Source organism: Macadamia integrifolia, chromosome 3 (assembly GCF_013358625.1).
Source record: "Macadamia integrifolia cultivar HAES 741 chromosome 3, SCU_Mint_v3, whole genome shotgun sequence".
Taxonomy (NCBI): domain Eukaryota; kingdom Viridiplantae; phylum Streptophyta; class Magnoliopsida; order Proteales; family Proteaceae; genus Macadamia; species Macadamia integrifolia.
In genome coordinates, this window is record NC_056559.1 from 9,291,986 (window position 1) to 9,436,164 (window position 144,179).

Below are 144,179 nucleotides of genomic sequence, written 5' to 3' on the forward strand. Positions count from 1 at the left end.
ATATTATTTCTAGTTAGAAAATAACATTTTATTTGAAATTGGGGTTTGAGGGGCTTTCTATAGAGAAGAAAAATGGCAAACTCTTTTTGTATCCTTGCAATGGTCTTCACACCAAGATTTCAATGGTGAATGAGGAGATGCTAGTATGACAAAATTGCTTCTTGTGGAAAACCAACAAGCTTCTACAACTCTAGAAGCAACTCAAAAACCTTCTTTACATTCTCCTGTAATTTATAATCAGAGCTAAATTTCTTAGGTTAGCTTTTCAGTTATGCAAATTCAACAGTGTCCAAACTGACTTTGCATGGTTGAGCAGCTTCTGCAAAAACCAATTGGAAAGAAAGATTAGATCTACAAAGATGTTTTCTTTTTCTATTTTATTTTAAATAAAGTTCATGATCTCCTAGAAAAAAAAAATGATTATTATAGATGTTGAATGTCTTCTCTAAGTCAGTGAAATAAATGTAGAGCGAATATAGAACAAGATGTATCATTCTTCGATCAATTTAAAATATAGCAGGAGGTAGCATTTTATTCCTGCTATTAGTTGTAATAGGAGGTAGCATTCTTTGTCTTTGTGTTTTGAGAATGTATGTGGGTGTGTGTATTTGCGATATATATTGTGCGTGAGATAGAAAGAGAAATTTGAAAAAAAAAAAAAAAAGGTAAGAGAGGAATGGGGAGGTGAGAGATGCGTGCAAGGGAAAGAGGCCAATTTGACTAATGTATTTCATTCTACTGGTTTGTTTTACTGTACTATGTGAAATTCGTGCCACAGAAGAAGCTAAAGTACTTTAGGGAGTCCAGATTAACAATCATAAATGGCCATCCACACTTTTCCACCCTATTTTGTTGTGGTTAACATGCACTACCTATGATGTAAAATTCAGTTTTCTTAGATAAAAAGGTCCAAATTCTTCAAAACACAAGCACAGATAAGAGAAAACAAATAATAGTTCATTAGTAATTTTAAACTTTGAAAGTCTTTGCTGCTACTGTTACAATGCTTAACCTAACAGGATCTACAAGTATAACTATTTCAATGCTTCACAAATAATTAACTGTGGAGGGAACCAAAACCCAATATTCAATACCTAAACTACATAATCTGAATAAGATTGGACAATATCTCTCATTTATGCACCAAATCTCAACATCTTTTCATTCAGAATAAATTTGGCTTTCCACGCTTTGAATAGAGAGAGAGAGAGAGAGAGAAATTTGTCTGTGGCTTTGGTAGTGTGAGTAAGGGCTATTTATCTGATTAGTGCCATTAGTATTATCATATCAAGATTTCTATTTACAGGTAAGGGAAGATATATATATCTAAGAAAAAAAAAAGGGAAGAGATATATAAGTCATTCTATTTCTAGTCTTGTGCCCAATCCTCTCCCTAAAATTTTAAACAAAAAGACATGAGCAAAACTCATCAATAAGCACAATTTTTATCAGTAAGAACATCATAGTTTTCTTAACTATCAATGGATGATAAAGAAATTACAAAAATGGAAGAGAGAAATGGAGTTGGGACAAAAGATCAGCCTTATACAAGACATCTAAGGAAAAGAATTAACCCATGCACAATGGATTAATGGAATACTTACCAACATGACAAATAGTATTATAACTTAAGCTAAAATTTGAAATATATCCATCACCAAAAACTAACTATAGTACCAACATCATGAGAAACACATCAACCAGCACTCACTGGTATTCTAGCTCACTGGGAGGTCTCGAGTTCGAGCCTCCTGGCTATTATCTACTTCCCCTCCTTATAGGAAAAAAAAAAGCATGTAATAGATAGTTGATATTCAATAAACGAAAAAAATTGGAGAGAGACAGAGACAACTTTATTTCTACATTCATGCCTTGTCAAAAACTTTGTATCTAGACAACTAAAAAGAAGGCTAAAGAAAAGAAACTGAAATTCCTTTGCTTTACCCATGGATGGGTGTGTGGCTGTAAAATGCAGGAGAAGAGAAAACCACGAGGCATTGTCATATATGGTAGTCCTTGTTATCTAGCTTCTATGATTCCTTCCTTCTTTTACTTACAACAATTGACAGCTCAATGCTCCTACCATGTCCATAAGTTCAATTATTAATAATATCCAAAATACCAGACACATCTAATATCCTTTTTAGAACTCTTACAAAAGTTGAAATAATACAGTTAACAAAGAGAACACTCTTCAAAAAACCATTCAAGAGGATTTCAGAATCAAATTACAAAAGAAATGTTCCTCTGACAAACTCAAACTTACCCTCTCTACTAAACTGTGGCCATTAGTAGTGTGGCCTCTTCTTGCTTTCACATGAATCACCTCTTTTGATTTCTCCCTTTCTTTGTCATTGGTTCTCCAAATGACTGTGTTGGACAAAAACTTTATATGTTTGTGTATTCACTTGTTGTATCATTATGACCACCATCACCTTTGCTCCATGGGGAGTCTATACTGAACATCTAGGTGGCATTAAACTATGACGCAATGACTTTTTATTTTGGGTCAAACATTTGCATGTACAACTATATCTGAAACAGATTTGAAAATAAATGAAAAGACTAATAGAAACAATGTCTTCTAGTCTTTTTTCCTTATTCGGTATATTTGCCATTTGTGAGAGACTTGACTTCATATATTAGCTTAATTCTAATACTTGCAACACAAATAAATATCGGTTACGAGTCGAGATTCTACTAGAAAATACATTTAGTTTTGATTGTCGTATTCTACTTAAAAGCAAAAGCTATCCTTGGTACAGAGAAATAATAGGTTAAGAGTTGAGATTCTATCGGAAAAATACCTTTAGTGTTGCTGCTATACAGAGAGCCTGTTCAGAATGCAACAATGACCATAGGGAATTTCTGAGCTATCAGACAGGTTTGTAATGCAATACCTATATATAGGAGGAGAGGTGTAAAGTCCCTTAGATTGCCAATTCATAATTTTTGTGCCTAAACATTTCGTGTGGGTCTTCATAATTTCAGTCTTTCTATGATCAGCTCTATTTATTAATTTTATTGGTGGATAACATAATCGTGTATTCACATGAGAAAGCACATTCCATAGATGGTTAAGAGCCTTTTGAGTTTTGACGCCTAATCAATCCCTCTTGATTATTTGTCTTCTAATGTGGTTAGTAAATTCATGTTATTTTTTAAACCAGAAAGACTACTACCAGCAACTAGGTGAAAGCAAACTAACTGATGTGGCAAAAATTGACCGGGTGATCTTCCCTACAGCTCCTGATGCTCCAGTCGACCTACACAGAAGAGAAGACAGGGGAGATTCGGGCTGACCCGACATGGGACTCTCTGATACCTAAGTCAGATCTTTCCATAGCAGATGCTCAAGAGAGCTTTCAGTTAAAAGAAGTGATCCATCTCCACAATGGAGGCTTACCTTGGTATTTATAGGCTATTGATGGAGTGGAGAAAGGGGGAAGTCCGTGGAGAGTCCTACTGGGCATGGAGTCCTTGAGAAGAATGACTCTCTGATGCTAGGAATATTCCAGATCCTAGGGAATACTAAAGAGATATTCCCCTCTTATCTCAGAAGTGCAAGTCGTGGGAGCAATGGATGCCTCTGATGATGTGTAGTGGATAGAGTACCGTTCTTATGATCAGAGATTTCATTCCTTGAATATAGGAGTGGGTGAGAGCACGTTTCTGAGAATCCGGCCTAATGATGCCGGGCCGAGGTGGCAGCTCGGCCTGAGGAGGGGCCGAGGTGGCAGCTCGGCCTAAGGAGGGGCCAAGGTGGCAGCTCGGCCTGATGAGGGGCCGAGGTGGGAGCTTGGCCTGATGAAGGGCTAGAGTGATAGTGCAACATTAGCTCGGACGCTCCTTGGTCGTGCCATGGTCAAGGAGATATACCCCATCACTAATAAATCACAATAACTATGTAAGAAGAAAGAAGATGATCTACAGTCTACAAGAAAAGAATCGGGTGAAAGAAAATAACAATTTGAACGAATGGAGAAAGGGAGGAATGATTTGCAATCTGCAAGAAAGGAAAAAAGGATATAAGAAGAGAGAGGGTTAGTAACTTAGTTACTGTTGCACCGGCACTGCTGCTATGAAAGACCAGGAGTTAGAACAAAGAAGAGAACCTAGTTCCACAAGAATCAAATAAAAAATATGAGAGGGATGTGGACTTGCCTGGCTTCTTGATAGACCAGTCTAGCGAGCTAACATGTGTAGCTTTTAGAGAGAGAGAGAGAGAGAGAGAGAGAGAGAGAGAGAGAGAGAGAGAGAGAGAGAGAGAGAGAGAGTTTAGTAAAAAAAAATGGATGAATTAAAGGAAAATAAGAAAAAAAAAAAAAGAATGAGAAAAATCGTGTGAGAGTAGGAGGGAGAGAAAGAGTTCTAAGAAAAAAAGGAAAGAGAAAGAGAAAGAGTTTTAGTAAGAAAAGGAAAATGGATAAAATTAATATATGATATTCAAAAAAAAAAATAAAGAAGATATAAATAGTATTTAAGTATTATAAAAATATAATAAAAAAAAGAATGACCAAAATCGTGTGTGAGGGAGAGAGAGTTTTAGGAAAAAAAGGAAAGAGAGTTTTTGTCAGAAAAGGAAAGAAAAAATTTTAGTTAAAAAAAAAAAAAAGGAAAGTGGATAAAATTAATATATGATATTAAAAAACAAAAAAGAGTGGGCAAAATCGTGTGAAAGTAGGAGAGAGAGAGAGAGAGAGATAAATAGTATTAAGTATTATAAAAATATAATAATATAAAGGGTACCGGAAATTTAAGAAAATAAAAATGAAGAAAAAGAAGAGATAATGAAGAAGAAAGGATAAAATTGTCAAGTGAAAGATTTGCCACTTCATGCTTTTATATAATAGTATGATATATCATATAAATATATATATACTATAAACTATATACTATATATTATATACTACTTCTAAAAATATATTCTTTATCTTCTCCGTGTGTAGACACACCTCGTCACCTTGGGGTGCATCTGCTAGGGGTGTCAATGGGCCGGGTTGGGCAGCCCAACCCTAAGGTCTCTTAACTCAATCCAAGCCCTGTCCAATCCTAGGTCCGATTGGGATATCTTAACCCAAGCCCAACTCTGTCGGATTTAGCCCAACCTAGCTTAGTCCTGAATCCTAATTGACCGTGATTGGGCCTGGCTTAACCCAATTCAGTCTAGCCCAGTTCTATTAGTTACTTGGTTGCTTGATCTTGATGCATTACATAGGCCTAAGACCAAAGGTTTCTTATATATGTAGATTGTGCAAAACAAAAGACTTTTTGCAAACATTTTTCTGCAAGTATCCATTTATAATTATTAACATATTTATATAATGATTATATATACTTAATATACAAGGTTGGGTTGAGTTGAGACCTCAACTCAGGTCCAACCCAACCTAGTTTGGGGCTTGAAATTCTCAATCCTAGCCCACCTTATGGCTGAAATCTCAGCTCAGACCTTGCTCAGGCTCAAGGTGGACTAGTACGGATTTGAGTTGATCGGGATTTTTTGACACCCCTAGCGGGTGTTGTATCACACATTTGTAACCTCCTAAAGGTCCCAATCCTCTCTCTCTCTCTCTTTCTCTCTCTCTCTCTGTGCAGTGAAATGAGTCATTTTTTGGACCTCCACAATTAGCATGAAACACAGAGGAGTCACAGAGGAACATTAGAGTATCCAGAGAGAAAGATGACATTGGAGCCTTGCATGGGAAAGTCTATGTAAGTGCCCATAAAAAGAGAATACCGATTTGACAATTTCTTTTAATATTCCTTCATTTTCCCCTATATAAGTAAAACAATAACCAGGCAATAGGTATAAGACTTTGACAAACTATTATATTAATAAAAATATAAATACAAGTAAAAGATGACTTACTTGTACAAGCAATCCTTTTGAAACAGTAGCAGAAATCATTTGTCTTAAGTTGAGTTGAGTCGTATAGTATGTATACTCTCCTTAAGGTATTTGAACGCCCAGTATATTTGTATGCAACCGGGTTGACCCTACGTTCTCACCTCCAAGATAAAGCAACTCTCCAATTGCTTAAGGTACACTCCAATAAGCAATTCCCACAGGTATGTCCGAAGGTAATACTCAGAAATTCAAAGTGAAAACAATAACAGAGAACAAAAGCACTTGCAATAAACAAAGAGTAAAAACTTTCACAGTATTCTAGTACCCGAATACAAACAAAATACTTGTATATATTGAATGTAGGCCTCTGTATACGAATGGATACACCTGTACAGGTACCCATATGTATACAGGTGTCTCTTTGTATGAGAAGGGTGCATGATTTTACGTACAGGTGCATGTACATACGTATGTACATTATACATTAATATGTATGTGTCATTTAAGGAAAAGTTTGGAGCCAAGCTAAAAATTACATGTAGCAAAAAGTAAGTTCTTTGAACCACCCACACCCACACCCCTACCTGACCCCAACCTTGACCTGGCTCGGCTCAACAGGCATGCATTCGCGATTCAAAAGCACCCCAGGAACCCCCACACACACATGACAAGGGAGAGTGCCTCTCCAAAGGGTTTGGACCCTTAACAAACATTCCTATATATATGTCCAAGTTTTCTTTCATCTCTAACCAATGTGGGACAATAGGTTGTTTAAAAGGTAGGTCAAGCAACCTATGGTTCTCAAGGTTCTCAAACATGTCTAGTTCTGAAGTGCCGCTAAATCGTTGGAGTTTAGATCGAGGAACCAAAGACTTAAAAGAATTGAGAAATTGATTTTGGTATTTGTCCATTTAATTTGTTTCCACTCAAAAGCATAAATTCCAATGATGTATTTGATGAATTATGAAACAACTCAAGTCGACCCCTTATTTAGGGCATGTTTGATAATGTTTCTGCCGTTTTTGTTTCAAAAAACGACAGAAACATAAATTTACGTTTCTAGAAATAGAAACATAATTGAAGGTGTTTGATAAGTTATGTTTCTGAAAGTCGATAATAACCAGCAAAAGAATTACCACGAGTCATTTCCAGAAACGGTGCCTGGGTCGTTTCTTGAACCATAAATAGGTAGAAATTTCAATTTCAATTTTTAAAAACAAGTGAAACGAAACAGTTTTATCAAACGCTTTTTATTCCGTTTCTTGAAATGTTATCAAACGGGCCCTTAATGTTCATTCATGGAAAGCTTGTTAATGTGTTCCCCCTTTATCTAAAGAGGTGATACACGTTTTCAACCCTTTTTGTTGACTTGGCTCAAAATTACTGATCACAAACTTGGCTCAAAACTAGTTATGTATTTTCATGCATCCAAAAAAATTAAGAAAGAACTCTTCCCACTAGTGTATGACCATGCCTAGACACAGCTGGTGCAAAAAGATCGCATCTATCTGCACCAGCAGGGTAGCATCCTATTGTGCAAAAAATAATTATTGTAGGAAAGAATGTTAACCCTTGTTCAATGCTTGGAAGTGCACAACAATTGGCCCCACACTGGCATAAGAGCCACTCAATCAAGTAGTGTATTTCCCTTTATTATTAAAGGAGAAAGTTTTCCTCCACCAGGAAATTTACAAACTATCCTAAGATTCATAAACCCTTATAGGGTTTTAGTATGTTTCTCAAAATATCCTCCTACGTGCATCCATTATTAAATGTTCATTCATTGAAAGATTGTTGGTGTGGAAAAATTTAAGGTGGAATTTTCCTTTTATATCTTAAGAGGTGTAATACCATTCAACTTTCACTGAAAGCAGTGAAGAGCACTAAACACCCCTGTGTGAGTGGCTCAAGGTGTGCCTAGTTGGATTCGAACTTAGGACATCTGAGTTTACGGCTCATACTAAGTTTGTTGCTCACCAACTGCGCTACCCCCTTGGGTTCTATGTTAACTGACTAATCACAAACATGGCTTAAATTCAAAATGAATTATTAATTCTATCCCTTGTGAACCGATAGTTAACTTGATGTGCAAACCAAAAAGTCAAGCAAGTGATATCTCCCCCTCTCAATACCACCATCCGTGATTTTTCCATTTTTAATTTCCCTATTCTAGTCCTTCCATGAATGTCTAATGATTTAAATAATAAATCATGTTGGGCTTACTACATAATCAACCATGAGAAATGTGTCTTGTTGTCCCCTGATTTTGTATTGACACGAAAAACTTTTAAGCAAGTGTGAAGGCACTATATCTTGGACTTAAGCAGGCAAGACCGAAGGACTGGAGCATCAGAGAGATTTGAAGCAATTCCAAAGAAATTGGTGATCTCTTTTGTGGAAGCAGTACCACACCATGGCCTTCGAGCATAACTTTGTTGTTTTTGAACATATCCCCCCTTTTTGGCTCAGGCCTAACAATAATGTGGTACTTCTCATGGTTTGTATAGCTCATAAGGCTATAAACAATTTAGCTAACATTAACATCTCCCGGTCGAACATTGATGTATTAAGTTTGTTATCCTTTTACTTTTTGTATCATAAAAAAAATATGAATTATTAAATGTTCATTCATGGATGATTGTTAATTAATGTGGAAGTTTAAGGAGAAGTGGAGGTTCCCTTTAAGTAATACTCAATTTGATGAATGTTGATGACTGTCACAAATTTGGTTCATATTCAAAATAAATTATCGAAATGTCTCCATTTTTCATATAAATATCGATAGTTTGAACTTTGAAGGTTCAACATTGAATACTTGGACCAATAATCTACCTGTTAAAATATATATATATATATATATATCATACTACTATGTAAAAGTACGTACTCCCTGTCTTTGGTATACTTTTTCAAAATGACAGAAAAACCATTTACATCTACCAAAAAAAATTCCCAAATGATCAAAAAACACCCGAAAAAAATCCCCAAATGACCAAAATCCCCTCAAAATTGAATATGAAACAAATATCATAATAGACTCTCTATAATTCTTTCTCTCTCTCTCTCTCTCTCTCTCTAAACGTGGAGGAAAAAGGGGGAGAGTGGAGTATTAAAAAGGCATATAATTACAAACCCTAAACCCACTCATCCTCTCACCCCTAAAAATGGAAGATAAATCAAATAATAATAATAAACTCTTTAATTCTCACTCTCTCCCTCTCTAAACGTGGAGGAGAAAGGGGGAGAGTGAAGAGAGAAATAGAGAGAATTATGGTGAATGGGAATAGAATGAACAATTATGGAGAGAGATATACCAACAAAAAAAGAAGTTAATAATAATAAACTCTCTATAATTCTCTCTCTCTCTCTCTCTCTCTCTCTCTCTCTCGACGTGGAGGAGAAAGGGGGAGAGTGGAATATTAAAAAAACATATAATTATAATTATTAACTATTAAAAAGTCATATAATTATAAACCAAACAAATGCACTATTATTCTTTCTTAAATCTCTCTTTCTCACTTATCTTTTTTGGAAAAAACATTGAGCACAATGGGGGGAGATTTTCCAGAGAATTATGGAGAATAAGGAGGGAATAAATAATTATGGAGATATTGAAAAGGTAAATATGTTCAGAGATATACCAAAAAAAAAAAAAAAAAAAGGCTCCTAAAATCTCTCCTTCCATCCCTTACAAAATCTAAACGTGGAGGAAGGGATATTTTCTCTCTATAATTATCTTTCGTTCACTCATCTCTCTTAACGCGGAGGAGAAAGAGGTGGAGTAATCATTAATTAAAATTATTGCGTATTAAAGAGATAAAAAAAAAAAAATAGCCACAAAATTATAGTCACATAATTATTGATAGATTTATTGCATAAAAACGGTATCTTTCAATAAACTTTCATCGACTTTACAAGTTTTTATGCAATAGAATCCTTCTTTATATATACCACAGTGAGGACAAAAAATCAACTAAAATATCCCACGATTTCTCAATTTTCTATCTCTTACAACAATAGTTCAGAATATTTCAAATTCCTATTTCTTTTTCTATTACAGTAGCACAAAAGTTCTCAACTTCAGCTTCTTTTTCTCTCGGATCACTAGCACTGCATTTCTCAATTTCAGATACTCCACATCCACAAGGTAGTATAATTCATTTAATCTCGTGTAATTTATTTAATCTGCAAGACAGAGCTTAGGTGGAGAAGTTATTGCACTATATTATGGAAAAATCTCCAGAGGATGCGGAAAGCAAGCATGTGTTCACGTACACCGCTTTGACTTGATCAGAGATTAGTTTTTTCTTAATCAGTCTCCCTGGTTTGTAATATTATGGTTTATTAGTATTATTGTTATATGCTATGAGAGAATTATTTGTAAAATTGATGACATTCTCAAGTCCTCCGTAGGGGAAGACGAGACATATGTTTTTCATGTTTCATGTTCCCATCTGTTTTCTATTATGGGAATTGCACTATTTAGTCTGTGGATTTTCTCTCTTGTATTTAGAATAATTAGGTTTAATTTTGTTTTTAGAAAATACAAACTTTGAAAAATCAACTCACCAAGCTTTTCAGAACTTACTTCAAATGGATTGACTCAATAATCTTGTCTTAAGAAAATGTTTAATTAGGAGACTACCACCACGTGCATTTGCACGTGTATTTTTACTAGTATATATATATATATATATATTAAAAGAAAAAAAATCAAGAATTGGAATGGGCAACAAAATCGACCTCCACCGATTCTAATTCTCTGCTGGAATCAGCCTAGACCCTAAAAATAAGATGATTATTTGAATTGGGAATGATCCAACTGGTTCCAAACCAATTTGACTGAAACTAGCCATCCAATCAGAATCTTAGAAACTTCAGTTCCCAAGGGGGAGAAATCATGCTTGCCATGGAGCAGCTATCATTATTTCTTTGCTCTTCCTGTCGCGATTTCTATGGAAACTTAAAACTTCATTCAAAATTTAAGATTTTTTTTCTAGAGGTTGGCTCATGAAAGGGTTCCTACAAAAGATATGCTGGAGAAATAGAAGGGCATCAATACAATCTGCAGATTGTGTCATGAAAAGCAGGAATCTATTGCCCATATTTTTCTTTATTGTGATGAATTTGGGCTGCGACCTGAAGCTTCATTACCATCTGTTATCATGTACCTTCTACATTTTGTTCCGCATGAGCCTTTTATCGGAGTCTTTCATATATTTCATTATCACTTGCTCTTATATATGGAACCACAGAAACAATGTGCTTTTCAAACAGGATAGGTCTAATCCCCTTGTGATTCTTCACTCAGTGAAGTAATGAACTACTCAAGCAAGCAATTTCAATCAATCAACCAAGGTGAGCTCAATCTATGAAACTCCTTCCCCATTTACCCATTCTATGACCCCATCGACCATTGTATGCGTGAGTGTCATTGACCAAACTAATGTCACTTCTGCTTGGGTTTATTGTATAATTAATGAAAATAATGTTTGTTTATTTAAAATTGATTATCTCCTGGCAGGAAGCGCCAATGAAGCATACCTCCAAGGGCTGATCATGGGAGTGAAACATTTGCAAGAGGAGGGATGGACACATGGGTATATCTGAACCGATTCTGCTGATCTGCAACTTTCTTTGACCAACCATAGGACATGCTCATGGCTTCTAAGAGAAATACCTCTTTTTTTGGATATTCAGATTTTTTTTTTACTAAACTTAATTTCCACCTCAAAACAACTGATGATGATGTACTTATAGTTTTAGAACACTTGGCTTTTTGGGTTCTCACTAAGAGAACCTCTCTTCCTTGCCCACTCTCCTATAATGATGTACATTCTCTCTAATGGTATTAATTTCCTTCTTTCATAAGAAAAAAAAATCATAGAATTTTTGAAAAAAAAAAAGTTTAAATATAATGAAAAATAGGAATATAAGATGAGTGGAAAAAGATTGCTGCCCAGTAGAGCCCTCCTACACCCTTTCACATGGAACAGTGAAATGAGCACCTTGCCCCTCCACTTGGATACCCAGGCGCACAGTCCCATTGGCCCCTCCACTGACTCAGGGTCCATGAAGCCTGGCAGTAAACAAACCCCTTCTCATAAGATTAAAATGCCCAATAACAGAAAAATGGTCATAAAATAACTACTAATAGTGGTGATTGTTTCACCAAATTTCAACTCTTCTAACTTAACTTTTTTTGTGGTATTGCTTTGGCTCCTCTTAGTAAGAAAGGAATCGCAAGTTCAAGAAGAGACTATTTTTCATTCCAACTGTCCAAAAGGAGGAAGAATTTTTTTTTTTTCTCTCTCTCTCTCTTCTGATATGTAAATAGTTGCAGAAAGTTGGGGAGTAATGAACATCAGATCAGGTAGAAATTTGGCCTGCTCCAATCAAGTCAAATGAAGGTCATTCACATATATAACATAGATATCCCATTTCTTAACTCCTAGCTCAATAATTTCCATCTCCAAGACATAATATTATCCAAGTTAATGTGCAACCAAGAAGTTAGCTCATAAGTCATAAGAGAACTCTGATGATCTTTTAATGAACTCAAGGAACTACAAGTTTTAACCTGACCCAAAAAGCTCCAACAAGCAGAGCATCTCTCTGCATTTTAGACCATTTCCACTGACATCAGTGGTTCATTATATCAGTTGCACGCCCCAGGATATACAGAAAACAACATACATTTCACGAAATATATTAGCAGAAGATATAATGCAGTAACATCTGTTCAAAAGCCTACATAGAACACAGATACTCATAAAACTTGAATTATAATATCATAAATTATAACACCTGTGTCAATTATGCAAGCAGCTGAAAGCAAATTAGGAGAAAGTGGTCAAGGAGCAAATAGTACTATCCAACTACATGCTTCTTTTTTTTTTTTTTTTTTTGGGGTGGGTGGAGTTATAGAGATACCTGACTTAAACCTATAATTTATCCTTCTCAAGTTTACATGCAAGATGCAGACAGAACCACCAACATGCCATTACCTGCAAGACATGCTCACAACTGAAGCAGCCACACCACTGCCAGTAATTAACGAGATCCATTAGAGAGGAAGGGTGGATCAGGTCTTTCAATTTACTTTCAAGAATGCCAAACTCAATTTAATTAATTTAGGATAAGAAGGAACGTGTTAATATTGCTGCCAGAAGGAAACCTTGCTGACATTTTTAGCCTCACAGTCTGAAAACTTGTCTCCAAAACTTCAAAATTCTCTAGCAAAGAGATGGGGAAGCTTTTTCTATTGACTTTTCACTACATTATGCCATTGAAAAACCCAACAGTATCATCTCAAGGATGCTCAACTGGGTTTTGATCTACTCAGACAATTCCTTCCTCATAGAAGGAAATTTTGGAATTTTGCTCCAAACCTGCCAATTAACATTTTCGTATCCTTACCACATAAAATTAATTTATATGTTTTTATAAACAACATATTATTCCAGAAGCATTGTCTGTGCACTGAAGCATGGGAGCAACAGTTACCCATGAATCAAATAGAACGGAATTCCACCCACAAAGAAAGGGACAAGGATGAAGGGCATTTCAGATGAAGAATATGGAGTATAGAAGACCTGCTTGTTGGATTCTGTCTCACTGGAAGGATGCCCTTCCAAAGAGGTGGTAAGTGGTAACCGAAGTAGATGGAAACGCAGGCGCGGAAGGAGATCCTTGAGTTTCTACTTCCCACGGATCCAGAGCAGGCTTGAATCTCACCATTTTTTCTTTTAATATATTTTACACACTTGACTACATAATTCAAATGCAGCCAATCTGACCACTACAATACCACGAACAGCACAGCCTATGCCAACTCCAAGATCCTCCAAATAAAATTATCTGCATAAAATATTTACTGTAAAGCATTAGTGGCATGACAGATACCTGAACATTATTATAGTGAAGGAACTAAAAGTGTGGCATCCGTAATCCAGGATGGCAGGAAAATTAAATAACTGAAACAACATATTCCAATACATACAAGATCTCAGCACCATTAAAAAATAATAACTCAAATCGAATAAAAAGAATATCAACAGAAGGAAACAAATGGCTTGGAGACAGAAAATTCTATTAAGATGCAGAGATATCCTTTTATGCTTGTCATTTATTTTCATCAATTTAGTGATTGGTAGATGAACCGACTCTAATCAGGTTAGCACGCAATCATAAGATAATTGTCGCTCGTCCCCTTCATTTATCTAAAGTTATGCATCTAGTCGTATATTAGGACTTATACATGCTTTTTCCGCACGTCATTTTTCCACAAAATTACAAATACAAAATTTGTTGGATTCTAACATTTATCATATCATAATCATAAATGTGATTTAAAATTCCCTACGGAGATGGCCCTGCTTGGTATTTGGGACTCCCATCGGAGATTGGGGTATGCAAAAAGTCTCCATTCCATGAGATTAGTGACTGTGCGACTTCTAAGATGCATGGCTGGGCCAAGTCTTACCTGTCCTATGCTGGCCACGAAGTCCTTCTAAAACGGTTCTCCAACCAATCCAGAACTTTTGCTGCGAGCCATTTTAAGCTCCCGGCATCCTTCCACAACCGTCTTAGAAGTGGGGCTGCAAATTTCTTCTGGGGTGGCGCAGAGGACTCAAGTAAGACCCATTGGTTGTCTTGCTCGCAATCAAGGGAAGATGGTTGTATTGGCCTACGAGATCCTGCTCTCCATAATCGAGCCCTACTCATAAATTGGCTTGGAAACTCTTCTCCAACCCAGACTCCCATTGGACTTTGTTTATGAAATCCTTGTATTTTCCTAACTGTGACTTCCTTGAAGTGCGAGTTGGCAACAACTCATCCTGGGAATGGCATAGTGTGATTGAGGGCCGAAAGTTCTGGAGGTTGGTTAGAGGTGGAAACTAGGGGTAGGTGGCAAAATCAATATCCGGAATGATCGATGGCTTTCTCCAGATCTCAGAATCCACCACGAGAAACCACCAAACTGTCCCTTGGATTATGTCTCTGAGCTCATTGATCAAGACTCTAGAAGATAGAAAATGTCTCTATTAAATGAATGGTTTACCCTCAGGATATGGCCAACATCATTAGATTACCGATCCCTCTCTTTCCCAGTAGGACTGTCGAGTATGGGGCGCTTCCAAGGACAAAACATTTTCCGTGAAATCCACCTACTACCTTCTCTATTCGAACCAAAAGCAGTCTCTGGAGAACCACCCCTCTTCATCATTCATTGGGAGATGGGAAGCTACCCCAAAATCTGTTTGGAAGGCCATTTGGAAGAGTCAATCTTTAACAAAGATCAAGTCCTCGATGTGGCGCTTGTGTGCAGGTGGTCTTGCTTCAGGTGATCCTCTTGAGAGAAGAAATACGAGGGGTGATAAGTGCTGCCCTCGCTGTGTTGACGTTCCAGAGACACCTGACCAGAGTCTTCCTCTCATGTCCTTTCACCAAAGCAGTCTGGTTTGGTTCTCCAATGGCCTTGAAAATCTCTGATGACATGGATCCTTCAGCCCAACAGTGGATCTCTCAGTGTTCAAACTTCAAACAGTTTCGGCATGAAGGAAGCGCGCTACTATGTCACCTTGAGCTCCTTTATCTTTTGGTTCCTTTGGTTGGCTAGGAAAGACCTAGTGTTTGGGAGAAAACGCTGGAACCCTATAGAGGTTATGCAAGCAACGTCTATTGCTTCCTCTGAGTTCACTGCTACTCGGTCTTCTATGCTCGCTCCTCCCCCCTCATCGACTAGCCCTCCTCCCCCAAAGTAGAATTGGAACCCCCCACTCCTCCTATTTGTTAAACTCAACTGTGTGGAACCCCAACTCAATATGTGGAGGGCTCGGCATTATTGTCCATAATCATGAGGGGGCGCCGACCATTGGGCACGGTTGCTTGCCGCAGTGCGCTTGAAGGGGAGGCTCTAGCAATTCGTATGGGGCTCCTGGAATGCATCTAGGAAGATATCTCTCTTGTCATGGCTGAGTCCGATTGCGAGGAGATTGTGAACTATCTGACCGGTCAAGCCAAGGCAATCCCTCTCTCTATCCAGGGTATCTTAGATGACATTCATTCCGTCTCGGATGAGTTTATGAGCTGTAAGTTTTCATTTGTTTCTAAGGAGTCAAACTTTGTGGCCGATTGCTTAGCCCGGAAGGCCCTCTCCAAAGAGTGTAGGATAATTTGGCCATTATCCAATCCGTGGTTGAAGGACCTATATAACCCTTCTTCTTTGCGACTTCGTGCTCGACGTATCAATGAATAGCCACCTTTTTACCTGAAAAAAAAAATATACAACTGAAAATTATTTTTTTATATCAAAACAAAGGAAGCCAAAATACAGTGGAAGCACCCTGTCGTGCTAAGAAACACAGGCTATAGAAAGGAATAGAAATGAAAAAGGAAAAAACCTTCCTACCACCGAGGGAGATGAAATGGCAAAACACCACATTGCACCAAAAATAGCAACTACAAGTCTCACGTAATGTTGCTGAATTGTGTTAAATTTCTTCAAGATATGGTAGGAAAACAAAACCAGGTGGGGTAAATCAATAACCTCACAATTTTCCCTTTATTTGGTAATGCCCTCTAACATTGAAATATAGAAATGGAACCCTCTTTAGGAGCAACAAACATGTCCAATGTAAATGGCAACAGTTATTGAAACTAGACCAGCTAGAAAACTAAAACTGAAACTGTAATAGAAAGCAGGATCTAGGAATGAACCAGACTGAATTGCAAGAATATTATAAGGCCCCATCAGTTAGGGCAACTGATGCAGATTCTTCACCTAACTAGGCTTGTTTTATTACAAATAAGTCTAGAGTTGGCTTGTATATGTGCTGGGCCTTTAGTCCATGTGGTTTGGAGGGTAATGGGACACTTTTATGGGTCTAAACTGGGGGTATTAAGGTTGTACACCGGATTAACTAGTTTATTTCCTTTTTCATTAATTTCCTTTTTAGTTGGGTTCAATTTAAGTTATTAGTCTTTGTTATTTCTTAGGAGTTAAGTTATTGGTCAAGCCAAGTAGTTGGTTCCCTTTTTTAGCTAGTTTCTAATTTCAGTCAATTCTTAATTTCAGTTTTTAGTAAGTACTGTATTAGGAGACAAAATAGAAAGTTTCCTTTTAAGGAACTTTCTATTTTGTAATTCCCTCCCCCATCAACATTATAAATAAAGAAGAGGAGGTTCCTCCAGCTCCCATAATTTTACACACAAACAAGAATGGTTATTGCTATGGTTTTCTCTGCTAAGAATTAGTCTTGTGTCTGATCAAGGTTGTGGAGATGGTGTTCGATCTGGCTGACTCTTCTTCTTCTTCTTCTTCTTCTTCTCTCAAGCATCCAAGGTGTTACAGATCTGTCCAACAATGAATTTAGTCATGAGACTTTTGATTATATTTTTAAAATGTTGATACAACTAAATCAACAAATGGTGGGAACAGATGAACTATTAGCGAGAATGCAGCAATGTGTTGGTGTCCCATAATCATTAATAACACCTGTAACACCTCTATGGAAAGTGAAGATACCTCTATTCAAACCAGAAGAACCTGAAGTCAAGGTTCCCATTGAATAGATAGTTCTTGAACCTTCAAAGACAAAAGGTTAAGAGATAGATGATTCCACTAAAAAGTTCTACATTGAAGAGATCATAATAGACAAGAGTAAAGCTGTGGAAGATGATGTAGTGATTGAGAGCACTCCACAACAATTTTTGAGATCCATGATGAAAAAGAAGAGCTCGTTCCTTCAATCATTGATGAGAAGGTTACCAATGTTTATGACTCTACGCATACAACATTCATGGTTGGTATCAGTTTAGAGGTCGAATGTACAAAGTTTGTTATGCCATCATGTTTCTTTGAAGAGAAAGCTCCACGCCTTGAAGACTATGTTCCACAAGTGTACAAGTAACTAGAATTTTGTTTGGGAACAGTTACGTCTGCAACTCACATGTTGTTTCCCCCTCGTCACTACAAAACTCAAGGACGAATTTTTTCAAGCTGAGGAGAGTTAATGCAAATTCATCACCAAAATATGCTTGTTTTATTAGGAATAAGCTTAGGGTTGGGTTTCATACATGTGGAGCCTCTGGTCCCATGTGTTTTTGAGTGCAATAGGCCACTTTTATGGGCCTAAACTAGGGGTATTAAGGTTGCATATGGGATCAATTAGTTTTTTTCATTAGTTTCCATTTTAGTTGGGTTCAATTTTAGTTGTTATTCTTTGTTATTTCTTAGGGGTGAAGTTATTAGTTGAGTCAAGTCATTAGTTTCCTTCTTTAGTTTGTTTCTATTTTCAGTTTTTAGAAACTTATGTAATAGGCAATCAATTGTGGGTTTTCCGATTTTGGAACCTTCCAATTGCTAAGATGTATTCCATCCCCCATTCTCACTATTAATACAAAGCAAGGAGGCTCCCATAGCAGAATAATTTGAAGTATTAAACTATGGTTGCTGCTGTTGCTGCTTCTTCTTCTTCTTCTTCTTCTCCTGGTTGGGATTTGCCTTGTGTTTGACCAAGGCTGATGTAATTGTTGTTTGATCCAGTTGACTCTCTACAATGAGAAGCCCGAGAAGTCTTCTTCCTTTGCTTATCTTCTTCTCCTCTCAATTAGTCAAGGATCTACCGCTGCTGCTGCCAGCCTGCAACCATCTAAAGGTATTTGATTCCATCTTGTTCCACAGTTCTACCTGGGAAATCTTCTTAGTTTCCTATTTGATCCCTTGTTGCCTGAAACACTTTCATCCATCCTTTGTAGCTAAAATTGGATCAAACCTCTCTCCCAACTAATACTACATTCGATCCAAACCTGGTCCAATCCAATTTTGTCTTCTATTGACCTATTCTACCCAGATTTGAAATCGATAGACCTGCCTAGATTTCTGTTGGTTTCTTTGGGTGTTGGATCATATTATCAGCTGGCTTTAGGCCTCTTACAATCCCTGTTAAGGCCCTATCATCTATTGTTAGTTCTGTTCACAAATTCTTAAGAGTTTTGTAATCCGTTGCCTGTTATAGGCTCAGTTTTCCTTTTTAATCCTGAGTTGTTTTGTGTTGGTGTTCCACTTAGATAGTTAGATATTGGTTGTTCTTTGATAAGTATCCTGCAATTTGGGATTAGGTTGACCTTGTCAATCCTAGTTCTACATTAGTAGCAATTTACATGGATCTTAGTATTAGCCGCACTTTTCTCTGGGTCAATAACTTGCTTGTTTTCCAAGACAACGGAAATCAAACACTAGACAAGTAATTAAAAAAGAAGATTATAAAACAAAAGACAGACAAACTCTTTTCATTTTCTCTTCATCATTTTATTGATTGGTAGATTAACTGATTCTGATTAGGTATTTAGGTTAGCAAGCAATCATAAAATAACTCTCTCTCTCTCTCTCTCTCTCTCTCTCTCTCTCTCTCTCTCTCTCTCTCTCTCTCTCTCTCTCTCTCTCTTCATTTATCTGAAGTTATGTATTTAGTCGAATATTAGGACTATTCATGTTCTTCCCCCAAAATTAGTACTAAAATTTTATTGGATTCTAACATTTATCTTATCATAAATCATATAACTAATAATTGCTTTTTATATCAAAACAGAGGAACCAAAAATCTCAAGCAATCCCCCCTCCCTTTGGATAGCCGGCGACAGCAGAAATTTATTAGAGGAAGAGAAAAATACAATGGAATCACCGTGCCATGATAATAAACACAGGCTAAAGAAAGGAACAGAAATGAAAAAGGAAAACAACCCTACTACCACCAACGAGGGAGATGAAATCACAAAACCTCACTTCAAACCAAAAATAGCAAGAACAAATCTCATGCCCTTGAATACTTTGCTTTTGTTTTTGTTTTGTTTTTTTGGCAAGCAATGCCCTCAAACATTGAAAACTAGAAAAGGAGAACACTTAAAGGAGCCACAAACATGTCCAATGTAAAAGGTAACAGTTTTGGAAACAAGACCAGCTAGATGAACCAAAATTGTCATAAAAAACAGGATCTAGGAATTAACCAGACTGATTTGCAAGAATATTACAAGGCCCCATCAGTTAGAGCAACAGTCTATATGGATCATACTATTAGCTGTGCTCTCTCTGGGTCAATACCTAGCTTGTTTTCCAAGACCATGGAAATGAAATACCAGATAAGTAATTATAAAAAATAAAAAAAATAAAAAGAGAGAAAAATATTAGAAATCAAAAAGACAAACTGATGGGGATAGGTCGGATGAACCCTAGGATCAGAACTACACAACCCTGAAACAAGACCACAATTAAAACCCAAAACATAATTTAAGTGAATAATTGGGTCAAAGTCAACCTTTTCTTATGAAAGTCAAAATTTGACCAAGGTTCACAAACTAGTAAACCAACCAAATCCCAAGGCCACTTGATGCAGATTAATTACCAAAATAGGCTTGTTTTATTAGGAATAAGCCTATGGTTGGGTTCCATGCATGTTGGGCCTTTGATCCCATGTGTTTTGAGTGTAATAAACAACTTTTATGGGTCTAAAAGGGGGGCTCTAAGATTGAGTACGGGATTACTAGTTAGTTTCCATTTTCATTAGTTTCCTTTTTAGTTGGGCTTGATTTGAGTTATATTTGTTTCCTTAGGAGTCAGGTTATTAATTAAGTCAAGTCACTAGTAGTTAGTTTCCTTTTTCAACTAGTTTCTAATTTCAGTTAGTTTCTAATTTCGGCTTTTAGTAACTATTGTACTAGGAGAATATTTGGTTTCCTTTTAGAGGAACCTTCTATTTTGTGATTCCCTCCCCCATTAACATTATAAATAAAGAAGATGAGGTTCCTAAAAGCCTAGAATGATTTTGATAAAAAAATAATGACTGTTGCTATTGTCTTCTTTATGAAGAGTTGTCTTGTGTTTGATCAAGGTTGAAGGAATTGGTGTTTAATCCAATTGACTCTTTGCGGCGTGAAGTCCAAGAGATTTCTTCAACTATTATTTCTTTCTTTTCAAATTTAATTGCAAGGTTCTTCAAATCAGGTAAGAGATCTGAAACTGTGATTGAATTCTGGTTCTAGAAATCTCCAGATTTCTTCCTACTGCCCCTACTCTGTTCTGGAAGATCCAACCAGCCAATGGCCCTCCCCTTTTGATTGATTGTTGGGTTTATTAAGAGGGAGGCTCTACCTTAATTTGGGACCAATCAGAACAGGGGATTTTGAGTTATGAAGTTTCTCTCAATTTAGGTCGAATGCTAAGTCTGTCCATATCTGAATTATGTTTCTATTTTGCCTTGCTGAAATCTGTTGTCTATTTAATATCCCAGTTCTGCTACTATTTAGTCCTACAACTGGTGATAAATGATTTCTGCAATTCTGAGTTCTGAGTTCACTGTGTTGCTGTTTTGTTGAGTCGATTTTGGTTTTACCTAATCTATGATGAAGTTAGTTGCTGCCCCTGTTCCTGAATGGACTAATTCATATAATAGTAATTTGACATTATCATATGCCGTTTAATATTCTACTGTTGAGGTTTTCTTGAAGCTATTGGGGTCGACTGCAATGTTTTAGAACCTGCTGTCCAAATTTGTTAGTATACTGCTATTGGGTTACTTGTGGATGTTGGTTGTTCTTTGGTTTATAAGTTCCTGCAGTATTGGGTCTAGTTTGGTTTGTCAAATCTAGTCCTACATTACCTCTTTTAGGTTGGCTCAAAGCCAACCTTTTCTAATGGTTGGATTGCAATCACAAGTCAAAGAAACAAATCTGGAAAACAAAGGAACAGATTTGGGAGATTTTTTATATCTCCAGATCAGCAGACCTAATCTGCACCAGACCCTAGTCCAAGGCCTTGATTACCCCAAAAGATAGGGATGATCTTCTGGTCGGATCTCCCTTTTGATCGATTGATCCCCAATATCAATACCAGAAAAACCAAAGCCCAAAACAGGGCTGCCAACAGGTTTTCTGGTAGTTCCATTTGCTTGTACTCCCAAACTCCTATCAATGATACAATAGCAAAACACCTTAAATTTCTATATTAAGTTTAACCCTTCAGAAAGCTTGAACAATAAAAATCGCAAACAATACTTACTTTAAGGGAAAACAGAATATATAGAAAAGATAAAGTAAACCAATGGCTTCCCACCAGTAACTTGGACCAGAATACCACTGATACCAAGGATTTCCTACTCTTCATTGAGTCTCACAGCAGCTCCATTGAAGAAGAAAAATAAATTCTCTATTCATCAAATCATATGGGATTTTGGCTCTTACAAGTCTTCAAATAAAAAGCAAGTAAAAACAATAGGATTCTAGTCAAAGTGTAAACCATGCGAATTCAAATCACAAATGACAATCAAATTACAATTCTCAGTGACATAAGCGTGGAGAAAAAGGGGAAAGGTACCAAATTTTACATATTTCCTCTTTGTTATTTTTTGTTGGTTCGATCAGCTTGTATTCGTTAAGAAGCTCCTACACTCCTCTCCCTTCTAGGATACCAGGTGGCAGGGGAAACTCTTCTCTCTTCTCATGCACTCATGTTATTCATTTTTTACCATCCAGCTTTGGCATGTACTTTTCAGCAGACATATTTCAATTTTGTAAGATTATGATGGATTTAAATAACATGCTTTTCATTGAAACTTTTGACCCTTGATGATCATTTTGTGGTATAGTCTTTTGGCAATTGCTATTCATTGTGACTGTTTTTCTTCAAATTATTTTCACCTGACACAATTTTCTTTATCTGTAAAGTTTGTTACACATATTTGGAACTGCGGCCTTGCTTGAGATCCTTAATTTACACAGAAAACTTCTGAACTTTAACTATCAAAACTTTGGGGAGGGGAAGCAAAAAACATCTATAGTTGTTAGAACAAGATATTAAATCTACAAAGAGAATATCTAGCGTTACAGTTCTAACAGGCAAACGAACAGACCAAGCCCGAAAGAAGGAATAATATGAATATTGGCCAAGTAAGCTCGCCACTAGACCCTCAAGAAAGCAATTGATCGATGGGACAAGAAAGAGAGTTTCGAAGGCGAGTAGCTGACAAGAGACAAGAGACAAGAGGGAAGTGGTACACACAAGGAATGGGTGATCATTGGTCCGATGCTTCGGGCAAAACCAATTCCCAGGGTGTGACGGGCGGTGTGTACAGAGCCCAGGTACATATTCACCAAAGCATGCTGATCCGCGATTGCTAGATATTCCAATGTCATATTCCCGAGTTGCTGAGAACAATCCGAACTGACGCAACCTTTCCGGATTTGCTCTGCCTTACAGCGTTGCTTCCCTCTTCGAAGCAACAAAACGGTAAAAGTGGGGAGCAAAAGAAAGGGGAAGAACATGCTACCAAAGCGGGGAACAAGCCTGGTAAACCTAACAAGGGGAATTAGGGTTTCGGTTTAAGGTCCCACCTTACCTTTCAAAAAAAAGAGTAGATAGGAGCTCTCACAAATAGTTTTTTAGTACCAAGGATAAAAGCTAGCTGGATAAACAAGACAGGGATCACTCTATTCTATTTTTCCTTCCTCACTTGACAGTGCCTCCTTTACATTTGTCGTCATGGTAGGCCACCAGAGTCCTGCCAATAAAATCTTTGTTACTGCGGCTTAAGGCCCGCCTTACCATCAAAGCCTCCGGCAACTCCTGGTGTGCCTCTCGCATCACATCATAGGCTTATTCCAAATGAATTTACAAAAGATTTAAGATTTCACCCCTTTTTTGCAGGCTATGATCTTAAAGTTTCTGGTAAATTGGTGATGGAAACTCTAGAGTATATCTTAGCCCACGTTCTCTAGTGGGTAGTTCAAGTGATAAAATAATTTAAAAGTATCCATACATGCTTCTGTTCACTGCCTCCTGGAATATCAACGGACATCGATAATACTACCACGATATTTTAAAAGCAATTGACATGAAACCTCTAAATTCACCAACCATGCTGGTATTTCAGGTTACTGACTTTTAGACCTAGATGCCAGCTTCACAATGTCCTCCATCAGACCTCTCAAAGTAGAGATTCTAAGTAATCTCTGGCAGGACACTATGTTTTGGAGGACTAAAGACCTGACTTAAAGGTGGCTTTTGAGTCTAAAATTTGGAGGAATGATACAAAACAAATGTACAAGAAACATATTTATTATAAAATATAAAATAAAACTTACATTTCTCATACATTGGCATCGGGTCAAAGAAAATAGCAACAAAGGGCTTAAATTGATATTCACACAAATTCGGCATGATACGAAGCAAGATCTTGTAGGCAAGTCCAGGGTGGTCTCAGACAACACCAAACAACCAACAGAAACCTGTCAAAAAATAAGAATACATGGGTCTTAAGTATAAATATTGCAATACAACTGGGGACATCAATCTCAAAGGATCGGAATATTACATTTCATCTCAGTGAAGTTTCTGAACAGCATTATGTGTCCTTTCTGAGCTAAAAAAACCTTCAGCAACCACTGGTTCCAAGTCAGTTAAGCTCACTCGTACATATATCAATCAGATATCACCAAATCAACTTCTGTAATGCAGAAGACGAGTATAAGCCTTTCCAGATGAGATTAATTTCATAGGAACTGCAGAATATCTTTCATTTAGCAAGGGCTCCTTTAGTAGTCAAATACATCATTCTTTCCCCAATCACCCTGAACCAATGACTATTACGTAGCCCATCTCAGAGCCCTAGCCATCCAGAGTTTTGACCGAAGCTTCCTTGCTTCTTGTTTAAGTCCTAAAGAACAAAGCCCACAAAGAACAGCCCGTCGGTCTGCAGTAAGTACTTTCATTCCTTCTCTTAAGCAGGACAGGATGAGCTTGGATGCTGCATGAAACCTTCTTACTTTGCAAAGACCATGCACCATGGAAGAGTATGTAAAAGAATCCTTCAGCTCCATCTTTTCAAAGACCTTCATCGCATAGTCCACCTGACCTGCCTCACATAACCCATGAATCAAGCTGTTATAGGCCACTAAATCTGATTGGAAACCCCTCATTTTCATACACTTCAAGTGCTTCTGAGCCTTATCAATGTCACCGGCCTTGCATAATCCATTAACCAATATTGAGTGGGTATACTCATCACTTTCCATCCCAGCTTTCTCTATCTCACTCAACAACTGAAATGCATTTTCTAACTTACCTTCTTTGCAACACAGATTAATCAGAGTGTTGTAGGAAACTATATCAAACCCGGAGCCATTCCTCACCATCTCCCACATGCAATCATTAGCCTCTTTCATCATGCCTGTCTTAGTCATTGCACTGATTACAGTGCAATATGCGAATGTATCAAAGGTATACCCTTTACTCCTCATCTCTGAATATATCTCAAACCCCTGTTCCAACTTTCCAGATCTAAAGCAACATTTCATGACTGTAGTATAAGTTATGGCATTAGGGATATGACCTGATTCTCCAAGCTCCTTGAGGATTCTTCTCGCTTGCCCCAACCTACCTGATTTGCAAAGCCCATCAATGAGTATATTAAATGTTACTAGATGAGGAAGAAACCCATGGTGTTGTAAGTTCCTGAACAACCTGAGAGCGTTAGTGGTATATCCAGCCTTACAGAGGCCGTTAATCATGGTATTAAATGTAGTTGAAGACGGGGATAGATTAGACAGGATAATATCCCGGAAAATCTTGTTGGCTTCCTCGGGCCGTCCAGATTTAAAGAAGCAATGCATCATAGTATTGTAACTCCACACATCGGGAGTGATACCTCTTTGCAGCATTTCTTCGAACAGATCAAGAGCTCGTGATAGTAGGCGATGTCTGCTGGCACCAGCGATCAAGGAATTGTAAGTAACAACATCTGGGCTTATCCCGGCTTCTGTCATTCTATGTATAACCCTGTATCCTTCATCAATCCCATCAAATCGGCAATACGCCGCAATCAATGTATTATAAGTTACAACATCTGGGAGATAACCCAGTCGTACCCCATCAACCACAACTGCTTCAGCTTTCTCTAATTGCTGGGCTTTGCAGAGCGAAGCCACGCATATATTCAATAAACGAATGGACAATCTAGAGATCATTTCTTGCAGTAAAGCACAATAGAATGCCAAGTATGAATCATAATCCAGAACTATATGAGATGGATTGGAACATTCAATTTCAAAAGAATTGAAAAATAAAATATTCTTTCTTCGGATATACACAGACCAATAGAACTATGCAAATCCAATCATCCGGGCTGATTATGTGCGCATAACCAAGTTTGCCCACCCAACACAAAGGTTTAAACAAATCCAACCCAAAAGTAACGGAAAATCTTATCAAAGGCATGTCTGGGCAGCATGGAGCAGCAAATGATAAACAAATTTCAGTCAACCTGCAAGCAGAGACACTGATGCAGTACCTAATTACAGATCAGAAGATTCTAAAGTTCCAAAACGGCCTAAACTCATCTCCTGCCCAACTGTCCATATCAGAGTGAAGACTTTGTTACAGCATCGCGATACTTCTTCTACCGGTCCAATGAGGGAGTATGGATCCGCTGTACAAACGTACCTAGACGTACATTTGAGGAACCTGTCCGTTTCGTTTTCACATACCCGCATCCTTTTGTCTCACAAATGCCGTTATATCCTGATTGAACTCTTCTATGGCGCAACATAGTGTTCGATGCATATTTAACGGTAAAAAACATCTTGATTCAGAACCTAAGGTGGTCGTACGCAGTCCAAGGCGTTTCTAAATGTTAAATACACGCCGGACACCATATTACGCTAGACAAGAGCCAAATCGGCTATATCCACTCACATGGAAGGGCCAAGAGTGTTAATTTGGAGTTTGGATCCTCTGCATTACGCAAGGGTGAAAAGAGGTATGTATAAAAACAAAAGGGATACAGGTTGAATATTCATATGTACGAGCCCAAGCTCATAGTGAGCCCGAACATGGCCTGGCCTGGCCTGGCCTGAGCTTTCAACGCATTGGGCGACCCTGCGCTAGGATCTTCAGGTCTGAGGCTGGATTGGTCGGGCTTTAGCTGAGTCTTGGGTTGAGCCCCACTTGGTTCAGCTTGATCCTCTGTATAATATTTTGTAAATAAATAAGAAATTCAAACGCACCCCACCCACAGTTTTTTATTTTTTAATCCACCAACTTGACCCACACTCTATTTGTAAATCCATCCAAACCATTCAAACTGTTATGAGTCCTTTTCTTGATTAATTATAACAGGGTTAAAATTTTGTTTTAAGAATGATGTGTTGATTAAGCAAAAGGGAAGAAAAATGATGTGTCGATGATGTTTCATTTTCTCCCTTTTTTTGCATATAGGGACACAAAATGGAAAAATACAGTGCAGCTAAGGTCAATTAGGGGAGACAGGGTCAACCAGAGCAACCCAGTCCAACGACTCCAACCCAACCAAATCAAAGTCAATTAGAAAAATCTGCCCCAACCCAATCCACTAACACCCCTCATAGGTAATGAGCTAATGAATCTCCTTTTTACCATTGAACTTCTTAATCAGATTCATCGTAACCCTCATAATGATCAACCTTACAAAGTTCTCATTGGATTCCAGAAACTTAGCATTGGTCCCGATATTCAGGCAAGAAAAGGTAGGGCCTGACCTATCCCTAGTGCAAACCCAAAGGGATAACCCAGTAGAAACCGCCCATATTAAGTGGATAATAATGAACAATAGGTGGCATGAAGGGCTGGAGAAGCGGTAAGGTTACGATACTTGCCTAAACGAATCTTCCACTTTGCCTTTCTCCTTTGGAGTTTGATTTCATTGTACTTATGCTTTATGTTTGTACTTTTCTCTCCAAATACACATTTCACGTCCTAAAAGGTAATGAATAAGACATGTATCTTGCAAACCTGGGCCTTGGCCTCGCAGTCTGCAGTACTTAGTGGAGATAATGCTTAAGTATTCGTTATTTGATCAATTCCTCTCAAGTGCCTTGATGCTCAATTTTTACCAATTTACTTGTTTTCCATTAATTTCCGTACTTGTTTTCCAAGAAGTGAGGCCGTGGGCCCCTGTTAACTACTTTGTGGATCAGCTCTTGGCCCCTGTATGGGTCTAGTGGGTCTGGTCTTCTATGTACTGGCCAATAAGCCCTTGAACTTGAAAAAAAAAAAACAAGTATCTTTCATGTACTGTAAACACGTGCGACAGATTTGCTCTTGAGCTATGCTTGGAAGTCAAATAAAGGAAAACTAAAATTAAATTAAATTAATTAAAATTATGGAAAGAAAAATACACATAAATCAATTATTACCACATCATTTTCTTTATAAGAGATAGGGGCCAAGAGGGTGTGATTGGTTTCATGTGCAAAAGGGAACGCGAGGGCTAGAATTCGAAAATTTTAGTGCCTTACAGTTCAAAGAAATGAAGCCCATCTGGGACCAAAACTGCTTATAAGAAATCCCAATGGTATCAAAGTTGTTATGCCATCGGCAAAAATTCGTGGTACTGTGATCATGACTCCCATTTCGGGTTCTAAAACCTTGTGAACAAACTTTTTTCCCCTTGACCAGTTAAAGGAGAGTCCTACTACCCTGCATACCTTCCACAGTTCCACTGTTCTCTGTCTGATTGCAATTGATGGATACTTGCAGTCTCAAACTTCAATACAAATTATTAATCAGTTATAAGAGTTCCACATCCGAGCTCCAACACCAACAAGATAAAATACTTGCGTATATTGTATAACAATATCACAGAATAATAAACAGGGAAAATGTTTCTATTGCCGCAACAAATAACATATAAAGTTGCTAACCAGAAAATATATATAGATACTAGTAAACCATGCTATTTACTATAATAATTACCTATTCACAGCTGCATATTATACAAGATGTTACAACACTTCCTCAGCAATTTAAACTCAAATCACGGATTTACTTTGTTTCAGTGAGACTCATTTTTGCTATCAAAGCTACTGCGGCATCCATCGACAAGAGCAAGCGTTAGCATCTCCGTGCAGAACTGGTCATCCGGTTGGAGCCATAAAGCCTGATCATAATGCCATACCATGTTTAAACTAATCTTGCATACTGATAAAAGGATTTACCAACAACTTTGGATGGGTCTTAAAATTTATTTTACTAGTTCTTGAATTACAGATTTTTTTTTTTTAATGTTGTACGGGCTCAAGAGATGGTCAAAAACAGGAAATAGCAATTAAAAAGAAAAAAAAGAAAAAAAAAACGCTTATTTGTCCTTTTGCCAACTTAGCATGGACCAGGATTCAATCACACAGTTGAATAAAGGGCAGAAGATCCCCACACGAGCAGTGTGGGACGCTTTCCCACTCCCATTTTGACCTTGTAGGCCCCCTGTTGACCAAACCATTTCCCTCACCGTGAATGGTGGGCATGGGAGATCCCCCCCCCCCACACACAGAAGCAGTACGGGAAACCATTATCCGTCATTCAGAAGGATAAATCGTTGATGAATAGCAGCAAATAGAAGTCTACGGCAATTTACCTTGTGGTAATACGTAATTGCATGATTGAAATTGTTCTGCACAGAATAATTCAAAGTCATTACCTCCTCAAAAATATACAAATCCATACAACATATGATTAAAAAAAAAAAAAGGGGGGGGGGTGTGAAGTTATAAACTACAAGATAAATCCATATGTGCGGCTCCCAAACAGGTCATTACATGTTTGATCAAAGAGTTGGGTATGGTGGTCAATTCCACAATAAGTTCATGTACTCAGGGATTTCACGCCCAACCTTGCAATTGGATCCTTCTCTTAAATATAATATATGGATTATGGACTCCAGATTGAAATTTCAATTGAATCTTGCAATTCGGTTTGAATCAGATAGGTTTTAATTCTTAATCTTCTAAAAAGGCTTTATTCCTTTTTTCTCAATTAATTTTCTTACCCCAAGCAAAAGGTAAAATGCATCACTTTCAAACCTCTCTTACATACATTACTGAACTAGATTCTTAGATTCTTCAAACCTTATTTCAAGAGACTGAAGGGATTTAGGCTTAAAAGATTACAAAGTGCTACTTCCAAAAGTCACAATATATTCTAAATTTTTCTTACAACAATGTTGCCGCATGCTTTTCCCTTTTTGCAAATTAGGGAGTTAAATAGAAACAAAATTTTCAAACTTAAGTTGCCTATTTTCCTGGAGAATAAAGGGGGAAGGAGTATACCAATTCTAAAGAGAATCTGCAATTTTATCCATAGTTGCAGGTTAGCTTGGTCAAAGTGAGGTAGCAATTCCTTCTAACTTCTAAGCTATTACTATCTGGCAGCCTCCTCTTGTTTTCACAGCTCACTCTGGTAACTAAGATTTTATCCCCCTTTTCTTACTATCCTCTTCTCTTTCCTTTAAAGAAGAGGTTGGGAAGAAAAGGGGTAGCAATGTGAGGTACCAATTCCTTCTAACTTCTAAGCTATTACTATTTGGAAGCCTCCTTTTGTTTTCACAGCTCACTCATAAGATTTTATCCCCCTTTTCTTACCAACCTCTTCTCTTTCCTTTGAAGAAAACTGACAAGAGAATGACACACACGAGGATTGTACTCAAGCTAGACGTATATGTACTTATGATGGAAAATGAGTCCAATAATACTTGTGAACTTGCTACAGATGATCATAGTCAATTGGTTATAATGTGAAAATAATCAATAGTTACATGTCATTTTCATTCATAATTACCTGGTTAAAATAGATTCAGCTATTAAAATTGGAGACAAAAGAACAAATGGATTCATTTAGATTTTTTCAGCTATGGTAACTGTCAGCGATATTAGTTATTTTTTTTTTTTTTTTGGTGAATTAATAAATGCACTAAAAGAAGGGGGAGGGAAAATGTATCCGTTAAGGGAGATTACAAACCCTATAAGGGTAACCAAAGTCCAAAAGAACAGCAACCAAGGCTCAGTGGGCTTGAGGAGTGGAAGACATGTCACAACTAACATGTCTAAAACAACACAAGGCCCACTAGGCAAAAACAAGAGCCAGAAGCCTAACAACTTACAATTCAAAAGCCCACATGGGCAGAACAGAAACCCAGAAGCCCAAGAAGGAGGGGCAAACTAGGAAATTCGGAAGTAGGGTTCCACCAAACCCTACCAACAGGTCTCAACATTTCAACTTCCAGTTGTCAAGACGTGAATCGAAGTTCCGACGGAAAAGGCAAGCACGGCGGCAAGGTGCAGGCCTTGCGGAGGGCCACGGCCAAGAGTGAATCTGGTCTCACCGAGGAGACAGCCGCGAAGGGGGGTGCCGGCCTTTCAGAGGGCATCGGCGAGGCAGCTGTCGGCCAAGCATGACTGGCAACCTTGAGGGTTGCAAGCTGTGCAAAGAGCTTGCCAAAATCATCCGGGACAACGTTGGTCTGCCATGGATCAAAAAGAGAACATGGCTAGGTCAGCGGCACCGAAGCACACTCGAACAGCGCAACGACTCAAGGATGAGTGCCAATAAACCCAACGAGTGTCAACGGAGAGGGGGGGAGGAGCCAACTAGTCATTTCGAGAGCAGGTCGGAGCAGCGGAAGACAACTTAGCTCTGTTCGGACAAAGCAGCAACTCGAGGAAGAGCAGCGGCAGGCCTATAGCTCACCGATGGAAGGAGCCAGCAATTCTAGCAGGGAGGATCCCGGCAAGACCATCATCAGATCAGAGACGGGAGTGGAAAGAATGGAGAGGCGGCTAGGGTGGATCGCGACCTCTGGACATGTGAGAGCAGAGGGTGCAAGGGAAAGGGAGAGGGAGAGGGAGAGGGAGAGAATGAGAGAAGAAGAAGAGGAATGACGGAGAGGGGGAGGGAGAGTGGGGGGAGCAGCCCGGAGGGCCAAGCGACGGCACTGATAGGGTTCCTGTTGTTCTCGCGAGCATTAAGTCAGAGTGAGAGTGAGCCGACAAGGTAAACATTACAATTAAAAGAAAAGAAATGGAAAGAACCTATATTAGTTATGTTGCTCTAAGGTAGTTTGGGAACTAGTTATGTTACTAATCATGTTATTTCTTATTTTTCCCTTTTTACCTCCCTAGGGAGGTGTGTGTAATTACTTGTAATATATTAGTGAAACAATATATTTCTGTTAGAGAGGAATTACTCTCAACACATGATTCCACCATTCTATCTTCTCTTCTTCTTCTTCTTCCTCTTCTTCTTCTTCTCCAATCTCTCATCTCCTTGTTCTCTTCCCATCCTTATATTGCTCAACATGGCAACTCTACCCTAATCAAGTATTAAACATCACCTTTAAAGATAAATACAGATAAAAGGCATGTAAAACCAGGTCAGCTGAGCTCTAAGCTTTTATTTGTTTTACATGGAAAGATCCAAATAGATTTGACAACTTCCCCTACAAAAATTGCTCCATCATCTGATGCCAAGAATCACATCACAGCCAAATGAATTTACAACATCAAATTATGAAAATATTTTGAGCCAAGCCGTTTTAACAGCCATTAGCTGTAAAGAGCTCCCCAGTGAATATTATAAATTCAAGTCTAAATTTGCTTTCTTTCACTAGAATTATGATTCCAACTTAATTCACCTGTTCCAACCTGGATCCGGAGTGTATAGGGGCAATCCTAAATAATATTACATAGTGGATTATCTTCCAATGGCAATCATATTGATCCAAAGTGGAACTTTCAGTCCTGTCAATGAACCAGATTGGGATTTGATTGGGAACCATGACCAGACCAGAAATCATATTACTGTACATAAACTCAACCCCAGACGTGAAGTTCTAACATCCAAAATGCTTATTCAAAGTACCTGTAGGTGATAAGTGTACGCCAGACCTGCATAAGTGCTCAAACTTTTGGTTGACAAGGCAAGTGCTTTCTCATAGTGTGAGATTGCTTCTTGATACATCCTGTAACATACAAGAAATATTTTTAAGGTTTAGTATTGTCCGATAATATGACAGAGAGTCTACCAATTCAGGTCTGCAGTTCATCTTAGCAAGATGGCAGCATTGGAAGAAAGAATACTGGCCTAAAAAGGGAATCAATAATAAGAATATTGTACAAGAGGGGATTAAAAAAAAATAAAAAAAAAGAGAAGAAAAGAAAAAAACATGATTTTAAGAGAGAGAAGTTCACCATCAAATATCAACAATTTGCACTGCAGATTATCAGTTTTCTACTATAACACACAAGATTAGCAATTAGCATAGTTGTCAAGGCGACCCAAGGCGGTGGAAGGGTACCTAAGTGCTAAGACAACAAGGCACCCTCCAAGGCGTTGCCTAGTCGACCAGGTATTATTTTTATTTTCCCTCATTTCTAACATTAGTTTTTTTTTTTTTTTTTTTTTTTTTTTTTGTTGAACAAATAATTGCATTAAGAAGAGGAAGGACTATACAAAGGGAATAGAGGGGGGGGGGGAGCCACTACGGACAAGACCTCAGGGGACGTAACGATAGGGGTGTCAATCCCTAAACTGAACCAGTAAAACAGCCCCAGACCGAGCCAATTGAACCCAGACCAAACCGAACCTAAGGCTTATTGGGCTGGTTTTGGTTTGGGAGATTGTAACCCCACTAACAAACCGGAACACACCGGAAACCAAACTGAAACAGACTATAAACCCGGACCAAAACCAAAATAAACCAGAAAAAAATCCAAAATTCATTTAAAAAATAAATAAAACCAAGTTTTTGCATAGTTTTTGTATGGAAAATCAAAACCAAACCGGACAAAAAACCGAAACCAACCCGATTACAAACCGATACAATAAACCAAAACCAAAACCAAATCGAAACCGAAATTTCTTCATTGGTTCGGTTTCGGTTTCACCATTCCCACACCGAAACCGGACCGACCCAACCCGTTGACACCCCTAGGTAACAACAACAAAGGGGCAAGAACCCAACTATGAGAACTGATACATCAAGGGGGGCAATGATGGAGGAGGGGAGAACCCAGGAGACAACAATGAGCATATTCCTTGGGATGTCTCTAACACTAACTACTAATCTTGGAGCTGACATCAAAGTAGATGGTTTTCCAAATTTTATCAAAATATCTGGAATTGGAAACCACCTACGGAGATTGCACTCTATCCAAATATGGGCAATTGTGGCACCAAAAGTGAGTTTCCCAATCGAATCAAAAGTAGAAGATCCTCCAAAATTTATGACAAGCCAGATCCATTCCCTTGAAAAAATGAAGGATTCTTATGCTGGAAGGCCAGCAGAAGCGGAGGACCCTCTTCCAAAACGCTTAGGAGAAGGGGCAGAAAAAAAAAAGATGGTCAACATCTTTAGTGCCATTCCAGCAGAGACAGCAAGAGGGGGGAGAATATGCCGGTATATGAGAAAAGACTACATTGGGAGGCAGTAGGAGAGAGCTCGCCAAGCAATAAATCTATGACGAAGGATGTGTCGTTTAAACCAAATTGTCTTACGCCAAGGCACAAGGGGTCCTTTGGAACAGATAAAATCCCAAGCGGAGGCAAAGGTAGAGGTAAACAATCCCTGGGAAGAGGAAAGCCAGAGGATTTTATTTCTTCCAGGGTGGCCGGAGGAAATAGGGGAAGAGAAGACCAGAGATCAGCAAGGGGGGCGAGGAGAAGGGGGGTCCACCCATTAGGAGATAGAATGGCAGCAACATTGGCATTCAAAAGTCCGACTCTTATTTATGCCCATGCAAAATGGGGCCAAGTCAGCTATTTCTTATAAGTCTTCAGTTACAAGTGTTGAGAGTTTCAGCCCCCCTGACTAGGACAGATAAGTAAAAGAAAGATTATGTGTAGCCTGAAAGGGGCTCCACAGAAAATGACATAGGTAAACCAGGGACACCTCATCCACCCCCCAAATCCTCCTTTTCCATGTACCTTTTTTAAAAATAAATTCCTCTCCAGCAGCAAGCTGTTTCCCAACTTCTTCCCCCCCCCCCCCCCCTCCTCTTCAAGAGGAGGGAATACAATACAACTGCAGCGGAAGGCTGCAGCAAAGTGCACAACATGATTCCTATATGTATACCCATGTCATGTCATATGATTCAACAAAGGATACTGTCAGGGAAATAGCATACAGGTAACATAGCCTAACAAAGACCTAAAACCATCACAAAAAGCAAAACAAAAGCACCACCAACAAGACGATATATAAAATTAGTTGGCAACAGACTACAAACAACTCCAAAACAACAAATTAACCACAAATCTCAAATCTAAGTTTACAAACTTAGCTAACCCTTTAACAATAGAACCGTGGAATTCATGCATTTAACATACAGGAAGGCCCCACCCCCTGGTGGCTCCTCCCCAACCTGCCCTTATTGAAATACCACCCCCCCCCCTTTTTTCCTTGTTTCATTGCTTCAGTTAGTAAGTACACAAAAAAAAAATTATGTATACAAACTAGATGTGATAGCCCATTGAACAAACATATTAACAGAACTATTTAAATTCATTTTCAAACCATCCAGTATCAAATTCCCACGAGGCTTTCTTTTATACTGATAACAAACTAATGTGTGCAGGGGAAAAAAAAACATAAAGTATAAACTTGTGCAAGATTCCAGGAGTTTTAGAAGGCTGCAAAAGTAGAACCTCTTGTAATAAAAAGTAAGCTCATGCTAGATGGATAAGGTATCTGTGCCCATGTATTAAAATTCATTAACAAAGGAATTACATAAAATGAAATTTCACCAATATGTATTGAGAATTAGAGATGACACTGAGTAGAGTACTATTGCAATGATGTTACAAATTTTGTATAGTAAACATACTTTAATTTCCTCAACGCATGTGCAAGATTCACCACGGTTGGTTCCCACATTTCACTTAAACATGGAATCTGAGCCAGTGTTTTCTCAAACCACCACACAGCTTTTTTATACCTAAAAGCATATATAAAGATGATAAATAAGTGATAATACAGTATGAAATATGTCAAAAATACACAAGGTTTGAAATCATCAATAATGAAAATCTGCGAAAGTCAACCCAATGAAATAGAAAAGAAAAATAAAGAAATAAATAAACAAACAAACAAAAACAAAAACAAAAGAGTAAATAGGGAATGCTACCACAAAACCATCTTCCAGTCCTGATTCTATGAAAGTAAGAGCAAATCTGGGGCCAATTAGAAATCAGTATCATTGGCTATCGACTCCAAGTAGTTTATATTAATATAGAAGGGATTGTCAAGTAGTTGGCAAATTCTTCCAGCAAATATATATATATATATATATTAATATAGAAGGGATTGTCAAGTAGTTGGCAAATTCTTCCAGCAAATATATATATATATATATATATACCCTCCTTGTTGGCTAAGTTTCAAAGTGAATGTGTTGGGTCTAACTAGTTGAAATGGATAGGTGCAGTAATCTTGCTTCATCTGAAAGCTTACTAGTCTAAAAAAGAGACAATAGCTACCTCTATTTTATGTTAAAATATGTTCAAGACTTGAGAAGGAAAAAAAAGGAGGGGAGGGGGGGTGACACTTTATGACAAATACAAAGGAACGAAATTTAAACCTTTCCATCCACTTTTTTTTGGGTAAACAACATTCCATCCACTTGAGAGAAGGATTTTATCTGTCCCCCCCCCCCACCCACCCCTTTTCTCAAATGAGAGTTTAGTGAAATATTATGACAGTTATTATTATGTCACAACGCTTCAAATAACAAAACTATATTAGAGGGAAGAACCAAACCGAAGCTCTAATTTTATTCTGTGATAGCAAAGCGGGACCCACATGGAAGCTTCCCTAGGTTATGGAACCCATTTGAGATAGAAGAGCAAGCAAAATTTGCAAGAAATGGCTAGACTGGATGGGCTGATCAACAACAAAACAAAAACAGCCAAAGCCTTATCCCAACTTAAAGTGGTCGGCTACATAGAGGTTCCAAGCAAGTGCCGGTTGTCTACTTGACACACCACTATAGATCAGCCACAGGCTTATTACGACTGGATGTGCTGATCAGCTTCCTATATTTGTTTTATATTCAATTTCACCTATTCTAAGCACTTGGGGTATTTCTTGTGGCAAGAGATTTACACCCGTTTTGGCAATTTTTGGAATATTCCAGGAACATTGACCAACAGACCTTATGTGTTGCTCGTTCTAAGCATGCTGGCACAAGATTAATGTTTTGCTTTGTCAGTGTGCTCATCTGTCAGTGATGCAACCTAGGGTTCCAAAATATAATTAAGTCACTAGGGCTCACTCCAAAACAAGAAAATCCCAATCAAATAGAACACTGGCACTTCTGTAATTTAAGACAGTTCTGGGCCCCTTTTTGGAAGAAAAACAGATTCTGGAACAAAAGCTAAATAGATTCTGAAGAAAAATGCTTTCTGAAAGTTCTTGAACTGGAAGAGGGGTTGTCCGTAACAACAGATCGTATATAAACACAACTTTACCAAAAGATGTGCCATTGGTGTACTTCCTGAAAATATTTCTGGAGTTGCAGAAACAATAGACCCAGCCCCAAGCAAACTGATTGAACTCTCACCTCAAGAAGCCAAATATTAAAACTTTAGGGATGAGTTCCTAACCCCTAAACCTCTTAGAAATAGCCAATGATATACCCAAAATCAAGTATAAAAATAATAACTACTGCAAGATGATCTGGAAGCAGGTTCTAAAATAGATCCACAACCAACCATGCGACTCACCACAGAACTGATATCTCTTCACCAAAATCTGTGTAAAACCGACTATAGTCAGGAAAATTGCACACAAAATTTCAGACCAAACTGCAGTCCTATGATTAACCAGTGGCCTTTCTTCTTACCAACAATTCCATCAACTACAGAGTACAACCAATAAAATAAAAGGGAAACTCAAATGGTAAGGAGAAGATGATAGAACAAGTAGAAGATTAAGGAGGAAATCTGCTCAACCAAATCGAAGAGAAATCTCAGTACCCCATGAACTTTCAAATGTTTCCCCTTCAAACCAAGAATTGAGAACCATTCTCAACCATTAAAAAACAATCCATTAACCATTCTTCTTTCCAGAATCATTTACATTGTTATAGTATTTATAGACAGAATCCTAATGAAGAAAATATAAACTAAATATTACCAAAATCTTGCCTAACAAATGTAATAATCCCTTTTCCAAAAATATTCTCAAGTAAACAACTCTAGAAACTTCTTGAACTAAAGCATAGAAATTAAAACTAATCCCATATAGGACTCAAGTCCCCCATACTTGGAACTTGTAGAGTTGGCCCGTTACAAATAAAAACCGAAGAACAATTGGCCCATATAATACAATAATAGCATTTTTTTAATTTAGACTGGATCAAAAGCCCAATTGACCAGAATTGTAGCCTCTACCTGCATCATTTAGTCTTACTTCTCATTCTCAGTTTTATGTCTAGTCAAAGCATCAAGTGGTCCAATATCATTTTGGGTTTTTGTACTAAACTCAAGGTTTATATAGGTTTTTTTGCAACATTTCCGCTAAAAAAAAAAACATAATCTAAGATTAGTAATTCTCCCTTGGGCATGCTTATGAAAGATTCTGTTATGCTTACTATTGGTCTTTTGAGGTGTTATCAAACCCCAATCCAGGTGGCATGGTTTTTCTCATAGGAATCTAGGATTCTAGTGAGACCTATAGTATCTCGTTCGTCCTTCTACCCCTTATTTCCTTCTATTTTATTCATGAACACTTGGGATAAACTTCATTTAGGAAGATTCAATTTCCATTTGTTTTACTCAAATTTCCACTTACTAACACACCCGTAACTTCCTGACCATGGCTCACAACCTCTACTCTACACATGAACATGTTTCACTGTAGAAAAACCGTAATTCTTCAAAAAGCTCACACTAGTAACCACAGATCCAACATCCTTACAGTTACTACATCACATTTGGGCATATGCTCATAAGTTTCCCATCATAAATTCAAGGGCATTATGTGTGGAAACTCATCTTAGCAATAAGCAGAGTTAGCATGCATTCCAAAACATTGGATTTATGGAATTGCATAATCCTTCTATACAGTTTTTTCTACTCACATGGCACTATAACCTGTTTAAAGACGAATCAATGAAATAGTCATCTTATAAGATTGGGTGCTTCTATTACCTAACTCCAGCCACACTTGCACAACCACCTAGACAAGTACCCCCAAAAAAAAAAAAATGCAAGCACTGAATAAGAAGTTGTGCTCTAATCAATACACCATTTTCTCCAACAAATACATTCATTACTTAATATGAAAATCATGACATTTTTGTATGATGCAAATAAAAAACATTTTGCAAGGTCGAGGTTTCCTTACTCCTTCATGTGATATGCAACAACTCCAAGTTCATTATAAACAAGTGGATCAGAAGGGCAAATTGTTTTAGCCTGCATGAAAAACTGAAGGGGGAAAATATAAATAAGATTTTGAAATTTCATTCATGAGTAGAAAGTGTTCTAATCACTCAATATTTCAGTGAGCAGACAAAAGAAAATTATTAACTTGCTTTTTTATTCAAACTTCAGAATATACAGCTCCAAAAGAGCAATGGACCAAGAAAGGTTTCAAAATATCAAGGAAGCAACAAGACAGACATGATTATACTTTGGGACAATGCATGAGGCTGAAAAATTTGTAAATGAAAGCAGAAACAAACTGGCAACTGGAAGATGCTATTAGATGAGGAATGAGGATAGCCTTAGGAGAAACCCTTTTGGGCATCATCATCTTTACCAGTTATGGGAGATGACAATAAGACATCTAACCCTACCAAAACTGTTTACAAAGGTGCTTTGCAAAGGATAAATTAAGAAATTGAAATTATTCTATGTGAAATATTTCGTGGAAAGAGCCAGCCTCTATGCCAGCTGTATGGAGCCAGATTTGATTCTCTTGAATTCTCGAATGCTTTTCTGTGGGCCCATATGGACAGGTGGCATGGGAGAGATAGAAGCTGTCAATATCTTTGATAGCTTTGAGTTTCTATGCCATTAGTTTCTATTTTCATTAGTTGTTATTTCTTTGTAATCTTATTCAGTCAATAGCTAGGCTAAGTAGGAGTTTCTATTTCCTTGTAGTTTCTATTTCTTTTGTTAGTTATTTTTTATAAAACTTTCTCAGCAGCCACGTTTCTCCCCACGCTATTGGGAGTTACTGCTAATGTAATTATGGAGTTTAATATAAATAAAGAGGATGGGCCACCAAAGGCCACACCTTGGTTGATTTAAACTTCTTGCTCTTCGAGAGTGGTGAACTGTGGTGATTCAGTCACTTCCTTGGTGGTGAAGCCTTGGAGGGAGGATGGTGATGCCCGACCGCAGGCCATAGGTGTGATACCTATTGGTCATATCTTTTCTTTCATTTCTCCATTATCTCTTGAGTTTGTTCTCTGTTCTACACTGTTCCAGAAAGCTTCCAGCAGTCTAGTTCCTACTGTGGGCATCCCTAGGTGACTTCTGACCATCCACTTTGCTATTACTTAGCCCACACTGATACTCAGTCTTGTCATATACTATTGGTCAGCAACCTAGTTTAAAATTCAGCCAATGGATTTTAAGATCCTGTCCACCAGTTTTGGATTTTTTTTTTTTTTTTTCCTGATAGGCAGGGAGGGAGTAGATAACAGCCAAAAGACTCAAACTCAAGAAATCCTGGTGAGCATGGGATTTTTGCACACCACAACTCACCAACTGCACTGGACAGTTGTTCTTTAAATTTGTAAACCAGTTTGGGTTGATACTAAACAATGTCATTCTCCTGCATCCCTAATACAATTCAACATAAATCTTGTGTTCATCTGATGAATGGTTAGTGAGTTATATCAGGTTTCTTTACTTACTATTTTTCTATTTTGTGACTTACTAATCTCCGTCCATGTCACTTTCTCATCATCAAACCATTTACTTCCTTTGATATTTTTGCCACTTAAGCAACCCCATAGGTTCTCTAGAATATCTAATTTTCACCTTCATCAGGTTCATCATTTTACAGTTCCATTTAATCAAATTTTTTTATATGTCTTGGTTCACTACAATTCTGTTTCTGTAGGTTTGTTAGTGTTGACTTGTTCAGCCTGCCACCACGTCACAGGTTTTCATAAGATCACTTCTATACCAAAACAAAGGCAGTCCTGCATCAATGTTCAGTAGCATCTATGATAAATATACATGAATGACTTCAGACATCCAACTCATCTGCGACAAGTGAATTGCAAAGTAAAGCTGTGTAACAAGCATGAAACTCACATCTTCAGCCATTTTAAAGCTGTGTGTTCGCATGCATTCCATTCCAATATATAGAGTTGGTAAATGGCACCTGGAATAAGAGAATAACAAGATTCAACCTGTAAACAGAACATTACAAGTGAAAAGAGGATTTTGAATGCTATAGCATGCAGAAATAATTGACAATCCAAAAAATTTCATATTGAAAGAACAATAACAATAAGAAGTTAAGCCTTGTACTAGTATCACTCTAGAGAGATTGCCTACTTTGTTATAATCTTGAATTCTTGATTCAGTTTCATACCTAAATAATCTGTAAACTGTATTAATTGACAAACCAAGACCCCAATTTTCCTTGAACCATATAATCCATGAGATTGACTTCAAGATTCCAGGAAAAGTTCCAGTTCATGCAGACGCAGCAATTATTACTTTGGAGACGACATGATACCTCCTTTTAATTATTGCAATAGCATTGTCATTTATTTTTTAAATGCAAGTTTGCCCCAGGAAAATAGGAAAGTTCCTGCTTGTGTTGTAGTGCATTGGAATTTTGCGGGGACTTTTCTATGTGTTGCTGTGCTGGGAAGGGGGTCTGGCAAAGGGGAGGACCACTGCGATTGGATCATTGGAGAATGATCCCTGTATTGCATATTAGAGAGAAAGAAATGCCCAGATTTTTTAACCTAAGAAGAGAATCTGGCCAAAGAAGTAAGGAAAACAATAAGAATGATATATGGTTGGTTTTTGTGTTGCCAGATTTAAAGGGCCAAAACACTAAAAAGAATTAGGGAGTTTGGGAGATGGCTGAGAAAGATAAGGGGTAGAGTCCCTTCGTGGACTGATTACTGTAGCACAGAATCCTAAGTATAGAGGGATGCTTTCCGTTTGAATTAATACAATATTTACCTTGCTTAAAAAAAATAAAAAAAAATAAATAGAACGCTCAGAGGATATATCAGGACTAGCTTCTCCCTGAAAGAACATTGTTTAACTCTCACACATCTTTACTCCTCCCAAGTTTTTTCTCTCTTGTTCTCTCCTCACAAATAAGGTAGTAAACTTTAAAGCCAGCATTTTATGGATGATGAATTAATTCAAACAATGTGCTGATGGCCTAAGGCAGCTTGGAGGCTGCAGCCACAGGAAAAATACAGCAAGAAGCCTTCCAATCATGTATGAAAAAGAAATGTTAAAAGTCCAGGCCCCAAGAGTTGTCATTTTCTTTAAGCCATGGGGTAAGATGTAATTTAAATTTCATCTATATTTTTTTAGTCGGTTACTACTTGTAAAGTCTAGAGGTCCCAGGGTTATTTATCCTGTCCTGTTTACAGTAAGGGAATTCCAGTCTTTGTCATAAAAGAAAGGGAAAAAAAAAAAAAGCATAATTAGACTGGTTGTTTGCTGGTCATCCACTAATCTTAAAACCCTAGGCAGAACCTAAGAAATTCGAGGCAATCTAGATAAAATGAGCATTCCTCAATTCTCAACAAAATGAAGGTTACAGACAGTTAATAGAGATCTCAAACCATAAAGCTTACTCCAGGTTAAATTTGAATTACTAATACACAATTCATATATTGGACTTCCACGTTATCAAAATGATGACCAAAGTTTTCCATTATTATACTTATGACCAAGGATTAAAGTATCGGTATCGGTCGCCATATCGGTCGGCCAAAATTAAGATACATATCGGAGGGTATCGTACCGTATCGGAGATACGCTAAAGATATGCATATAAATGGATAGGAAACACTTATATAAACACTTTTGCATAAAAAATTTGTTAAAAAAAACTATTGATAACATGTATTATACATAAACACTAAATTGAGGGTATCGCACCAAGAATTCAAGGTTTGTAATTGTCCCAACCTTGATTTCCACTTTAGTTAAAGAGAAATATGGCTGGTAGCAACTTTGGAACAAAAGCCCCTTAAAAAATCGTGTTTTTCTGAAGAAAAAATACCCACCTTGGCTATTATATGACCGTAGATATGTGTATCAGTACGTATCGTACCGCATCGATATGCACCAGTCAATACATACCGAAACGTACATTTCACCTCGATTTTATATTTTCCATAGAGTATTGGTACGTATCGGTGTATATCGGTGTGTATCGTATCATATCGGTGTGTATCGGTGGTGCATTGGTGCGTATCGGTATGTATCGTAGGATATATATCGATACGAAAGGATTTAAAAATTTCATGTATCGTACCGGTGTGTATCGTATCGGTCAACTAAATTTAAGATATGTAACGGAGGGTATCGTATCGGTATCGGAGATACTTTAAACCCTGCTTATGACAACCAAAAGAGGGCACAACGACGTGAGTAAAATAGTGCCAACATAGTAAATTACCCAGGAAACATACGAGCTGCAGTCCGATAAGCCAACATTGCCTGATCTCCCTCTTCTTGAGCAGCATAAGCATTACCATATCCTATCCAAGCGGGAGCAAATGTTCCATCCATATTCGTAGCCTTGCTGCAGAATTAACATCTTAGCCAACAAGAAAAATAATGACACATTTACTGCGTTACAAAACTAAGGTGATCAAGTCAAGTATATAATGGATATGTTGACAAATTAACTACAATGTAGAAATCAAGAGCACATCTAGGTACAAGCCTACAAGATGTCAAGATCAGATGCATGAGGAATAGCAACACACAAAACTAAGATGGCCATGCATCAAACAGTTCAAAATCACAACCACAAACACTCTTGAAAAAAAAAAAATACATTGGGGGATGGGGAAAGAAATACAGTAAATCAAAAAATTGCCGGTTTTGTGGGTTTTTTGTGAAAAAATTGTTTTTGGCTGAAAAATTGTTAGAGAGAGATATAAAGGTTTCTCAGAGTCATCTCATGCACTTCATGTTCAATAGGTATCCCATAACCAGTAAACCATTTCAGCTTCCTGAAGTCACATCAATCATTAAACACTAAGAACCTGTCACTTTCTGCGATTGTACCATGGCGAAAAGAAGTTGTAAACCTAGCAATAACACAATATAATAAACAAACTCCCAAATTACAATCAGACTTTATATAGAAATTCAAGATGAGTAGAGACTTTGGAAGAGCTGCAGGTTTTTATCCACTTCACACCAAATGCCTGGATGAATGAGCAGATGATAATATATGTAGACATATGGACAGACTAACATGTGACCTCAGTACCCAAATAAAAAACTAAAACTGAAAGTTAAGACATGATAGACTAATACATCCTTGAAAGTGCGTCAATTATTACCTGAAATAATGCCGTGACTGATCATACTTTTTGATACAATAGTAATAGCAACCAACAGCAAACCATGATAAAGCCCTAAAAACAAGAAAAGAAGTCTTCATCAGCTAATGACATATTTTTAGGAACCCAGAGACCAAAACTTTAAAAAGAAACATATCAAATCTATAACACCACAATTCAATAACCACTTTCTAGCCATACTCTGTAAACAGAGAAACACTGGAAATATAGTATAATAAGAGAAACAACCATAGTGATGAGGCACACTGGAATGTTCTCTCTTTATGTTCACTGTTTCTGTTAGAACTTATTCAAAAGAGAGGGAGCCTTCAACGTTAAAGGCAATTTGTGATATACAAGCAGCAACAAGCCTTCCGCAAGGAAGAAATGTACCAACAGGGAGATTTGCAGAGCAGCTTGCAGGGAATTCTTGCTAAGGTGGTTAATAGAGAGCATCTCCCTAGAATTAATGGTAAATTTCTTTTGCTGAATAACAGGTTATTCATCCAACCATACGACAACAAAACATAAAAGCATTATATTACTTCAAAATTTATTACAAATAAATTTTATTCCATACAATTACAATAAAGGGCAGGTTGGAAAGTTACACCCTGTATTGCTCCTTTACCCAAGTGTCTTCTCAAGATCACCTTCCACTTTCCTCAGTTATAAATTCCTTCCCACTCTACAAATTTCAGTGTGATCCTTCTTTTTCTAATCACACCATCTAACATGATTTATAAAAATTAGTGTGATACTCAAAGCTGTAACATTTCTGTTTCTTGTTTTTTTTTGGCCCGTTTGGGTACTTTCACTTGGCTTGCCTTCTTGGCTGCTGTGTTGTATTATGTTCTTTTGCTTATGACAACTTTCCATTTACCAAAAGATAAAAACTCTATAGTCGTAAAACTTACGAGTCATACTATGAAATTATGGGAGAGAGTATTTGAAACTCGCCTAACACAAGAAACTAATATGACAGATAACCAATTTGTTTTTATGCAGGAAGATCAACTACATAAGTTATTTATTTACTTGGAGACTCGTGGAACGATTTAGAGAAATAATGATGCAATCAGGGATGAGCCCACCCAACTAATAAATATCTCAATTGAAGTGCACAATGAAAGTTCTGTAAATAGATGGGAGTAAAGTCTAAGAGATGGGAACAAAGGGGAAAGGTGACATATAAGGTGGGAAGGGGCAAACTTGGAATCTGAAAACAATTTAATGGCAAGGTGTAAAAAAAAGAAGGGCAATATCGAAGTGAGGGTTAGAGAAAAAAAAATCGAATCAGGAAAGGGCTACTATCTTCCACCTCCAGCCTAAGCAAGGAGGCAGAAAACCAGTAGCTTTGTGAAGGAGAGAACTCCTTCACTAGAGTTCTAATGGTTCTGCAATTTTGGAGCAAGGATCTCTACCCCAAGCGCTATTGATTCCATGTGGTAGTTACTCGATACAGCAGCCAACAAACCAAAGGAAATTTTTAAAAAATAGGCTGGCTGATGGATCCTTCGAGTGACCAGCAGTGAGGCTTCTGGTGAGACCAGAGGACGAGACACCTCTACAATTCAGATTAACTCTGGTTCTTCTCTGAACACAGTGAGGTGATCAGAAACAAAAGAAGGGAAAAATGCAAGTTGGTTTTACGATAGGTAGAACAAAAACATAATCTATGGTGTGTAAGTTTAGTAACAATAGGACTGATAATGAGGTGGAGAAATTGATGATGGGGAGATACCGCAATGTGATTATTTTAGGTACCTGAGCTAAATCATAAATAAAGGAAAAAGAGAGGATGATGTTGCACAAAGTTGATACGTAAGGATTGTAAGGTTATACTAGGAGAGAGCCTAACATCTCAACATAGATTGTGGATCTTGGATATGTGCCTCAATGTGACGAAGCATAAGCCAAAGAAACATGTATGCCCTAAGATAAGGTGGTGGAGATTGAAAGGAGATTCTGTAAGGTCTTTTACTGATAAAGTGTTGAAGTAGGGAACATAGTTGTCACGACGTCATATCGATCCAAGGCGGTGGAGGGGTGGCTAATCGATTTGGCGATGAATCGCCCATTATGGCGTTGCCATGGCGGTCAAATCGCCCATGTATCATTTTTTATTTTCCCTATTTTCTAAAGTTATTTAGCATGCTACAAGCCTACAATATATACCCTATGACATATAAAACCAACATTAAGCGACATCAAATCATCAAAAATCAACACAGCCCTATCAAAATCACCCTGCATTTTACAAAAAATCGACCGCCTAGTGAATCAAGCGTGACCTGGCTTCCATGGCGGTGCCATGGTGACGCCTATCAACCAATGGCGACCTCCATTTGTGAGTCACGTAAATCGTAGCACTGCCATGAACTTTTTTTTCCGCCAGGACTCCAAATCGCAGCCTTAGCGACGCTTAGGCGACGCCATGACAACTATGATAGGGAAAGTGGGACTTTAAAGGATATGCTAACACAATGTGGAATGAAATGACGGACTGCATTAAGAAAGTTGATAAAGAGGTTCTAGGGGTCTCTAAGGGTACTCAGCTAATCCCTAGAGAGACTTGGTAGTGGGATAAGGAAGTACAAGTAGCCCTTAAGCTTAAGAAAGGCAGTTTTAAGATTTTGCGAAGGACTAGGGCATTTGAAGATCATGAAAAGTATAAGATCGCTAGAAACGAGGCTAAGAAAGATAGTGAGGAAAGCACAAGCAAAGAAATATGAGGACTTCTTGTATGACAATCTAAATACTAAATAAGAGGAAAAAGCTATTCATAAGATACCTAAAATTCGCAACAGAAAGACCAGCGATCTTGATAATGTCTGATGTATTAAGAGCAATGATGGGAGAGTTTTTGTAAAGGATGAAGGCATCAACAAGCGATGGGCTGCGTATTTTTGCGACTCGCTAAATGGTGACAACACTCGGCGGAGTAATGGGAGTACACATCATAACAGCACACATCATAGACATGTTAGAAAAATAAGAGTGACAGAAGTTAAAGAAACTCCAGTCTACAAAAGTAAAGGCGATATACAAAGTTGTAATAACTATAGAGGCCTTTTCTAGGTCAATGAACACCATATGAAGATCCTTCTTGTAGGATCTAGATTCTTCCATGAGCTTCCGTAAAAGGTAGATCGCCTCCGTCGTGGATCTCCCAGGCATAAAACCAAATTGGTTCCTCGAGGCATTAGTTTCATTTATAATGCGGACTTCGATGATTTTCTACCATAATTTCATAGCATGACTCATAAGTTTGATAGAGTCCCCAAAGAACTAATTTGGCATGCTTTGGAAAAAAAAAGGTGGGGTGTAATGTAGAAGTAGATTACACAAGGCAACCACCCCCAATGTATTACGCCCCAAAAAAATCAAATAGGACTTGCTAACTAGCCTTGACAGAAATCAGAAGTAGAAACAGAAAACAATGGAACAAGGATCAGAAATAACCCCCCAAAGAACTACTAATTAAAATAAAGAACAAGCAGTAGCAATAACCAGCCAAAGACTCAAACCCTAGGAGAAAGAAGGACCTGCAGCTAGGGGTTTGGAGGGATACCTGCGGCTAGAGTTAGGCTGCTCAGGTGGTTCAAACTAGGGTCAATTGTAGGCCCTAGTGTGAGGAACAAAACGTCCAAAGATGAATGGATTCTGTCGGATGATGTAGGAGAACTGCAGTTTCTTGATTTCAGAGCCTGGAGAGAAACTAGAGAGATTTTCCAAGAACCGCAGCTGGACTTATTGGATGGACTTCAGATGAGGATCGAGTGATCCTTGGGCAGCCTAGAACACACCCTGAAAAGGGCCTGCAAATCAGAACTCAGATGTGGAAAATATGGGGGATCGATCTTCTTAAAAACCCTCACGTGTTGCTGGTCGATCTTAGCTTTAAGGACCATTAACAGAATCTGAAACTCACTCCTTGAATCTTACAGCAAACAAGAACTAATAACAGAGAATTAAAGCAAGAGAAAGAAAGAAGAAGACAAGAGAGTCATGGGTGGGATTGGCTATCTCGGCCCGGGCATCTCACCCACAGCTATCTCGATTGTTTAGAAGCAATTGACTGCAATTCTTTGTTTATTCAATTGTGATTTTCTGAGTACAGCAGCTCCTTTTTAAATAGAGGGCAGAAGTTACAATAATAGCAGTCATACTCTAACTAGGAGTTGATGGAGGGCCAGTAAGGGTAGGGAAGAAATCCCTGAGATGGGTCTCAGAGTTGTAGGGGAGAGGGAGAAATCGCACAAAGAAAGGGGGGGGAAGGAGATGCCCACAGGCTTCACAAACACTCAAAAGTCAATTCATCTTTTCAATCTCTAATTTTGTCCACCGGTTACAACCAATATATAGGGAAAATAAAAGACAAAATTAGAAACCAATTGAAATAAGGAAACTACCATAACTAAGCAAACCGACTCTACTAAGACTCTAAATTGAATGTGAACCCAACTTGCTAAAATAAAATGAATAAAATCAAATAAAAGCCAACCTTCCTAAATAAAGTAAATTTCTAAAATCCTACTAGACTAAGGACTCAATATGGATCCGGTTCATCTCTCGGTAGATACCCAGATGCGTATCTACATCAGGAGTTGTACTCCTATTAGGAATTAACATAGAATCCTAGACAACTTAGGAACTAATTAGTTACTAACTACTAGCCACTTACAGCCTTATTACATAAATCGATGAGCCCAATGGGCCTTTATTAACTAATGACTAAATTAAATTAAACACTTAAGTGGACTGACTTAAGTGGATTGATGGCCCTACTTGGGCTAGGCTTTCTTCTAGCGATAGCTCAGCCCATAGCTGGAATCTACATCAAGGTGGCTAGTATGTATGTGGACATAATTAAAGACATGTACAAGAACATTGTGACTAGTGTGAGATCGATGGGAGATCATGTTAGTGAGTTCCCAATTACTATTGAAGGATCCACTTTAAATCTATTTGTTTACACTCATCATGGATGATTTAACCAAGACCATTCAAGGGAAGGTTCCATGGTATATGCTTTTGCTGATGATATCGTTTTGGTGGATGAGAAAGTGGAAGGGATTAATGATAAGTAGGAATTATGGAGATCTACCTTGGAATCAAGAGGTCTTAAGCTAAGAAAAACAAAGACGAAGTATATGGTTTGTACCTTTAGTAGCTCAAGGACAGATATTGATGTGGTGAAGCTTAAAGAGCAAGAGATCTTGGAAAGCGACTATTCTAGATATTTGGGGTCTACTATTAGCAAGGATGGTGAGATAGATGATAATGTCTCCCAAAGAATTAAAGCAAAATGGTTGAAGTGGAGATATACATCTTCAGTGTTGTGTGATCGACTCATTCCCCTCAAGCTTAAAAGGAAGGTTTACAGGACGGCCGTAAGACCGGCTATCTTGTATGGGGCGGAATGCTAAACAGTCAAGAAGCATAACATAGATAAGTTAAGTGTAGCAGAGATGTATATGTTGAGATGGATGTGCGAAAAAACTAAGATAGTTGGAGTGAGAAATGACAGGGTAAGAGCTGAGTTAGGAGTGGCCCCAATTCAGGACAACCTCTAAGAATGCCGCTCAAGGTGGTATGACCATGTTCAAAGGAGGCTTGAGGATGCTCCAGTTCGAAGGAGCGATCAAATCCAGTGGAAAGGAGCTAGTAGAGCAAGGGCAAGCCTAAAATAATCATTGATGAGTTGGAAAGGAAAGACATGCAAAAGCTTGGTCTTAACCATAGTAAGTTCGGGAACGGATACATACGGCAATTAAATGGACCATACGATAATAATACGTTTCAAAAAATCCGGTACAATAAAATACGTACGGCAATGATACAGTACATGTGTAATACGATTGCTCTGTAAAAATACGGGAGCAAAAACACGGGACTAGACATGATTGTTTGAAACTAAATTCTAATCTCCCATGCTTTTATGGATACTAAATGATGCGGATTCGGGTTCCAAGGATTGAAATCGGATCGCTTAGGGCACACTAAATAACCAAATAGTTCACTTTAGACAAGACCAGGGGTAATATTGTAATTTCTGGTACAATTTAAACCCCTTTTAGAGTGAAATAAGTGAATAGGGACTTAACAGGAATTAAATCCAAAGAGAATGATCAATTCTAAAAATAAAAATGATAGTGGGGTTAAGCTGAAATAAAACCAGGAGTGGGGTCATTTTGCAAACTAATAAAGAGGGGTGTCTTTAATAAAGAATTCAAAAGTTGGAGGGACTTACTTGTAATAACCAGAATTAATGTGTATAAACAAAGTTTTCTTCTTCCTCACGATACTAACCAGCAAAGGCGGAAGAACCAGGGAAAACGAAAGAGGAGAGAACTCCTTGAATGCTTCTCGGTTTGGTCTGGAATTTCTGGAGGCAGTTAAAGCTTCAGTCCAAGCAATCCAATAGTGAGAGAGATCGAAGGACCTAAACCAGATCTGGGCAGAGAAGGGTTTCACAAGCAAGAAGGAAATTTCCTGCCATTGCTTCAACAGGCCTTGGATGGCTCTGCAATTCTGGTCGAAGGGCCCCCTAGTGGTCCTTAAGAAACCCTCCAAAGGGCTTGTGTTTTGGCTGATCGGTTGGAGAGTTCCAGCCAAGGTCGACTGTAGCTCCAACCCTGATAATGGAGATCGATCTTGGGCCTATACCTGTATTTCAACCTGAACTGGGCGGCTGGTCTTGGATCGTCAATCACACTCCTACTTACTCTTAAGTCACTCTCTTTCAAAAACTAAACAGAAAATAAAGAGGGAAGAAGAAGAAGAAGATAAGGAAAATCAGAAGAGGAGGAAAAGAGGGTCGGCAGCCATTGTTCAACCAATACCTAATTTCTCAAATTCATTCCAAAAATCTGTCTATTACTAGTGTATTACATAGCTTATAAAAGAAAACCAAAGCAATAAAATTGGGAGTTCACTAAAATGGAAACTAAACTAATTGGCAACTAAAATAAAAATTCAATCTAAATAAAATTACTACCAACTAATTCTAGCTTTAAAAATGGAAAGTAAATAAAAGATATCCTAAATCCATCGGCAAATTGCATCACTAAAATCCATTCTGGTTTTTCAATTTGAAATCATTCCCCATTCTTTTGGATTTCCACATTTAATATTAATTAAATTTAACCCCTATAGAGGGTATGGTAGAAAGAACTAAGAGAGAATCAAACTTCATCTCATCTCATAACTTTTACATGTTCTCTTCTTCTTCTTGGTACGAAAACAAGGCTTAAGAAGATGGAGAATAAGTATTTGCAATCTTTCATCCCAAAGATGCTCTTGGATTTTCTTGAAATTCCATGGGGGATACAATCTAGGACCGGTCACGGATCAATTTTGAGGCTCAAGAACCTCCTCCCTTCAACTCCTTTGATTTCTCAGATGCAGTATTGCAAGAACATAGGGAGGAGAACACCGTGACATTTCCCTCTTTCTAATTCTTCACATTGTCCAATTGCAACTATGTTTATAAATAATTGTTGGTGCAATTGTATGCTAAATTTCCTAGAAAGGTTTTCATTTGGCCCTTGGCCATCTTTGTCCATGTGAGTCATCTCTTTTGAATCTTTCTTGCTTCTCGTTAAAAATTATTTGCAGGTGCAATCACCCTCGATTGGATTTTCAACTACCAATGGGAAGAGAAACGGATAAGAGGAAGGGTTAATTGGGTTTTCAACAATCAATGGGAAGAGAAATGGAGAAGATAATGGGAGCAGGGGGTATTATTGATGTCTTAGCTATCGCCCTCGGTCGCTGGCCGCCGAGAACTGAGATGGAGAAGGGGTCACTGGGGCAAGGGTTCCTCCTTTGTTTTGGTTTACTTAGATGAGGGAAGAAGGGTTACAGTTTCGATTGACTAGGGTTCCTGATAGAAGACAGGGGTCGGGAATCGAGATTTGGCCCATTTGGGTTAATCTTTTTTTTTTTAACCCAAAAGTTTTATTAAGTATGTAACGTATTATTCGTGTATAATACGTTCATCTTTAAAATATGCGTATTAAATGATTTTTTTGGATTGATACGCAAAATTACGATCTTTTAAAATTAAACATTCGAATACGTGAATTATACGCGTATTTACTAACTATGGTCTTAACTCTAGTATGACATCAAGTAGAGCTATTTGGAGGACAAAGATCCATGTGGCAGACTGTGTTTAGTGAGATGACCCGGACATGCTGCATTGTCTAATTTCTTTTCTTGAGCACTCCCCCCCCCCTTTTTCTCTCTTCTACATCATATCTTTTCCTTTGACTAATCCATGTAGCCGACCCCATTAGGGAAAAATCAGAATTGTTGTTGTTGTTGTTGGTGTTGGTGTTGTTGTTTTGTTGCACAAAGAATTAATATATGATGGATGAAGTGAAGATGTGCATCCAGAGTGTTGTGTGATCGATGAATTCCTTAAAGTTAAAAGGAAAATTTTATAAGACAGTCATGCGACTGAAAATGATGTATGGAGCTAAATGTTAGGCAATAAAGAAACACCATATAGATAAACCCATGTGTATCTGAGATGAGGATGTTGAGATGGATGACTGATAACACTATAAAGCATAAAATCAGGAATGAACCAACTAAAGTTAGATTAGCTTTACTACAATACATGATAAGTTGAGAGAAAGTCGTTTAAGATGGCATGGACAGGTGCAACGAAGACCTTTAGATATTTAGTCTAAAAGAGTGATTTGATTCAGATCAAAGGAGCGAAAAGAGCTAGGGGTAGACCTAACATGACACTAGGAGAACTGATGAGGAAAGCCTATGCATAGCTTAGGGGAAAGAATCCATATAGCCGACCCCATTTAGTAACGATAAGGCTGAGTTGATTTGTATATCATCTTACATGAGAAAAATTCCATCAAATTGGCAGCAAATTTTTCTTCACCAGAAAAGCTTATAAATATATATATATATATATCAACATGTTAAAAAGAAAGAGTCGACGGATACAAACTACAAAGATAATTAGCCCATTCCCATTAAAGTTGCATATATGAGAGAGCAATTATCATAATATTATCCTGGCGGATACCGTCCCTACAGAAGCAAGCACAGCAGATGGGAACTTTTTCAAGTAGAGGGATTATTATGCAAATTAAGACTCATACTTGCCAAATCCCCCCCCCCAAAGTAAGATAAATGACAACTTTCATCAATTCAAAAGTTAAAAAAATAAAAAAAATACTAAGGGCCTGCATGATAACCATTTCGCTTCTCCATTTCTCAAATTTTTTTGTTTCAAGGAACAAAAAATGAATAGAAATCTATTTACGAACGCCGATTCATTTTTTTGTTCCCGGAAATAAACTAGGACCAAAATGCTGCTGGGTTTTTTTTTTTTTTTTTTTTTTTTTTTAGTCACTTCTCTATCCCATAAATAAGAGGGAGAAATAGGGGGTTGCACTTTAATGAGCACATGTTTACTTTGAGAAGTAATTTCATGTTAAAAATAGAACACAAGCAATACAACTTCAACCACCACCCCCACCACTGCCACACCACCATTCCTCCACAGCCACCACCACCACCACTGCCTATGCCAAAAATTTGGGTATTGAACGACATTTTGTAAATTTATACAAGTTCCATACACTAAAAGTAATGTGTGCTTAAAAAACACATCTCTATATCTTTTCTAGCCCAGAAATAGAAATTACTACACATTAGCAAATGCCTTTTTTCCCATATATATGGCCCAGAAATTTAGCACAGAAATAGAATGGTTATCATGCAAGCCCTAATACAATAGTGTAACAACTCCAAAAGGGGGGGGGGGGGACTAGTACAATTCAACAATAATTGGCGTATTAAACTTTCAACACCGATGCTTTTATCATCAAAACAAATAAAATATCGAAAGACAAAAGGAAAAATGTCAGTATTCCATCAGAATTGCAAATGGTCAAAGCATCTTGATAGGTGAATTTCATGGCAAAACCACTCAATGCCAACTAACTTTTCAACTCACAAGCATGTCTGGACAAACAAAAATAGAGGTGCACAGACACTCACTTTTTAGGATGGTCCTTTGTTAGACTGGATGCCATAAGATAGAGCTCATTTGCATGGCCAAGCTCCATAGCAGCAGCTAAATGCACCAAAGTACATTTCAAATGGAAGGGATCTCTTTCAAGTAGTCTGAAAAATGGCATGAAGCAGAAAGTTTCATGAATCCCATCTTATCACATACAAATTTGTATTGCTTCCTGTTTTCCATCCATATACAACTTACATTTTAGTCAGTTCAAAGCATTTTTGATATTCTCCACATTGATGGTAGTATTCAGCTTTGCAGGCCAACAGATCTGTGTTGTTCTTCAGTGTGCAAGTGACTGAGGCATTCGGAGAGTTAATATCACAATTTTCTTTCTCCAGTTCTTTGAACTTTGCTTCTACGACATTTTCCTTGCCATACTGGATAACCAAAAAGGAAAGAGGTTGCTCAACAATCAAAAAGGCAGCACATGTACAAGAAGCACTCATACCATTAGACTCATGTTTGAAGACATGAGAAGGCTTACAACCATTAACATTTCCACTCTTGCATAAATACATCATGAAGTCAAAGTGCGCTTACCTTCGTTATTAAACATGAATAGAAAGATGCAAGCCATCCATCTTCAGGACCAAAATGCAATGATGACAGAAGACTTGTTTCTGTATTAATAAAAACCAACCACGTCAAGTATTGAGTCTCATAAGCTAAACAATGGTTATGCAGGCGTACCAGCTCTTGCCAATACTCTTACCCAGGAAAGAGGGGGGGGGAAGCCAAGGGATAACACGAATCTTGGATAAAGTCATGGAAAACTTGCATAAACTATTAAAATAAAGTAGAAAATAGAAGAAATAGAATGAAACAAAAAAAGACAAGCACAATAGTACCAAGGGTTCCCAAGAAATCACACTTTCAAAGCAGAGGATCATTCTCAAAAGCAATAGCAAAACATACAATTTATCATCATATCTTACAGTACAATAAGCATCCATATATAGACTATGGAATCCTAACCTTTTTTTTTTTCTTTTTGGGGTGAATATTAAATGTATAAAAAGAAGGGAGAGGGAGAATATAGCCCCAAAGGAAAAATTACAAACCCAACAAGGGTAACAAACCCCATAAAGGACTACAACCAAGGCCCACATGGGCTCCAAGACTCAAAAACATGTCACTAACACGCCCATTATAACTGAAAGCCCACCCGGCTATAGACAAAACAAGGAAGCTCATTACAAGCAAGGGCAACCAAGTAAAATCCAATTAGTGTTCCACAAACCCTAACAACCTATCTCATCTCCTCATCTTCTCAGCCGCCAAGAGAGCACCGCCGTTAAGAGGGAAGCCATGGTGGAGGTGCGCTGGCCTTCCGGAGGGCCACGGCCAAGCAGGCAGCCGGCTGAGCGGAGGTGATAACCACGATGGAGGGTGTCGGCCTTGCGAAGGGCAATGCCAAAGCGGATGCCGTCCAAGCATAGATGGTGGCCTAACAGGCTCCTGGTCATGCAGCTAGCAGAAAATCGGTGTCAGTCTAGCGAGCTAGGCACTTCGAGCAGTGGCTGGCCTTGCAGGGCTGGCTGGCAACCAAGCAGCACCGGTGCAAGACAGCAATTGGGGAGAGAGCAGGTGAACGGGACTGACTGGAGGCGTCAAGGCTGCTGGCTCAGTGAGAAATCAAACGAGCCTAGACAGGCCTAACGAGGATGGTGACCTACGGGCTGGTGGCCAAGTTGCAACTCCAACCGACGATGCTCCAACCAAAGATGAAGAAGCAGAGAAAGGGAGGTAAGGAAGTAGAAGAGAGAATTTATGTCCAAACTAAATTTAGCCATAAAAGTACAAGATAATAAAAACCCTTAACATTTTGTTTGGACATAAATTAGCAAACCAAAACGATGCTCAAATCTACTCAATTATCAACACCAGAATACAGAAAATATATGATTGCTACCAAGAATAAAATAAATCCCAACAATTGGAAATCTCCGCTCCACATCAAAAGGACATTTCTGTGACATGAGGGAAACATTTATGTGTAACATATTGCAAGTTTTTCAAGAAGTGCTATCAAGCATTGTCTTGACACTGCTAGTAGTTTTGCTACTAAGAGTAACAAAACCTTTGGGGAAATTTTACAAGACTTGAAATAATGAAAAATTGAGGGAAATGTGAATTATTAAAAAAAAAAAACAAAACAAAACAAAACAAAAAACAAAAAAACAAAATTTATCTTCGCTGAATAAATGTTAAATTATTTCTTACGATCCATAAACTAAAATACCTATGCATGACTAATAAGAGATGTTAAGGGTACCAAGGTCTTGAAGTAGTCAACTTCTTTAAGCATACCAAATACAATACTGCTTCCTCACATGGTTATACTAAGCCTAGATTATCATGTCATGATACCATGTTTTATACTCGTTGGCATAATGATGAAAATTTTAGCAACGGTTTGGTATCCAACGCACACCATCACTATCAGATACACCATATGGCCATGGATGTAGATGTGCTTGAACATTTAATATGGACATTTAGGCTGCATTTGGTAGTCATCCAAAAAAAGGTCTGGCATTTTTTTCGTTTTACGGGATCATCCGTTTGGTACACGGTTCGTTTTTCTGTTTTTCTTAAAACCACCGGGTTAAAAAAAAGGCAAAAACGAGAAGTTTCATTCCAAAATGGAATTTTGACACAGAAATGGAAATTTCTGGTTTTGACACGAAAAGTCGTTTCTAGAACAAAATGAGTACCAAATGCAGCCTATGTCCATATCTAATCCATGCCCCTACTTTGGATGTTTAGATATTACCATTCCCACTGATTTTTTAGTCCTATGCATTAACCAAACTAAGTTACCAACATGACTAGAAGATGACCAGAAAAAGACCACTACTTTGCCTATAATGTGACCTCAACTTGAAATATTCTAAAGTTAAATTAAGTGGGATAGGAAGCTGGCAGGACAATCCTTCAAGCCATTTCAACACTGTCAACCTGTCTGCCATGTGGCAACATATTAGGAAGGGTACATATAATTTTTTTTTTTAATATGTAGCAACATTCACTGGAGCTCAAACCTTGTCAACAAGTCAACCATGTCGTCACCTAGTCATGTGATTGTCAGTTCAATATGGCATTTCACAAGTCAGAATAATGCTTTAGAAATTGTTTGGAATGGTCAATTCACTTTAAAGCATATGCACCACTACAGGAACAAGGAGGAGAAACCTTACACACGAAGGGGCCACACTGTTGAGAATCCTGAGATGGGCCACTAAATTCAAAACGAAGCCAATCCATAGAATTTCCACATCAATCCAATGGTCAGAACAATCAAGTCATCAATCCACTAGGTATATATAGCTGACAGTACAAGAAATATTTCCTACAGTGATAACGTGAGTCTTTGTTCTTTTAATTAACCTAAATTGATTTTTTTCCACATATATGCAGGAAATGTCTTCTATGTGACCCCATCAATGCAAGATTTCCTTTATGGCTCATTTACTTGAACCCAATGAAGGCCTAATCTGACCCATCCATTTGTTGGATAGATAGGGCACCCTCTGGTTCATAATGTGACAAATTTCGAGCACCATGGCATCCATAAAGCCAACCATGAAATGAACTTTTCCCAATATAGTTTCAGCCAATAAATCTCTCCCTTCAATTTTTGGGTGGCGGCTTTTTTTTTTTTTTTTTTTTTTTTTTTTGCGGGGGAGGTGGGGCGGATGTGCTTACAACTGAAACCTCCACCCTTATGCACCCCCTCAAGATGAAGACAGGATTTGATTGCAAGACACAGTGACAACATGCCATCATCCTTACCAGCTGCTCTAGCTGGCATTTCATTCTGCTGTTAAACTGATCTGTCCAGTACTGCATTTTGATCCATATCTCAAAACCTTACATAACCACATGGAAAAATGTGTTTCGTCTGAAAATTACCACATATACATATGGTGGTGTATTGATCCGAACAAGCCCATAAAATTTGAGCCCCAACTATGCAGCCATGTGGCACATATTTAGGGCCATCAAAGCACTACTGATTCTTCTTTCGCAAAGTTTGTGCTTCCCCTTATCCTCTCTCCTTTCTATTATCCACCATCCTTTGGTGCATGAGTCACTCGTGATATGTGTGTGCTAACCAATTCATGAAGAAGAAAAAAACAATTCATATGGCCACCCAATAGGAAATTTTCTGGGGAACTTCAGACCATGTGATGAAAAACATAAAATTCATTCAGTCATATGTTTCTAACATACTGCATAAACTAAGGCTGGAAGTTTACCTTCCTCGCAAGTCAGCATGTGATTGTCGATAAGGCATTCCAAAGCCTGAAATAAAATGTTAAGAGATATCATAATGAGATACAATTTCACAGATCTATTACCGTTTCTAAGAGAACAACAGAAAACGCAGGGAAGGAGAGAGAGAGAGAGAGAGAGGGGGATCCACTAAAAGAGAGAACAGGTTTTGGAAAAACAAGTTGTCCAACAAATTAGAACACATATTATCATCTTGCGGTGCAACCATGGAAATAGTCAATTAAGGAAGTTGAGGGAGTTACAGCAACCCCGCCTGTTCTATAGATACAGGTTCATGCAACATGACATTATATCATGGGCGAGGGAATTAACAGAATAAGTTATGGTATTACACACCTCATAACATAATGGATCAGCCTTGAGAGCAGCTTTGTACCTAAAAAAAAATCACGAGGGAACGAAAGTGTATGAGCTCTTCCACCAATAAAGAACGTGGTCTCGCTTAATGTTGTGAGGAAACAAAAATTAAAATAAGCACATGCTTTAAAAGAAAAAAAAAATAACTTCTAAATTCAGAATTCAGAATTCGATAATGGGACAAAGACATCTGAAGTGAAGGTCTTCAAGCTAAGAATTAGAAGATTGAACAGATAGCATTAACCAGGTCAGAGGTCAGAGGTCAGAGGTCAAAAGTCAAGGACCAACAGAAGCTGTAAAAAGCAGAAGGCAGGGAAAAGGTTCAATCCCCCCCTCCTTCTTTCTTCTTTTTTTCTATTGGCAAGGGAAGACAGAGAAGGGAGAAAACATTATATTTCTGTAAAGATAAATAATCTTGAGCAGACATAATCTTGAGTTGAAAATCAATCAAATTGACCAGATAATTTGAATCTCCCCTTCACGTGTAGCGGTACTCAAAGACAAATTTTTCAACAACCACCACCATAAAGAATCACATAACCAAGAGCACCGCAACAAAATAATTTCCAATCTCCCCCTTACGGTAGCAAATCTAAAAAAATAACTCCAATTACCATGCATGCAATTACCAATTTTCAAAAAAGTGTAAACTCCAAATCAAGGTGATCCTGAGCCCATCAAAACAATAACTTGGTACAAAATAATAACTTGCCACATATATATACCCAATGGCACTTATATAACTAATCCATCAATTTTAGGTTAAAAATGCCCAGAAATTGAAATTTGCAAAAAGGAATCACTCTTGTAGTTAATCAAGAGTTCCAAAGTGGGATGACAATTTGGTAAAAAAAGGGAACCTCAATTAAAATCACAATCGAAGGTCAAAGGGTAAACTAAAAAGTGACTAAAACATAATGGCAACTAGTAATAAAAAGGAGAAAGGAGGGGTAACATGGGACATCAGATAAAGACAAAACGAGATTGTGGAAACTTAAGATAAGTAAAAGACAAAAAATATGGTGACCTGGAAGATAGGTCTTAAAATCAAGAAATAACGTGACTTTTTGTATTTTTTAGAGTCACACACTCACGCTACCATCATGATTCGAGAACCAAAAACGAGAAAAAGGAATTTTGGACTTTGAGGGGGGCATATATGGAAACTCAGAAATTGTGGTAACTAAAAAAGAAAACCAAGGGCAGAGACGGCGGAAACCAGACCAAGCAACTTGTCTTCTTAACCAAACAAAGCAAGAAAGTGCCAATCCCAAATAGCAGAACGATGTTTCTCTCCAGCCAAAGAAATCCCTTAATACCTGAGAAAGAAGAGGGACCGCGACATGGCACAATGGTGCACATCTTCTTCCTCCAAAAAAAATGCCAGCAACTAGCAACTTCTTCGACCCAGAAAATTGATAGCAGCAGGGGAATGAATCGATTCAGGTATGACTGATCAAACAATACTTCAGTCTTCATCAGTATATGAAGCCCTAATTCTACTTCTTCTATCAACTAGGGTTTCACAAAGAGGAATGGACAGCCATAGCTATCTTGACTCCCAAGACAGGGGAAGCAACCCTAAACGACGGCAACAACCATCTTCTCCAACTATGATTCGATAACCTAGACTCAAGCAATTGAGAACCAGAGAATGCAACATGGTAGTCGATTCTCAGCAGAAAACTGGTTTGAACAGCGAAGAGAACAATCACAGCAACTAGAAATCAGCAACAACTAACCAAAAAAGGAACTGACACGAACCAGACGTCCTTCACTCCAGACACGAACCAAAGCAGCAGGAACCGAGGACTTAAAAAAAATCATTGAAACCCTGGTTCCTTTTTTTTTTTTTTTTTTTTAAAAAGAACTAGAGCTTCACAGTAGCATGAGATCTTGTAACGACTCTCATACCAGCTACAAATTATAGCTCTAATAACATGTAAAGATTTGAGAACCAGAATCAAAGAAAAAGAAATAAGAGAGATAAAATGAGATTGGTTTAACTTGGGAGTCACAACCATGTAGTTGGTTCTTCCCCTTTCATTCAATATATAGACTACCTATTACATAGTCATAACCCAAATAGGAAAGTAGAATGTATAATCAAAACAGGAAACTAGCTCTAACTTAGCTAACAACTATCCTAAAGGACACTAACAAAGACAAATCAAATATAATCACATGGTATGGGGGTCTATGGTCACTCATAGCCCTCCAACCGATACATGCTCTCATATACTTAACAATTTCTATTATACACCTTTGCTAAAAGCAATGAAATTCCATAACTGCAACTCCCGCAAGATGGAGAAAAGATAATGAGAAGCCAGCCTATATCCTCAAAAAAAAAACTGAATAGGAGGAACCCAACTCCAGAAAATAAATCCCACTCGTCTCCTTCCAAACCCTCCTCCCAAACTAATGGCAGCGAGAGGAAGAACCATAATATTCTAATTTATGACAATCACATAGGACCCCACTGCCATATAGAGAACACCTTAACAACCGCAAGAGAAAAGGCCCAGGCAGTACCAAAATTGAGATGAAGATAAACTTGGAGCTCTAAACTCCAAAATTCAAAGAGTAAGTCATGTATTGACTCAGCAACCACATCCAATTAGAACCAAATTGTCCAAAATAAGACACCACCCTTGTCACAACAAAGGAAAGAAGGGAAAGAACAATAGGTAAAATGTGGTACAAAAGGCTTCTTCTCATATAGTCATATGTTGATTTATGTTCATTCGCTTTGCTCACAGAGCGGCATACCGAAAAGAAAACCGTTATCGGATTCAAACTACTAAGTTGTTATAATGTTCTTTTTCATTCAAAAACAGTTATGCATAACAACACTCTTCTTCTATTCCTATGCAATTTGAAATATTTCTTTTCAAGAGCCTTCGATAATGCCTAACCAGGAATGGGAAGCATAAATCCTCCCAAACACCTACACAAGAATACATACAATGAGAAATTTTATCATTTAGAACTGCAAGTAGAGTTAGCACCCAGTTGATCACTCAATCCACCAACCATGTCTGCATTCCCTACACGCAAGCTTCAAATCATCCTCCAGAATAAACATAAATTTCCTCAAGATACTAGAGAAAAAATAAGTTAAAAAAAGTTACTGTCTCAGAGGGTTCTACCAAAGGACACTATGATATCTCTTCCCCCTCTCTGCACGTAAAATATCAACCAAAGTCCTTTTACCTCAAGAAGTAGAGCTACACAAGTGATCTTCCCAGAACCTTGTTTCATCCACATTGCTTGCTTTAATATGGTAAAATTTCAAGAGATCATCAGGCATTCACATCAACTCTGTCCACATACATCACGTGCAGAGTCTTGAAGCCCAACATATATTTCATCTTTGCCTTCAACAAGTCTCCTCCAAAGGAAAACCTTTCTACAGCAAAAGCTCAAAAGGCACCAGCCAAGAGGAGCTCATTCATTACCAACATTAATCTGAACCACGCAAATTACTCACCACTCTACAATTCACCAAATAGAACTAATTGTTACTTCTCTTCCCATTCCAAAAGAAATCATAAGGAAAAATTTATTTTCCTTCTCTTTCTTATAGGAAAATCAACAGTAGGAAGGTGTCCATAGAGAAGCATCTCAAAACACTAGAAAATTAAAGCTGTAAATTTAACAAGGGTCAAGGTTTCCTACACAGTACACTTAGGAATCCTCACCTAAATGTCCCTAAAAACCTGCCATGTGGCAGACCAGATGGGTCCCAAATTTTGTGGAATTACACCTCTATGTTCCCTAATCACATGTCAAGTTCAGGCTCAATCAGGGTTTGCCAAGTGGAAAAATAAAACTTCGAAAATTCAAGACTATAGGAGAGTGCACAGTAATAGTATTGTCGATGTGCATAGACATAGAAGGTTCTGCATGACAATACGCAGGAGCATATTTGATTGAATTAAGCACTGAAATTTGACATATGGCTGATAAAGACCATGTTCACTCTACCCGATTGGTTGAAGTTACCACATCATCTGTCCATGTGGCTCAAAATGGTAGGCCACAATGAAGCATAATTGACCCACGTTAGGCACAAGAAGCTGTCTATTGCCTGGCAAATGGAACCCCAAGAACAGTATTTATAACATACTCTTGGCCATGTGCGCCACAAAAACAATCATAGTCTTAGCGTGAGGGCTTCATAATCATAATCTTAGCCTGAGGGCTTTGTAACCATAATCTTGGCCACGTGCACGTCATAACCAGACCAACTGTTAAAAAGAGTGCTCACCCTCCAAGAAATATTGCTGTCCAGAAAGCAGGTCACCAGGAAGCCTCATCAACTTTATGAATTAGAGCTAGGGTTAAATGTAGAAAAGTGGAATTGATCACTTCAATATTGAAAAATAGACCATTTGGGGGCTGGTCAATCATGAAAAATGATGGGACCATGATTGTATGACTAAGGAAACAGCAAGGATTAGGTTAGGGTTTTGATAGGAAATGTTAAGGTTTAGGTCAGGGATTGAAATAGTGTTGTTATCTAAAGGCCTAGACTGGGGCTTTACACTGGCTTATTGAATGAAAGCCACTGTGCTGAGAATATCAGATTAGCAGATTTTCTATTTGTTCGCAGATGGCTGGCTAATATAGAAAAGGGCTCTTAGTTAGGCCACTAAAATGAGAAACTAGAACCTGAAGACCTTAAGAAACAAGTTTGATAGTCAAGTGTGAATTCTCCAGAAAAAAACAGCAGGAAATAATACAAGAAAGACAAAAATAGAGGAAAGAAGATAACCTGGTATGACACTAAAGTTTCTATGAACCACTCTAAGAAGATGAAATCCTCACAGAACATAGATCAATCTTGATGAAAACAAGCATGAAATCCCCCCCCCCTCTTTTATGTTCAAAGTGCTGAACAACAAAGAACAAATCGAGACCGCTTAAGTATATGATGAGCTCAGGAAGTCTAACTCTCTACCCAGTCAACAACTAAATTAAGAGAAAAGCCAAACCATAGCTATCTAGCAGTAGCCAACAATCAAGGAAACTTACAATCTCAAACAAAGAAAAGAAAGACTAGAAGCAACACCTAAACAACAACCCAAAAGTGAGCAACTACAACAAAGCCCTTTCCTCCAGGATAAGAAAAGAGAGAAATTTATACCAGCCAAATAACTTAGCCTTCCCATCCATCTTTTGATGCACCTCAACCTCATGTGTTTCAAAGGTCAACGGGTGTCTTCTACACAACCATGGTTCAATAGAGGGTTCATGTTTTGGACCCCTTGCTATTGCATCTACGCTAGTAGAATTGGACAAAGGACAATGCCCAATTGCCCACCACTACAAAAACAACCAAAGAAGAAGGTTACCACATTGATTCCTCTTTCTGGCTTATGAATGCACTATCAGCATCTATGATGCCACCCATTTCTGCATTAATGCTCTCTTCGGTATATTTTCTATTTCTGTTTGTCCTATTTATGAGATTAATTTATGGGTCAGAAACAGCAATTGTTCGGTTAGTAGTAGACAGAAAAGATTCTAGAATTGGAAATAGGTTTGGTGTGCCCAAGGGAATTATAAATTCGGAAACTCTTCAAACCCAAACCAAAAAATTTCAAAAAACCCACTTCAAGTGACAATCTCAGAAAGTCTAATCCAACACCTAACATCAAAACACAAAACAAATTCAAGTTCATTAACTCACTAACCTTCACAATCTTTTCCAGAGAAGCAAGAAGAGCCTTCTTCGCCATCTTTTTTAACCACTAACTCAAAACGTTATCAGTGAAACACGACAAAATTTCAGATTCAGTTCAATTGAACTGATTGAGCTCAGATTTCTCACCTTTTACAGCTGGTAAATGGATCGTTCAGCCAATAAGCAGCCCACAAACATCACATTCAACACCGACACAACCGACCAGGTTAGAGTAATGGCCAGGTTTTGAAATTTCAGTTCCAACCATAGTTTCAACCTTGGTGGAAACTGGAAACCAAAGTTTTTTGGGTTTGGGTCAAAACCTCATCGAAAACTGCACATTTCAGTTGTTGGATTAGAAAAAAAGAAAAAAAGGGTGTACCCAGTGCACGAGGCTTACGCATGTGCGAGGTCCAGGTGAGCGAAAACTACGCAGCCTTACCCCAAGGATGTTGAGAGGCTGTTTTGACCGCTTAACATCACGCACTTCGGTTGCTGGATTTGTTTAACAATTTAGGGGGTCAAATGACTATTTTGGCCTGACACTTCAAGAAACGCTAATTATGGATCCCAAAACATATTGGAACCTATAGATTGTAAACAAGCACACACAAAATGATCATTTGGTTTTGGACCCAAGATTTCTAATGTATGTTGTACCCTATCGTACACTTTTTAGTGCTCTACATCAATTAGAACTCACAAGGCAACATCAAAGTTAATTCCAAATTTTTATAACAACAAATCCTTATCGGGACTTAATGGGGTTGGCTACAGGGATCCAAGAAGACAAGGAAAAGGAAAATTAAACCAAATTTCAACCTCTTAATTTTTTTTCCTAATTAAAACAAACTTGTTTATAAAAATATTAATACCCTCACTAACCAAAATTAGGTCTAGAACAACAAATTTTTAGTTGAAAAATCAGAAACAATACAATGTAAGACTAGAATCACAAGTGATCCTCATCCCAGGCAGCATCTGAAAAAAATTGGCTGAATAGGGAGAAATATAAGATCTCACAAACCGTAGCGTAGATGGAGCTAAAACTTGGAGTAGATGAAGGTCCTAGATGGGTCAACAAACCCTCAAAATATGAACATCAACTGATGGCTGATTGAAAGTTATGCTCGAGGAATGAAAAGGAAACTTTATGGAGTTCTGTAGAACAGCAGCTATAGGCCTTCAAACTGGTCTTTCGATGGTGCTTCTAGGCTTCAGCAAACTTGCTTTGATCTCTCAAACACTTTCTCGCAGCAAACAAATAAAAGGGAAATAAGAAAAGAAAGAGAATTTGGTGGTGGGGTTGAGAAAGGGGAAGAAGAATTAGTGAATGGGTATCTCACCCCTTAGGTTTTGGGCATTTCACCCTCTCACGTAATAGCTATCTCAGCCACAAATAAACATTCATTTTTCATAAACTTCAATCTCCCTTTTTCATTATAACTAATGGCTTTAAATAGCATTACATAACTTGGAGATAAAGCAATAAGAGAAAAGGAAACTAATGGACTGAAATAGGACTTTCTGATTTGTGTCTAACTTGCTAACCAAGCTCAACAAAAATTAGAAACTAACAGCTTAACAATAAAAAGGAAACTATTCTAGTTACAAATAGGAAAGTAATTGACTAACAAAATAGGAAACTAGGAACTAACAAAAAAAGGAAACAAATTTCCCTAGGTCAAAAAGCTTGCTTGCCAAGATAAAACAAAGAAATAAAAATAGAAATTAATTTCTAATATCCTAGCAACTGCTGGCAGCATCTTTCCCAAGCCAACTATCAATATTGGACTCCAAGGTACTGTTCATGTGAACAGTAACAGTAGGTTGGCTGACCCAATTGGAGAAAAATAAGGCTGGTTCAGCATTGAACTCTCCTTTTGACAGCTCGATCTACATCACAATGCTTTCCGAATTTCTGTATTTTTTAAACTAAAATAGAATATTTTCGGTTAGCTTATGGACCCATCCAAATGAGAGAACTCAATAATCAAGATGTAGTGGCAGTTTGGAAAATATTCCAACCTTCACAAAGGCTTAGTTTCACAATAAACACTCAAAGAAAGGAATATAGTGCTAGTATTGTAAATAAACTGAAGTTATAAGTAGAGTGGCAGAGCTGTAAATAACCAGATTAGTTAATGAGCTATCTGGGAGATGGGAGATAAAGGGAATTAGTAGTTATTTGGTTGGGATAAACTAGGAAGCAAAACAGAAGTATAGGCTATGAGAGAATTAGAGGCAAAGAGAAGGGTATAATAGGATATCAGAATAAAAGAGAAATAAACAGCAAACTCACGATTCTTCTTCAACCTCACTTCAAAACCAGAAACCAGGCAGAGACCATTGGAGTCAAGGAGGAAGAACTCCCTCACAAGAACTCAGATCGATCTCAAATTTGGGATGATGTAGCCCTACTAAAAGCAACACATGGTCTCCTTAGACAACAAGCAAACCAAAGGTTCCAGAGATGAAACTGAGCCCTACGGTGAGGTTATGTTCAGACCTGCAACTGAAGTCCTATCCTTTGATAAGTGGGATTTCTAGAGCCAGAGTTTGGGGGGATTCGGTCGCTTAGGGAAGAGCAACCTTCACACAAAGTTTCAGTTCCAGCAAATCAAAGATGAGGGAGATCGATCCACTTGTTTGCTGTTGCAACTATCACCCAAAAACAGAGGTTCGACCAGCAAGAGAGAAAATGATAAGAAGGAGAAGAAGAACAGAGGAAGATGAACGGAATAGTGGAAGGGACGCAAAGCTACAGTCACATAGACTCTCAAAAATTATTCCACTTAAAATTCATACTCTAAATCTGAATTGCTCCATTGATTACATGTCTAATATATAGGAAAATCAGAACAATTAATAGAAAATAATTGAAAGGAAACTACTCTAAGAATAGAAACTAATTGATTCCAAAGGAAACCCCTACGCATCTACTTCTAAAACAATTTAGGAAATCAAATAAACTAAAATATCTTCCCTAATTATCAACTACCAACCCATGTCAGGCCGGAAAATAGGTTTGGGTTGGTTGTGTCTTGGCTTAGGCCTCCACAGCGGGTCAGTTCGGGCCCGCCAAGCCAAGGCATCTGCATCACCACCCCATCAACCGGTCCCCTATTTGCCCTCCTAAGTTGGAAGGTGGCCTTGGCCTGAGCGAAATCAAGGACTCCAACTCTGCAGCCATCCTTAAGCTGATATGGAAAGTGGTTTCCAATCAACCTAGTATCTGGGTCAATTGGGTCTACTCTTCTCTCCTCCGCAACTACTCACTCCGGACTGCTTCCCTCAATCCTAACTCCTTGGGTTTGGCACAAGATCCTCCTTGACGGGTCCTCTTGCCCTACTTTCCCTACTTGGCATTTGATCCCTCATTGGCAATGGTGGAGGTACCTCCTTTTAGCTCGATAACTAGCATCCGACTGGCGTGCTTTCCACGATTGTGGGAAATAGAACTAACTATTCCTCTGGTCTCCCTTGGTCATCTAAGATCTCCTCATTCATCTCCCTTGGCACATGGTACCCCTACTAATATCCCGTCCCTCCATGCCATTTGGCAATCTCTCCCCTCCCTGCCCCCTTCCTCTAGGGTTGACCGTTCCATGTGGACCCCCTCTTCCTCGAGTTGCTTCTCCTCTGCCTCGGCCTAGAACCTTGCTCAATTTTCCTCCCCATCTGTTCCCTAGCATAAGGTAATTTGGTTCAGTGCTCAAATCCCTCGGCACAATTTCATTGTCTGGAGAGCCCTCTCCAACTGCCTCCCCACCCAGGCCTTCCTCATCTACCGTCTATTCATGTCTCCCCTACCACTGCCGTTGCTGGAATGGCATGGAAGACGTCAACCACCTCTTCTTTGATTTCCCTTTCTCCTCCCACATTTGGAAGTTTGTTATTTCTAAGCATAGTTTTCATGGCATCTCCTAGGCAGCATTTTGGCGACCCGGCGGTAAAATCAGCACATGGCGGTGGTACGATTAGTATGAGTCTCGAATGGCGGTCGCCAGAGTTGGATAGGCGTCGCCATGGAGGCGCTATAGATGCCATTTCACACCGGAAGCACTAGGCGATCTATTTTTGGTACCCTTTTTTTTAACTTATTAACAATATTCTATTTCCTATATTTTGATTGGCAAGTGAAAAATAAAAACAAAACAAAACCCTCAAGCCTCAACTAGGTCAATCTCTATTCTCTCCTCTCACTCAAGTCTCGATTTTTTTACTAAAAATCCACAAAAGAAGAAAAACCCTCAACTGAACCCTCGACCCCGACGGCTCGATTCTTCTCCAACAGCAAAAGAAGAAGCTTTCTCGTCTCCTACTGCTTCGATCCTTCTCCGACGCAAGGTAAGTTCTTCGTCGTCTTCTTCGTCTCTGCTTTTCTTTCTCCTTCTTCTTCTTCAGTTCTTCTCTCCTTCTCCTTCTCTGAATCTCTGCGACATAAGACGTCTCACGTCTATGACTCTGTTTCTCCTTCTTCTTCTTCTTCTTCTTCTTCTTCTTCTTCTTCTTCTTCGTCATCTTCTTCTTCTCTGCGACGTGACTGATCACTGACAAAAACAACTCTTTGCTTCTCTTTCTCCTTCTTCTTCTTCTCCTTCTTCTTCTTCTTCTCCTTCTTCTTCCTCTGTTTCTGCTACTCTTTCTTCTCTGTTTCAGCTGGGCAGTAGTTGTAATAATTCTATTTTTTAGTTGCAGTTCCTAGTTGGATGATATGTGATTCTGTGTTCGATTTCACAAGTTGAAAATTTTTCAGTGGTGTAAGGAATTGTTACTTCTTTGTCAATTGTCATCACTCTGTTGTGAGTTATCATACACTACTATTTATGCATGCTTATTGGCTATGTTTTGTAAAGGAATCTATAGGAACTCTTTTGCATAAAAGTTTTCTTCCATTTCTTTTTGAGACAGTGAGCTGTTTTCAGGTACTTATGCTGCATTATGTAGCCTCAAAAAAATTGTGACAACCAAGCCTTTTGTTGGTTGAGCTTAGCAACAGTCTTGGACATTTAGACAGGTCTTGAGGAGTTTAATACTCTGTTTTGAATGGTTATCATAGAAGCTCTAGGAGTTTAATGCTCTGTTTTATAAGTTATTAAGTTATAACTTGTTGTAGATAATTTGTAGAGTATATATTGTAGGCTCATAGTATGCTAAATAACTTTAGAAAATAAGGAAAATAAAATAATGACACGTGGGGGATTTGATCGCCACGGCAACGCCATAACGGGCGATTCACCACCAAATCGATTAGCCACCCCTCCACCGCCTTGGATAGATTTGACGCCGTGACAACTATGTTTCTAAGTGTTGTTCTGCCTAGAGAAGGTCCCCTTAATGCAGGAGTAGGTTACAAGAAACTAACCCCCACAATTTATAAACCCCAAACAAGACAAATAGGATAAGGAAACAAGGGAATAAAACCATCAAATAAACCTCAAGGATACAATACCAATACATGAGCAAAACCATCACAAAACCCAACCTGATAGGAAAGAGAAAGACCTGCTACAGAGCTGAAGAGAGAGGTGTAGCCAAGTCTGTAGGGCTCCAATTGAGCTGCACTCTTGGGCGTAGGTAGTCCCTAGGAAGGGTATAAAAACCTAAAAAATTTGAAGGACTTCTGACAAACAGTTGCTGAAATATTCACTTTCTTGAAAATCAGACCAGAAGAGAGAATTTGTCAGAATTCTGCAGGGACAGCAGCTGGTAGCCTTGAATGGTTCTTCCAAGATGGATCGATTGATCCACTAATGATGTCGAACAGCCCCTAGCAAGACCAGGCAGATCAGACTTTAGATGGAGGAGATATTGGAGATCAATTGAACTTCAAAACTGGAATTCCTTTGTTGGTCGATTCTAATTTAATAGGGCTTGACAGATCTGAAAACTCTCTTTTAGAAATCTCACAGCAACAATAACTAAGAAAAGAAAATAGTAATGAAAACTAAGAAGAAAAAACAAGATGAAAAATTTCGAAAGATGAAATATAATAAAGGAATGGGTATCTCACCCCTCCGGTTTTGGGTATCACACCCCTCAAAGGTTTAGGCATCTCAACTCTCAATAACAACTTTTAACTAAAGAGTAATCACTCAATAATTCATTCATTCAAATCTAAGAATTTAGTACATAAGCTCCTTTATTTAAAGAGGGCAGAATAGCAATCCTAACATAACTAGGAACTAGTTCCAAATAGGACTAGACACTCCTAGTGGGACTTGGACTCAGAATAGGACTAGACTAGAACTCTAACATGGAATAAGACTATAACTCCAACATGGAGTAGGTAACTAACTAGTCATTCACTAATAGGGAGACCTAAACTGACTCAAACTGAAATAACAAAGGAAATAGACTCAAAACAGAACTCTAAACTAAACTAATGAATTGAATCCCGTTTTCCTACTTTCTACCCATATTTTAGGCCCATTAAAATGGCCCATTACAAAGAAAACTCATGGGATCAAAGGCCCAACATATACATAATCCAACCCAAGGCTTATTTGCAATAAAATAAGCACATTAAGTGATTTATCTACATCACCCCTCCACTTCAGAGAGAGTGGGTCTGGTTTGATATGTCCTTTAATAGGAAAACAATCTACAACACTGCTGGAATGCTTACTTTTGGAGCTGCCATCAACCATATTTCGATGGATCGCAACCTCCGTAGATGGACTTTCAACTCTAGATCTTTTGATAAGACTGGAAGGCCATCTACTTTGGCATCTCCTCCAAACTTGGTTCCCTTCCACTCAAATCGGTTGATGAGTCCCCAAGGAACAGGCTCATTGTTGTTTCCTGGGGGCTGCCTCTGTCTATTCTTTTGCCCCTTGCCCTCTAAGGTTGTATCCCCCTGCCGCTGGCATTGTATATCCCTCCCCCTTTTTTGCTTTTAATTTAATTATTCATCCAAAAATAAAACATATAAGGCAAAACAATACTGAAACTACCTACAGAAACCCAAAATCTCAGCCAAAATGCCGAAAATTCGATCTCCCTACATTGCTACTACATTTCGCAAAACCTCAGTCGTTTCAACCAAAATGTTGAACTATGGTCATGGCTAGAGACCTCCCCATCACTACACTCTCAACTATTTGCTCACATCAACCCAACAAAATATCACACATTTTCACTTGAAACCAAAACCCACAACCCAAATTAACATTAGGGAAGTACAAACAATAATGGAAGCAGAAAAAGTAGGAAAGTGAAAGACTGAACGTCTATGTTGCAGCAAGACCAAAGCAAAGCACCCGCCAAGCACCACTTAACATTCATGGGTTCTTCCCCAATCCCATATTTTAATGCTTCTCACATGATGTTCATTGAACAAAACCATCTCAATATGCATTGGAGTTGCTGCTATTTGTCCCTTTCTTAGCTCCATAGTTCAACCCAATCCCACATGGGAAGAGAAGAAACAACCAATCAGATGTAGCTAATGACGAAAGTGAGAAAAGCATGGTATCAAGGCTTTGAGACACTTTGGTGAATCGGCAGAATTCAAAGAAGGAAAGGAGAGAATGAGGGTCAACAGAGAGAGGGTTGTCGATGACCTTCTTGAGGGAAGAATCAAGGGGCTTTGTTGGAGTGCTTTTGATGACTTCAGAGATGGCTGTGAGGATGTGATCTTGGTATGCAAGTGGAGGATTCAACAAGGAGGAGAAGAAGAATCCAAGTTGTTATTTTGATGGGAGTGTAGCATATATTGAGAGATCAATCTAGTGAAGGGAGCATAGCAAAGATCCGACCCTTAACCTGGTCGTAAGGAGGGAGAGAGGTCTGGAGTGCCTTAGGCATGTTTTTTTCGAAACTCCTTCCCCCAGTTCTCCAGTGAATTTTGGTTTCTTAGTGTTGCAACAGCACACATCTTCCTTCCTACCATCTCTCTGTCTTGTACGAGAAAGTGAGAGAAAAGACGGATTGCTTTGACTTTCATTCTTTTCAAAATGTGAAATGAATTTTACCCTCGATTTTGAGCCATTAGAACACGTGCTCATTAACCTTTAGTGCATAAGAGCCATAAACAATTTATGGCCAAAATCAGAAACAAGTCCTCACCTGTTTCTGAATTTCTATTTATGACAAATAACGGCCATAAATCATACTAGCCGGCTGCAAAAATAAATAGAAATAGTAATCACACCAAAGAAACCTAGGGGCTAGGTTGATTTCCATTACTTATTCATTTGTACCTTGAACAATATTTAAGATGCCATGCAACACATTAATTTACATGGTTCATTGGTTTCTTATCGCATAGCATGAGATTAACCTGATAGAAGTTAGTTGATTAAGACATGTAAGTCAATGCAAAGAGATGTCTTAAAATATTAAAAGAAAGTACCCAGTAACTGCATTTTAACCCGCATGAACAAGGGATCGCTTGTGAAACTCACCATTGCCTAGCCTGAGCATGGTTTTCCAGAGCTTCATATGCCTTGCCTCGTAAAAAGCATATAGCAGAAGAAATCTGTCACAAGATATATATACACACATATATGAATATATGAAACACATTCTCAGAACACATAATTGGTGTGATGAAATATCAATCATAACTCACTTCAGCCACTTCAATATCTGATTGAATTAAGAAAAATTAACCAACTAATATCATATAACTTCACAAATAATAGATGGCAGAAGGCAGCTAAGTGGGTGTAGTACGATGAGAGTGTAGATAGAAACGGAGAACCAAAACATCAATTTTTTTATATCAGTGGAACATCGTCATATATTAGCACTGTCCCTTTTCTGATTGGCATTTGATAGCTTCTAGTTTTTGTGCTTTCCATATGGTTTAACCCTGTAATGCTCCTTTAATTTTGAATTTATTTTTCTCATTAATTACTAATTTATATTTCAGCTTTGTGGGGTCTGGGACCAAAAAGATAATAATAAGGATATGTGGCCTAGCAACTCGTTTACAACCACAAAACAGTGAGAAATTTAACTACAAACCATTCAAAGTTTGACGATTTTAGGAAATATTGCCATCTTCTCAAGTATAAGGATTCTAAGGTAGGTTATAAAATAAACACAATGTTGAAGGAAGACTCAACAATTAAAGCATTATTAAATTTCAGATATACAATCCAGTGGGCAGGGGGATCATATAAAATTGCAGTAGTAACCCAGTATCAGGAAATCTTGCTTTCCACAGCAACATATCAGATAATGAAAAACCTTTGATAGTCATGAAATACTTTTGATTTTCAGTCAAATAATGGATAAAGTGGAACCTGATATCAAAAATAGCTGATAGAAGAGAGTCGGTAACCACACCCAAAAGGGAAAAAAAAAAAAAAAACCTTAATTTTTACTAATCAAAAGAAGCACCAAAGAAAATAAAGCTAACATTCTTTAAGCAACTTACATTAATTTCATGATCTTCTCCATCTTTATCCAAGTACAAGACATTACAGCCCTTTAGATCATGCACATTTCCATGCTCATCTATTCTAGAGTCGCCAAGCATTAGTAAACATTGATCCCACTCTTTCAGCTCCTCCTGATTAAAATGCAAAGAAAAATAACAAACAAAAATGTTATAATTCAGCAACAAGAAAGTTAGAAAATAAGTATGTGTGTGGCTTATAGCATCTAGTATTCAAATGCACTTGAAATACTAGTAAGTCAGCTAAGCAACTAAACTAAGTGGTGCATCAACTAATTGAATTTTAATATAGATTTTTTTTATTTAAAAAAAGTCAAAGAAGTTTGCCCAGCATATTGAACAAGTTATTTCAAAAACAAATGACTAATGAAATTTTTTCAAGCTTCAAAGTAAATTCACAAGTAATGCATACAAAATAATATTAAACAGAATCAAGAGGATTAACGATGATTTCAGATCTTTTTCTCTTTAATTAATTGAACTTTTTATCTAACTGCCCAATGTGACTTTAACTACATATACAAGAGAGAGGGGGGAGGGGGAAAGAGAATGTTTTATGGCACAAGGTGAAGACATGAGAATTGAACCAGTGACCTCCTGGGAGCCTGCACTCTACTGGCAAGGCACCAACCATCTAAGCAAGCAGTCGTCTTCAACTGATACTTGATTTGTGCACCAAAAAGAAAAGAATCATGGAGACTGAATGCAGGATCTAAGCTAAAGGAACAAAATACTGTTTTTCAATGCTGCAAGTTATTTAAGTATTGGCCTCCACTAGATATCAGTGCCTCCCCTAACAAATAAAGTTGTTAATGTTTCCATTTCAAGAGCTATGTATGATAAAAATGAAAATAAGCTAAAGCGACAAAATTATGGTTTAAAATGCTGCACCTTCATTTGGGCGTTGGCCAGCAAACTTGCTATTTTTCCACCTTTTTGATATATAATATTTCATATATTTGTTGCATCTTCATGGATGGTATATTCCACCATAAAAAACGATAGTGATAAACGGAACAACAGATGTACGTTTTTGGAAGGGCAGAGCAAAGCACTCGTCTTTGGGTTCTATCTTGGATTGAAAGAGAATTAATCACTATGATCTCTTCTCCACTATTTTCTTCGCTAGGATCTATCAAGGCGCAATATACAAGGCATGTTATGCAAAACGTGGCTTATTTTTAGTTTACTCCTCGTTTTCTCTGAAGATTAACATTGCCATTTACCGAATTAAAGTAAAAGATGCTATCAAGCGTTTTCATCTTCCAAGTAAACTTTATGCATCAATAAGCAAATAATTCGACAAAGAAGAAACATAAGAATAACGGTAGAACAAACAGAGAAACACGATAACATACACAAACCCTAGATCTGAGAACCAATCAACAAGCAATACCCGGAAGGCAAGTACAGGCAATAAATGCATGAACACAACTATTACCAGAGTAGTAAGGAAATAAAAAAAAATGGAAAATACCAAGCATTTGGCAGCGAGGTAGCGAAAGCGGAGATCGCGAAGGACGATCTGGGAAGCGTTAAGAAGATGGAAAGCACGGCGATAATGGCGACCGATGAAGAGAGCCTGCGCCTGCATATAGATATCTGCAGGGTCGTTCGTAAAGGCAGCAACTTTATCAGCGAAGAAGATGGCGGAGGAGTAGAGATGCTTGCTCACGCAGTCCCTAACCACGCCTCGCAGCCTCTCTACCTCTTCCTCTCTCATTTTGGCGATCGATTCCTGGAAGCTATCGACTGCACTGATCGTCTTCCGGGTTTATAATCAGAAAGAGAAACAAACAAGGGAGCTCCGGAGTGAAGACTGAGGAGTGACGATCCGAAGTCTGAGAAGGGGAAGTTGGAAAAACGAAAGCGAAAGGCAAAATGTGAAAAGAGCGGGGTCTCTCTCTAATTTAAAACACGCCCCGTTCACAACTCGGTTGTGCCGGTAGAGATTCGGGTATGTTTTTGTTATAAAACTTGGGCTGCGTATCGGTCTGTATCGGACTGGATCGGATGGATTTACCCTCATTTTTTCTTTTTAAATAAATAATATTTTGTACCCTTATACCTTACTGGCTTACCATTGGATCGGTATGGGATCATTCTCAAGTGATATCGATCTAATCTGGGTGTTGGCACGAAATCTTCCTTAGTGCATTAGGTCAACTGATTGTATTGGTGAATACGTGGGCGTGTCAGAATCCTTCCTGACCTGATTCAATAGTAGATCTGACTTGACTTGGGCTCTCCTCTTGCCGCAATTACTCCAGGGACTTTTGAATAACAAAAACTACCAATGGATGAAGGAACGAAACAATGATATATTCCTCACAAGGGATTTTGAATATAATATACTAGAGCCTAATGGATAGACCTTGTAGAGGGGAATTTGAAATGAGACAGAATTCTAGCCTACTTCTAATTCTAAAAATGAAAAGCACAGGAATAAAAGAGTTGCATTGTTGTTGGCGGATTCTTGTATGATTTGTTGAATTTTTTACTTTTTTTGCTGACTTTGTCTTCCTTATATAGCTTGTGGATTAGCTGTAGAGTGTAGATTGTAGATGGGCTACTACAGCTACAACGTAAACAATTTCTAAGCAGAAGTAGACTATGTTTTGGAAGCCAAGAGAGAACCGGGATTGAAAAAGATCCCACCATCTTGCAGATTCTAAGAACCAACCAAAGCTTGGCTCAATTAGGAATTTAGGATGATCATCCAGAAGAAATTAGAATAATATTTAAAATTTGTAGCAGAATTCTACTCCGGAATCTTGTCAATACAGGATTGCAAAGGTTGTAGTGGCAACAAATAGCAGGGGATTGGGCAGGGTAGCAAAACCATAGGGGGCAAGGTTGAGGTAGACGCAAGAAGCTGTAGGTGGGGGAGGAAAGAGAGAGGGAGGGGGAGAAGAAGCCGGAGTCGGGGGGTGGAGGAGGGCAAGGGAGCTAATGCTAGAGATAAAGACGGAGACGAAGAAGAAAGGGAGGAGGCTGGAGAGGGAGGATGGGAAGAAAGGAGTTACAAGAGAATGGCATAGATGCATACATACTATACTTAATCAATGGCATAGATCTAATCTACCTAATCTATTCATCCAAAAAAAAATCTATCTAATCTAACAGTCAATAAACGTTAGCATGTTTTATTCTTGAGTAACCCGTTAGCACCCAACAACAATTGTCTAGCGCAGTTGGTGAGTTGTGGTGTGCAAAAAACCTATCCATGTCAATTAGGTATCACCTTACACAAATAACTATTTTTTATACAGGGCGAGAGTTCTCCGTCAGAGAGTAGTCCCATCACAAACCCACAACTAACACGTAATTTGAGCCATTTGTTCTTTCTTAAAGTAATTTTGGACTCTCTAGTTACTAAAACACAAAACACCAGTCAAGAATAAAGAGTACTCATTGATTTCTCTTTTTTCTGTTTTTAATCCCTTCCATATATTTGAATTCTCATCTTTCTACAACTAACTAACTAAGATCAAAGCAAGAAACAGTTCCTTCATCCAATATGTGAGATTTCTCTCGAGCTATGTTTGGTTGCAAGGACGATGACAAAGAGAACTGAAGTGAAGGGAATTGTTTTTCTTTTTTTGGATCGTTTGATTGCAACAAAAGTGAAGTGAAATTAATTTACCTGAGTTGTTTTGTATTTCCTTATCATTCAGGAAAGACAAGAAAATTTCAGGGTAGGCAACATTATCTAGAATTTCTCTTAGATTCGAACCCATAGCGATAATAGAATTAGAATAGATATTTTTTGTTTCCTACTCACACGAGCCCATATCCTTGCTTTTCTATCAATCTCTAATTCTGATCTTCTCCCCGGTCTGACATTATGGTACCAGTAAAGACCAAAATTCTATTATGATTCAATTCGGATCGGTAATAAATGTCAGGGCTTTGCAATATTTGATTGATCAGAATTCTGTATATTCACTTAGATGCCTCATATAACTATGAAATGAAGTTTGTATTGATTACACACGCACAAAGGAAGAGCTTCTTTGTAGCGGATTAGCAGCTCAGCGAAAAGCATAGTTTCAAATATTGGTATCAATGGAGGCCAATACCATATTGGCATAACAATCTGTCCTAGGAGCTAAATTGTTAAAAAACAATTTTTTAAAGAAAAATGTAGAAGTAACCATGCATATGTTCAAAAACAATGGAGTCAGATTTTTTATCATCGATAACATGAGAATAGGAGAGGTTGGGGAAGTAACCATACATATGTTTATTAAAACCATGCATGTAGTAGTTATAAGATGATGTGAAATTGAACAAACTGAAAGAGCAAAGTCCTTCAACAAGAGCAAATGCCCACCAAGAGAAACAAGGATCAAACCTAGCCTTGATCTTGATCGATATATATTACGAAGGTATTCGTTAATGGCGGAAAGAATAGATCGCATGCTAACTTCGAGGGTAGCTATCTCCTAGAATAGAGAGAGACAGAGAGAAGAAAGGATTTCTATTTTCATTACCTTCTACACAATCATCCAAGGCCGCACGTTGCTCCTTCCCTTTGTGATTCTCTCTCTTAGTTGAGGTGCAATTCACATGTTTCCCTTGCCAAATTAGCTACTGAAATGGTAGCCTTGTCACTCTGCTTCTCAATCCGATGAGTCATAACATTACCATATCCTTCCCAAAGAACCTTTTCCTTAAGGTTCAAGTGCATAATTAATTGAAGAAGAACAGGGGCAGTAGTCACCGTCATCTGCAGTTCGTCAAAGGCGTTGTGTGCAGAGGTCGGGCATGTGAAAGTGACCTTCTTTAAGAAATCGGTTAAGGGCACAACAATGTGGGTATAGCAGCGAACCAAGCGACGGTAGCATCCTATAAGGCGCAGAAAACCCTTGGGAGAACTGAATTTGATAGCAAGAAGGTGCTCAGTTCCCAGCCAGATCGCTAATACATACGTTTGAACCCACTTGTTGTGGGTGTGAATGAGATTGCCATTGAGATTATCATAAAAAACTCTGGTCATGGGCTCTAGCCATGACATGATTTGATGGTATGTGGGCTTGGTGGACCTTTGTTAGGACTCTTATGTGGGATTAACTGATATTGATTGACCTATTGGGTCCAAGAGAATAAGGATCACTCTAATTAGGAAACTTCTAGCCCTATTATATTGTGGAAATGGAATAGGGTTTAGGAATTCTAATATAAATAGAATATTGACGGTCCCTGCAGCTATTACTTTCATAATAATATTTTGGGAGCACTGCTTTCTCACAGAGCTAGTGTAGAGATAGAGAGAAGATCCCATAGTAAGAGGCTGCATAAGATCTCAGTAGAAGGATTCATATTGCGTGGTTCTTCATCAAAGTTCATGGTACAAGCATCAACCTTGATTTAGAGACTTTATTCACGCTCAACGGGTATGTGATTGATTTCTTTCCATTATTCATTGTTGTATTCTGTACATTGTAGGTCATTCAAATGATTCTAGGATTTAGAATCACTAACAATTGGTATCAGAGCCTACACAATGGTGCTAGAATCAAGAAATTATTAAAAAAAAAAAAGAAAAAAAAAAGATTTAGGTTTCAATTTATGAAAATCATTGTCTTACTCTCGCTTAAAGATCCTATATGGGAAAACTTTCTTCACGAAAGTTGTAGAGCACAAGAAGATGGTCGCGATGGTATACCGTAAGTCACTGAAAACCTCCAAACGTGCTGGCATGCACCATCGAAAACTGGTTACCAGAGGAGAGAGCAAAAAATTTTAAAAAAAAAAAAAAAAAAAGGCGGCGAGTCATCGTCGGGTCAACTCGAAAACCCTACCGAGTTGACTCGGGGTGCAGTGGGTCAACTCATAACCAACTCTATTTGAATCGGTCAAAGGTTGACTGGGTCGTTGACCAATTGACCCGAAACTAATATGCCCGAACCGGTTGGTTTGGATTGATTTTGATTCCTAAAAAAAAAAACTGTAACTTCAAATGACTGGTACGGGCAAACGGTGAAGAATTTTTCACCCTGATTTCTTGCATTGAGTCTAGTTTTTTGTGTTCTTCGTTTTGATATATTATGAGTTTAGTTTTGATCAACTTTTATGGTCTATTTTGTATAAGTTACAAGTATGGGTGTTTAATGATTCTTTATAATTTTCCTATTAATTGAAAGAAATAAAATCAACTCATACATTACTTACATATCAGAATATAAACTTGTTTATTCTTGGTAATGTAGTTCATGCTTTTTTTTATGAATATTTTTTATTCATGCTTAAACAATCTCACTTTTAGCTGTCGGAATGGATATGTACACTATTGCAGTAAGATTTGGTGGAATCCACCAGAGTGGTAAAGTTCAACTTCATTGTAATAGAATACAAATCAAATGTCTTCTTTGTTTGAAAAGACAGAGAATAATGGTTGGTAGCAAGGTTACTAATGTTCACCCAAAGGTGACATTATCAAAGAAAAGTTAAAATTAAAGTAAGCAAAAAAAAAAAAATAGAATAGGGATTTCTCAACTTAGAAGATGTTGTCCATCCAAAAATAGCGATACTTTTTGAAAGTTAGAAGAAGTCTCGCAGTAATAGCAGAAACTTGAGTGGACCAGTATATTTCAGACCCAAAGGTCAGGAATGTAGTTCCGATTGACACTCGTGAAGTAATTGATAATTGAACATGTAATATTTAATCTTACTAATTGTTACGTATTTATTCTTTTACATATATGTTTGTATGTTGAATAAAATATTATTTATTGAAATATTCAACAGGATGTCTTCTAGTTTTGATGTACTTGATATTCCTAAGCTTAGAGGTTTACATGATTCTCAAGGACCTAGACCTGTGTACTAGGACCACCAAACCAGCTGAACCTACTGTAACCAGTACCCAAACTAAGAAAGGGGATTATGACAAGTGGGTCACTACAAATAGGAAGTCCTTGGCTGCTATTAAAAGTGATTTGCCTGAGTCTATCAACGATAGTGTTGTTAAAAAGGATACTGCTTCTGAGTATTTGACTGCTATAAAAGCTAAGTTTGATAGCTCTAAGAAATCACAGGCTCACGATCTCATGAGCCAATTAAATGGGGCTAGATTTGATAGAGTAGGAAGTGCTAGAGAGCATATACTGGAACTGGTTTCCCTGGGAAACAAGATCAGAGGTACATGTATTAACTTTGATGATGACTTCGTGGTCACCATTGCTTTGAATTCTCTACCTGAGAGCTACAAGACTCTTTAGACTACTTATAATACATTGAAGGATGAATGGGGTCTGGATAAATTGATCACTGTGGTAACCTAGGAAGAGGGAACAATTAATAGGACCAAAGTTGAAAGTGCCAATCTTACTCAAGGTAAGACTTCATCTTCTATGAGACCTAGCAAAGGGATCAAAAAGTTCTTTAAGAAAGGAAAATTCACTCCATTTAAATGAGGGGAGAACAAGAAGGGAAAGTAAAATTTCAAAGAATTTGGGGTACAAAAAGACATGAGTGGCATAGAGTGTTTTTGGTGCAAGGCCAAAGGGCACATGAAGAATGATTTTTTTAAGAGGAAGACCTACCTTGAGAAAAAGAAGGATGATGGTATGAATCTATCCTTAGTATGTTTTGAATCTTCCTTGATTAATGTACTAATTGATTCATGGTGGTTAGATTCTACGTCATTTATTCACCTCACTCATTCCTTGCAGGGGTTCCTAAGCAGGAGGGTGCCAAGCAAGGATGAAGTGACGGTGTTCGTGGGCAATGGAGCTAGAGTTGAAGTGGAAGCCATAGGAACTATTAGATTGTTTTTTATTCAGACTTATTTATTGATTTAAAGGATGTTGTTTATGTTCCCTCTATGAGGAGGAACTTGATTTCAGTTTCTAGACTTTGTTCATATGGTTATTCTGTTAATTTTAATCAAGTTGGCTTTTGCTTATTACATGATTCTGTCTCTATTGGTAGTGATACTTTTATTGATGGGCTTTATATATTGAATTGTAATTCTTCATAGGTTCTGAATGTGGGAGTGAAATGCTCTCTAATTGATGAGAAATCCTCTATGTTATGGCATAGAAGGTTGTGCCATATTTCAACCAAGAGGATGAAAAGATTGGTAAAGGAAGGGATATTAAAAAATATTAGTTTTCAGGACATGGAAACATGTATAGATTACATTAAGGGAAAGATGATAATTTACAGGAAAAAGGATGCTACTCGCGGCATTGAAGTATTATACCTCATTCACACTGACATTTGTGGGCCTTTTCCTGGCCCTACACTCATTGGGCACCATTATTTCATAACTTTTATTGATTATTGGTCAATATATGGGTATGTCTTCCTTATCAGTAAGAAATCTAGTGCTCTAGATGTTTTCAAGATTTTTAAAGCTGAAGTTGAACTTTTTCACTCCAAGAAGATCAAAGTGGTCAGATCCGATAGGGGGTGGAGAATATTATGGGAGAAGTGGTGTTTTTGAGCACTTGCTTGGTCCTTTTGTAAAATTCTTGCAAGAACATGGGATAGCTCCTCAATATTTCATGCCTGGAACACCTCAGCAGAATAGAGTAGCGGAAAGAAGAAATCGTACTCTGAAAGACATGGTCCGTTCTATGGTGAACAATACCACCTTACCAGAATCCTTATGGGGAGAGGCACTTAAAATTGTTGTTTATCTTCTCAATAGAGTGCCAAGCAAGTCTGTGAATAAGACTCCCTATGAACTCTGGAGTGGCAGAATACCTAGCCTTCGACACTTGCGAGTGTGGGGATGTCAAGCAGAAGCCAAAGTCTTTAACCCTCAAGAAAAAGTTTTTTGACTCAAGGACTACAAGTTGCTATTTTGTAGGATACCCAGAGAGGTCTAAAGGGTATAGATTCTATTGTCCTGGCTCAGGACACAAAACTGTAGAGACCACTTATGTTAGATTTGTTGAATGCAATAAAGAGTCTAGGAACACCTCGTAATTTCTCTTTTGAAGAAGGGGAGTATGACACCCTGAGATAACACCTGTTGAGTTGAGAAATTCACTTCTTGATCTCAATCCCATCCTGTCTGATGATATAGTCACTCAAACTCCAATTGAATATGATTTGTAAGTTGGGACAGATATTGCTATTGCAGACCCACCATCACCTCCTGATACTGCTAATATTGGCAGTCTTCCACCTGAACCTATAAGGAGGTCTACTAGAGTGCGCAAGCCTTCTCTGCACTCTAATTATGTTTCTTATTTGAATTAGTGTGAGTTTGACATAGGATAAGAAGAAGACCCTGTTACTTTTCTTCAAGCAGTTAATCATAAGCATTCAGACAAATGGGTAGAAGCAATGAAGGAAGAACTGTTATCCATTAGCAACAATGGAGTTTGGGAATTAGTACAAATTCCAAAGGATTGTAAGGCTATTGCATCTAAGTGGGTTTAAAACCAAGATAGATTCTCAAGGTAGAGTAGAACGCTACAAAGCTAGACTCATAGCAAAGGGTTTTACTCAGCGAGAGGAGATAGATTGTAAGAAAACCTTCTCACCTGTCTCATCAAAGGACTCATTCAGAATTGTCATGGCCATTGTTGCCCATTTTGACCTAGAGTTACATCAGATGGATGTGAAAACAACCTTTCTAATTGGAGAGCTGTTAGAGCAGATGTACATGAGACAACCTGAAGGTTTTGAGGAAAAGGGTAAAGAGGACTTTGTTTGTATGTTGAAAAAGTCTCTTCACAGGTTAAAGCAAGCATCTCGACAATGGTACTTGAAATTTGATCGAGTTGTGACTTCTTTTGGTTTTGTAGAGAATCCAATCGATCAATGCATATTTTTGAAACTCAATGGGAGTAGTTTCATCTTTCTTGTGCTCTATATGGATGACATTTTGTTGGCTAGCAGCAACAAAACATTATTGATGGAGACCAAGGGTTTTCTTTCAGAAAACTTTGAAATGAAGGACATGGGTGAAGCTAGTTATGTGCTTGGAATCGAGATTAGTCGTGATAGGCCGCGGGGGTTACTTGGGCTATCACAACAAGCATATCTTGATAAAGTTTTAAAGAGGTTTAACATGTCTAAATGTTCTGGTGGTGAAGTACCCATCAGTAAAGGAGACAAGTTGAATAAGCAACAATGTCCAAAGAATGATATTAAGAGGAGCTCAATGAATGACAAGCCTTATGCCTCTGCCGTTGGAAGTTTGATGTATGCACAAGTTTGTACTCGTCCTGACATTGCCTTTGCAATTAGTGTACTCGGTAGGTTTCAATCTAATGCTAGTCTGGCTCATTGGACTGCAGTTAAGAAGGTTATGCGCTATCTACAACGGACAAAGGACTTCAAGCTAGTGTTCAGTAAATCAGAAAAATTTGAAGTTGTGGGGTATTCTGACTTGGACTTCAGTGGGTGTACTGATGATAGAAAGTCTACCTCTGGATACATTTTTGTATTGGGAGGAGAAGCTATTTCTTGGAAGAGTGTCAAACAAACTATTTTAGCTGAGTTTGTGGCACTTTATGAAGCTACCAAGCAGACAGTGTGGCTAAGGAATTTCATATCTGAACTGAAGGTTGTAGATTCCATCTTTAAGCCTTTACATTTGTCGTGTGACAATATTTCTGTTGTTTTCTTTGCAAAGAATAACAAGAGATCTAGCAATTCCAAACACATTGAGATTAAATATCTTCTGATTCGCGAGAAGATCAATGCTGGGGAGATCGTTGTTGACCATATTATTACTGAAGAGATGGTTGCTAATCCTCTAACCAAAGCTCTTCTAGTGGAAATTTTTAAGACTCATGTTTCTAACATGGGTGTAATGGAATCTTTTGATATGCTTGTTTAGTGGGAGTTTACCTATCCATAGTGGTATTGTAATAAGCATTATTTTGTTAGATCATACATTATGAGCACAATCTATATTGCGGATGTTTACTTTCCAGTATAGTGTTCATTTATATTCTCTCTCATCATATTATTATATGATTATTATGGTTTACTTTGACATGTCACAGTTAATGGTGGTATTTAGCCAAGCTTCGTGATTTATGGCGGTATTTAGCCTAAATCCATGGAGGTGGTTGTTAACCATAGGCTGTATGCCAAAGTGAGATATTAATATAAGAAAATGGTGGTTTGTCTAAGTATTGATTAATATCAAAGTTCTCTACCTGTGAGGTTTTCAAGGTAGGCTGATCTTTAGATCAGGAACGGACCTATAAGGAAGGATATATCTTATGTGATCATAGTTATGATATAATTCCTTATGTCTGTGTTTTCAGACGATTTGAATTGATAATTTTCTATTGTTTGTAACATTAGATAGTTATATGCCGTATATTGAGGTGTATTTTCTACTATTGTCCAACAATAGAGATTATTAATTGGATCAAAGTTTGTTTTGAGTGGTATTCAATCTTGGGATTATTTGACCAGATGTCAATGGGAAGACATCAGTATCAGTGTAGCCTAAGTAGGAGATTGTTAGGACTCTTATGTGGGCTTAACTGATATTGATTGACCTATTGGGTCCAAGAGAATAAGGACCACTCTAATTAGGAAACTTCTAGCCCTATTCTATTATGGGAATGGAATAGGGTTTAGGAATTTTATTATAAATAGAATATTGACGGTCCCTATAGCTATTACTTTCATAATAATATTTTGGGAGCACTGCTTTCTCACAGAGCTAGTGTAGAGATAGAAAGAAGATCCCATAGTAAGAGGCTGTAGGAGATCTCAGTAGAAGGACCCACATTGCGTAGTTCTTCATCATAGTTCGTGGTACAAGCGTCAACCTTGATTTAGGGACTTTATTCACACTCAACGGGTATGTGATCGATTTATTTCCATTATTCATTCTTGTATTCTGTACACTGTAGGTCATTCAAATGATTCTGGGATTTAGAATCATGCCATTCATATGGGCATTATGCAAAAGACTGTCGGGTCAGACCAGCCTTGCCCTCCAGTCAACCCTCTGCGTACCGACCTCCCTTAGCTCGGGGGAATCAACCGTAGGGAAGGATGTATGCTCTATCAACCGAGGAAGCTGAGGCCAGTACAGAAGTAAAATTAAGAAATTCATTATGATTAATATTGATGACCTGCTGAAATTATATGCATTGTTACACTAGGTATCCTACCCATATCAGGCATACCAACCTATGTTTTATTCGATTCAGGAGCTACTCATTCATTCGCATCTAAGAGATTTACAGATAAACTTGGGATGCCACCCAGGATCCTAGATCACAGAATGATTATTAGTATGCCTACGGGTAAAGTTACACAGTTGAAGGAGGTGTATGGGCCGTGCCCAGTGGAAATTAATGGAAAGAATTTTGAGGCACAACTCATTAAGTTCAATATGCAGAATTTTGATGTTATACTGGGTATGGATTGGTTGTCGGCTCATCGAGCTAATGTGATGTGTGTTGAAAAGCTGATTGGGGTGACAAAAGAAGAAGGGAAAGAATTGGTATACCGAGCAGATAAAATGAAACGGGTGAGGAAGGTCCTTGTCTCTGCTCTTCAAGCGGTAAAATTGCTAGAAAGTGGATGTCAGGGTTACTTAGCATCGGTACTTGATGTTGATGCAAGGATTACACCTCTAGAAGAGGTAAAGGTGGTTAAAGAGTTTCCCAACGTTTTCCCAGATGATCTGATGCATTTACCACATGATAGAGAGTTGGAGTTTGCCATAGATTTGACTCCTGAAGCAGCTCTAGTATCTAAGGCTCCATACAGAATGGCACCAACTGAATTAAAGGCGTTGCAGATGCAGTTACAGGAATTATTGGAAAAGGGGTTTATTCGCCCAAGTGTTTCACCTTGGGGTGCCCCAGTGTTGTTTGTCAAGAAGAAAGATGGCATGTTGCGTATGTGCATCGATTACCGAGAATTAAATAAGCTAACCATTAAGAACCGGTATCCATTGCCATGCATTGACGATTTATTTGACCAATTGCAGGGAGCCAGGGTATTTTCAAAGATAGACCTTCGGTCAGGCTATTATCAGCTCAAGATAAAGAGTAGCGACATACCCAAGACAACATATAGGACTCGGTATGGTCACTATGAGTTCCTGGTGTTATCTTTCGGGTTAACCAATGCACCGGCAGCATTCATGGATCTAATGAATCGAGTATTTCAGGATGTGCTTGATAAATGGGTAATTGTTTTTATTGACGACATCTTGATCTACTCCAAGACCGAAGAGGAGCACACTCAAAACTTGAGAATGGTGTTACAGAGGTTGAGAGAACAACAGTTGTTTGCCAAGTATAGCAGGTGTGAATTCTGGCTTGAACAAGTTGGGTTCCTGGGGCACGTAGTGTCTAAAGCCGAAATCGAAGTAGATCCTGATAAGGTGAAAGCAGTAGTGGAATGGGAAAGCCCCAAGAATGTCACTGAAATTAGAAGCTTCTTGGTTTTGGCTGGATACTATCGACGTTTCATCAAGAATTTCGTCCGAATCTCAGCACCAATGACTAAATTAACCAAAAAGGGTGTGAAATTCGACTGGGCAGAGGAATATGAGAAGAGTTTCCAGGAATTGAAGAAGAGGTTGGTGTCGGCCCCTGTGTTGACCATCCCTGAAGGTCCTCCAAAGTTGGTTTGGGTTACGTTCTCATGCAACGCGGTAAAGTAATAGCGTATGCATCCCGACAACTAAAGGAGTATGAGAAGAACTACCCCACTCATGACTTAGAACTAGCCGCAGTCATTTTTGCCTTTAAGATTTGGTGACATTATTTGTATGGAGAGAAGTGTGAGATATATAGGGATCACAAAAGTCTGAAGTACTTCTTCACCCAGAAGGATTTGAACATGAGACAGAGGAGATGGCTTGAGCTCATGAAGGATTACGACTGCGACATTCAGTATCATCCCGGCAAGGCAAATGTAGTGGCAGATGCATTGAGTTAGAAGGCACAGATTGTGTCACTGTCATGCTTAGCAGTCAGCCCACCACTCGTGCAAGAGGCGATGCTAATGGATGAAGCCCTCTTATATGAAGGAGCAACCTTAGAATTGGAACGTCAACCAGAAAACCTTAAATGGTTGACTGTATCCTTGACGACTCTACAGGTGCATCCGGCTATTAGGCAAGAGGTAATAATGAAACAACCTTTGGATCCTGAATTGCAGCAGATCCGAGTTAAGGTTCAAGATCAAACAATGAACGACCCGGATTTTATTTTATCCAGTGATGGGGCATTGATGTTTCGAGGCAGATTGTGTGTACTCGATGATTTGGATATACAAGACAAGATAGTGCAAGAAGCACATAGCTCCGAGTACTCACTCCACCCAGGAAGTACAAAGATGTACAAAGACCTTAAGCAAAATTACTGGTGGCCAAGCATGAAAGTCACAATAGCTCTGTATGTGGCGACTTGTCTCACATGCCAGAAAGTAAAAGCGGCGAGGCATCGACCTTATGGTACTCTTCAGCCACTCCCAATACCAGAATGGAAGTGGGAGAGGATTACAATGGACTTCGTCACCGGACTACCATGTACACCTGAGGGAATGCATGCAATATGGATGATCGTTGATCGGCTTACCAAGACTGCTCATTTCATTCCCATCAAGACCAAGTTCTCCATGGCTAAACTAGCACAACTTTACATGGACAACATAGTGCGATTACATGGAGTGCCAGTGAGCATTGTATCAGATAGGGACCCAAGGTTCACTTCCAGATTTTGGAAAAGCCTACAGCGTGCCTTGGGATCGCAGTTGAATTTGAGTACTGCCTTCCACCCACAGACGGATGGTCAGTCGGAGCAAACCATACAGATATTAGAGGACATGCTCAAGGCATGTACAATGGAGATGAGTGGCAGTTGGGAAGAATACATACCTCTTATGGAGTTTACCTATAACAACAGCTACCAAGCTACAATTGGGATGGCTCCGTATGAGGCATTATATGGTAGGAAGTGCAGAACTCCTTTGTATTGGGATGAGGTAGGTGAACGTCGAATGTTAGGACCTGAGATGATACAGATGACTTGTGACAAAGTCGACGTTATTCGAGAACGGATTAAAGCAGCTCAGTCCCGTCAAAAGAGCTATGCGGACACCTGCAGAAAAGACATCGAATTTCAGCCAGGGGAAAAGGTATTTCTCAAGATCTCTCCTACTAAAGGGTTGCAAAGGTTTCACCGAAAGGGGAAGTTGAGCCCAAGATACATTGGACCATTTGAGATCTTAGCCCGGGTTGGCTCAATAGCCTACATGCTTGCTCTGCCACCTTCGCTTGGGGATGTTCATAATGTATTCCATGCATCCATGCTGAAGCGATACGTTCATGATCCCTCTTATGTATTACCCGTGGAGCCATAATACCTTGAAGCTGACATGCAGCCAGCTGAAATTTTGGATCGAAAGGTGAAAACCCTTCGCAACCGCTCCATTTCCTATGTAAAGGTGCGATGGGCTAATCATTCACTTGAAGAAGCATCTTGGGAGAAAGAGGATGAAATGCGAGCCAAGTACCCTCATCTTTTTTATCAACCAGGTACGCANAAAAAAAAAAAAAAGCATGTTTTCATAACTACCAAGAGAAGCAGCACGTACTCATGACTCGCATGAGATTGTTGTTTGAATGCTCTAAAATAAATGGGGGTCCTAAGCGTTAGAGTATATAAATTAGAACATACTGAATTGCACATTCTCAGTTTCCATTTAATTTTATTAGTATGTAAAAGGTTCTTTCCTTCTTTCTTTTGTATTTGACTTTGAGGAGTGACTGCGTACAAGGCCAACTCCTATAATTTTTAACAGTTTTTCATTTTCCAAAAATGATAATCAATTGACTAAGCCCAATATTCTGTTGATGTCCACCTGTAAGCTGGTAGTGCGTGCATCAAAGTTTCTCAAATCTTCGATCGGTAATAACCCCATCAGATTTGGAACGGCAGAGAAGCCAGTCATGAACCACCCCAACCACCCACACGGCCACATCGCCTGGCCCGGCACGGCCCCTAATTTTGGTCAAAACTGAGAGTTGATTCACGATGGACTTGGCAAACAACTTGGGATGGCCACTGCATGCTTCTCAAGATTCAAACTCAAGTCCTTAGCCTTCCTTTTATACAATTTCTTCACATTTGACCCTTGTTCATTCACTAGCCTCGCTAGGCTTCTCTTCGCGTTTGCTCTGAACGGACAATCACTCCCCATGAACCCATCCACCAAGTGCAGGTATGCTTCCAGGTCATGACAACATGCCACATCAGCATCTGGCTTTAGATACGGTGAAATCTTGCTATCCACACGTAGCTCTGTTCCCACGTGCGAGTATGCCCATGGCATGTTATCCAACACGTTCAATATCCCTGCCACCTTGCTGTTGTCCCTTAGCTTCTGGTCTAACTCTTCACTCACGAACATCCCTGGTACCCTCGTGATCACATCTTGGGAGTTCACGATTCTTAACACCTTCACTCCGTTATTTCTGACCCGGTCCGCAAAAGCCCGGTTCCCAACTCGTGGACCACCGAAGGAGAAAACAGCGATCGGTGGCATTTCAGGTTCACAGGTGCTTAGTTCGTCGGCAATTAGCAGGGCTAGAGCTGCACCCAGGCTGTGACCCGTCACCGTGATGCTTAACGTCTCACCCTTGTATAGGTTCATTAATCTACGTACCTCTTCCATCACCGACTCGGCTAGAGATGGCATGTTTGAACCGGGAGTCTTGTACAAACTCTGGAACCCGCATTCCACCTTGACCGGCTGGTTCCGTCCAGAGTTTTCCTCTCCCGGGACCCGAACTAGGACGTCTCTCATGTTCTCGGCCCATTCTAAACACGTGGCAGTCCCACGAAGCGCGATGGTTATGTCTCTCCTTCCCATCCTTGATATCTCCCTCTTGTCATCGCAAACCGCCACGTAGCCGATCCAGCTGGAGCGCTGCGTCATCCAGCCGAGATCGGGGGCCATGTCATCTACCCAAGAAGGTAGTCCTACTGATGATGTGGCGTAAAGACCCTTGGTGATCTTGTAGGATCTATCAGACAATGTCACCTGGCACGGCAAAGGAACTGCTCCTTCATCTGACGTGGCAGGGTCAGAGTGGAAGGCGTGATATGCGGCTTGGATGAATTCACCAAATCTGACGACCTCTCGCCGGAGATTCTCATCCAAGGGATCAATAAGTCCAGCCCAGTCGTTGCACCCATGGTACTCCCGCCACCGGCTGCCGAGACTGTTCCTGGGGGAATACTCCGCCGACATCGAGAGGAGGCGTTGAAGGCGGTTCAGGTGTCGCGGTGACATCTCTTCCGCCGCCGCCTTCATTTCCGGCCAAATTTTTGACAAATTCAAACCTTGAAAGATATTTCTAAGCCTGCTATCCGACGACGACCCATTGCCGGAATCTTTGAGAAAAGGTTTTGTATCATGTTGTAGCGGTGGTGGTGGTGGTGGGGCCTGCTTCTCAAGTAGCTTCTCGAGGTTGGAAAGGTGGCTCCGAGTCTTCTCTGAATTTAAAGTTTCAGTGGAAGCAAAGGCCTTTGTGAGAGGGTTTAAACGAGACCCGCGACGACAAAAGCTGGCGGAACGTGATGCCTGGAAAGCCAGTCCGTTCTGGGTTGGAATCGTTGAGGCGATCATAGATTTTTCGTTTGATGTTAGAGAGAGAGTGAATAAGAAGCGCAGAGGGGGACTTCGACTTGGAGGCGTTTGATAGATGGAAGGCGATCGAGAGACCTTTCCGGTGGATGTGTCCAACCAGTTTAAAGTGGAAAGAGGAATAATCCAATGTCCTATATATAGACGGAATGCCTGGGGATTTCTCCAATTTTTAAAAGAAAATCGCAAGAAAAGCTTCGTAGACTTGGATGAGTAATCTGTAAAGCGTAGAATGGTATTGGTCCGCGGAGTTCTTAATATTCAAAGATAGTTCATGAGTTCGTGTAGTTGAAGAGATTGTCTGGTATAAAGAAAATCGATCCACTACGGAAGTTGAATACCTAAATTTAAACTGAGAGAGAGAGAGATTTAGATGAGGTTCAAACTTAAACCATGCGTAGAGGTTTAATTAAATAAGTAGCCTGGTGACAATATAATCGGAAGTGGCCCCAAAACACCCTTATGATTGAGATTTTTTTTGGGGTGTAGAATCATAATTGAGATTTGACAGCAAGGAAAACATATTTGATGGGTAATTTAGATAAATGAAGAGCCCTAAAATAATAAAGGAAGAAAGGGTTGGGTACACGGCCGCTTCAAGTTAGTTTATTGGGCAACAAACATAGTCTCCAGGAAGGACAGCCATAGGCAAGAGGGTCTTTCACTACGAAGGTGGAGAGAAGCAAACACATGGTTGGGCAGCCCAATGGTGTATTCCTTTTTCTTAATAATAAAATGGGGAAAATGTCTAATAGATAGGCTATAGGTAGATACATTTGATTATTTTATTTGGAGAAAAAAACTCTACCACTTACATGACTTCCTATGGCTTTCCATTGGTCTGCATATTGGCTCAATGGTCATGCAAGTGGACAAAAGTTTCTTACTCTTTAAAGAGAAATAAGATAAATAAAAAATGGACACAAGAAGCTTGTCTGCTCGCGTTCTCCCATACTTAGACATATGGGGCGGATTGTCAGGATAGAGGTATCTTTTCACAATCCACCCCATGTGTCTAGTTGTGAAGAACACAAGCAAACATATAGTTTTTTTTTTTTTTTTTTTTCTCTAAGAGTGACTATGTTCAAAGAAAAACACTTGCCTTTATATATATATATATTTCTTACAGGACAGAATACTTGAATTTTTTTCTTTTTTTGGTAATTTCGTGTCTCCTCCTCCAATCCTATCAAAACATATCATATGGGATCTTGCGTGACTCCAACAAATAGAAGAATAATTACAAAAATCATTTAGAAAATATGAACATATATAGTTACTATTCAAGTTCAATAGTAAAAAAAAAAAAAAAAAAAAAAAAGAAAAAGAAAAAACTATCTCAGTCTTTTATGTTCCCTAATAAATTTACATAATTTATCTTCCATTACACATTTTCATCAACCATCCAATAAATTCATTAGAAATAGATGTTTCATGAATAGGATGGATATACTATAAAGTAGATAGTTTCTGCCAAAATCTATGTATATTGCACATAGAAAAGTTGATATTGTAATCTTTTCAACGACCAATTATGAATCTTTTCTTCTTTTTAATACAAATGAACTTTTAGCGAAAAAAAAAAAAAAAAAACTACCAAATATCACTTTTTGCCCTCTTTGGCCTTTTTGTCCCAAGGTCTATCAATTAGGAAACATTACTTTATTTTATATAGTATTAGTGGGACGGTGATGGTAGGCGTGGGGTACAACACGCGTAACGTTGTAAACTTGTAATTCACATGTGAAACGAGAAGCATTTGTGAATTAAAAGATTACACCTCTCTCTCTCTCTCTCTCTCTCTCTCTAAAATAAGGTTCATGAGGTCATTATTATATACTATGTTGTTTTTTGCTTTATATTAGACGTACCAAACGCGGTTCCACTCCTTTGTGTGGCTGACTAGGAAACTGGAGTATCATCTTGAGGTTTGAGTTTCACATTTGAAAGAAGATAAAGTAATCATGAAGGGAAGGAAAGAGTTGGGCAGCCAAAAAGTCAGACCAACCCACTCTCTAAATCTCTATGTAAGGGGGGAAGAAACCTCATAAACCAGGAGATTAATTCCCTGCAGGTTTACATTTTACCTAAGAGGAGAGAGAGTGTGAGTGTAAACTCAATGATTCATATGTGAAAGAGACAGATTGTGAGTGTAAATAACTCACTACGTAAGGAGGAGGAGGAGAGAGAGAGAGAGAGAGAGAGAGAGAGACCCTACTCCAGGGTCTTGGGGACTTTTTTTTCAATATGGCAAAAGGTTTTTACTTTCCGCCTTGTACTGCCATATATGGATGGATGATGTGCACTTGGTGAACAACAAACTTAGTACGAACTATAAATTCGGATGTCATAAGTTTGACTCTGAATATGCACACCTTGGGCCACTCACACAGAGGTTGTTTAGTGCTCTTCACTGCTTTAAATGAAAGTTGAATGGTTTTTATTCAACCCGATATGACCTTATTCATGCGGTTATGAGGTCAATATGGGCCCGCGGGACTAATTAGGCAAAGGCCTAGATACCCGTCATTAGCAAAAAAAAAAAAAAAAAAAAAAAAAAAAAAAAAAAAAAAAAAGATGGATGATGTGGTTATTTCAACTCTTGAATAGAGAGAAATTATGGTTTAAGCTTTTTGTGTGTTTTCGTGTATCAAATTTCGGAGTTTAATTCAACCGATTGCTCTTTCTCATGTTTTCGTATTCATTCCATTATATCCCTACACACTTGGTAATCTAACAACTATTGTACACTTTCCCGTGAACCTAGGTCTCAAAGCTATGTTTTCTCATGAGAGAAATTGTTGTGGACCTGCAGCTTAATTTGTCCACAAAATTTAAGACCATATTTGATCATCAAATCACAATTATTTTTTAAAGTAAGCGTGTAAGAAAGTTCCTGTCATTATTGGTGTGTATGAATCAAGAGAGATTATGTGAACATTGACTAATGGACAAAGTTCTCCTTCACCAGGTGGTGAGGTTTACCACTCCATCCTAGGGTTCACAAACCCTTATAGAAATTTAGAACTTTCCCAAAATACCCTGAATAGGTCCTACACGCTTCCAAATCCCCACAGTGAATGAATTCCCATTCACCATGGCCATAGGAAAACTCCGTCCTTAAAAAATTGGTTGGAGTTAATTTGTGAAAATATCTATTGATTTTTTTTTTCTCTCACTATGTTGAAGTAATATTAAGCATGCATATAAGGGTGTCAAATCGGAATTGAAACCTAAAAGTGAATCCAGTTTCAGATCGAATACCCTAAACTGAATCAAACCGATTATAATATGGATACATCCTGGATCTGAAATGAGTGTTTATAATTCAGTTTGGTCTAGATCTGGATCTATGTCAATGACCAATGGTTCCAACCGAAATCGAACCGAAGAACTTGATGTAACTTTTTCCTTTTTTAAAACTAAACTCTTGATGTAACTTAAATAGAAATTATAGAGTTATAGCTATAATCTAAGTTCAAAATCGTCTTTTGTTGGGAAAGATCAATAACTAAGTGAATGAGCATTTGTATTTTGTCTTTTACATAGAAAAATCGAATTTAAAACTGAATATCGGAACCCAAGAAGAAATGAATACAAAACATAAATAGGAACCGGAACCATACCAAAACCAGACAGGTTCAGTACGAGTATCAATTTTCAAAACCAAGATGGGACCTGATCGGTTCTAGATCACACTAATCCCCCTTGAAACCGAAATCGGAAATAGACCGAACACCTGGTTCTGGACCGATTGACACCCTTACATGCAGGAGCTCCATTGATGCTCAAGTCTGGTGGACATGATTTTTACATTATCATCTATCGATCTAGTAACTTTGGCCAAGTATAATAATTTTTTCCAAAATGGAGATATAAAATTATGAAAATTTATTAAGAATTCAACTTTGGCGAAATTTAATTCAATAATAGAGAATACAAATATTAAAAAAGTCATCACATTGTAGGTCATACATTAGAATTGAGATTTTTAACTTGGTAGAAGGCTAACACAGGATAGAGATTTGCATCTCATTGTGCAATATTCATCTTATTTTTGTCTGTTTGAGTAAATGTACAAAATCACATAAAAGACATTTTTTTTTAAAGTGAAATCCTGTTTTATTTTTATTGATTTTACTTGAGTGGTTTCCTTTTATAATTTTTATTTTTTTTACCTGAAACAGATGAATTCTTGAAGTTTTGGTATTAAAATTATTCTTTCATGTCGCTATTACTTTTGAATTATAAAACTTTCCTACCAAAAAAAAAAAAGAATTCTAACATTTCACTATTTTCCACTTGATACTTAGTCTGTTCATCCAAATGATATATGACCAAGTAAGCATCTCGTTAGTTCAATTTCAGTTTAAATGAGTAAAGGAAATAACTAAAATTACAAAAGATGACATTTTGTGTTTTATACTCATATCTATTTGATGGAAATTTCGTAATTTTACTAAAATTTTGAATCAGACTTTGAGCAACTTTTCATGTGTAATTCGACCAAAATTTGGCCATTGTGATGTATGCAAGTTCCGCTATCACATGGATTCATGGACTAACACATGTACTACCAAGTAACAAATAGGGTAGCGTTATACTTCACAAAGCATGGTGTCTTGGTTAGTTATTTAAATTTATTTTGAACTTCTTGTTGTAAGAATAGCCACGGAATTAATTTAATTGCAGTTTTAAAACTCCATGAATCAGTTGAAGATCAGTTGCTTGGTTTATTTGCTAAACTAAGACGAAATTTTAAACAATTGCACACGGATGGTGAAGGGAACCCTCCCCCCTCATCTTAATAATCTCAGAGACCCAACAAAAACATTTTAGGGCCCGTTTGATTTTGTTTTTAGAAACGGTTTTTCTTTTTTTCTGTACTCAGAAACAGAAAAACATCATATTTTCTGTTTGATTTTTTGCTTCTGTTTCACCTATTTATAAAATAAAAATTGATATTTATAACTATTTTTGTTCCTAGAAACACAGGATTGAAGAAATAGCTATTAGTTGTTTTTCTGTTTCTTAAAAGAAAAAGTGACAGAAAAATTGTGAAATCCAGTCCCCAGTCCCGACTCCCGACTCCCGACTCCCGACTCCCGACTCCCCTACCCTCTCTATCTCCTTGTAGCTCTCCACAATCTGCAACTCTCTCGCGAAGCTCGACGACCGTCTCTGCTCTCTCGCGAAGCTCGACGTTCTCTACTCTATTGGAAGCTCAACGTTCTCTGCTCTCTTGCGAAGTTCTCTTCTCTCGCAAAGCTCGACGTCTCTCAGGTATCATTTCGAGTTGATTTCATCTCTGTAATGGTATGGAACCTGGATTGGATGCGGTTAGGGATTTGCATTGCAGTTTAATTACCACTCACATCTCTCACCTCTCTCTCTCTCTCTCTCTCTCTCTCTCTCTCTTTGTCTCTCACACCTCTCGTTACTCACGTTTTGTATCGTCGCTCGGTCTCGTCAATCTTACGAAGGAGAAAATCAGTTTTGTTATCTTGGTTACTGCTAGACTTTAGGAGTCTGTCGGACCATGTTTTTGGAGTTGAATGTTGCAATTCCAATACAAAATCTTTGCAATAGAGTTGTTTTTTTGGCAGTGCATTTCATATGTTTGATAAAATGATGCAAAGCAAAGAGGAACAGCAGAGGGAGTTGAGAGCCCTCTCTTACCTCGTTCCTTCTATTCATCCAATGTCTTATAAAAGCCATTATCAGGGCTTCTGGGTTGAAGATTCTTGGATTGGAAGCTTTGATATAGAGTAACGGCAGAGGGAGTTTGTAAAGTACTAAGGAGTTCTACAAGGTTGGACTTACACTCCCCAACTGTTTGATTAAAAGTCGCTGTGAATTCATGGACATTGGTAATGAATAATGACTTGGTAGTCGATGTATGCAGTATGGTAAGCCACACAAAATTGTCACTGGACTACTATTTCAATACTTCTTGCAATGTTTAACTTCACTTTTGTCCTCAACTCGTGTGAAACTTGGGGTTCTACTGAAGAAATTGAACAAACACATAGCTTGGTAAAACCAACTTCTTATGTGACTGATTTTTGTTGAATCCTCTGCTTCACATTTGTGGTCAATATGTGAAGATCTACCTGAGTCAGATGCTCAATTGGCAAGACTACTGGTGGAACCCATGTGATGAAGCTGTAAAGGCTTGGAAACATGTTTTGAGGAGTCAATTTGGGAATGATTTCAATCAATGATACACACACACAGCACACAAAGCAGGTTGAGGAATGTATACAATGCCAAGAAAGATGGCATAATCTTGTCTACCATGTAAAAGAGTCAACACTACCCATGCATGAAGCACCTTGTATTGCTTACAACAACAAACATTTTTTGCATTGCTGCTTTTTTATCAAATAAGAATGTGGGATCGTTGGCATGGCTAATCAAATCCATGGAGGGTTCTGCAGGAGCACATGATCAGCCTAGGAAATCGAGGCAGTTGCCATAGCATCAGCTCTAAAAGATGCAAAGCAGCAGCTCCTGGACATGTATGGTAAAAAATGAAGATAATGGATCTTGATCTTGGTCTCTCTATGATATTCTACTGGACATGAAAGTAGCTGCAGAAAACTTGTATGTATTATAATCTATATGGGGCCCACATGGTCATGTAAGAGAGAGAGAGAAAACATGGAGAGGGCAATGGTACAATGGCGTTGTGGGATCCGCAGCGGCGTATGAGGCGATGGATTAGGGTTATGTTGCCCATTGGTTTAGGTTAGATCATCTCAAAATAATTGACAATAATTCAACAAAAATCAGTCACACAAGAAGCAGAGGATTCAACTGTAATTAATGATACATACATAAGAAACCGTTTCTTGAAACAGAAAAATCAAACACTTTTTTGAGGTAAAAAAATTGTTTCTTGGAACAGAAACGGGAGAAACCGTTTTTGCTGTTTCTAGACACAGAAACGATTGAAACAAAATCAAACGGCCCCTTAGTTTAATTTCCTTGATCAGTTTCTGCTTCCACAATTTTTCTGGGGGGGGGTGGTGGTTAGATAATGAGGAGATATGACTGATTTAGTTAGTCTCATAACTTATATATCAGCCTAGAGAAATCCTAAAAATAAAAACCCAATTAAAGTGCTATATAATTAATCAACCTCAAGTCATTTGAGGCAAACATCAGAAGGCTATGTTCAATTTGTCCTTTTCAAAGGGATTTCTATTAGGATTGGCCTTAATTGGTTGTATCTTTCCTAATAATTGTGAATTTATAATATAATCTCCTAAAATTAAGCTCATCAACTAGTTTTCCTTGCACATGAACGGATAATTTGCTCCTTAATATTGTATGAAGTTTTTGGTCCATCATGCATTGGACATCCCTCTTTGCTTTTTAAATTTCATGGAACATGGTGGATACAGTCAAGTCCAGTCTAGCATTCTTGGTATGATAGTTTAAATATAGATTTGATGTGGCTTACCCAAGAATTCTCCCCTTCTCCCTCTCCTATCTGAATTCCATTCAATCTTCAGAAATCTTTGTGAGAACATACATTTAGGTCAATCCTGAACTATCTAGACTTCCTATTGAGAGGCCGGGTTGGACTTGACCAAGTACACTTGAAGGCTCTTTCATGTTTTTGCTATTTTTAGTAAAATATATATCCTATAATGAGTGACACAAATAAATAGTTGCACGAACATGCATTTGTGGTACCCCTCTCTGTCTCTCTCATTCTATTTATGGCCGGCTGCTTTCACAGTTCATATATAGGGTTTCTCATCCAAACATTTTAAGCCCAAATTGCAAGAATGAGTCAGTGATGCCTGTAGTGTTCCCCCTTGGCGGTTAGGATATTTATAAATTAAGCATCTTTAGAAAAAATTAATTAGGAAAAAGGATGCATATGCGTACCTTCTGCGTTTATACATGTGCACACTTACATGCTTCTTCATCTTAAAATGTTCTTCCACACTTTCATTGGTTGAGTCTGGATCCTTTATCGTGGGAGGTGAGGTGCAGTAATCATCTAATTATATCCATCGTAGAAGATCTGGGCAGCCATTGGCTGGGCTTCTGAATTCCATTATACGCGATAAAGTTGACATAAAATTAACAAAGTAGCTGACGACTTTTCCAAAGTTACATATTTTGATTCTTGACTTTGGAATGTCAGCCCTCATAAAAAAAGAAAAAATAAAATAAAATAAAAAAAGGCTGACCTTTCCAAAGTCAAGAATCTAATTATCCCAATTATGTAACTGTTGGCCAAGTTGATAATAAACTACCGTACCAAGCATGTACTTTAGGATTATTATAATTTTAAAATACAAAAATACTTATTGTTTCTTATCTCCCCCCCCCCCCCTCCTACACCCCCCTCTTCGTCCCATTACACACTTGCATTGGGTTAACGTGTACAGTTGATTATCCATAGCTGCAAGGGATTTCTTTATCTTCTGCCATGAGTTTGTACACACAGTGATTGAATAAATGATGTTTTTCTACTTAAAAAGAAAAAAAGTAATGTGTACAGATAGCGTGGCGCCGGAAAGGTAGCATTGCTGGTGCTTTAATTGTTGCTAGATGTGTGTGAGACATGCATGCAAAGAAGAAGAAAGGCTAATGACTGTGTGGAAACAAATTAAAAATATTATGTATGGGATAAAATTTTCTGTTCAAGAACAATTCTTACGCCACAGACATATGGGACACACAATGATCACCGTAAGCATCCTCTCAGATTAAAAAAAAAAATAAATAAATAAAAAATCAAATCCCTATGTATAAGCTTTGGCTTTGGAAGTCCAATACTCATGAGTCATGAGGAACGATTATATCTGACCCATAAACTTTTCAAACTTAACTTCAGCTTACACTCCAAGTTTGGAAAAGATAGAAAAAGAATATTATTTCTGTTTGACGATCTCAGGATTCTTTGTTCACCTTCAAAACTTCTCTGTGCCTAAAAGATTATTATCTCAATTTGTTAGGTTGGGATTACACTATTAATACAGAAAGCCTAACAAAGAAGCTTTTTGAAACTAGGCCATGGAAGGATTTTTTTTTTATTTTTTTAGGTCTCAAGAAGAGTTAAACTCATGATCCTTTAATTATGAGGTGTTGATGTTAGCCAACTCAGTAACTCCTCCCTTGGGGTTCGTGAAAAGAATCTTTGATATTACATAGTTTCAGCTTATGGATTTATTATAGATTCACCTTAGAAAATAATAAACAATCATCAGCAAAGAGCAAGTGAGAAATGGACTTGGTACAATTACGAACATTGATTCCTTTGATACGATCCTCGGATTCAGCCTTCAAGAGAATAATACTCAGGACCTAGGGACATAATATAAATATGGATAGAGAAAGGGGTCCCCCTGACGAATCCCTCGTGAGGGAGTAATGTTACCCCTAGTTACGCCATTGACAACCACTTGATATTTCACCTTAGTGATACATTTCATAACTAAAGAGATCCAATGGTTAGCGAACTCAAGAGCTGAGAGCATACGCTGAATAAGCATCCAATAAAGTCTATCATAAGCCTTGCGAATATCCAATTTAATAGCAACAAATTTGGTCTTACCTTTCTTATGATGTCAGATATAGTGAAATAACTCATGGGCGGTGGAAAATGTTGTCTGATATGAGCTGAGTGGAGACAAAAGCTGATTGCGAAGGCAAGATGATCTATTCTAGGATTGGTTGCATCTAAGAAGTCAAGAGTTTTAGTAATCAACCATGGATTTACTATATAACCCTTATAAAATGGAACGAGTACAGGTGTGACAGCTGTATTGTTTACCACATGGTGAGCCAAGTGGGCCAAATTTAAGTTACATATATGGATTGCAAAGGTTTAATAACCTAAAATCAGGTCCAGTTAGTACTAATCTAATTATGATTCGAATTAGATGTAATATGCTGGAATTTGCTGTTTCTCATCAGCCCTAACCTTGTCCATCCCGATTAAAACCCAACCGAATCTAACCCCCCTCAACTTGAGACCGGTCAAATCTCAACTGAAATTTCCCTCCCAACAGTACCTCACCCCTCTATATTCGAGACCCTTCTAGCTTTCCCATCTAAACCAAATTCTTTTCTCCACTCCCACCTTATCACCTAATCATGTCCTTCCCCTCCAAGCTCATCATTCCATTGTGAGGCTAATGGTCACTTTTGAGTCCGACCCTCTCTTAGGCGTATCTGAGGGCTTCGCACTATCGTATCCCCACTCAGAGATATGTGGGGTTCTATTTCATAGACCATCTCTTTTTGCTCATTAAGGTTTTCTAAGAGAAATATTAATGACAATTTGAAGATATTAGGGATTGGGAAGCATAATATTTAGAGTCACCACTTAGGGTTAGGCTTAGGATCGATGGGTAGGCCTGATCTATATGGAAAGGGCTCAAAAATTGGCCTAGTGCAGAGATAAGAGTAAGCGTTACTACAAGAAAAAAGGGGAATTGTAACATTTTTTTTAGAGATGGACATATTTTTTGTCTCTTAAATAAATCATTAGGGACAGATATAAATTCGTCGCTAAATTTTGACTATTTGGGACAAAAACTATATCATTGTAATATTTGAGACGGATTATTTCCGTTTCTATTGTGCTGTCCCTATATATCTAACAATTGGGACAGAAAACTTACCATCCCAGTTTCTGATACGAACATTTTCATCGCAATTGTGATTGATTTTAGGGACAGACGTAATTTATGTCCCCTAAATAAATCATTCGGGACGGATATAATTTCATTGCTACATATCTAGCAGTTGGGATCACTGTTAGCAAAAACGCGTTTAAAACTCCGTTTTAAACACATTCTCTTTTTTTATTGTTTAAAACACGTTTCCCGTATGCTTTTCAAAGATACTTAGAAAAATAGCAAACGACAAGCATTTCCGTTCTAAACACGTTTTAAACACGTTCCTGTTTTTTGACATTTTTTAAGACTTAACTTGTTGAACATAATGTCTACTTAATTGACCATATCTCTCTCCCCCGAACTCTGATCTACCTGATTCTTTCACCGACTTGAAGCTAACTCAATGTCCTATATTTCTCGTGATATCACCTTCAACTTTTTTTTTTTTGGCTAAAGATCATTGAATTAATTAAAAGAAAGAAAATACAAGAGGAAGGATATACTCTACAAGACTTAGACTAAGGAAGAGAAATCAACCCCACCTTCGGCATTGCCATCAGCAGGAGAGGACCTCAAACCTTAGACTAACAACCTAGAAAATCCGTAAAAAATAACTAAGTGAATCGGAATCTTGGCCATTGGGCCGCATCCAATTCTAGCTCCCTGGAGGTGAGAAGGGGCCAGACCTCAAATTTTTAATTTTTTTTGCTGAGTGCCAATCATTCAATATATTATATTAATGTTTATCATGCTTATTCTTCACACGTTGAAGTTGTTACAGGATATTATTGAATGTTAACGACAAAGATATTTGGGGAGAAAAATAGTTTTATCTATCATTTTGTTTGATGTCGATGTAAGTTTTAAATTTGTATATATTTATCTCAAGTTGTTAATTTTGGTTGATGTAAATATTAAATGTCTACTTGGATCAACTAATGTATAACAACAGGGTAATATATGTATACGAAAAACACAATTTTTTTTTTTTATTTACTTCTACACCTTTAGTGACGGATTTTTACTGTCCCTAAAGAATTACTGTTTTTAAGACAGAATCTTCCATCCCAATTGCCCATAGTTTACGACAGTAAAAATCTGCCTCAAATAATTTAGGTTCTTTTGTGACAAAAATAAACTGTCACTAGATGGCCTGGCAACACACTATTCAAGACAGAAATTTCTGTCTCTTATTTTTTTTTTTTGCAACGGAATATTCTCGTCTCAAAATCTATCGCAATTGACCCCTTAGGGACAGAAAAATTTTTCCGTCTCGTAAATTATACGACAGCTGTTGTAACGACAGTTGTGTAACGGAAATTTATACTGCCCCTAATAGGTATTAGTGACACTATTTTCGTATTTGGGATAAATAATTTCCGTCCCGAAAACCCTCTTTTCTTGTAGTGTGTCAGGTTAAGGAATTAAAAAGGTGTTAGGCACCTATTCCACCCTGGTTAAACCGGTATTCCTACTAGATGATTATTGAACGAATATTCTCTCATAGTTAATTATATACCGCATACATGGATAATTAATTGTTACACTGCTATAGACACTACCACTTATGGATTAAAAGTTTACATTTTTCCTACTAAGTTGAGAAGTTATACTTGTGCTCGACCTCGTTTTTAGTTGAGAGAGGTGGACCCCTGTTGTTGTGGACACGAACTTTAGTGAGTGTTCCTCGACTCAGGTGAAAGCAGACTTGACCATCCACTTTTTTTCTTTGGAGAATTTGGCCCGCTTATGACCTTTCACAACTTCAAAGGTTTTTGAGAATTTCAGCAGAGTTCCAAGATCTTGGTGGAATCTAAAGGAATCTCAGAAATCTAAGGGATATGGGGCTATTTGGAGATTCCTAGTGGAATAGGAAGTTTCTTGGGTTTCATGAGAGTTAGGGAATTTTTCTGAACTTTTTTTATATTCTAGATTTTTTTCCACCTTGATATGCAAATCGAGGCAATGGGTCTAATGAGTATTTTGGCAGAACTTCTGCTTGAGGGAGGCTTAGGCTGAAAAACACTAAGGCTGCGTTTGGTAATGTTTCTATTTCAGAAATGACGTTTCTTGCCAAAAACAAAAATTTCAGTTTCTGTGTCAAAACGCCGTTTTTAAACGAAAAATGGGTGTTTGATGAATCTGTTTTTGGAACTATTTCAAAACGCAAGTCTTCGCTTTGCTCTATGCGCAAAATTTTGAAAAATGAAGAGCCAGGGCGGAAGACAAGTTTATTGGGAATGATTTCCCTAAAATCCCCCAAATAGTTCCTTTTTTTTGGAACGAAATTGGGAAGACAAAACAACTATTTGTCGTTCCGTCAATTCTAGTTTCTATTGTTCCTTTTTCACTTTTTGCTCCAAAGAAACTGAAACTCCTCTATGATGCACCAAACGCTTTATTCCATTTTTTTCGTTCCCATAGAACGAGAAAACTCAAAAAATGTTCCAATAGAACGTTACCAAATATAGCCTAAAATATGAAAGCTAAAGCATTTCTTCTGGACACTCCTTGATAGTTGGGAAGGAGAAGGGTAAGTAAAAAGGTGAATTGGTGCCTTGGGATGGGTGAATAGGCTATTTTATAGGGACTCGAACACAAAAGGATGAAATCTCGCGCAAATTTTGGCTTGGGCCCTTGCAAAACAAGGGTTCTTAGATTTTGAGAAATCCATGGGGCTACGGGAATTTCATGGGACCATGGGAAAAATTATTCCTTCCCCAGATCCTTGCTTCAGAAGGTGTTGATCCTAACCTCTCTAGAATTTTTAGCTTCTAGGTATTATTTTCGGAGATCTAGTGGTTCAATTTTTGCATACTATATATCGTCGAAATCGTCTTTCCAAGTGTTATCCATCAGTATGGGTGTTGGGCTATTCTTTGGCTCAGAATCTTTTGGGACTCCCAAGGAAGGACTCTTGTCCTATTGCACCCTCGAGATTTTTAGAAATCTTGCTTCATGTCATTCCCGCACCGCTGGAGAGTACTTAGATTCGACTTGTCAGCATATAATGTGTCAATATTGGGTGCCATAAGACCGGTCTGAATTTGGCTGGTGCAAGTTCCAGGCTGGATTAGGGTTTTGGATTCGATTAGGGTTTTAAGCTTGGTCTGGGTCATCTTAAAAGGCTAAGTTCTCCTCTGATTGAAAGTGTAGGTCTTATCCACATCTTGTAAATCAGCATTACTGGGGGTAGATGTCAAAATTGGGTGTCTATACTCATCCTTTTTCTTCTCCCTTGTCAACCGAATGTTGACATTTGTGTTAGTTTGGATCACTTTTTTCTCTTCACCTTCCACCTTAGCTCATCTTTCCTCCCCTATTCTATCTAAGGACTCTCCCATTCAATCCCCTCACCCTTCCTCTCTTGAGCATCACACTTTTGTAATTGTTGGACCCCCCTCCTTTTTCCTTGGTTTCTTTTTCCTTCCCCACCCCTCCTATCTTGGATCCCTCACTTTCCGTAGGTCGACTAGGGTTCGGTAAACCCCCTCTAGTGCAAGATTCTTCTGAGCGATCAATCCCCTTCTCTATTGGTAAATCTCAATCTAATGAAATGTCTCTAAAAGTTGGAAAGCTTCTCAGTCAAAAGGGAAACCTTTTATGCCTCACCCTAATGAACCCCCCCCCCCCGGGGGGTTTCAAGAGGGACAAAGGGCATTCAATGGTGATCTAACATTTTTTATGGCTGTAATTGCTCCCCCTTCCCCAACCCCTGATACTCTTGTTTCCCCCTTCTTGGTTGGTTCTTAGGTTCTTTAATAGATAGGGGCTCTCTCCTGTAATATATTTTTCATTCACAAAATAAATAGATAAATAAATAATATCACATGGTGTAAAGCTAGTGCAAAACACTAGAAAGCATATATTGAGTGTTAGGAGTAACTAATTTTTTAATCAATTTAATATGTATGCATATGGTTCTAATTGGTTTTGATCGGTGCAATACTAACCGTTTATAATTTCAAAACCGAATAGAATCATTTAACAAAAAGTTTTAAATCAAAACCGAATCGATTAATAGATTGCTTGTACGGATTTAATTTGCAATTGACACCTTTAGATGGATAGATATAAATAAAAAGTATTTGATAGAATTTGATCTCAAAATTGGCACAAACCTAATGGGAGCTAAACTGGCTGACCTTAAATTTCTTAACACTGGATAGTGAGATTGATTAAGTCCAGAGAAAGTACTAGATTCGATTAGTTGAACAAGAGAGAGGATATTAGAGGTTTGAAGTTATACGTTAGTTGGTTTGTGTAGTAATTTAAGAGGGAGTGAATTGGATTATGCGGAATTAATGACTTACATGATAATTAAATAAATAAAAAATTATCCAAAACAAAGAGATGAAGACAATGACGGATCGCGTAAACACGCAAATCAGAGTTAGAAAACTTAATAACTTATAGTTAAAAGTTGTAATCTTGTAATTCACGTGTGAAATGAGAAGCATTTGAGAATTAAGATTACAGTTCTCTCTCTATAGAAAATAGAGTTTGTGAGATCATTATTCTATACTTATACGTTGTGCTTTTAGGTTTGAATTTCTCATTTGAAATAAGGTAAAGTGATGATGAAGGGAAAAAAAAGGGTTAGGGAGACAAAAAGTCAGACCACCCACTTTGTATAAAAAGGAAATCTCAATAATGAGGGGACAGGATGTAGATTCATTCAATAAAAGATCTATAGGTTTAAATTCTATTTAAGGAAGAGATTATTAGTCAAAACTCTTTGATATGAATTTATCACGTGTCAAATTTCTGAGTTTAATTAAATTAAATTACTTAATCTCATGTATTGACAGATGTGTGGGACTTGGTGTGTAAGAATCGATAGAGAGATTATCTGAACATTGAATTATTGGTTAGAGTTAATTTATGAGGACAGCGTGCTATTGATTTTTCCCCTATTATATAGAAGTAATAGGCTTACGCCAGCTCCATTGATGCTCAAGTCTTGCAGACATGATTTATACTCTGGGAAAAAAAATTATGTAGATCATATATTAACAATGACATCGGTAGATGGTTAACACAAGATAGAGCTTTTCATCCAACTGTTGTATCAGCCAAGATAAACTCTCCACATAACATAGAAGATCGATTTTTTTCTTTCTCTCTTTAAGGAAGAGATTATTAGTCAAAACCCTTTGATATGAATTTATCACGTGACAAATTTCTGAGTTTAATTCAATTAAATTACTTCATCTCACGTATTGACATATGTGTGGGACTTAAGGCTCTTAAAGTGGAAGTGTTGGAAAGATTCCTATCATTGGTGTGTAAGAATCGATAGAGAGATTATCTGAACAATGAATTATTGGTTAGAGTTAATTTATGAGAACAGTGTGCTATTGATTTTTCCCCCATTATATAGAAGTAATAGGCTTACGCCAGCTCCACTGATGCTCAAGTCTTGTGGACATGATTTATACTCTGGGAAAAAAATTATGTAGATCATATATTAACAATGACATTGGTAGATGGTTAACACAAGATAGAGCTTTTCATCCAACTGTTGTATCAGCCAAGATAAACTCTCCACAGTAGAAGATTGATTTTTTCTTTCATTCTCTTTCTAGAAATCAGCATGTTATATAATAATAATAAATAAATAAAAATGAGAGAATAGTATAAAATTTACAATCTAGGCATCCCTAGACAAAATTGACAAAAAGTTAAAATCCAAGAACCTTTTCACCTTCAGCAAGGCCATCAGATTTGAACCGTCTATAAAATATTTGTTCATGCTTATCACCAAATATTGGAGTAAAAATGTGCAACATAGGGTTCATATTATTTTTCTCTGTTTGTGTCAAAGTAAAGAGAAAAAAAAAAAATGAAATCTTAGAGTTTTGGCACCGTGTTGTGGTACCGTGTTGGTAGTAAAATTAGAAACGGATGTCTGGCGTTGTACCAAGCTAGATGTAGAATTTTGACCAAAAAAGGAAGAGCATGGTTTTGAACTTCTTGTTGTAAGAATAGCCATGGGGAGGTCATTTAATCACAATTTTAAAAAGAAGATGAATCAGCTTAAGGCCAGTTTCTTGGTCTGATTGCTCAATCAAAATGAAGAATTTCCAAATTGGACTCAGAGACAAGGAGCAGCCTCCATGCATTCCAATCCGAGTTAGTTGGATTCAACCAGTTTTCCCGCACACGAATGGATAATTTGCTCCCTTTGACTATTGTATGAAGGTTGTGGTCCATCATGCATGGGGCTTTTTCCTTTAGTTGCTTTCAATTTCAGGAAATTGTGGATGGAATCTAGTCTAGCTAGCGTTCTTAAGTCGTTTGATATTTTAAGAAATAGATTTGATATGGGTTGCGTAAGAATTCCCCCCTTCTTGCTACAACAAAGGAGGCTTATAACTACAACTTTTTTCGCAGTAAAAAGTCTAAGAATCTGCAGCAATAGCCAATTGTTGCGGATTACCTATAATTTTCTATCCACAATTACAAGTGCCATCGCTAAGCCTACAGCTGCGGATTTCACACCGCAGGGACATGGTACTTCATAGCTGTGGGTATTTAACTGCGAATGTTTTCGCAGCAAATCTATTGCTGCAGATTTTTAACTGCAAATGTTTCCGCAGCAAATCTATTACTGCGGATTTCTAACTGTGAATTTTTTCCGCAACAAATCTATAGCTGTAAATCTATTACTATAGATTACTAACTGCATTTTTTTTTCCATAGCAAATCTATAGTTGCAGATTTTAGCTGCGAAAATTTTAAATCCCAAAATGTATAACTGCGCTTCTGTAGTGACATATTTTTTACGTAGCAAAATTTATAACTACGGATTTTGGCTGCGAAATTTTGTGCTCTAAAATTTGTAACTGTGATTTTAGTGGAAGTTTTTGTGCAGCAAAATCTATAACTACAGAATTTAGACGCACAAATTTTCACCATAATTTGTAGCTACGCTTTGTAATAACGAATATTTTGAATAATAAAATCTATAGCTGTGAATTTTAATTGCGAATATTTTATTGTGAAGTCAAATACGAGATTTTTGAGTGGTGACAGTGTATAATCAAATTTTTTTTTGGTTTTATATATTTTTATACAAATGTAGTTGTTTCTTGAACCTCTATAATATAAAAAATATACATAAATATATAAATCCTGCTTATCATCCAAATTACTTAAATAAAATAAAATTCATGATCATCATCCCAATCAATTGTATCTAAAATACATAATTCAATAATCCTATCTAAAAAATTAAACCCCATCATACACCCTGAATTCAAATTGTATGGTAAAAAAATATATATATATATATATATATCAGACTGCACTAGTTTTAAAGTGTTCCTTGTTCAAGCCTCCCAAGCTCTATATTTGAATTTCAGAGTTATTTCCTGTAATAAAAAAAATATATATTATTTTATAATCAAATTATAAATACTGATAAAAAAATCGTTACTTGTATATCACTTTACCTTGTAGCGGTGACTCATGTTGACCATTAGAAATATTGGGTACCTATAACACACACATAGATAACAGTAGATTATCATTGAAAAAATTCAATATTGTCAGGTATATATTCAGCATATATGTTTGATTGAATCTCAAAAAATGAGTCAAACGAAGTAAGGAACAATGACTATACTAACCTGGTGTCACGTGGAAGCAGAAAAGGAATAAGAGAATGGAAAGAGGATCAGATCTCCAACTCGAACACCCTCAGATAAAATGAAAGAAAATTCAACTCATGATATTTCTGCTATCCTCACACCTGGAGAAATTCAAATCCAAACCAAATAGAAAAATAAAAGCAAAAAATAAGAAAAAGAAAACCACATACAAGATTTTTTCAGACCTAAGAGCTGAAACCTCAAGTTAATGGAATTATAAGATGCACAAGGAAGGGTTGTATTTTGTACCATTAAACACAACATGGTTCAAACGAAAAAAGCTTCCACTTCTTCTATTATCAGCAAAAAGTGTACATAATGCAATGGTATGGGGAAGATCAAAATGCTCGAGAAGCTAACCATGGCATTAAGAATAATGGATGACCTGTAAATATTAAAATGGCTGTTCATTGCTGTACCAGATCAGGTTATACCAGATCAAAACACCGTTCTTCTCCAATGAAATTGAAGTTTACACAGTAAACGAAAAGGGGGTCTGAATCATGTTGTTTACTCAAACTGTTGGAGGGAAAAATCACTAAGAAACATTTGATAAGAGTAGAATCAGTAGCTGTAAGAACAGTGGTCCTCTGTTGTTTATCTCATTTTTTTTTTCTAAGCCTTCGAAAATATAACAAGTAAAAGCTGGATGATGCTTTCAGTCCAAAATCAAATGAAGAATACTAAAAGGACACAGAAACTCATAAACTTTCTAAACTAGCTAAACAACATAACAAATTGTAATATAATGTCAAGTTTGACAAAGAGTCTTTTACGAATAAAATCTAGTAAAGGAATGGCAATCATCCACTTCAAATTTCTTGAATTGACAAATGTATGCATTCCACTCTATTGAATATCAACCAAAATTAACCAAAACATCACATCCTAGATCCAACCTCAAGCAAAAGCAACCACATATTTTTTGGTGACATAACAAACACATTGCAATTGACTAATTATGATAAGAAATGGAAGTTATGTCGGCAAGCCCTCTCATGCACATAGGGGACGATCTTGTAGGTGGCTTCCTGCCAGATCGGGGAAGGCAACTCCAGTTAACAGACTTTTGGAAGCCTCTGTCATCCTTGGAGCAGGCTGCTTCTGATGGGGGAAAGGATCCTCCCCTTGCAGCGAATAAATCTTTTGCCTCCATAGTTGGCTTTGATACTGAAGCATCTGAAAAAGGGGCTTCTCCTGAGAATCCTATTCCAAATCATATGCTAATGTAGTGGGTAATAGTCCGTCAGTGGTGGATGATCTGCCAGATCCAGTTCATGCAGAAGACTCAACCAAGGTGATCATCCCCCAAGAGGCATACGAGGATCGATTAAACAGGTATCTGTTTTCCCTGATCGGCCGGCTCAATTTTCGGTTGCTTTCCTTGGATGATGTTAGCAAAGCTCGTGAGAGGTGGAGACTCAAGGGTACAGTGAAGATGGTGCCCATGGGCAAGGGCTTCACAATTTTTCAGTTTGAATCGGAAGAAGATATGGCTCTGATGTGGAGACGAAGTCCGATGAAGATAGGAAATCAGTTTCTTAGGTTTCAAAGATGGCATCCAGACTTCAGCATACATGAAAAAAATGATCAATAAGGCCCTAGTTTGGGTGCATTTCCCTAATCTACCGCTGGAATATTGGCACGAGAATGTATTACTAACCATGGCAAAGGCGGTAGGGAGGCCAGTTGGGCTTGACCAACACACCAGGAATGTAATATATGGAAATTTTGCGCGGGTTTTGGTGGAGATGGAGGTGGCGGCCCCAAGGCCTGAAGAAATTCAAGTGGAACGCAGGCAACTTGGGACCGCGAACTTATTTGTTTTCAAGCAACAATTGATCTATGAAGACTAATTGGGAATATGTGGTTTCTGCAAAAAAAGGGGGCACCAACTGAATGATTGCCGAGAGAAGAAGGCCTCTGATGAACGTCAGAACACTTTGGACAAGACTGGGATCCCAGGAGCAGTGTATGGAGAAGATAGAGTCAACTCGGTAACGGTAACTCACCTGGTCGAGCCATGCCTTTTTTGGAAAGAGATGATCACAATCTTTCAAATTCCAATTTGAATATTGCCTCTCATATCTCTCCTAGTGCTGAAAGAGGGGAGACAGGTGTATCAACTCCTATAAATGATGTTTCTTGGTTACCTAATGTGGTGGAAGGAGAGATTTTAATTGATTTAATTGACACAAATCCTCAATCCATTCTACATACTTCGGGTAACTTGGGATTATATCATGTGGGGGAGGAATCAATTAAGGAAGCTTCTCTTGGTGAGGAGGTGCAGGTTAGGGAAGAAACAAATATGGAATCCTCCGATTCTGTGTATGAAGAGGTTTCCTCAGGCGCTGAGGTGGACCAATCCGGCTCTGACTCTAGCTCTGAGGCTGGTTCAGAATCAGACCAGTCCAAAAATTTGAAGGAGGAATTGAACCAGGTTGGTCCCACACCTGGTCTGGTAGTGCAACAGGAAAACCGTAGCACCTTCTTCTCAGGGTGTAGTGAGGGTTGTCACACGTGCTAAGAGAACTGGGGCGATCCTAGGGGGTAACCATGGAGGACTGGCAGGAAGGGGTGGTTGAACCTCCTCCGATAAGGTGTATTCGGCCCCTCTGCAATTTCCATTGAGCAGAATGGAAGTTGCTCGTATGGGGGTACACGTTGTTGAAAAAGTGGCGGCCTTGGTAGAGAAAGGGAAAGAAGTGGGGGTGAGAAGGGTAAGGAGCAACAAAGGTGGTGGTTAGACCTCGAAGTCTGATAGGTCAGAAGGAAAAAACATGTAATCATGCGAATTTTCTATTGGAATATTCGAGGTGTTAAGAAGGCAGTAGCCTCTAGGGCGCTGCAATTTTTTCAACGTGAGCACTCTCCTGATGTGGTGTGTATAGCGGAACCTATGGTGGATTCGGTGTCTTTCCCTTCCATTTTTTTCAATCGGTTGGGTTACATGGCTGAGCTAATCCATAATTCTCGGCATGACAAAGTGCCAAACCTATGGGTCGTTTGGAAAAACTCTCTTTAGAGGCCGGTTGTGCTGCAGTCATCTGAGCAGTTGATTTCTGTTTTGATGATCTGGAATGGTCGTCAAGTATTGATTTCTATGATCCACGCCTCCTGTTTTAGGGCAGAGCGTAGAAATTTATGGGTGGAGTTGGGGACTGTAGCGACTTTGGCTCTTCCATGGACTGTTGTAGGGGACTTCAATGCTACATTGTACTCCCATGAGAAGAAGGGTCCAGGCAGATTTAATGTGGTTGCCGTGGCTGAATTCCAGGCTATGGTGGATGCATGTGATTTGATTGGCACTACTTCTCAGGGCGCTAAATTCACTTGGACAAATAATAGACGTAGAGGGCATGTGGCGGCAATTCTTGATAGATGTTTCTTCAATGCACAATGGCTGGATGTATTTGGTGTTTGTGGGTAGCAGGTCCTCCATAGATCAGTATCAGACCATGCTCTTATAATTTTCTCCTCTGCGGCGGCACCCAAACCTTGAAATGCTTCTTTTCACTTCCAACGTTTTTGGATGGAGGAGGACTCTTTGGAGGACCTGGTGAGGGATGTGCGGTATAGGGAGGTCAGGGGAGGTCCCATTCACAGACTCGCTCAAAAGCTTAAATCAGTGAAGGGCGCTCTTAAGGGGTGGGAGAGGCAGGTTTTTTGGAATATTGACGTGGCCCTAAAGGAAGCTTCAGAGAGGGTGGAGGAAGTTCAGAAAGTCATTGATCAGATGGGGATGTCTAATGATCTATATGCAAGGGAAGCAGAGGCTAAAACCAGGCTGTTGAAAGCGATGGAGATGCATGAAAAGCTTTGGGCTAAGAAGGCTCGATCTAAGTGGGTGAAGTTAGGTGATCGTAACTCAAAGTTTTTCCACCAATCGGTTAAGGTTCTCCATGCAAAAAATTGCATCCGTTCTTTGAAAAAACAAGATGGCTCGGTGGTCTCTGAGTCGAGGGAGATGGCAGAGTATGTGGTCCAATTCTTTAAGGATTTTCACAAGGCTGATCATAATGTGCCTCATTTGGAGCTGCTGCAAATCATCCCTAAAGAGGTGAACAGGGAAGACTACTTAATCTTAGAAGCGATTCTTGGGAGGGAGGAGATTAAGCAGGCCGTTTGGGGATTGGACCCACATAGCTCGCCTGGCCCTGATGGGTTTCCTGGAGCTTTTTTCAAGCAGTGTTGGGAGATAGTAGGTGAATATTTTTGTCGAGCAGTGATGGTATTCTTCCGTGGTGGGAAGCTTCCGAATGGGGTAAATAATAGTTTTGTGACTTTAATTCCAAAGGTGGAGGGAGCTGGTTTCTTGGATAAATTTTGGCCTATCTGTATGGCTAATTTCTTCTGCAAGGTCCTATCAAAGATTATGGTAGAGAGGTTGGCTTGTCTTCTTCCCTGCTTCGCGTCAGATGAGCAGGAGGCATTTCAAAAAGGTAAGATTATCTCTGCAAACATTGGTTTAGCTTCTAAATTGGAAAATTTGTTACATACTTCGGTCAGGGGTGGTGGAATGGGAATTAAAGTAGATGTGCAGAAGGCCTATGACACCTTGTCATGGGATTTCCTTTTTGAGGTTCTAAAGAAATTTGGATTCTTAGATGTATGGTTGGGCTAGATTTACGAAATTTTAATTTCTACTAAAATTTAGATTTTGTTGAATGGTGGTCCCGTTGGATTCTTTGGTGTGGAGCGTGGATTGCGTCAAGGGGACCCAATCTCCCCAATGCTTTTTATTCTTGCAGAGGAGGTGATGTGCAGGGGCCTGAATGGTCTGTTGGAGGAGGGAAAATTAAAGGCTCTCCCTGGTCCGAGAGGGGTGAGTGTTCCTAGTCATCTGCTGTTCGCAGATGACATATTTATCTTCATAAACACTGCAGCGAAGCATGTTCTCTATTTAAGAGATTTTCTACTCAAATACTAAGAGTTTTCTGGTCAAAGATTTAACTTTGATAAAAGTAAAATATTCTTTGGTAAAGTTGTCCCTCACCGGAAGAGATTTATTACTGATTTGCTGAACATCCCCATTTGTTCTCTACCAACAAGGTATCTTGGGGTAGAGATCTTCAAAGGAGCTGTTAAGAAGGATAGGATACTACCTCTGATGGACAAGATAAAAGCTCGTTTGCAGGGATGGAGGGGCAAGCTGCTATCTATGGCGGGTCGGGTAGAATTGATTCGGTCTATGATCTCAGGCATGCCAATTCATAACTTTTCAGTTTATTGGTGGCCTGAATCTGTGATCAAAACAGTGGAGAGATGGATGAGAAATTTCCTATGGTCAGGGGATATTGACACAGTGAAGAAAATCTCTGTGAAATGGGAAGAAATGTGCAGGCCGAAGGCAGAAGGAGGTTTAGGTATTAGAAGATTAAGGGATGTGAACTGTGCAGGGCTCAGCAAACTTGTGTGGCAGATGAAACATAAAAAAATTGCCTTTAGTAGTTACTTACGGGCGAGGTTTGTGAATGAAGGTGAAAATCTCAAGAAGGGGTATAAATCCTCCTCTATGTTAAAAGGTATTGCCAAGATGTGGCACTTTGTCTCTGAAGCTGAGCGTTGGATGGTGGGAAATGGTGAAGATATATATTTTTGGCACGACCGATGGTTAGGTCCGCTCTCAATTGCAGAGCTCTCTCCTCTCCCTCGTTCTCTTTTCCATAACATAAGTAAAGTTGCGGATTTCATTTGGGAGGGTAAGTGGTGTCTCCCCCAGGCCAATTCGGATTTCTTACGTAGCATATTTAAAGAAATCAGTAGTTTACCCCTGCCGCTTGGTCAAAGGGATAGATGTTGCTTGTCTCTTTCCTCTTTAGGTGTTTTTTCCTCAAGGTCGGCATGGGAGGCGTTGAGAAAGGACGCTTCAAAGGTAGACTGGGCTAAGGTAGTATGGTGGATTGGTTTACTGCCTCACCAATTGGTGTTTGGATGGAGGCTAATGCATAGAAAACTACCCTGTGACGAGATGGTGAAAAGTAAAGGAGTGCCGCTGCCTTCCAGGTGTGATACAAGGTTGAGGAGTCTTTCTAGCACTTGTTCTTGGAGTGTGAAGGTCCTGCTTATATTTGGAGTGCCTTTGCAGAGGTTTTTAGGTTTTCGTGGCCAAATCAATGGGAAGATTTTCCAAAGCATGTTACATGGTGGACCCAAAGGTCTAGTGCTACTGGCATATCTCAGGTATGGTTGGCGGGTTTGATCCTTAATCCCTACTTTATATGGATGGAGAGAAACTCAAGGAGGTTCAGGGGAATGCATCGATCTTATGGCCAAATTTTCTCTACAATCATGGAGGAAGTCAAAAGGCGTAGGCCAAGGAAACAAGACATAAGTAAATCTCGTTTGGATACAGAGAGATGCAATAATCTGAATATAGTGGTGCAAAGAAGAAGGATCAAGGGAGTGCGAGAAGTTTTTTGGCTTCCTGCAACGGTTGGATGGTGGAAACTAAATTGTGATGGCTCGTCTTTGGGGAATCTAGGGAATGTAGGAGCAGGTGGTGTAGTAAGAGATAGCAATGCTCAGGTAGTTTTGTCTTTTAGCTCCTTTTTAGGTAAAGCAACGAGCTTCCAAGCTGAATTCCATGCTTTGATGGAGGGAATCGATAGAGCGAGAGAGAAGAAGTGTGAAGCTTTATGGATTGAATGTGATTCGGTATCAGTAGTCATTATGGTGCAAAGGGGGCTGATCCCATGGTTTGTATGGCAGAAGTGGTCTGCTCTCATTTCCTACCTCAAGGGTATAAGTTGGAAAATCACTCATTGCTACCGGGAAGCCAATCCGATAGCAGATTTTCTGGCATAGTCGGCAGCGAAGAAAGAGATGTCTTCATCTAATGTCGTGTGGCCTCCAGAGGTACATCATTTCTTATCGGATGACCCGATGGGCACATCGCGGTTCAGATTTTATTAATCTTATGCCTAGTTTCCTCCTTATTCTGCCTAGTTTCCTCCTTTTGCTGATGGAAATGCCGAAGGTGGAGGAGGGTCCTAGGGTTGTGATTGTATGCCTTTGATTTTGTTTTCTTTCCCTTATTCTTCCTACCCTTGTACAGTTTTTCTTTGGCTTTTTAATATACAAGACCTTTTAGCCAAAAAAACCACATTTTTTGGTAGCAAACTATATTAAGATCACCAGTAAATGCATTCTCTGCATGAAAGAAATTAGATTTGACAAGATAAAAATGACCGTAACAGAATAGATATGTATGCTTACCAAGGATAAAAGAGCATAAAACATCTTAAGAAAGGCATATGGTACTCTTTTAAGAGTTGAGTCTTTGCACGGTTGGTTCGGGTTTTGGAGCAATTTCTGGGATTGGAATCTTAGTCCCATACGGTGAACTTGGTGCAGTCTCCCACCTTTCTTTCCATTGCAAGAAGTTGGGATATTGGAGACAGCCCCAACTAAGCATCTGTAGCAATCATTTTGAGATTATATCAGCAGTACACTGCACTTACCCATATATCTACTCAAAGCTGCTTGTTAAAATTTGCAAACAGACTAGTGGAAGAGCCAAAAGCAGCCTGGTTCACAAGGCCTTTCATTAAATCTCCCAAAGTCTAATTAAACTAATCTGGGTTGGGCACATCATTGACATTGGACAAATACCAAGTAGGACTTTATCGCATATCGAGACCTAGAGCAAGAGAACGTACATTGTGTTGGAATTCTTGACAAACACAATGTACTGTTGACAGAATTAGAGGATAGAGAAAAGAGTAGAAGATTTGAGGTTGGTTTCGTGTAACAGAAAATCAAGACCGATTCCATGGTGTGTGAAATTAATTTGCAGCATATATATATATATATATACATAGAGAGAGAGAGAGAGAGAGAGAGAGAGAGAGAGAGAGAGAGAGAGAGAGAGAGAGAGAGAGAGAGAGAGAGAGAGAGAGAGAGCATCCGCGACCTAGAGCAGCGGCGATCTGAAAAGTAGATCGCCTATTATGATATTTTCATTAAAAAAAAAAAAAAACTACTTATTGAAGCAGAGATAAAAATGCCACTGTAGATTTTGCTTCCAAACACTTTAAAGCTGGGAAATAAACCTCCCCTATAGGGTAATTGATGCTTATGTTTTAAGGAAAAAATGAAAGTTATTGTGAAAAATAAACCGCCCCTATGGTGCAGACTTTAGTGGCAAACCATAAAAAATCGCCCCTATTTCTTAAGTTTTAGGAGCGAATTAAAAAAGACGCATCTAATTATATATGTTTTGGGGTGGATAAAAAACCGCCCCAATGCGATTCGAATGAGCTTTTATCACGTTGCATTGGTTCTGAATCCTAGGTTTTAAATTATAATCTTAGATTTTTTTTTATTTTTTTTTATTTTTTTTTATTTTTTTTTTTTATCTTTGCATTGGGTTGTATCCCATTGGAATTTTTTTTTTAATTTTTTTTTTGCTAGACGTCCCATTGGACATACCGTTAGAGATTAACAAAATATCAATCATATGTCGCATCTGATTTAATGAACCTCCGTCCAATATGGTATGATCCAAGCCGAATCAGATAGGTATTGGCTTTAATTGACCGCATCCCATGTTTTAGAATCTCAATTTTTTTTATTAGATGTTTTAGAATCTCAAATTTTTTTTTTTCTATTAGATGTTTTAGAATCTCATTTTTAGGAGTGTCTAACGTTCTTTTTGACTTAGTTTCTATAGAGCTTATTTGATTTTAGTCCGAGAATGAGTGACGACAAAACCAAATTGGGGAGGGGAACTTAGTGGGGTCAAATGTCCAATTCAACTCAATTTCTACTGAGCCGGTTTGGTTTTGGTCGAAGAATGAGTGAACAACAAAACAAGATTGGGAAGGGAAATTTAGGGGTGCCAAATAGAAGACTCGAATAAGCTTTTATCAGGCTGATTTGATCAAGAATGAATGACTCCAAAATGTGAGGAGACCGTGAAAAATAAAAATCTTAAGTCTAAACTATTTAATTTTTCAGTCGGAATTAGATGACGCTAATATTAGGTCAATTGGAGTTTTAGATGAAAAGATTCATTTTCAAAATCCCTCATTAGCTAAGAATGGTACGATCTCTTACTACGATTTTAAACACTGCAACAATAAGTAAGTTCTAGATTACTGTGAATTTTAACTATGGTTATATTTTCGTAATAACAAAGTTTCCTGTTGCTACAATTTTTAACTACGGTTTTAATGTCCATAGTTATAAGTTTTTTTTGTAACTGCGATTTTAAATAGCGTAGCAATAAGTATTCCATATTACTATACTTTTTAATTGCAATTTTATCTCCGCAGTAACAAAGAATTTTTTTTTACTGCGGTCTTAACTACTGCAACAATAAGTAGCACATATTACTGTGTTTTTTCTAACTGCGGTTTTAATTCCATAGTTACAAGATTTTTTATTACTACAATTTTTTATTACGATTTGTTTTCGTAGTTACAAGGTTTTTGTTATTGTGCTTTTTAACTACAATTTTATTTCCGCAATAACAAAGATTTTTTTTACTGCAGTCTTAACTACTGCAGCAATAAGTAGCATATATTACTATGTTTTTTCTAATTGCGGTTTTATTTTCGTAATTACAAGATTTTTTGTTACTGTAATTTCTTATTGCGATTTGTTTCCATAGTTACAAGATTTCTGTTACTACGATTTTAAATTCCGTAGTAACAAGTATACCATATTACTATGATTTATAGCTGTGATTTTGTTTCCACAGTTACAAGGTCCTCTGTTACTGTGATTTTGAAATATCGTAGCAATAGGTAGCTCCTATTACTGTACTCGGAAAAACCATAGTTATAAGACATTAATAGCTGCGGATTTTGAAACCGCAGCTAAATATCAGTAGCTACAAGTGTATTTTGTTATAGTCCCTTCCACTCTGAATTCCATTCCATCTTCGAAAATCTTTATAAAAGCATACATTTTGGTCAATCATGAACTGTATCTTGACACTTTCTATCAAGGATGGAACTGGACTTGACCTAGTTTTCGCAACACCAAACAATAAAATTTACTAGTTGGCACACTTGAACACTTTTAATGCTTTTGCTATTTTGTAATAAAACATATGTGCTATAATATATAATTTGGCTAAGGTTTCTCCCTTGGTTAGCCTTCATGGCTATAGAGTTGTACTATTTTTCTTTATTTTAATATATTATTCATTCGCCCAAAAGATATTTTAATTGAAAAGAGAAAAGTATTAATAATTAATTGTTGTCTATGTTGGAACTCTCTGGAAAATATGGACTTTTTTTTTTTTATCATTTTTCTACACGATTTGGAAAGTGGTCCCTAGTAAGTGTGGATGACATTAATGAACAATCCTTCCTTTCAAGAATGGAGATGGTTCTTAAAAATTTTCAATGGTATAACAATCAGTGATTATATTGGGAAATTTGCTTTAATATTGTGTATCATCATATTTGGTGGAAAGAAAACAATATATATATATATATATATATCTATCTAATAGATTCGTGAAACAATTACTTCTGATGAAATAAAAAATAAATTCAACTAATCCGTATTATAAACGTAAACACTTTAAAAATAGGCATCTTATTGCATCAACCCTGATAGAAAGAGTTCAGTCAAGGCAAGAGGAAACTAACAACACTGTAATTACCTAATTAGGTTAAGAAGGTTGTCAGACAAGGCGTCGCCAGCTTTCAGTATCAGTCATGGCTGCTTTCAAAGTTCATGGGGCTCGTCTCATCTAAATATTCTATTCTAAGCCCAAATTCCAAGACTGAGTCTCAGTGAGGACTGCAATGTTCCCCTCCTTCGGCACTTAGGATATTTATAAAACATATTTAGGGAAATTAATTAGGTGTAATCTCACATGTTCTCTTCACCCTGAAACCCTCTCCCACGCTCCCATTGGTTGGGCATATATATTCCATTACATGCTGCCGATATAGTGATCCCCTCCATAAACCATAAATGAAGTTGGCATCGGAAACCTGACCTTTCCAAAGTTGGATATTGATTCTTGACTTTTGGAAAAGTCAGCCCTTTTATTTTTTTTCATAAACAAGACAAGAAGAAGAAGGCTGAACCTTCCCAAAGTCAAGAATCAATATGTAACATTTACAGTTGGCCAATGCAAGTTGATATAGACTTGAGAAACATCATAGCCAAATAAACTGGTACTATAAGGATTATCACAACATAAAATACAAACATTCTGTGGCGCCACAGTGCAGGGTCTCTCTCTCTCTCTCTCTCTCTCTCTTAACGTGTTGAGAGCATCACAGTAGCTTCTGCGAGGTTTGGATATCCAAAAGAAAGGTGTGCTTACGTTGCTGATGCTTTCACAGATTGAATTGTTGTGAGGTGTGTGTGACTCATGTATAGATGAAAGACTCCGTGGAACAAATTATATTATATATATATATATATAGGGAGAGAGAGAGAGAGAGGTTTTGTGAGTAGCGTCATGAGTCATAAGGAACAAAGATATCTGACCCAGAAACTGTTCAAACTTTTAACTCCAACTTACAATCCAAGTTTGGAAAAGAGAGAAAAAGAATATTATTTCTCTTTGACGATTTCAGGATTCTTTGGGTCAGCTTCAAAACTTCTCTGTGACTATAAGGTTATCACCTAAATTTGTTAGCTTTGATCGCACAATTAATAGAAAGTAATTAGCTTAACAAATAAGCTAATTTCTTTAATTTGATCTTTATATATATATATATATATATATTCAGTTCTTATTACTTATAGTTTTTCCCTTTTCAACTTCTCTAAAGTCTAAAGTCTAAACATACGTCCTACCTTTCACAACTCGTCCCAAAAACCAAACACATGAAGCTTTTATTAAGGTGGACTCCTAAAATTCTTGCCATCTTTTCTCATTTAGATTTTATAATTTTCTTTCATGGATGATAAGAATATTGACATTGGAATGATTCTCTTAGTCAAAACATGCAGCTGACCTTCAGTTTCTTATTATTAACAACATAAGATAGAGAATGAAGAAGATAGGCTTTTTTTCTTTTTTTCTTTTTTTGGGGATGATCCATAATTAAGCATTAAAATAATTGACTTTAGGTAGGTAGAGAAGACAAGGAAACAACCTTAACAAGTTACAATAACCGCGTGTGTGTGTGTTTATGTGTGTGATGGAAATCTTAATGGGAAACAAAGACATCTCAAAGCATTGAAAATGTACATTTCTAGGTAAGAGTGGCTGAGGTCAATATACTACATAGCATTGGAACGGCCCAATGAGTTCATAAGATTCAGCTGGTGAAATTTGTTTTATATTTTCTATCATCTATTTATCTAAGTTTTAATGCTATGGTTGCCCAAAAGTGAGAGGAGAGAATTTTTTTTTTTCTATTGTTTCATAATAAGCCGAAGACATTGACTTGCATCATAAAAGATATCAAAGTAGATGTCCAAGACAAGTGTAGAGGTGTAGTCCCTAAGGATAGGAAATCTTCTAAGAGTATCTACTTGGCTCAGAAATGGGGTGTTATCCAATCTAGATTGAGAGGCATATGTCCCGGAGTTCTGATCCTACTAGCTGCTTCTTTGCTTTTGGGTCCTTTTGCTTTGTTCTTCTTGTGTCGTTCCGACCTAGTGGTGCTTGGAGCTTTCTTAGTCTTGGGGGTTTTCCCTAAAGCTTAGATTGATTGCCTTTGAGTCATAATTCTTTTCTAATAAAATGATATCACCTATTTAAAAATAAATAAATAAATAAATAAAATAAAATAGTGCATGAGGTCCGAGTTTTCTGAGCACATTGGCAAGTGCTGATCTACTCGAAGTTTTAAAACTAAGAATTGGACATGGGATCCAATAATTAGGATTAGAATTGGTCGATGGTCAGAATTGGCCTTTAATCAATTGAAACTCAAGAGATTGGATTCGAGAAGAAACAAAGATTTTCATAGATCTTTTTTTAAGTTTGAAAATTTTGTAAATCTTGCTATCCATCGGGAGGGGAGAAAATTTAAGTTGCAGTTATACACCCCCACTCCCTCCCTTTTTTCTTTAAAAGGCAAATGCTTTTAAAGTTCTTAACCGAAAGTCCCAAATATATGCCACTTATTGGATAGGCATAAATTTGGTGGACATGTTGATCTCCAGTTCCCTCCCTATATATTAAGCCTCACTAGTGAAAAAAAAAGCTAGGGACTCCAGTGGAGTGCATACATAGACGGCAAAGATTTAAAAACTCGGAGTCAGCTCGGGTCTATTTCAATCTGATTATGATTCGAATTAAACAAAATCTGTTGGAATTAGCTGACTTTTCAAATCCATCCACAGAAAGTGGATTGGCCTAAAATTAATAAAAATAACAAAAATTTAAAAATAAAATCTAAATAACACATTGTATTATAGATTATAGTTATTAAACTTTGAGTCTTCCCATTTTAAAAATTGGGTTCTCTTCTAGTGTTCAGGTAAACTCCAATCAATTTAACTGATTCTGGTCAGATTCAAAATCGAAATGTCTGAATTGAAGACCGATTCTATTGCCGATTCCGCTCAGTTGAACCTTACTTTGAGTGGAGTGAAGTGTGAACCCATCCTTGGCATTGTTTGTCACTGCAACGGTAGGCACTGGAACTTGTGACTTGTGTAGGCACCTAAGTGCATTACATTACGAAGTTCCATGGTATTAAGGTATTGCTACTGGTGATACAATTAAAATTGTCCAATTGGATTAATTGGGTTTCAAAAGACTTTATTTGGTAATGGTTGGGTTCTATGGAGTATGGACATAGTACTTATTTCTTTAGGTTTTAATATTGTAATGGGTTGAATTATAAAACCCAAAAGTGGGGATTCTTATGGGTGAACAAAAATGTATCATTTTAATTGCTAATTTCCACATATTACCTCCAGCCAGGAATTGGAAGATTAATTTTGATCCCATAGTTGGGTTCTATGAACCTTGGGTTTCTTATTTTTTTAGTTGTATCATTGTAGTGGGCTGAATTATAAAGCCCATTAGTAGGGAACTTAAGGGTGCACGAAAATTATTCTTTTATTTATGGGTCTTATGCCTATGGTTTAATCTACAAAACTATCTCAGCTATCTAAGAGTCTTATTTATTTATTTATTTTTTTGATATAATAACATAAAACTATCATTAAGCTAAAATATCTACATCACAGTCATCCTGTCCATTAGAGGTACAAGCTATATGAAACATTAAGTCCATAAGAGGATAATCTTCTACTGCTTTATAGTGGAAGGAAATTGTATGTAATAGTAATGATATCACATGGAATGTTGCAAAATATAGGAGAGGCCAAGCTTCCTTAGTAGGAAATGGAATAAGGTGAAGTAATTCATTGTTTGTGTATCATACTTCATGTATATATCCTTTGGTACCAGCTGTCCTCAATCCTGTAAGGATACCTTTTTTTTTTTTGGCTAAAAGATGATTATATTAAAAGGAAAAATGGAGATACATCAATAGCAAAAGAAAAAATATGGTGCATAGTTGAGACCACTAGAGCAACTTGCAGACTCCACCTTTAGCATTACCATCAGCAAAGAGAGCAAGCCGTGCCTTTGCAGAATCTGAATCTATGTATGTCCATCGCATCATTTTCTAACTCCAACATGATGTGCCTCGGGAAGGATATTGACGTTTCTGTGATCCCATATTTTGAAGCCTTCTTTGCAAGATAGTCCGCAATCGCGTTAGCCTTGCGAAAGCAGTGGGAAATTTTCCACGAGATAGAATTCAGGAATGGGAGATTTGACACCCATCGTTGGAGCACAAACCATGGAATCTGGTTCTTCTGCACTACAGCCACCACACCAGTAGAATCGGACTCAACCCACACACCTCTTGCTCCTGAATTTTTTGCCATTAACAGCCCCTCCAAGACCGCCTCAAACTCAGCTTCGAAGATTTTCTTTATGCCTAAGAAAATACTAAACAAGTTGCATACCTGACCTTCATTGTCGTGAATGATACCACCAACGCCTACCCTTCCTAGATTCCCCAGAGAGATCCTGTCAACGTTGATTTTAATCCAGTTCAGAGGAGGTTTGCACCAATGCACTTCCAGAGGAGGAACAAAATTAGGGGGCTCAATGTGTAAACCCAATTTCCTATAGCATAATATGTCACTGGTACTCTTTACCTCTCCCTTCGATCTGCCCAAACAAAGGCCAAGCTCATGGCGAATAAATTCAAAAATATGGGCATCGGTTCTAGCCTTATTTTCGTGGCTTCTTTTGTTCCTCTCCCACTAGATATTAGTAGCAATAATGGAAAAACTCATTAACCATGGGTTTTTTAAGTTTAAAATTCTTGCCTTGGACTTCCACCACTTGAGTAGCTCTTCAACAGATTGATGCACCGGGCTAGAAATTTCAAAGCATGTGCAGAATTTTTCCATATGCAAACTGAATAAGGACAGCGAAGAAAAACATGATCAATGCAGTCTTCATCTTGGTTGCATAGGGAGCATCTAGATGCCAGCTGAATACCTTTCCCTTTAACCAGGTCATCCATTGGGAGCTTTCTGTGGGCAAGCCGCCATCCTAAGGTAGAATACCTAAGGGGAAGCCCTTTCCTCCAAACCAAAGAGAACCAAGAAACCTTAGGAGATTTTTCCCTAATTTCTTCCCATGCAGAAGCCGTGGAAAAGGTTCCCATAGGCGTCAACTTCCAAGCACAAACATCCTCCATCTAACAAGGGGGAAGGTTGATCTCCTTAATAGTTCTAAACATATTATTTAGAAGATCAGACCTCACCACTGGAAGGTTCCATTGCCCATCCCGGATAAACTCACCCACTTTGGCATTGGTGTTAGGGAAGAAAGGTCCACAAGCTGAGCCTCCTCCAACGTAGACTTTGGGCCCCACCACTTATCCTTCCAGAAATTGGTCAGATTACTGTTACTAATGAACACATTTATGTGTGAAATCTAGGGTAGTAAAACATGCATTTTCAAGGCCTTAAGGACTATTGGGCGCTATTGTAGACACACAATTTTGTCATCCTCCTCCGGCTATGATGAATTACAGATTGTGGACATGACCCCTTGCTTCCGATTAACAAATGTGATGATTGACTGTGGTAACCCTATCCATAAACACTTCATACCTACCAAAAAAACCCCAAAAATCCCGTGTGGGAGAAAAGAGGGTCTAATTATGAATTTTTATATATGAAGGAATCCGGTTAGAATAACCATATAGATGAATAGTACTCAGGATTACGATTCCAACGATATATGGTACGTCAAAATGAAATAGTCGGATCTCCCGCAATCGCTCCTAGAAATTTACATATAGTTGCACACATCCCCATGCAGGCCAACCAGCCCGCCTCCCAGCCCTTACCCCCCATGTACCAGTCCTTGAGCCCCCGCATGCCAGCATGAGCTTCCCTGTCTCCCCCGCGTGTCAGCATGCACGCCCTCGCTAGCCAGCCCATGGGCCCCTGAGGCCCAGCCTGCGAGACCCTGTGTGCCAGCCTAGCACCATCGTGAGCCAGCGTATGTGCCCCTGCCGCCCAGCCTGTGCGCTCTCGCATGTCATCCCGCCCCCCCACTTGCCAACCTACGCACCCCTCGAGCCAACCCCGTGCACCCTCTGCCTGCTAGCCCTATGCTCATGCCCAACCTACCCAATGCACCTATGCACGCCCCATGCACCCCTGCCCAACTTGGTGTGCTATCATCAATGGCCGAAATTTATGTTCCACTGACCCGGTGGGTGACCAACTTATGCATTTTACACTACCTCGCTAGTATACCCTACATTATAACCTCCCATTGGCCCAAAAAGTAATCTTTTTACCATATTAGCCCAAAAAAATTTACTTTTTCCCTATTAGTCTAAGAAAATCATCTTCCATCCCATTGGTCCAAATTTTCATATTTTCATCCCATTGGCATAGAAAAACCACTTTTTCCCCCATTGACCATGGGAATTTCCTTTCCCTCCCCATTGGTTCAAGAATCCTATAAATACCCCCCTCCCTTTGGTTTTTCACAACACAACACCACAACATCCAAGCCTCCAAGTGGGGATCCTAGAGAGAGAAAAGCTTTGGCCTCTCTCCTCCCCTTTCCCCCCTTGAGGTTTTTCAAGTCTTCGGAGAGATCTTCATAAGATCCGAAGTGTTCTTCAGATCTTCGAAGTGTTCTTCGGGCCTTCGAAACTCTTCAACCCACACTTCGAATCTTCCAAGTGTTCTTCGGGCCTCGAAACTCTTCAACCCTTTGCCTTCTTTGAGTGAGATTTTGCTTCAGAAAAATTTTTCTTTAGTGTCTCACCCCCTCTTGAGGTTCTTCCAGTCTTCGTGGAGATCTTTGTAAGATCCGAATCGAAGTGTTCTTCGAGCCTTCGAAGTTCCTCAATCCCTAGGATTAGTGTCACACCCTGTTCCATACAGAACCGAACCGATGATCGATTTAACTCCTGTTAACCCAAAATTTGCCAGGATCATCTGATACGGTAATCACAGCACAGCATACACACACACACACACTAAGTCAAGCAATTTCTGTATTTCAGTGGAAGTCTTACACATACATACTTGTAAATACCGCAATACTCTTGATAACCAAATTGCATTACATAATACATTTACATGTGGGCCCATAGGTGTGATATATACACAAGAAATACAATTTACACATCCAGAGCACAAAAGGTATAACATTTTAAAATATAATCAAAAAAATCTGGTGCAAGCATCAGTGTTGTCCCACAACACAACTCTCGTACGGGCACTCGGCCCTGTGCCCAAGATCTTTAGAGACCCACCAGTCCTCAATTGGAAACTCCACAGTGGGTCCCAACTCTAGCTCCTCAATCAGATAACCTGCAAGATCATTTAAAAATGGTGTGCAAGAGGGATGAGCTCACTAGCCCAATAAGTGAGAAAAAAGACCAAACAAGTATGCGCAATACAAATGAACCTATATGCGTGCAGTTTTTTTTATTATCTTAGTCAATTCTAAGTCATAGGTCATGTGCTACTCGTAACCATAGTGCATATATGCTCCAAGTACGAGTCGCGAACACCATCCCATGATACGCCCATAAGGTTGTCGGAGAAGGCCAATCGTAGGTACCGAAAAAGTAAAATATCGACCCATAACGACATTAAAGTAAATGGGCCCTACTCTGCATTAAATTAAAAGTAGTATGATTGGCCCTCTTGTTATATCACTGAAGTTGCTGACAGTCCTAATGATCAGCTGGGCGTACATCTAATGGCCACCGTTTGTTCACAACCTCGGGCTTCCCCCCAGTGATGTACCCAACACCTAAACCCCTACTGGGAAGGGTCATAGCACAGGGAAATGTCATTCCTAACCGTATGCTCCTATGTGAGATAGTACAATTGTATAATGCCACCGCGTCCCAATCCATGGGCCACCAATACATTCATGTCCAAGCCGACTACGACATCTAGTCTAGCAAAGCATCGTATTCAATAGTTTAAAGTCATCCATCTCATATCACAAGTAAGAATAGACATTTAGCAATTAAAGATATCAGCATGTCAAATCATAAACGAATTTCATAATGCACACGTCAATGCATGGAATGGCACTCATGGATAACTAGTCTACACAATAATAATATAATGACATGCCTAGTCTACAACCAGGATAAAATGATGCAAATGTCCTCTTCCCACTTACCTAGTTGTGTACGAAGATCACCCTTGGTACGAGGATGATCCGGCGTGCAATGACGCGAGTTTCTAGTACAACCTATCATAAAAAGAGATGGATTTAGTATACCTCCACTTTAAGGTCATAACCAATGAGGTATGATGATCCCAATGTGTTTAGAATCACTAGAGTAGGTTACTCGACAAATTTAGGCCTAATTGGGACCCAATAAGTAGATCGGTGGGTCAACCGATGGGCAAGGCACCCATCAGTCCTTGCTCGCCACTCAACCTAGGGACTCTGCCTGGACCGACGAGCCAGGAGCGACGGGCCAGGTCACCCACCAGTCTTGCTTACCTGTCGAGCCAACAGCTCTGCTTGGACCGATTGGCCAGGAGCGGCGGGCCAAGTCTCCCACTGGTCTTGCTCGCCAGTTGAGCTAACAACCTACCCAGGACAGACGGGCACTGGATTGGTGGGTTTGATCATTCCCAGGCACCCACCAGTCAAACTCATAATTTTGTTGTTCTTTCCCATTCTTCATCCCACCTTGGGAAAACCACCACGGGTCGATTCGATCATATTTTCCACAAATCTAAGGCTCCAAATGATAATTCCAACCTAGATTTAAGGTTGATCCAAAGTCTTAAGCGTGGATCTTACCTCTTTGCTCAAGAATCACCTCAAAACTCCAAATCTTCTCTTTAATTCAAGAGATCAACAAATTCTTCATAAATCTTGCAAGTCTTCCTCTAAATCCTTCATAAACAACATGTAGGACGGTTGTTAAACCTTAAATTCAAATTTTCAAGAAATAATAACAAGATCCAAAGGGTTGCTACCCAAATCGAAGGGTTTCGCTTAGGGTTTCATAAGGGTTGAAGGAATATGGACTTTACTCACCTCAAATCGTAGATCTCGAGATGAGGGTCACTAATCTAGTGTGGGATTCAAGAGATCTAACCCCGGTGATGCACAACGATCATCATCTTCCCCATTTTCTTCTTCCTTCCTCTCTCCTCTTTCTTCTTTTTCTCTCTCTTCTTTACTTTTCTCATCCACCGTGTAAAATAATAAATGAGGTGAAAGAAAGGTAATAAATGCTATTTATAGTGGAGTCAAAATATCTAAAGATCAGAGTGATAGGTCACACTGGTGGGTCTGACCCACCTATGACCACCCACAAGTCGGCCAATACTTAGCCCAAACATTAGGATTTTCATTGGGGCTCAGTCCCAACACGTATTTTACTCTTAGTAATTGATTAACATGCGTACTTGACATAAAATATGACTACGTACCCTTATTGTGCATACATGATCTTGTGATACGTACAAGTGCACAACTTGGGCACATAGACTACATTAGGCACAGACTCCAACTCATTTGGCCAACCTGAGTTCAGAGTCACCCTTGCCATCATGTTCCATAAGGTACTCAAATTGGCTAGCTCGGGTTCAGGTCCTACAAGACCAAACCTAACCAACCAGGAAATTAGACCGGGTTTAAAAAGTAGGGTATCACATTTACCTCCCCCCTTTTTAAAAATTTCATCTTCGAAATCATAGTACCTTGTTGTTCGAAAAGATGAGGACTCTTGGCTTGGATGTCATCTATTTTTTCTCCAGAAGCTTCCTTAAGCGAATGATTGACCCATCGAACTTTTACAAAGGCAATGGAGTGATTATGAAGAGTCTTTATTTTTTTGTCTAAAATTTCAGTAGGCTATTCTTCGAAGGTCATATCAGCTTCCAAATATTCAGGTTCCATGGGTAGCACATGTGATGGATTATAGATGTATCGCTTCAGCATAGACACGTGGAGCACATTGTGAGCATTACTGAGAGAAGATGGAAGAGCTAACATATACGCTACGGAGCCAACTCAAGCCAAGATTTCAAATGGGCCAATATATCTCAGACTCAGTTTGCCCCTCTTGTGGAATCTATGCTACCCTTTGGTAGGAGAGATTTTGAGGAATACATTCTCCCCCTTGCAATTCAATATCTTTCCTACGGTTATCTGCATAGCTCTTTTGGTGTGAATGAGCTGCTCTAATTCTTTCTCAATTGATGTCGACCTTATCACACGTCATCTGTATCATCTCTAGTCCAAGCATCCGTCGCTCACCTACTTCATCCCAATATAAGGGCGTTCTACACTTTCTGCCATACAATGCCTTATACGGAGCCATCCCGATTATGGCTTGGTAGCCATTATTATAGGTAAACTCCATAAGAGGTATGTATTCTTCCCAATCGCCACTCATTTCCATTACACAGGCCCTGAGCATGTCTTCCAGTATCTGTATGGTATGTTCTAATTGCCCATCGGTCTAGGGATGAAAAACAATACTCAAATTCACTTGTGTCCCTAATGCTTGCTGGAGACTCTTCTAAAATCTAGATGTGAATCTCGGGTCTCTATCCGACATGATGCTTACCGGTGTTCCATATAAGCGGACTATGTTATCCATATATAGTTAGGCTAACTTATCCATGGAGTAATTGGTCCTGATCAGGAGAAAATGAGCCATCTTGGTAAGCCTATCAACTACCACCCAAATTGCATCTATTCCCTTGGGTGTACGAGGTAGCCCTGTGATAAAATCCATGGTGATCCTATCCCACTTCCACTCCGGTACGGGGAGTGACTGCAAAGTACCATATGGTTGATGCATTTCTGCCTTGACCTTCTGACACACGAGACATTTTGCTACATACAAGGCCATAGTAGACTTCATTATTAACCACCAATAGCTTTGTTTAAGATCTTTATACATCTTTGTACTTCCAGGATGAAGTGAGTATTCTATACTGTGTGCTTCCTTCACAATCTTGTCCTGTATCTCCATGTTATCAGGTACACACAACCTGTCCTGAAATAGTAATGCGCCGTCATTGGCTATTGTTAAGTCAGGATCATTTATTATCTGCTCTTGAATTTTCAGCCTGATCCTTTGCAGCTCAGGATCCAAAGATTGTTTTGTCATCACCTCTTGTCTAATGGATGGGCGTACTTGTAATGCTGAGAAGGATTTAGTCAACTGCTTAACATCATCTGATTGATGTTAAGGTTCCAATCTTGCTCCTTCATATAGAATAATTTCATCCATCAATATCGCCTCCTGTATCAATTATGGACTGACAGCTAAGTACGAAAGTGAAACTGTATGAGCCTTCCAACTTAGAGCATAGTCCACCACATTAGCCTTACCCAGGTGATACTGAATATCACAATCATAGTCCTTCATAAGCTCAAGCCATCTTCTCGCCTCATATTTAAATCTTGTTGGGTGAAGAAGTACTTAGGCTTTTGTGATCACTGTATATTTCACAATTCGCCCTATACAGGTAATGATGCTAGATCTTCAAAGAAAATATGATTGTTGCTAGTTCTAAATCATGAGTCTGATAGTTCTTCTTATACTCCTTGAGTTGTATGGATGCATATGCTACCACCTTGCCGTGTTGCATGAGAACATAACCCAACCTTATCTTGGATGCTTCAGTATAGGCTGTCATCCCACCTTTACCATTTGGAATGGTTAATACAGGAGCTGACACTAACCATTTTTTCAACTCTTGAAAGCTATTTTTATATTCTTCTGACCACTCAAACTTTACACCTTTCCTGGTCAACTTAGTCATTGACGCCAAAATTTGAGAAAAGTTTTCAATAAAGCGCCAGTAGTAGCCTGTCAAGTCCAAGAAGCTTATGATCTCTATTATATTCTTGGGTGCTTTTCACTCTACTACAACTTTTACTTTGTCTGGGTTCACCTCGATCCCATTCTCGAACACCCCGTGTCCTAGGAATCCTACTTACTTAAGCCAAAATTCACATTTGCTGAATTTGGCATACAACTGTTGTTCCTTTAATCTTTGTAACACTATTCTCAGGTGTTTTACATGTTCTTCTTCCGACTTTGAGTAAATCAAGATGTTATCAATAAAAACGATGATCCACTTATCATAGAAATCATGAAATACCTGATTAATTAAATCCATAAAAGTAGCCATTGCATTGGTTAGTTTGAAAGATAGCACTAAGAATTCATAATTACCATATCGGGTTTTAAAAGCTGTTTTTGGTAAATCACTGTTCTTTATCTTGAGTTGGTAATAACCCGATCTGAGATCAATCTTTGAAAACACCTTAGTACCTTGTAGTTGATCAAAGAGATCATTGACGCGCGGTAATGGATATCGGTTCTTGATAGTTAACTTGTTCAGTTCTCGGTAATCGATGCACATACACAGACTACCATCATTTTTCTTAACAAATAAGACTGGTGCACCCCAAGGTGATACACTTGGACGTATAAACCCCTTTTTCAAAAAATCTTGTAACTATGTTTGTAGCTCTTTTAATTTGGCTAGTGCCATCCTATACGGAGCCTTAGACACTGAGGCAGCTCTAAGAATTAAATCAATGGCAAACTCTAGCTCTCTGTTAGGCGGAAGCTGAATTAGATCATCTAGAAAGACATTAGGGTATTCTTTCCCTACTTCCAATTCATCCAGTGGAGCAACCTTTGCATCCACATCCATTACTGATGTAAGGTAGCACTGACATCCATTTTCTAATAACTTCACCACCTACAAGGCATAGATAATAGTCTTTCTAGGTCGCTTTGATCTTTCAGCTTGATACATAGATTTTTTATCCAACACCTTGACTTGTTTTTCAGCACACATCATATTTTCTTGATGAGCCGACAACCAATCCATGCCCAAAATGACGTCAAAATTGTGAATATTGAACTTGATAAGCTGGGCATCCAGTTTCTTTCCATTAATTTCAACTAAACATGACCCACACACTTCTTTCAACTGTTCCACTATTCCGGTAGATGTGCTAACAGCTAGCTTGCATTCTAAGGTCTTAGATGGCACACCAAGCTTCCTAGCTAATCGCTTAGACACAAATGAATTTGATGCCCCAAAATCGAATAAGACATATGCAGGTATACCTGATTTAGATAAGTCACCTAGCATTGCATTGTATATAAGTATATAGGTTACTCAAATTTTAATCATAAGGTCTTTTAATTAAAGTGTACCTACTACTACTTCAGTACTGGCTTCAGCCTCCTCAGCTATGAGGGCATACATCCTTCCCCTGAGGCTGGTTTCCCTGAGTCAATGCAGGTTTATGAACAGGGGGCCGATTAGATGGGACCGCTACTAGGTGCCGACAATCCTTAGAGAAGTGTCCGTATGAATAACAATTAAAACATCAGCTTGGCAATGTCTAAACCGGAGCAAGAGATCTTTGTACTATTCTTGGTGCTGTTGAACAACGAGGGGGTCTCGGAGCCGTAGGCACCACACTAGTATTAGGGTGGAAAGATATAGTACCCGGTCCATTAGTCGGTTGGAAGGATAACCCGATGGCCTATAGGGCTGCCTATAGTTAGGACCATAGGAATATGGTCCACAAAAGCTCTTACTCGGGCTACCTGAATCAAGATATGGGTTTACCCTCTTCCACACTCCCGGTGTAAGGGATGGCTCTCCCTTCTACTTGTCTTCCATTTTTTTCGCTTTTTGCATAATCTGTGCATATTCAATTAAGTCCAATACCTCCAGCACTATACCAATGGATGTCTTCAGTCCCTTCAAAAAAATTTGGGCTTTTTCCTCAGCTATCCTTATATGGTGAGGAGCAAAATAAAATAAGCTTTCAAACTGTCACTAATACTCCACAATAGTCTTGCTTTCCTGAGTTAGTGCCATAAACTCTGCTTCCTTATGGTCTCTGAAGCTCTTTAGATAGTAATTTGATAAGAGCAATTCTTTGAATTGTTCCCATGTAGGCTCGGAGTGAGTTGCCATCAATATAGGCTTGGAAGCTTTCCACCAAGAATCAGCTTCATTTCCAAGTTGCAACCCTACACATATAAGCTTATGTGTCTTTGTACACTCTATAATATCAAATACTTTCTCCAACTCTTGGATCCACCGATCATACTCCAATGAGTCATTTCCCACCTTGGTGAGGTTGGGTGGCATATACTTCTTAAAATATTCCACCACCTTTGCTGTAGTGGTGGCTGATGGATGATAACGTGGATAGTATGGATAGGGTGGAGGCATCATAATTGGCAGAGTGCCATATGGTGGAACTGGAGGAGTACCTCCCTGTTGATCTTGAGGTGTAACCTCAGGTGGTGTTCCTCCAAGTTGTACTCCAACACCTGACCCCATTGGAGGGTCCTGTGGAGTAACCTCTCTAGGAGGCTGGCCCTATGGTGCAGGGTTCAATTATTGCTGCATAGCAGCCATAAAGATTTGTTGCTACTGAAAGGCCCCATGCAACTGTTGTATAAGGGTCACCAACTCAGCAGGAGTGATAATATGTGGGGGACCCAAAATTTTGTTCATGGGTGGGTTACCCTGAGCATGCTCTGGATCATGCTCCGCTTGTGGTGGTGGATGTGAGGATTGCCCCACGGGTCGAGGACCACAGGAAATAGGTGGTCGACCACGAGAGGTACCATGGGCACGACCACTGGATTTGGTGCGTACCATGGTGTTCTGTACCTGGATTATTCTAAAATATAAGCATTGATTGAGTGCCACAACATTCATATATATATTCACAAGCAAATGCATTTTATGTCACAAGCTACGTTGATGCACCACATCGCCTAACCAAGCACATCCACATTTAATTATCAACACATAGTTTGGTTTCACGACTATGCTCAACTTTGCAGTAAAACACCTCTATTGGTGTTTAATCGGGGACCCACTAGGCTCGGAACACAAAAGATTCCAAACATAGGCCATTCTGGCCTTGGTATTCAAACCGATGGGCAAGACAGGCAAGCAAGGTCTGGCAGGGGCCCGACAGTCTCATCCGAGACCGTTTTAAAAAGGGGTTTTTAAAACCTTTTTTCCCACTTTCTCTCTTTCTTCTCCCTAACTCAGAGCAAGGCAATTTGGGGTCCTATCCGATGCTTTAACTCTCGATTCTACTCAACAAATCGTCGTTTCAACTCCGCTTCACCCCCTCATTCTACAAGTAAGTTCACTTTCTCCCTTTTTCCTTTTGAGAATGACGTTTTCAATGTTCTTTCATGGTAGAATCTTAGATCTCCTCTTTTATTCTATTTTCTCCCATGGAATGTTTGTTTTTGACAATGTGATGACTCATTTATGCTTTTCATGGTTTATTGGCTTTGATTGATCGATTATAGAGAGGAAATCTCAATTTCTTGCCCTAATTTCTCTATTTTAGGGTTTTTCTTCTCATTTTTCTTCTTCTTTTGTAAATGTATGGTTCAAACACCATTCTTCACTCTCAATACATGCATACATTAGTAAGGTAATCATCTCCATTTGCGTGTGCATAGGTTTTCTCTCTTTTGATATATATATATATATATAACCCCATTTATGATCAAATCCTTGGAAATTTTGGGGGTTTTTCTTCATTTCTTTACTTTTCTCCTATGAATCAAAATTTCATTATGTCCATCCTCTATCAATGGCTTGTGAAATAGTTTGAATAATTTCATTTTAGGGATAGTAAATTTTCCTTCATGATTGTCTCACTTTTCTCATGTACAAACTCCATTTTCTTCAATATATAATGTTTGGGGATCCCATCCTTTTCCTTCTATTTTGTGTAACTATTGCCATCATTATGCTTACTATTTCCCATTCAATTGCATTTGGCATTAAGTAGGTTCTCACACCCATCCATTTTTTTATCATAAAATTTTCATTTCCTTCCAAGTTCATTCCATTAATTTCATTGCATTTTGGTATTTATCCCTACACTTCGGGGTTTTATTATCCATGTCATTTCTCAAAGGGTTCATCTCACCCCCCCCCTTTTTAAAATACTGCTATCACATTCTTTTCATATCCCCTATTCATTTACTTACACATCTCTCTTGTATTTTCAGGATGTCTTCCAAAAAGGGCAAGGAGACTACCACCTCCTCCAAAAGGGGGAAGACTACTACCTCCTAGGGAAGGAATGCTACCCCTAGTTCTTCTTCATCAAGGGCCCAACCCGTAAAGAACCCTCTCATCGATCCAATAGACTTCAACGAGAGTTTAGTCCACAATATTGAGGCAGCCATTGCCAGGTCTATCTTCTCTACAAGGCCGGTCATGATGGAGAAGACCGTTGTGACCGATGACTTCAGTGCCTATCACATGTTGGAGACATTCACAGCCTTGGGTTGGGAATCCATGCTCCACCCTGATAGCCCATGCCATGAGGACCTTGTCTGGTACTTCTATTATAATTTGGAGGTCTCTTTTAGGGTTGGGGAGTATTCCCTCACCAGTCTGGTGAAGGGGGTAGAAATTGTTCTAACGATGGATTTGTTGGCGGTAATTTTGGGTATCTCGGCTGAGGGTGCCCACTTTTATAATCCTCCAAGGATTAAGGCTGTGGATCTAGGTTTTAGCATTGAGATGCATGAGGTCATCTTTGAGGTCATATATGGACGTAAGGAGCGTCCATTGTCTAAGACTGCCTATAATGTAGCTGCCCGAGTTTTTGCACGCCTGGCCTAGTTCAATCTGCTTCCCAGAGCAGGTCACAGGAACCAGGTAAGATTTATGACAGCTTACCTTGCATACAATATCTCTGTGGCCCAGGAAGAGGGTGCTTGCCACCTTTGCCTCCCTTATGTCATGATGAAGACGATGGAGTACCATATGGCTCATCCTAATGACTCCGATTTTCCCTATGAGAGGTCACTCACCAAGGTCTTTGAGTACTTCCAAGTGGACTTGGTGGGAAAAGATAGGAAGTATCCTAGGGATAAGTTTACTAGAGAGAATCTGAAGAGGATGGGGTTACCAGTGCCAATGGGGTCACCACATGAGGCTAATGAGCATGGGCTAGATGACATGGAGGCAGAGTATGTGAGTGAAGAGGACGAGGATTATTTCCCTCATCTAGACAAGGAGGAGATAAATGAGGATGATATCCTAGAGGAGGAGCTCTTCGAGTCTAGGGCTACTGATCCACATTTTACAACTCCACCACCTTCAGGTGGGGTTTTTGATTTTCAAAAATTGATGGATAGCATCAGTGCCTGTGAGGATAGCGGCCGGAGATGAGATTATCTCTCTTTTCCTTTTGGGGAGGAAAAGGACTTGCATCCATTCCATCCTCTCTCCTCTCTTTCTCTTTCTCTTTCATAAGGGTGGGGTGTGTCGTGTGTGCTTTGCTTGCAGGCCCCGCACCACTGTACCACTACTCAAAGATATGTGGAGACCTATTTCGTAAGAATGTAATGGCCTTTTAGGCTAAATACTTTTTGGATGGATCACCCTCAATTTTTAGATGTGATAAAAGAAGCTTGGCATAATAGCTTCACAGGATCCCCCCCCCTTTCATCCTTGTGCAGAAGCTAAAGGCTCTGAAGCCTATTATTAGATCCTAGTCTAGGGAAGCCTTCCCTAATCTGGATCAAGAGGTGATTACATCCAAGGCTGAGCTAGAGAATATTCAGAGAAGCATTGAGGAAGAGGGCCTAACTGAGCAGCTTTTTTATCAGGAAGCCGATGCCAAGACCAAATACTAGAAAGCAATGGAAAACCAGGAGAAATTATGGATTCAAAAATCCAGGGTCAGATGGCTTAAGGAAGGGGACAAGTGTTCCAGATTTTTTCACATCATGACCAAGATCAAGAGATCCAGAAACACTATTAGATGCATCATTACTGAGAATGGAGTTGATATCAGTGATCGAGATCAGATGGGATCCTGTTTGGCAGAATTTTTTGAGACATTTCACAAGAAAGTAGACCTGGAGGATCACCCCCATATTTTTAACTGCATTCCCAGAATTCTTCAGGATTCAAACCAAGAGATGCTGGATGCCATTCCCTCTGAAGAGAAGATCAAGAGAGTGGTGTGGGACCTCAATCTGGACAGCTCTCCAGGCCCTGATGGCTTCAAGGGAGCGTTCTTCAGAAAATGTTGGGATATAATCCATGATGACGTCTACAGAGCAGTCAAGGGATTTTTTTCATCAGGTATTCTTCCCCATGGTATTAATAATAATTTCTTGTTATTAATTCCTAAGGTAGAGGGGGCCAAATCTCTCGACAAATTCCGTCCATTATGTATGGGGAATTTTTTTTGTAAAATCCTATCTAAAACCATGGCCTCTCATATCTATAGTGTTTTTCCAAAAATTATTTCGCAAGAGCAGGGAGCCTTTCAGAAAGGGAAGCTTATTCAGACAAATATCTGTCTAGCCTCAGAATTAGCTAACTTAATGGGGCAGACCTCTAGAGGGGGTGGTCTTGGCCTCAAGGTAGACATCAGAAAGGTGTTTGACACTATCTCCTGGGATTTTCTATTCCAAGTGCTCAGACGGTTTGGTTTCTATGAAAAAATCATTGGATAGATTCATACCTTGCTTCAGTCGGCCAGGATTTCAGTGCTGCTAAATGGTAGTCCTATGGGTTTTTTCGAAGTCAGCAGAGGGCTTCACCAAGGAGATCCCATCTCCCCCATCCTATTCATTGTTGCCAAAGAGGTACTCTGCCGTGGCATGAGTGACTTAGCTGCTAAATCTCAGATAAAGCCTTTATCAGGTCCTCGTGGTGCTGATGTCCCTACTCATCTCTTATTTTCCGATGACGTCTCATTTTCATGAACGCTTCTAAGAGGTACATTAGAAATTTGAAGTCTTTCCTTGCTATCTATCAAAAATGTTCGGGGCATTTTTTTTTAATTTAGAGAAAAGCAAGTTGTTCTTGGGGAAAATTCCTTCAGTAAGGAAGCAGTGGATTGTAGAAGAGTTGGAAATTCCTTGCTGCAACTTCCAAACAAAATACCTGGACGTTGAGATCTTCCAAGGCCAAGTGAAAAGAGATTCCCTCCTCCCTGTTATGGACAAAATTAAAGCCAAGCTGGCTGGCTAGAAGGGCAAACTTTTGTCCATGGCAGGGAGAGTTGAACTTGTAAAGTCTGTCATCTCTAGAATGCCATTGCACAATTTTTCAGTTTACTGGTGGCCTACTCCCTTAATCAAGAATCTTGAAAAGTGGATGAGGAATTTTATATGGACTGGTGAGATAGACTCTTCTAAGGCTATCACTATCAAATGGGATACAATTTGTAAACCCAAGGATGAGGGGGGTCTTGGCATCAGAAGGTTGCGTGAGGTTAATATGGCTCTAATTGCCAAACTAGCACGGTCAATCTAGGTAGAAGATTCCTAGCTGAGTAGACTGCTTTGAGCAAGGTTTTTATCTCACTCAGGCCTTCTTAGACTCTCTTATAGGCACACTTCCATTTGGCCGGGTATAAGAAGAATGTGGAGATTTATTTCGGACAATGAGAGATGGATCATTAGCAGCGGAAGGAAAATAAATTTCTAGAACGATAACTGGCTTGGGCCTAAACCCATAGGGGTTCTCTCCGAGTTGAACGAAGGGCTTTTCTCAAACCTTAATCAAATTGTGGCTGACTTTATTGTTGATGGGTCTTGGGCGTTGCCTCCAGTGCAATCTGATTTTCTTGTAGAGATCTTCCAAAGGATAGAGGCCATCAAGCTGCCCTCTCTCCCTATGGAGGACAGATGGGTGTGGAGCATAGACCCTATGGGGACCTTCTCAATCAATTCGGCATGGAATGGCTTGAGGTCCTCTAATCCCAAGGTTCCTTGGTCCTCTTTTGTATGGAGCAAGCATATTCCACCAAAACTATCCATTCTGGGTTGGCGCCTGATCCATGGGAAAATCCCAATTGATGACCAAATTCAAGCAAAGGGTATCCATCTCCCATCTCGCTGTGACCTATGTGGCTCCTACTCTGAATCCATATGCCACTTGTTTATTGGTTGCAGATTTTTCTCTGACTTATGGAGAATGATTGTTGGTCTTTTTAACTTGACATGGTTTTCTAAAGCTTCAATAACTGATTTGGTGTCTTGGTGAAAAAAAAATAAAAAAATTGGCCCCTCAAAGAGGCTTGGGTGATCGCCTTGTTATCTTCTCTAGCTGCAATCTGGCAAGAAAGAAACCAAAGCGTTTTGAAGGGACGAAAAGAAGTTTAGACATGATTTTTAGCAATATTAAAGGGGACATCTGCTTTATATCTAGCAGCCAAAAATTTTATCCTAGATCTGTTGAGGACATTACCCTGTGCAGAAGACTGCATCTCTCTATGTCCTCTCAATGCTCAAATCCTAACCTGGAAGTTCACTGGTGCAAGCCCATGCGTGGTTGGGTGAAACTTAACACATACGACTGTTCTTTAGGCAACCCAGGGCGTGCAAGAGGGGGAGGTGTATTCAAAGATCATGACGGTAGAATGCTGTTCAGCTATCACATTTTTCTTGGTGTCACTAACAGTTTCTCGGCTGAGATTTGGAGTATAATTAAGGGCATTTCTCTTGCTCGCGAAAGCAATTTTAATCACCTTTGGATAGAGTCAAATTCCTCTGCATCAGTTGGCCTTTTCCACCATAGGCTTATTCCTTGGTTCGTTTGTCAGGAATGGAGTCACGTTCTCAGCTATTTAAATAGCATTACTTGAAAGAACTCACATTGTTACAGGGAAGCTAATCCGATTGCGGATTATTTGGCCAAAGATGCAACCAATACTAGGACCTCTTCTGACGATGTAATCCTCTCTCATCGCATCATGAGCGAGCTGTTTTTAGATAAGGTAGAAAGAACAAGATTTAGATTTATGAGATAGCGGTAGTGAGTCTCCGCTGATGGCAATGCCAAAGGTGGAGGCTCACTTCTGGATTTTAGGTTGTATTATATTTTGTTCCTTTTCTTCTCTATTTTGAATACACATTCTGACCTTTTAGCGAAAGAAAAAAAGAGGAGAGCCAAACCAAACAATAAAATTTACTTGTTGGCACACTTGAACACTTTTTAAAGCTTTTTCTATTTTGTAATAAAACATATATCCTATAATATATAATTTGGCTAGGGTTTTCTCCCTTGGTTAGCCTTCATGGCTATAGAGATGTTATTCATTCACCCAAAAGATATCTTATAATAAGTTAATTGAAAAGAGAAAAGTATTAATATTTAATTGTTGTCTATGTTGGAACTTTTTAAAAAATGTGGACTTTTTTTTTTCTTATCATTTTTATAATCGATTTGGAAAGTGGTCCTTAGTAAGTGTTGATTACATCTATGTACAATCCTTCCCTTTCAGAAAATGGTGATGGTTCTTAAAAAATTTCAATGATATATCAATCAATGACTATATTGAAAATTTTGCTTTAATATTGTGTATCATCATATTTGGTGCAAAGGAAACAAATATATATATATATATATATATATATTATGGACATCTTCATCATGCACAATAAAATAGATTCATGAAACCATTACTTTTGATGAGATTAAAAATAAATTCAATCAATCCCTATTATAAATCTAAACACTTTAAGAAATAGACATCTTATTGCATCAACCCTGATAAGAAAGAGTTGAATCAAGGCAAGAGGAGACTAACAACAGTGTAATTACTTAATTGGGTTAAGACTGCCGTCAGACAAGGCGTCGCCAGCTTTCAGTATCAGTCATGGCTGCTTTCAAAGTTTATAGGGCTCATCTCATCTAAATATTCAATTCTAAGCCCAAATTCCAAGACTGAGTCTCAGTGAGTACTGCAATGTTCCCCTCCTTTGGCACTTAGGATATTTATAAAACATATTTAGAGAAATTAATTAGGTGTAATCTCACATGCACTCTTCACCCTGAAACCCTCTCCCAAGCTCCCATTGGTTGGGCATGTAGATTCCATTACATGCTGCCGATATATTGATCCCCTCCATAAACCATAAATGAAGTTGGCATCAGAAACCTGACCTTTCCAAAGTTAGATACTGATTCTTGACTTTTGGAAAAGTCAGCTCTTTTATTTTTTTTTCATAAAGAAAACAAGAAGAAGAAGAAGAAGGCTGACCTTCCCAAAGTCAAGAATCAATATGTAACATTTACAGTTGGCCAATGCAAGTTGATATAGACTTGAGAAACATCATAGCCAAATAAACTGGTACTTAAAAGGATATTACAACATAAAATACAAACATTCTGTGGCGCCACAGTGCAGGGTCTCTCTCTCTCTCTCTCTCTCTCTCTCTCTTAACGTTTTGAGAGCATCACAGTAGCTTCTGTGAGGTTTGGATATCCAAAAGAAAGGTGTGCTTACGTTGCTGATGCTTTCACAGATTGAATTGTTGTGAGGTGTGTGTGACTCATGCATAGATGAAAGACTCTGTGGAACAAATTATATTTTATATATATATATATATAGAGAGAGAGAGAGAGAGAGAGAGAGAGAGAGACGTTTTGTGAGTAGTGTCATGAGTCTTAAGGAACAAAGATATCTGACCCAGAAACTGTTCAAATTTTTAACCCCAACTTACAATCCAAGTTTGGAAAAGAGAGAAAAAGAATATTATTTCTCTTTGACGATTTCAGGATTCTTTGGGTCAGCTTCAAAACTTCTCTGTGACTATAACGTTATCATCTAAATTTGTTAGCTTTGATTGCACAATTAATAGAAAGTAATTAGCTTAACAAATAAACTAATTTCTTTAATTTGATCTTTATATATATATATATAGATATTCAGTTCTTATTACTTATAGTTTTTCCCTTGTCAACTTCTCTAAAGTCTAAACATACGTCCTACCTTTCACAACTTGTCCCAACGACCAAACACATGAAGCTTTTATTAAGGCGGACTCCTAAAATTCTCCCCATCTTTTCTCATTTAGATTTTATAATTTCTTTCTTGGATAATAAGAATATTGACATTGGAATGATTCTCTTAGTCAAAACATGCAGCTGACCTTCAATTTCTTATTATTAACAACATAAGACAGAGAATGAAGAAGATAGGCTTTTTTTCTTCTTTTTTTTTTGGGACAATCCATAATTAAACATTAAAATAATTGACTTTAGGTAGGTAGAGAAGACAAGGTAACAACCTTAACAAGTAATTTTGGAAGCTCCTTTAATTACTCCAAATGAAATTGGAAAAGAGGCTATCAGGTTGGTCAATGAAGAGGATTTTGAAATTCAAAATTCTGTAGAGAAAGATCTTCAAGACCCATTGGATAATTCATTAGAGAATGGGTCGGATTTGGTTTTAGAATATGGATCCTCTGTTGGGGACCCGCTTCCTCCCTGCCCGCCCATTGAAGTCACAGACCATGGTGTGATGAACGGGTCTCAGAGTGAAGTTCAGGGACCTAATCTTAGACTCTCTACCCGTCAAAGAAGAGGGCCGGTGGTGGCTGGTCGTGGTCGTTCAGGTGGTAACCAGATGGGGCGGCAGTCTCTTCCTTCGGCGGAGTCTCTTTTGGAGCATAATGACCTCTCAATTTCTGATCTAAACTCAAGGGGTCTTCTCTCAATCACGCATTCAGACATGAGTGTTGTGGATAGGGAAGCTCTGTTGAGGGAGAAAGAAAATGGAGGGAAGGCGGCGGCTGTAAAGCAAAAGAAGAAGGGTGGTGGTCAGACTAAAAAGTCTGACAAGCATTCGGCGGCAAATTAGTGATCCATGAGGGTCTTTTTCTGGAATATTCGTGGAGTGAGGAAGGCTGCTAGTAAAAGGGC

General features: G+C 38.5%; 4 protein-coding genes across 5 annotated transcripts in view; 1 reads left to right on the plus strand and 3 right to left on the minus strand.

The window, feature by feature from the left end:
• Window positions 1-13,245: 13,245 nt before the first annotated feature.
• LOC122072909 (putative pentatricopeptide repeat-containing protein At4g17915) lies at window positions 13,246-26,385 on the minus strand. Of its 2 annotated transcripts, XM_042637347.1 has the most exons (4): window positions 24,220-26,385; window positions 23,990-24,133; window positions 14,337-16,124; window positions 13,246-13,711 (listed from the first exon to the last, which is right to left on the minus strand). In XM_042637347.1, the coding sequence occupies exon 1, from the start codon at window positions 25,868-25,870 to the stop codon at window positions 24,491-24,493; it is 1,380 nt and encodes a 459-aa protein (XP_042493281.1). In that variant the 5' UTR covers window positions 25,871-26,385; the 3' UTR covers window positions 13,246-13,711; window positions 14,337-16,124; window positions 23,990-24,133; window positions 24,220-24,490. The 2 variants fall into 2 exon arrangements, with proteins under 2 accessions (XP_042493281.1, XP_042493280.1); XM_042637346.1 differs by having other exon boundaries at window positions 23,990-26,385.
• A 2,024-nt stretch (window positions 26,386-28,409) lies between these two features.
• LOC122074030 (anaphase-promoting complex subunit 6) lies at window positions 28,410-75,938 on the minus strand. Its single transcript, XM_042638814.1, has 16 exons — window positions 75,534-75,938; window positions 74,036-74,170; window positions 73,056-73,129; window positions 58,932-58,971; window positions 58,559-58,604; window positions 54,837-54,916; window positions 54,492-54,673; window positions 54,272-54,397; window positions 44,231-44,305; window positions 43,333-43,458; window positions 40,983-41,052; window positions 39,055-39,137; window positions 35,534-35,644; window positions 32,571-32,670; window positions 29,293-29,328; window positions 28,410-28,818 (listed from the first exon to the last, which is right to left on the minus strand). The coding sequence occupies exons 1-16, from the start codon at window positions 75,777-75,779 to the stop codon at window positions 28,714-28,716; spliced, it is 1,635 nt and encodes a 544-aa protein (XP_042494748.1). The 5' UTR covers window positions 75,780-75,938; the 3' UTR covers window positions 28,410-28,713.
• Window positions 75,939-89,633: 13,695 nt separating this feature from the next.
• LOC122074818 (phospholipase A1-Ibeta2, chloroplastic-like) lies at window positions 89,634-91,756 on the minus strand. Its single transcript, XM_042639786.1, has one exon. The coding sequence runs from the start codon at window positions 91,646-91,648 to the stop codon at window positions 90,047-90,049; it is 1,602 nt and encodes a 533-aa protein (XP_042495720.1). The 5' UTR covers window positions 91,649-91,756; the 3' UTR covers window positions 89,634-90,046.
• A 52,367-nt stretch (window positions 91,757-144,123) lies between these two features.
• LOC122074142 overlaps window positions 144,124-144,179 on the plus strand; it is a 1,920-nt gene continuing 1,864 nt past the window's right edge. Inside the window, exon 1 of the mRNA XM_042639008.1 lies at window positions 144,124-144,179. This exon is cut by the window's right edge and continues 1,864 nt beyond it. Within this exon, the coding sequence (XP_042494942.1) occupies window positions 144,124-144,179 (56 nt within the window).

Bases quoted from the DNA above. Each gene is read 5' to 3' on its own strand.
- LOC122072909 (XM_042637347.1), bottom strand. From the start codon at position 25,870: ATGATCTCTAGATTGTCCATTCGTTTATTGAATATATGCGTGGCTTCG.
- LOC122074030 (XM_042638814.1), bottom strand. From the start codon at position 75,779: ATGAGAGAGGAAGAGGTAGAGAGGCTGCGAGGCGTGGTTAGGGACTGC. The intron at 54,398-54,491 runs GTAAGTTGTATA...GCCATTTTTCAG, and splicing joins TGCTTTGAACTGACTAAAAT to ACTACTTGAAAGAGATCCCT. The intron at 41,053-43,332 runs GTAATTTACTAT...CTCTTATTCCAG, and splicing joins GCAGCTCGTATGTTTCCTGG to GTGCCATTTACCAACTCTAT.
- LOC122074818 (XM_042639786.1), bottom strand. From the start codon at position 91,648: ATGATCGCCTCAACGATTCCAACCCAGAACGGACTGGCTTTCCAGGCA.